Genomic DNA, 144,179 nt, shown 5'->3' with positions numbered 1-144,179 from the left:
AATGTTTATATTGTGTGCCTTTTGAAGTAATTCCAGTCAAACCAGATCTTAAAACATGCAGCAGGAAGCTCCTTAAAATGTTTAATTTGTTGTTTTTCTTAGAAATGATTATTTCCACATTGAGCCCAGAGACACTCCGGTCTCGTCCTGTCTTCCCTCCTTTTATTGTTCTTAGGAACTCCCTGGGCGGTGGCTGTTTACTGCTGCCAATCAGGTGGGCTTTGCATAAACCATGCTCTTGGAACCAACAATTGCCCTGAAAAAATGACGCACAGAGAAACTTGGGTCCACCCTGTCCCTTGGGAAAGCGGTATATCTTTAGGGGAATACTCTGCAGCGTGTCCTGGATCAGCTGGGTAAGGGGTATCATTTAGAAGAAATCGGACCTGTAGAATTCCTTGCTAAAAGCCACAGTGATGTTTTTACAAGACCAGTTGAGAGGGAGAGCTGGGGTGAGGGTGAGGGGACCGTGTGGGACTAGATTTCTTGGGGGGGATCTTCCCAGTGTTTATTATTATTATTATTTTTTGTGGTACACGGGCCTCTCACTGCTGTGGCCTCCCCCGTTGCGGAGCACAGGCTCCGGACGCGCAGGCTCAGTGGCCATGGCTCACGGGCCCAGCCGCTCCACGGCATGTGGGATCCTCCCGGACCAGGGCACGAACCCGTGTCCTCTGCATCGTCAGGCAGACTCTCAACCACTGCGCCACCAGGGACGCCCCCAGTGTTTAAGTTTTGATGCCAACAGCTTGGTCCTGGTTTTGAAGAACAATGGAGTGAAGAAGAAAAAAAAATGATGTAAATTTAATAAGAATTGAGGCAAGAGATATTTGTGATCTTTGAGACTTAAACCCCAAACAAGTCAGAGGTGGCTGTATCCCTGGCCTTTCAGCTGGTAACCCAGGGGGCTGTCACACGGAGCTGGGGGACGTTTATGAACAGGGGCGAGGCGGGGTTAATGCCTGACCCGAAAGCCGACATCAAAGTTTGTTCTTTACGAGAGAGCAAAGGATACCAGGAGCCCCTGTGAGGAGCTGGGGAAGTGGATCTACAGGATTCTACACCCAGGCCTAGGCTGGGCACTGGCCGCTGATGGGCTCAGAGAGGGGGCTCAAGCCCACAGATGCATGGGGGTCCCTTTGCAGGGGAGACTTCCTGAGGGTCAGGATGGGGGCGGGGGCATGAAGGCAGGACTTGGGACAAAGCATATAACTCTCCGAGCCTCAGTTTCCTCATCTGTAATAGGAGGGTGACTTTCAGCTCATAATGTTGATGTGAAACAAGGTGAAACAAGCTAGTGGGGTAAACCGTGCCCAGTTAAGAGCAGCTATGGGACTTCAGAATGGGATATGCGTTATAGCTGTCTTCTGATTATAACCGGGGCATCTAAACCTTGACCCTATTGACAGCTTGATCTGGATCCTTCTCTCCTGTGGGTTGTCCTGTGCACTGCTGGGTGTTCAGCATCACCCCTGGCTTCTACCTGCTAGATGCCAGTAGTACTGCCCCCTACCCCCCAGTAGGGACAACCAAAAATGTCCCCAGTTATTGCCAAGTTCCCCTGGTGGGGCAAAATCCCCCCCCCCCATATAACCAAGTTATAACTGAAATGCATGCCTACTGTAAGCAAAACCCAAACCAAACACTGTATCACACAATATAGAAGAAGGTAAAGAAGAAGTAACTATCCAGAAATTCCGATGTAGTCATGTTTGCATTTAAATGTATATATTTACAGAGATTTTTCTATGCAAATACGTAGGACACACACATGCACAAACAACACGTATGAATTTAACTTTTAATACAAATGATCATATTTATACTATTTTATATGTTTTTTCTTTTAAATAATATTTTTATTTTACTAAGTTTTTCGAAAAAATTCAAAAGGAATACATGCTTAGAAAAAAGAATACATGCTTAGTGTTAACAGGTCAAACAACACACTGCAGAGAAGGAAATATTCCTCCTCTCCTACTTAGGGTCTCACTTGTCTACTACTGTTACTGCTATTAATGGCAGCTACTTTTTTTTTTTTTTTTTCCTGCACCGCAAGTCTTGCAGGATCTTAATTCCCTGACCAGAGTTCAAAACTGGGCCCCAGCACTGAAAGCACCAAGTCCTAACCACTGGACCACCAGGGAAGTCCCAGTGGCAGCTACTATTTATGCAAAGCTTTCTTGGTAGCACTGAGCAGGTGCCGAGCCCCTGACACCTATCTCACTGCAGCCCTCTGAGATAAGTGTGTGCTTACTTTTCTTCTGGTTTGTGGATGCAGACAGCCAGGCACAGAGAGGGTTTTTCTCTTGCCTAATGAGAGCTGGTCTTAGATGGGTGATAGGCTATGTCACTGCTGTCCCTTAGGGCTTAGAGCAGTGGGTCTCATACCTGAGTGTGTATCAGAATCACCTGGAGGGCTTGTTAAAACACAGACCGCTGGGCCCACTCCCTATTTCTGACTCAGAGGTCTCAGGCAGAGCCTGACAATCTGCATTTCTGGTAAGTTCCCTGGTGATCCGGGGAACACATTGAGAACCACTGACCTTGATCCATATTTCTCCAAGCGTGTGTGTCAGACACTACAGAATCTATCTGAGATCATTTTAGGTGGTTTACAGGCATGGTATTAAGTGACATTGTATTCCATCAAAAGAGTTATTCTTGTTTTCAAATTCTTTTCCAGTTCTTCTGATTATATCAAGGAGACAGTTTCAGTTTGGGGTTAGTCTGTCCTCATGCTTCTCTAACATTTGCTAATCTTTCTCCTTGTTTACTTATTATTATTTTTAACAAAACCAAAAAGGGCCTCAAACTCAGACCCTTCAGCTGGCACTGCTTGTCTAGCTAGGATTTAACAATATTGTTCGGTTTCATTGTATTTGTTTAGTTAATAGTCACCAGGAAGGGCAAGTGATACTGGTTAACAGCAGTGATGTAAACTTTCCTTTCAAAATACATTTAACTCCCTAAAGTAAGTCATTTTAAAAGAAAAATAAGTAAATACAGTGTAGGTGGCAAGGTATGGGGGAAATGCTATGAAGGGGACTGGGATGTCCAAACTCTGGGGAAGGTTTGGCGTACTGACCGCGGACATCTCCCATTCTCACCCTAGCTGATGGCAGTGTGACCCTGGCACCCTGGCAACTCCCTTCTTATCTCTGGGGCCCAGTCTGCCCATCACTACATCTTCTCCAAGGGCTGGCGGACTCGGATGGTCCAGATTCTCACTGTGATCGGAGGGTATTAGGCTCCAGGTACAGGACACACGGCAGGGCAGCTTCCCTCTGATTCCTGCCTCTGAGCACTGAGAAGGGGCTTCCTTCCTTCCTTCCTTCCTTCCTTCCATTCTTCCTTCCATCCTTACTTATTTATTTATTTTGGCTGCCCTGGGTCTTAGTTGCGGCACGCAGGATCTTTCAGTTGTGGCATGCAGACTCTGAGTTGCAGCATGTGTGCGGGGTCTAGTTCCCTGACCAGGGATCGAACCCTGACCCCCTGCATTGGGAGCGCAGAGCCTTACCCACTGGACCACCAGGGAAGTCCCGGGGCTGCTTTCTTAGAATCCTTCCAAACTCCCCAATCAACAACTGGCCTGTTTTCTGTGGCCTTGGCCTGGGCTCATTTTCTGACTGTGCCACAATAGGGCACTCACCTTTGGTGTGCAAAGATGAAGCTTTCCTCATCATCAACTACTGCAGTGCCCTACTGAGCTTGGAGCTCTCCCACTTATGAAATTCTTCAGTTGAAGCACCCTACCCCCAAATGGGTGATAGAGAAAATTCAGACTTCTTGGACTGATTTTTAAGGCCATTTATCATGTTTACCCAGGCCGGTTTCATGCACAGACATTTACACAGGGCTCAGCACTCAGAAGGGCCCAGTGCTGGTTAAAGGCTCTGCTGTTGCCATCTGGAAATTCATATTTATTTATTTATTTTCACATCATTACTTGCTCTTTTTTTGGTTAGGTCACATTACATATGTCTCCACACCTGAAATAAATTTTTGAAAACCGCTGGATTTGAAAATAACACACCATGACTTAGTCAATGAAAAGTTCACATGTATCCACATGTGTTGTCAGTGAACTTAAGCAAAAGGTAAATTATTCAAGAATTGAATACTCAACTAAGTCATTTAGGATACGTGTCTGGCAGCAGAGGGGGAATCGGGACTCTCTGGTAGCTAAGTGTTGAAGCAACTCATTATGCATCTTGTAGTGGTTGGCGTGGTGGCAATTCTTAACAGCTCTTGAGCAAAGGACCCCACATTTTCATTTTTCACTGGGCCCCACAGATTCTGTGGCCAGACCTGGTGTCAGCTCCTCCTTTCCCAGCCAAATCTCCAGCCACCTTGAGGTTTTGACTCCCTCCTCTCAGACATCCAGGGTTCCTGAACATGTGTTCACAATACTTGGCTCTTCTCTTATTTTTTTTAACTTAAAATTTTTTTTGATTTGATTTTATTTATTTTTGGCTGTGTTGGGTCTTCGTTGCTGCACACGGGCTTTCTCTAGTTGCGGCGAGCGGGGGTTACTCTTCGTTGTGGTGCGCGGGCTTCTCATTGCGGTGGCTTCTCTTGTTGTGGAGCACGGGCTCCAGGTGTGCAGGCTTCAGTAGTTGTGGCATGCAGCCTCAGTAGTTGTGGCACGCAGGCTCAGTAGTTGTGGTTCGCCGGCTCTAGAGGGCAGGCTCAGTAGTTGTGGCGCACGGGCTTACTTGCTCCATGGCATGTGGGATCTTCCTGGACCAGGGCTTGTGTCCCATGCATTGGCAGGTGGATTCTTAACCACTGCGCCACCAGGGAAGCCCTTGGCTCTTCTTTTAAAACAGGGTTTGCAGATGTGGGTACAGAGGAGCTGGGGAAAGAAAAGCAAGAGTGGGGATGACTGGGGTTCCCAGGAAAAGCCAAACTGTGTCTCAAGGGGCCATCGCCCCTCAGATCCAGCTATACCCTTGTGACTTCTCATTGACAGCAGATTTTAAGATAAATGTCAGACATTTAAAGGTTGAGAGCAATTCACGTTTTTTAAAAAAACACAAATCCAAATTAAGAGACTTTCTACCAAAAACTAACCTGGACTCTTCAAAAATGCTCATGTCTTAAAAGACAAAACCCAAAAATGACAGAAGAATAGTCCTAGATGAAAGGAGACTGAGGAGATATGACAGCTGGGTGCCAGGCAAGGGACTACAAAGGACATTATTGGGACAGCTGGGGACATGGGGACATGGGCTGTATATTAGGTAATAGTACATGCACTACTGTGTTGGTAAGATAATAGTATAATCATGTGCTATTATCATATTAATATGTGCAACATTTATATAATATTTCAAACTGAATAGCGTGAAAACTATGCTGTGGTTATGTAAGAGAATGTCCTCAGTAGACATATATACATATCTGGCTCATGAGCCCCCTAGTTTATGACATTTTCATTAAATCATCTGACACATGGGAAACTTCCTGCCTGACTTTTACCTCTATGAAACCTCCCTAATCCCTGAGAGCTAACCCAGTAAATTGTACTGAGCACTTACAATAGTTTGGGCCACTGGTTAGACCTAGGTGCCTTTTTGTCTTCTCTTAATTAGGCTATGAACGGAGAAGGGAATGTTTCCTACTTACTTTGGTATCCTTCTCCCCTCTCCCCTCCCCACTTTCTTGTTAAGACTAGAATGAACTGCTAGGAATTTAAAGCCCCCAAATCACAGAGATTTGGACAAGAGAAGTGTTTATGTCTGTCACATGCTTACAAGATCACCAGAAAGGGAATCCATGTCTGATGTGACCAGCACTCCATGGAGTGAACCCTTCTGTATTTTTGTCCTACTACATAGGGCTTCCTTTCCTGAGGATAACTCTTGGACCAAGATGGCTTCTGGAGCTCCAGCCATCATTTCCACATTCCAACCACCAGGAAAGAGAAAAGGGCAAAGAAAAAATTGAGGAGAGGCTATATCTTAGCTCCCTTTTGGGAAAGGTTCCCAGAAGCTTTCACATGATACTGCCATTTGCATTTCATTGGGTAAGCTTAGTTACATGGCCATGCCTAGCTGCAAGGGAGGCTGAGAAATGTAGTCTTTATTCCAAGAGACCATGTGCCCACCTGAAGTGCAGGGATTCTGTTCCTGCTGAAGAGGAGAATGGTCACTCTAAGGGATAAACAGCAGTCTCTGCCACAGCCCCAAGCCAGCAGAAGGCCTGGCATATACTTAATCAAAAGTCAGCAAACTACATCCCATGGGCCATATCTGGCCAGCTGCCTATTTGTTTACAGTCTATGAGCTAAGAACAGCCCTTCGATTTTTCAGTGGTTGCATTTTAAATGGTTACATGAGAACTTAACATAACAGCCTCCATGTTATTTCTTAGCCAGTAAAGCCTAAAATATTTACTATCTGGCCCTCTAGGAAAACTTGCGGACCTCCTGTACTAGATGCTTAATACATTCTTATAAAGATTTACCTTTTCAAGCATTTATCAGTCATTTGCCATGTGCCAAGCCCTGGAGATGCAGCAGCAAGCTGTCCTCACAGGCCTCAGGGCTAGTAGGGGACGGAGATAAGAAATAACTAGCGAGGGACTTCCCTGGTGGTCCACTGGTAAAGAATCCATCCTGCAATGCAGGGGACGCAGGTTCGATCCCTGGTCAGGGAACTAAGATCCCACATGCTTTGGGGCAACTAAGGCCGCACACCACAACTACCGAGCCCACGCGCCTCAACTAGAGAGAGAAAACCCGCACACCACAACTGGAGAGAAGCCCGTGTGCCACAACTAGAGAGAAGCCCATGCACCACAACGAAGATCCCGCGTGCTGCAACTGAGACCCGATGCAGCCAAAAATAAAATATAAATTAATTAATTAAAAAAAAGAACTAGCGAAAAGTAATTACTTAATTACAATTGTACTTTGTGCTGTGAAGCAGTATGGGGTACTATGAATGCATAGGATGGGGGAACCTAATCTAACTGGGGCAGGCCAGGGAAGGACTGAAGAAGGACTGATTAGCTGAAATCTGAAGTAGAAGGAGTTAGTTAACCTGGTTAGGCCGGTGATGTGTGTGTGTTGAGCGGAGGAGAATTTCAGGCACAGGAACAAGGATGAAGACCACAAGAGAAGAAAGGTCTTGATTTCGTCTAGAAGTGACCAACGGCCTGTGAGTGGTGTGTGAGAATGAAGGGAGACTGTAGAGGAGCAGCATAGAAATGAAGGAAATCCTTCTCTACCAGGATGTGCAGGAAACCTATTAGCTGCAGTGATTCACATTGTCTCCATCTGTTTCTGTTTCCAACGGCCTCTCAAATCCCATGAAATAGTCATTTCTAAAATGTACCCACTGTCTTCTTTCCTTTTCATCCCCCTGCCTTCCTCTGAGTCTCTTATAGAAAAAAAAAAAAAATGCAGGAATTCCAGTAAGACTGGTCCAGCCACATGGAAAGCAGCCCAGAAAACTGCTTGGTGATGGCTGCGAATGCCGTGAGAAGAAAATTATCCTGTAATTGAAGGGGAAATTCTTTATTAGGATTGTTGAAGAGTTCCACAAGCTTCTTTCATCTGCCGCTTGCTCCATGCTTTAATTAATTTGAATTCAGGAGGATTCCCAAGCCTCCAGTTGTACCATCGCCCGTGGAGATCAGGTCTTCCGTTGAAGATGGAGAGACTGAGGCCAGAGGGACCCTGGAGCTTGGGGACAGGTCCTGCCTCAGAGGGCTGGTTTCTGAACACGTCGAGCCTCAGGCTTTCAGGAAAGAGCTCAACAGCAGTTCCAAAGAAGAGGAAGAGTTTCTACCTTAAAATAAGCTTTTTTTTTTTTGTTATAAAACTGGTTAAATCACATTTTACATAGGACTGGAAAGAAACAACATATAAACACATGACCTCTTTTTAAAATACAACTGGCTAAGGAAAACACTGATATTGCCACTGGGTTATTCTCCTTTTCCTTGATTTTTAATTGAAGCCCAACTCAAAAACGACCTTCAACAAAAATGGTAGTTTTTTGGCTCCCATAAACAAGAACATTCAGGAGGTAGATCTGCCTTCAGGCATGTCTGGTTCCATGGGTTTAAGTGATGTCACCAGCGCTCGTGCGCGCGCTCTCTCGCGCGCGCACGCGGCATGCTCTTTCTGTCACTTCCTCAAGTATTCTCTCTCTCTTCTGCTTTCTAGACTATGAAGCAGCCTTCAGGGGCTCACAGAGGTTTTATTCTGAGAGGCACAAAGATAGGGACTTGAAAGAATTCTGCTCATCGCTCTGACAGTATCCTTCTCTTGGACATTTTCAAGAGACTTTTGTAAAGTTTCTATTTGCTTTCAACTTTTGTTTTGTTACTGGACTGTTTCTTTGAAACTATGTAGAAAAACAGACACAAACCAATCACCCATTATCCTGTCAAGTTACTACAGTCACCGCTGTCATTTTGGGGTGTGTCTCCTTGACTAGGTACCAAAGCATTTATGTACCAAGTGTAATTGTGGCGGTGGTGTATGGGCTTTGGAGCCGGATGGACTTGGGTCTGAATTCTACCTTTTTTATTTTTATAAAATGTGCCATCTTAAGTAAGAGGGAAGGCAAGAGGGAGAGAAAGAACTCTCTTCATCCTTGGACTGAAAGCCCAGAGCTCCATGCTGATTGGACCACCTCTGACCAATGCCCGTGGCCAGGGAAATGCCACGTGCTGATTGGCTTAGGTCTGAGTCACTTGAACCAATCATGGTGGAAGTCCTGGGAGGGAGCATTCTGATTGGCTTAGGCAGATGGAGGGGGCTGCAGACAGGGAGTCGGGCTGCGAAAGTTTTGCTGGCCTATGAGGTCCCCAAGCAGAGGGCAGGCTGTGCCATCTCCCTGTGTGGGACGGTGCGGGCTTTAGAGTGAAGGGAGTAGCCGTTGGGCCATCTTGGCTTCCTCCCCGCGGTCTGGGGCTCTGCTTTCCTGGGCCTTGACCTGTGTCCTCTGCCGCCCCCCACACCTCCTTCACCGCATCCCCCTACTCCCCAACCGCATCCCCAAGCGAGGGTTCCACCACATTCTCAGCCCACACCTTCTCCTGAACTCAGGGACAGCCCTAACTGCAGCAGTTTGGAGGCTGGATGGTTTTTATTGTTTTCTCCTTGGCAAAACATGAGTTCTCTTAAGAAAATAAAAGACCCCCCCCCTTTTTTTATAGAAAAAGAAGAAAGAAAGGGGGGGGAAAAACTCATAAAAAGAAAAGCCCAAATCCCAACTCCAGTAGTAAATTGTATTTCAAATAGCTCTTAGCAAACTATAGACTTGAAACCGTCCTACAAGATCCAACCAGATGCATCGGAATTAAGTTGCTCATAAAGACAGAGCCAAAGGGAGAATAGAAGCAGGGTTAGGGTTAGGGCAAAGGGAAAAGACCCTGGAGGCTTCTGAGGCAGAGATTTTAGCAATTGTTGTCAATACCCGTGGTTTATTGAGGGCTCACTCTGTGCACTGATACCTTTTATCTGTCATCTTCCCTAAAGCCTCCTTGTACAGAAGAGGCCCCTGAGGCACAGAGGCCAAGGGGCTTGCCTCAGGGCACGTTGTTTGCAGTCGTGGGTTTGGCACCCAAACCTGTGTTTCTTTCTCCAGAGCTTTCTAACCACTGCCCTTCACTGCCTCCCTTCAGATCTGGGATTTGAGAAGGTTTGCAGAGTGTGGTTTCTGGGGTGAGATGGGGCCTTGAGGAAGACAGAGCCTCCCCTCCTGGTTTCCATATTCTGTTGGGTTTTGGTCTGGTTCCCGTAGGTCTATTTCAAGCTGGCTGGAGAAGGAGACTTATTCTTTTTTACTTCTGGCTCCCTGGATCCTCCACAGAGTGAGTTGGCTCCAGCAAGCCTGGAATCATCTATCTTTTGAGGTATTTTAGATAAGAGTGAAGCCGTGTACTATTAACTCTTACAATGGGCAAGATCCCTGGACTTGGGGAGGAATGAGAGTTCCTTCTCATCCTGACTTTGGGGGGAGAGGCAGACAGGAAAGAGTCAAGATAATTTCACCCAGGGATAAGTGCTCAGAAGACAAGAAAGAAGGATAAGGTGGTAGAAGGGGACGACTTCGGGTGCGGTTAGGCAGGACCTCTCTGAGGAGACTCCTCTTAAGTGGAGCCCTGAATGAGGGGGAAGCACCAGCTTTGGGGGAGTCTGGGGAAAAGAGTACTGCAGGCAGACGGAGCAGCAGGTGTTAAGATTTGGAGGATGGGGCTTCCCTGGTGGCGCAGTGGTTGAGAGTCCGCCTGCCGATGCAGGGGACGCGGGTTCGTGCCCCGGTCCGGGAAGATCCCACATGCTGCGGAGCGGCTGGGCCCGTGAGCCATGGCCGCTGAGCCTGCGCGTCCGGAGCCTGTGCTCCGCAACGGGAGAGGCCACAACAGTGAGAGGGCCGCGTACCGCAAAAAAAACCCAAAAAGATTTGGAGGATGAGCACGAGCTAGCCAGACAAGAGGGACAGGGGAAGTGGGAGGGAAGACCCCCCTGGAAGAAGGAACTGTATGACCTGGAATGTCTCTAAGCCCATGAAAGTTTCTGCCACTGTCAGATATGACGTCGTCTGAGTCTATGCCCAGTAGTCTCTCCAGCCTGGTGACACAGGGTGACTCAGTGGCCGAGGAACAGGATTTTTCCGGCCTGCAGCTGGGCGGGGGGTGGTGGGGGTGGGGGTGGGGGTGGGGGTGGCGGGCGCTGTAGGTGTCACCCTGCTCTCCCTGAGGAAAGGAAGTTGCAAGTTGGGAGGGAGAATTGACTCCCTTCCACTCACATCCCAAACAAAGGGTCCAAAGTGACACTTCACTGTTTGCCGCAGGCAGCGGATAATCCCTCCACGGGGACTCCAGGGCTTGCTTACTAGCTGCCTTCACCCTCAGGCTTAGCAGCCTGTGAGGCAGACAGCCCGGGAGGGATGCAGCCTGCCCAGCTGCCAGGCTCAGAACGCTGGGAGGGAGGAAGGGCACGCTTTGCTGAGAAAGCATGAGTAGTCACTTATAAAATGCTTTCTTTTTTCTTTCTTTTCCTCTTTCCGGTTCAGAGCAAAAGGCACCACCTTATCCTAGAGGCAATGTCAGGTTGTTTTCCAAAAGTGAAAATTGATATTTGCTCTCTGAGCTGTGTTGATCTTCATTTTAGTGGCCCTCCAGGCAAGCAAATAAGAAAATATCAGTTTCCGGGATGGGAGAGCCGAGAGATGCCATAATTGAAGGACAACAACCTAAAATTTAATCTGGATGATTTGTTTAAATCTTCACCGCGTCTGTTTAAACATTCCAGATAACCAAAATTATATCCTGGGGAGGCTGTGGAGTGTATATTTAAATGGTCAAGTGCATGGGTCATGAACACTTGAGTTTTAGTCTTCCTTTTCCCTCTTACCAGCCCTGAGAATTTGGGCAAATTCCTTATCGTCTATAAGCCTCAGTTTACTTGCATTAAAAAATGGAAATAAGACCAATTTCTAGGTATTCTTATATACAAATACACATTCAAATGTCAATATATGTGTATACTTTTTAGTTTAAAAAAAAATAAATGCAGTCATGCTAAAAACATGGAAATAATAAAACTTTCTCATAAAATTGTTGTCCCCGGCAAATAATAGATGCTCAATGCCTGTTCGAATATACATAAGGTGCTTGGGATGGTGCTGGGGCATGACAGGAGTTCATGAGATTTAAACTATTGGTATAACAATAATAATCAGTGTAGTAGTAGTGTTAGTGAGTGGTAGATACCAAAGCCAGAGTTTCTAAGTTCAGTTACCTGGCTCTGCCGCTTACCAGCTTTGTGACTTTAGGCAAGTTACTACCTGACTTCTCTGAGCCTCAGTTTTCTTGACTACAAAATGGAGATGTAGTAAAACATGGTTATTAGGACGATTAAATGACTGAGAACTTAGCACTGAGCTAGGTGCAGGGTGCTAGTGCTGTACATGAGTACTGGTTTATTATTATGATTAGTATATTGTTGTTCTAGTGCTAGAGTGTATTCTTCTTGAGAGCAGGGACTTGGTCCTATTCTCCACTATATCCCTAGTGTCTACAACAGTGCTGAGCACACAGTAGGTGCTCAATAAAATTTCACCAACTTTGTTGAATAAATGAAATGGAAGGTAAAGAATCATTCCTGCGTTCCTCTGAAGATGGAAAGATCCTGAGCCTCTCTATAGGCACTCTGATACGTCTAGAATAAGAAGCCCCTCTCCCATGAGTCCAAGCAGGTGCCTTTCATGTTCCAATCTCTTGCCCCGAATATACACAACACTCAGCAAATGGGAAGCAAGGGCTCCTCGGTTCCCTGTGAACTCACAGCGCTAAACACCAAACCGTCTCCACCATGCATCTCCCAGCAGGGTCACCACTGGCTCAGGAGCCTGGAATCTCATTGGAGACTTACTGTGTTCAGTTCATTCACATCTCTAGGGCCTTCCTAGGGAGGGTGGATGAAATAGTATTGATGCATGTAGATGGCACCCAATAATGCTATTTTTTTTTTTGCGGTACGCGGGCCTCTCACTGTTGTGGCCTCTCCCGTTGCGGAGCACAGGCTCCGGAAGCGCAGGCTCAGCGGCCATGGCTCACGGGCCCAGCCGCTCCGCGGCATGTGGGATCTTCCCGGACCGGGGCACGAACCCGTGTCCCCTTCATCGGCAGGCGGACTCTCAACCACTGCGCCACCAGGGAAGCCCCCAGTAATGCTATTTTGATGGAGTTTTGTGTTCACACACCTGATTGAAGGGGAGAAGAAAGAGGTGCACACAGGCTAGGGCACACAGGTTAGTGGGGGGCAGAGCTGGACTAGAGGATGGGCTAGCTAAGGAGCCACGGAGGCTGCTAGCATTCCTCAGATACTAACTTAGGTTGTCATGATGAAACCTTCCCTCAAAGAATAATTGATTGTCACCAGATTGCCTCCATAGAAGGGTGTGCCAGTGAGCTGTGGGGTTGCTGAGTAGGGCATGCAAGTGTGGGCCAGACCTGATTTGCTCTAGAGAATAAACCTTGGGGTCCTGTCTGGCATTGCTACTGGGCTTGAAAACCAGTAGAACTTTTAGCCCGCTTCCCAAAGTGGTCATGTCTGGGACAGGTAGTGATGTGCCAGGGTACAGCCATAGCCTAAACATGGCATGTCTTTCAAAGCTGTTTAGAAACCCTTTTAAGTCAATTTAATACAAGTATCAATATATCGTGGAGTAGGATGACGAACGGTTTCATAGATTTTTACGTTAAAACACAGGACTTCAAAAAAATGTCAAGCCTGCCCCAGGCAATTCATCTAGGCCCTCAGATAACTTGTTTGCTTTTCTCTCTGCAATTAGGAATATTTTGGTGGACACATTTATGAAGTACTGGTATTCTTAAAACCCTGAAGTGGGACCCAGCCAATTGGCCGTCTCTCTTTAATTCTTACTGTGAGGCTGATTTCTGGAAGGAGTTGACATCTTTGATCTTGAACTCCCGCAGAGAAGCAGGCTAGAGTTAGGCTATTATTAGCACTGATGGGGCATTTAGAAGGAGAGTTTTTTGGTTTCTGGGACAAAACCCAATTAAAACTAGTTGAAGCCAAAAAAGGACACTGTTTGGCTCACAGAATTTGGAAACACAAGGATGGATTCATGGATTCATATGTTTCCATCAGAGCTCTCTCTCTCTCTCTCTTTTTTAAGCTCTTCTCTCTCTTTCTCTCTCTATCTTGGTATTTTCCCACAGAGGCACCTTCCTTTGCAACTGGGCAAAGGCGGGGAGGGTCATAGACATTGACAGAGCCAGACTTACACACAAGGCAACCTTGCCCATGGCCATCACAGAGGCACTAGAGAGCTTGGATTTCTCAGAGTCTGCCTATAAAATCCCAGGGCGGGGCTCTGATTGGTCTAGCCTGGATCATGTGCATATGCCTAAGCCAATCAGAATGACCAGGGAGATGGTGCACTGTGATTGGCCAGGACTGGATTACTATTTTTCTTTAAGGGGCATGGTAAGGGAGTATATAATGGACAGCCCAACCAGAACTACATGGAGAGAGGGGCAAACTCCCTGAAGGTAGAAGGGACTCATTAACCAGAGTTGGGGAGGAACATTGGGCAGATATAAAGCAAGATATCCACCACCCAGGAGAAGGTATTCTCACTTGGAGAAATGGGAAGGCACCCAGCATCTTCTTGTGAAGTTAGCCCACGTAGGTGTGGGCTTCATTTAAAGACAGGGAATTACAGGGGGTTCCACATATTCAGGGACCCTAGCTGCCTTCTCAAGAGAATGTTAAAAATTAGAAAAGGAGGAACTTCCCTTGTGGTCCGGTGGGTAAGACTCCGTGCTCCCAATGCAGGGGGCCTGGGTTCGATCCCTGGTTGGGGAACTAGATCCCGCATGCATGCCACAACTGAGTCCACATGCCGGAACTAAGAAGTCTGCATGCTGCAACTAAGAGTCCGCATACCGCAACTAAAAGTCCTGCACACTGCAACAAAAGTCCCGTGTGCCGCAACTAAGAGCTGGTGCAGCCAAAATAAATAAATAAATAATAAGATATTTTTTAAAAAATTAGAAAAGGAAACTTGTTTTCATGACCAGAGCATGACTTTGGTTCTGGTTTCTCTACATGTTAAGAGGGTGGGAGAATGTTCTGGAGCCCGTGGGTCAGTCTTGGTGCCAGTTTCTAATTCTGTGCATCCGGCAGTCCAAAGGCTGGCTGCACAGCTTGACGGGTACACCAAAGAAGAAAGGTTCGTGAGCAAAACTTTTCAAGTATTTAATAGTTTGAAGCCAGAGGCCACAAAGCGATGGCATGCCTTCTTTGGCTGGCAAGCAATTTAGGAAAAAAGAAATACAAACGCCTGCCAACATTTACAAACTGGAATATTTCATATGAAAGCATGGATTTCCGGTTTCTCTAGGAAAACCATAAGATCTGGCCCTGCTGGGCCCAGAGCTGCACATGGTCACCACTGGCTGGAGAGGAAGAGCAGCAACCCCTCTAGACGGAACGTAGGACTCTCATCGGCCACCGTCTCCACCACCCCCTGTCACCCTACCCCCGGCCCCCCTCATTCATTCATTCCCATTTCCCGTTTGGCCTCTGTAAGCATTTGCCTTTGCACGTCCTAGGTTTTACAACAACAAGTTCCCTGAGCAAAATCTCTGAAGAACTAGGTTTTTCTTTTTCTAGCTTTGTGATCTTAGGCAGGTTAATTCCTCTCTCTAAACCTCAGTTTTTTGATCTGCAAGTTGGGGATGAGATACTAACTTCATTTAATCAATCCTTACTAAACATCTGTTTTTCCAGGTGCTGGTTTGTAGCAGTGAACAAGTAGACATGGCGGGGGGCAGACGGGGGTAGGTGCTAGTGAGGCAAGGAGGTGGGGAGCAGACGTTGGGGAGGTGACAAAGTGACATACTGTATCTAAATCACTTAGTCCAGGGTCAGCAAACTACGGCCTGTGGAACCACCTACTTGACACCTGCTTTTGTAAATACAGAGTTATTGGCACCCGGCCACACCCATCCATTTACATCTTGTGTGTAGCACTACGACTGTCTGTGTACAACGGCAGAGTTGAGTAGTTGCAATAGAGACCATAGGACCCGTGAAGCCTAAAATATTTGTTATCTGGCCCTTTATAGAAAAAGTTTGCCAGCTCCTGCCTAGCCCAAAGCCTGGATAAATAGAAGGAACTCAATAAATTGCAATTTATTATTAGTATTGGTCCCTCTCCCTGCCTCTCTTGCTGATCCTCCAGGGCTAGGAGCCTTTAATTCCTCACTATGTCTCCCCTCCCCGACGACCTTTCTGTTTGCTTGCTTAGCAGCTATGCTCCTTGTTCAGGTAAAACTGCAGAACCGGGGCTTCCCTGGTGGCGCAGTGGTTGAGAGTCCGCCTGCCGATGCAGGGGACGCGGGTTCGTGCCCCGGTCCGGGAAGATCCCACATGCTGCGGAGCGGCTGGGCCCGTGAGCCATGGCCGCTGAGCCTGCGCGTCTGGAGCCTGTGCTTCGCAACGGGAGAGGCCACAACAGTGAGAGGCCCGTGTACCGCAAAAAACAAAACAAAACCCTGCAGAACCAATATTGGCTACTTCTTCATACAGATTTCATAGAAAGTTTAATGTGGCCCTAATCAGGGGCAGGCTTGGGGTTCACCCACTATCCCTTTCTGCGTGTCGAATCAGGTTAATCAGACCAAATCAAACACAGGATTAGGCAGGCCGCAGCTTGAAGCCCCACGTAGAAAAGGCCGCATCAGTGTTGACTTACATTTTTCAATGGGGTGTGTGGCAGGTTTGCTGAGATTTCATGGTCTCATCAGTGGCTCTACTCAGCTCCCACAGCCTGACCATGTGCCGGAGACTTCCGCTCTCAACCGCTTGGGAAGATTCGTTTTCACCCCGACAGCATCAGCACAGACCTTCGGCCTGGGTGGGGTCACAGAGAGAAAGCAGGTGTTGCCCAAGTACATGTAGCAACAGCAAAGAGTCTCGTGGGTAACCGTGCAGGTCAGCAGAGTCCTCGGGCAGGACCCACTTCATGAACGTGGCACCTGCGTGGTTACCCCAGTCCCTGTGCTCACAGAGACCCTGCTCTGTTAATGCTTTGCTGTCAGTGTCTTGAAATTCATAATAATTTTTAACATTTGCATTTTGCACCGGGCCCTGCAAATTATGTAGCCAGTCCTGACCTTGGGGGTGTGGGACTTGCTTAGATTCCGGTCTTGGAGGGTCTGCAGAGGGTACTGGGGGAATTGGAAGTGACCGGGTTTCCTAGGGGGCCTTACAGCTCCTGGTTCCTGCACTCAGGAGATTTCTGGGGGTGGGAAGGGAGTTAATGATGTGGGGCTGGAGACAAAAGGGACCCCCCCTTCCTCCTCTGGCAGCTGATGGGGCAAGAGCAGGACAACAGCTGCATCGTTTAAGGGGGCATCGTCTCATTCAGCCCCAAGAGAACTCTGTGAAGTGGGCACCCTCGTGTGGGATTTGAGAATCAGCCAGGTAAGGAATCTGCCAGAGGTCACACAGCTAGTAACCATGTAGAGTGGGGATGCTGTCTGAGCTCAGAACTCCTGGATAATCTCTCAATTTCCTAGTCTGGAAAAATGGAAGCAATTAAAGCTGATTTGTAGCATCACTGAGAAGACTGAAGAAGGGAAGATATACAGTGCCTAGCATGCAGCATGTAGTACATGCTCACTAGATGGTAACCTGTGACGGTGATGGTGGTGGTGATGGGCATAACACCAAATCTTGTGCTGTTTCTAGCTCTAATTTTGCTGACCCTTATCCACCCCACTAAAAGGTCATTTTGTCCCACAGAAATATATGGAGTAATGCTCTTTTGCTCCCTGAGTTAATTTATGTCCTGTGGGTGCCATAGCAAGTTACCACTAACTGGGTGGCTTGAAGCAACAGACATTTACTTTCTCACAGTTCTGGAGGTCAGAAGTCCAAAATTAAGGTATTGGCAATATTGATTCTGCTTGGAGACTCCGAGGGAAAAGCCACCCATACCTCTCCCTGAGCCTGTAGTAGCTGCTGGCAATCCTGGAGTCCCTTGGCTTGTGGCCCGATCTCTCCAGGCTCAGCCTCATCTTCTCTTGGCCTTTCTCTCTGGGTGTCTCTGTGTGTCCTTTTCTATCTCTTCTAAAGACACTGTCGTTTGATTTAGGGTCCATCTTAATCAAGGGTGATCTTATTTCTATCCTTACTTGCATTATATCTGCAAAGACCCTATTTCCAAATAAGGCCCTGTTCTGAGGTCCCAGGTGGACATACGATTTGGTGGTGGGGTTGCCGTTGAACCCATTCACCGAGGCAGGTCAGTGGGGGTCCGAGGAACTGAGGGGACCTGGCATGCACCTGCCCCCTGTGGGCCCGGGCACTGCTCACCGGGCCACTGTCACAGCGGCTGTCATCGGTGCTGTGGAAATTCCGGTGGACTTGTCCGCCGCGCCTCTTTGAACCTCTGAGGATGGTGACTCACCCAGGGGTCGTCCTGGCGGGTGCTGGGCCGGGGAGCCGATGGGTGCACCCGGCCCTGGAGGTCCGGCGGGTCTTGAGGACTGGGGGCGCCCAGCGAGGCCCACCAGTCCCTCTCCGGGGGGGCGCGGGAGCCTCGGAGGCCGTGCGTGGGGGGCTGGCCAGGGCTCTGGCTGCGTTCACTTTTCTCTTTCCTTCTTTCAAACAAAACGTTGGAAAAGGAAATTGCAGCTTGCCATCATTGCGGGCAGGCTGGGACCCGTGGAGGGAGCCTCGGATGCCGTACGTGGGGGGCTGGCCAGGGCTCTGGCTGCGTTCACCTTTCTCTTTCCTTCTCTCAAACAAAACGTGGGAAAAGGAAATTGCAGCTTGCCATCATTGCGGGCAGGCTGGGACCCGTGGAGGGAGCTCGGCCATGCGCGGGCTCCCTGGCAGCACTGGGGGGGTCCAGCCGGCCGCCGTGACGCCCCCTGGACCGGCAGGCGCGCTCCGAGGTGGACCCGGCCTCTGACGGTTACTCTGTGCGTCGGGAGGAGAGAGTGTGGCCAAGAGGGAAAAAGGGGCTGAGTTGTGAAGTCAGCTCTCACCTTTAGACAGAGCTCTGCTGCCAAGGGGGCCCCCACTCCCCACCGTTTCAATTTGGGCTCCCGCCCTCCTGCCACCCTCACCCACGTCCACCCCATGGGTCTTCCCATCTCCTGAGGTGGCAGGAGACCAGCTGGGAGCCCCATTACTGTTTTCAGAGAGAAAACAATACACAGGTGGGGTGGGTGGGTGTTGGAGGCCATTTTTCTCTGGATGTGTTTGGTGGGAGGGCTGTGGCATGAAGGTGACTGTAGATACTAATGTCCTTTGCCTTGTTTGTGGAGTGGGAAGTCTTCGGGAGGTCTCCCCTCCTTCGGGGTCCTGACCCCAGGATCTGGGGAGCACAGAGGCTCTGGGCGCCTGTGGAAGCTGGAAGGGTTTCAGAGAAAAGCCAGAGATTCCTTTGCAAAAGACAAGTCTCCTTATAAAAGTGGAATATGTTGGTTTTATTAGATGAATGTGAGTGGGGACGATTGAGTGTTTCCTTAGTGGGCTGACGTGAATGGAAATGTATACTTTTAGTGCCTCCAATAATGATAAGGAGGAGGAAAAAAATAGGAAGGGAGGATGGAAGAGAGAAAGGGAGGGAGGGGAAGGGAGAGAGGAAAAAGAGGGAGAGAAAGAAGGAAGGAATACAGAAGACCAAAAGGTAAAAAAAATGAAAAAAAGAAGGGAAAGAACAGAGTGTCAGAGAGTCTTTCTAAGGAGATGACATTTAAGCAGAAAACTCTTTGGGCCATAGGAGGCTAAGGGGGTGAGTGGTCCACTAGGGGAGCACGTGCAAAGGCCCTGGAGCTGCTTAAGGAGCAGCTGAGAGAACCGTGACTGAGCCTGGTGGGTTTGGGGCTGAAAGGGACGAGATGAGTTTGGGATGGGCGGGATCTAGACCACAGGTGCTGGACAGGAAGATGGGGGGGGGGGCAGGGGGGATGTGGCCAGCTGGGGCACCGCTGCCCCCCGGAAAGCTGGCAGCCACCTGGGCACACGGGCTTGATGTTGCCAGGGCTCTGCTTTATGAGAGAGCAGGAATACAGATTGTTGTGTGAATGATGCTGGCTTCCCATTTCAAGATTTAAGAGAGAATTTGCAGGCTGAACAGGGACTGTGGGCTGGGGCAACCGGTTGGCAGTGCTGGGACTTGGTCATCATGGGCTATAATGGAGCTCACCAGTTGTCATCTCTCCTTCTATCCCCAGCAGAGCTGGGCCAGGTCACAGGAACAATCCTTTGCTTCTTCCCTATCTATGAAGCTGGCCAAGGGACTTCATCCAAGTAAGGGCACAGCCAGGAGAAAAAGGGTGTGTCTTTCTTAAAGGGCCTTGAATAAAGGAGTCCTATTCAGCACCTGAAAAGGCCCATGTATCAGTGAGTGGCAGCCCATCTGGTCAGGTCTGTGTGCACAGTGACCTCTTACAGGAGGGAGGTTTGCTGCTTGGAAGTTCGGTGCTTCTGCCCATTGAGGAATCTCCTCCGGCAAAATCTGACACATTTCGTTGCAATTTCTGCTTTGATGTTGCAGAAATAGGTCCTTAACCTTCCTCTGGGGATTATGAGAAGGCGTCTCCTGGGCACAGCTGGCTCATCCCTGCCTCCAGCGAGGAGAGCTGAAGCTCAGCCTCTAAAGGGAGTCTGCAGCAGATGTGTCAGTGAGCTTGTGAAATCACATGCTGCTGAAGAGGCGGTTGGTGTCTAGCTGAGTGGCAGAATGTCATCCAAGTCTAGACTCTTGGTTGCAAGTGACAGAAAGTGAACCCTCACTGGGTTAAGCAAACAAAAGAAGGTGACACCGCCTCCTCTCCCAGAGCCCGGTTTTGTTGCTTACGAGCCTCAGATCCACAGTCAGCCAGTGTCCGCATCACTTCCTTTGTGTTTATATGGCGTTTGTTTGTGTTGCTGTTTAGAGTAAATAAACTGTTTATATAAAGGAAGAAAAAAAAAGAAGGTGACAACTTGGGTGGACCTGGAGGGCATTGTGCTAAGTGAGATAAGTCAGACAGAAGAAGACAAATACTCTGTGATCTCACTTATATAAGGAATCTACAAAAAAACAAGCTCACAGAAAAAGAGATCAGATTGGTGGTGGCCAGAGGTGGGGGGTAGGGGGTGGAGAAAATGGATGAAGGTGGTCAAAAGTTACAAACTTCCAGCTGTAAAGATAAATAAGCCCTGGGGCTGTCATGTATAACAGGGTGACTATAGTCAGCACTGCTGATGGTACATTTTACAATTATTAAGAGAGTAGATCCTAAAAGTTCTCATCACAAAGGAAAAAAAAATTGTAACTATATGAGGTGATGGACATTAGCTTAACTTATTGTGCCGATCATTTTGCAATGTATACGTATGTCAAGCCATTATGTGGTACACCTTAAACTTGTACAGCGTTGTATGTCATTTATATTTCAATAAAACTGGAAGGAAAAAAAAACAAAGAAGGAATAGATTGGCTTATGACACTGAAAAGTCAGCCCCTGGGTGCTTCAGGGACATGGGGAGAATCTGTGTCTGTCCCTTGACCCTGATTTCCACAATGCTCCCTTCTTAGCCACCAGCAGCTCTAGATGCAGTTTCTAGCCTGGCAAACTCAGCAGACGGAGCACCCAACCAGACCCCCGGGCTGACTCCTACTGGTCCAGCTTGGTCATGTACCCATTTATGACCCAGTCATTGTGACTGGTCTGGCCTGGTTCCAGGGGAAAAGGTCAAACCCCGCATGCCACATGGACCAAAAGTAAAAGAGGAATGGTTTCTCCAAAGCAAGTCAGATGCTGTTATTAGAAGGGGGATGGCTGTTGACCATCACACCACATAACACAGCTGATAAGTAGCAGGTGCTGGTTTTGAGCCTGGGTCTGAATAACTCTGGGCCCATGTTTTTAATCTGGGGGGGTCAGGATTGGCTGGATCTAGGGATTCAAAAAATGTCAGCAGGGCTTGTCTTCCCTGCTTATGCAGGGAATTCTATATGGCCAGTCTTCTCGTGGGTTTGGTGGAACTGGGATTTCCAGGAGCAAATGTGTTTGAAAGAGGGTGTGGCTCATCCCTCAGAGGACGTTGGCAGGGGTGTGGCAGGAAAAGAGCGTCACATTTCTGCTGTGATTAATGAGGTTTAAGGAGACTAATGCTTCCCAGTTGCACTCATCCTGGTATTTTGAAAAACTGTTGAAATTTGGGAACTCAGAGGAGCCTCATAACAGCCTCATAAGAGCCTGGATGATCAGCCCCATCACCATAGGGGGAAAATGAGAGAGTATGTGACGTGGTGGCAATGCAGCTCATTGGGACACCCAAATGGGCCCCTGGTCTCCTGACCCTTAGCTGTATCAGTTTTTCCTCTTTCACCATGCCTAGACTTAAGTATCCTGAACGTGAGTTCTGGACCCAGAGGGCTACAGTTAAACTACTGGCTCCAGCCACTTGTTAGTTGTGGGACCTTGGGCTCTGCATCTTGGTTGTCTCATCTGTAAAATGGGTAGGGACTGTAAAATGGGTAAGCATCATCTGTAAAATGGGCACCTACCTAATGAACTTGTGGTAGAGATTGAGTTATTATACGAAAAGTCTTAGAATCATCCTTGGGACACAGCAAACACCATTAACGTTTACTACTGTATCAATTAGAAATTAGGGTCAACTTTATTTTCCCACTTAATGCCCAGGGATGGGCAGTTGCTGGCATTCAGTTACAGGCTCCCTGGTGCCAGAGCCAAGGTGGCTGTGCTTCCTTTGGCCTTTCCCTTTAGTCCCCAGATGGTTGCTGGTGCTCCAACCATCATATCCATATTCCAGTCAAGAAGAATGAGGAATGGGGAGTGGCAAAAGGGCTACCTTCCAACTGAGTCAGCCCCTTAAAGAACTCTCATGGATGCCACACCCGCTGACTTCTGCTTATATAACATTGGCCACACACTTTGCAAAGGAGGCATCAAAATGTGGTCCTTCAGCCAAAGTCGTCTCAGGCTTTGATGATTCAGGATTTCTGTTTGAGATGAGGAAGGAAGCTGGATAATGGGAATGCATCCAGCAGTCTATGTTATGGAGTTTTTTTGTTTTGCCTTTTTTTTTTTTTTAGGCCGTGCTGCATAGCTTGTGGATCTTAGTTCCCCAACCAGGGATTGAACCTGGGCCCTGCAGTGAAAGCACTGAGTCCCGACCACTGGACTGCCAGGGAAGTCCCTTGTTTTTCTTTTTCTGAAGCCATCATGAATGCAGGGTTTAAAGCAAGAGTCACACACTTACATGCCCATGAACAGGTGTCCTTAAATGCATGAGGTAGGCTTCAGAGGCAGAGAGGCAATAGGGAGTGGTGGGGATTGTGGCAGACGGGGAAACTCGTGTTCTGTCTCCAGCTGCCTACAAATCAGATCTAGCTGATACTCGTCATGTGAAAAAGAGGAGCTCGGTGTTAGCAGAGCCTCAGATTTATCCAAAAAAAGTGGATAGAGACAGTTTTAGATGAAATCTGCTGATTTTTAAATGATGATAATGAATTCAAATTTACCCCCCCCCCCAAATTACATGGGTCAAATAACACACAATTATGAGATGGATCTTACTTTTCTTTTTAAAGTCAGATTTATTGAGGCATAATTTACAAACGATAAAATCCACCCTTTTTAGGTGTACAGGCCTATGAATTTTGCAACATATGCAGTTGTGTAACCATCATCACAACCAAGCTATACAACATTTCCATCATCCCTAAAAGTTTCCTTGTGTGACTTTTTAGTCAACCATTACCCCTACCCTCAGCAACTAATAATCTTTTTCTGTCCCTATAGTTTTGCCTCCTGTAGCATGTCATAGAAATGGAAACATACAGTAGCTAACTTTTGAGTCTGGCTCCTTTCACTGAGCACAATGCAGTGGAAATTCATCCATGCTGCTGTGTGTACAGTAGTTTGTTCCTTTTTATTGCTGAATAGTTTACCATTGTATAGATATACCAGTTAGTGTATCCTTTCACCTGTTGATGGACATTTAGTTTGTTTCCAGTTTTGGGCGATTATGAATTAAGCCGTTATAAACATTCACATACAGGACTTTGTGTAAACGTGTGTTTTCATTTATCTTGGGTAAATATGGAGGATAGATCTAGGATGGTTTCCAAGGTGGCTGTACAGTTTTGCCTTCCCTCCAACAGTGTGACAGGGTCCTGGTTGTTCTACAACCTTGTCAGCACTTGGTGTTATCAGGTGGGCTGTTTTGTTTGTTTAGCCATTCTAGTGATATTGAGCATCTTTTCATTTGTTAATTTTGACATTCCTATATATTCTTTGGTGACCTGTCAGTTCACATATTTTGCCCATTTTTAATGGAGTCTCCTGTTTTCTTATTGTTCTATCGTGAGTTATTTGTATATTCTGGTTGCCAGTCCTTTATACGATATATCTTTTGCAACTATAGTGTCCCAATCTGTGGCTTGTCTTTTCATTTTTGTAACAGTGCCTTTTGAAGAGCAGAAGCTTTAAATTTTGATTAAAGACCAATTTATCAACTTTTTCATTTATGGTTTCTCTTTTTCATGTTCTATCTAAAAAAAACCTGCGCATAATCCAAAGTCACAGAGATTTTCTCCAGTGTTTTCTTCGAGAAGATTTATAGTTTTAGGTTTCACATTTAGACCTATGTTCCATTTAACTTATTTTTTGTATATAGTGTGAGGTATGGATTGAGGTTCATTTTTTTTTTTAATAAGACGATGATGGACTTAAATGTATGTATTTATTTATTTATTTATGGCCGTGTTGGGTCTTCGTTTCTGTGCGAGGGCTTTCTCTAGTTGTGGCAAGCGAGGGCCACTCTTCATCGCGGTGCACAGGCCTCTCTATCGCGGCCTCTGTTGTTGCGGAGCACAGGCTGCAGACGCGCAGGCTCAGTAATTGTGGCTCACGGGCCCAGTTGTTCTGCGGCATGTGGAATCTTCCCAGACCAGGGCTCGAACCTGTGTCCCCTGCATTAGCAGGCAGATTCTCAACCACTGCGCCACCAGGGAAGCCCGAGGTTCATTTTTTGTATATAGATGTGCGATTGTTTCAGCACCATTTGTTGAAAGACTTTCCCGTCTTCACTGAATCGCCTTGACAGTATTGTTGAAAATCAGTTGACATTGTATGTGTGGATCCCTTTCTGGACTCTGTATTCAGTTCCATTAGTCTATGTGTTACCCTTTTATCGATACCACACTAGTGCCCAGGCATGAGTACTGTATCAGTGTTAGTTCTTACCATATTTTATTAATTAAAAAAAATAAACTGTATTTTAGAATAATTTTAGATTTACAAAACAGTTGCAAAGATAGTGGAAAGAATTCCCCTCTACCGTTCACCTAGCTTCTCCTAATATGAACATCTTACACACCCATGGTACGTTTGTCAAAACGAACACACTAACATTGGTACAATACTGTTAACTAAACTACTTGGATCTCACCAGTTTTTCCATTAATGTTGTATCTTCCTGTTCTGGGACCTGACCCAGGATACCACATTGCATTTAGCCATGGGTTTTCTAGAGGCATATCTTAACGTCTCTAGAACCAAGATTGATCTTATAGTCAATACTGTCTTGCAATGATAGCTGGGTGTATTTTTTTTCTTAGTGTGGCACATAAAATTATAGAATGTCTTCGGTTTAATGAAACATGGTATTATTACTCATTTAAATTTTATTTATTTCTTTATTTTTGGCTGCATTGGGTCTTCCTTGCTGCATGCGGGCTTTCTCTAGTTGCGGTGACCGGGGGCTACTCTTTGTTGGTGTGCGTGGGCTTCTCATTGCAGTGGCTTCTCTTGTTGCGGAGCATGGGCTCTAGGCACACAGGCTTCAGTAGTTGTTGTGGCTTGCAGGCTTAGTTGCTCCTCAGCATGGGGGATCTTCCCAGACCTAGGGCTTGAACCCATGTCCCCTGCATTGGCAGGCGGATTCTTAACCACTGCGCCACCAGGGAAGTCCCGGTATTAGTATTATTATTTGGTCTCCTTAAGTCTCCACTTCCCCATCTGTAAAATGGGAAGAATGCTAGGCTCACTTCATATAGATGTGGGGGGGTAAAATGAGAGACTCCATGGAGAAGGCCCAGCACAGAGCTAGTAATTAATGACTGGCATTAAATCAAAATGTCATCTCTATCCAGAGCCTGCTTGCTGGGAGCTGGTGAACACACCTTTCCTTACCCTTCCCTACATTGGAGAAAAGTTGCTGGGAGCCCTGATTTCTTAGCAGCTTTTGTTCTCCCAGCAGGAGCCCACAGGAATAGCTACCAATTAAAATAACCAAGTTTCGGGTGACAACATTTGCAGAAAAAGCTGCAAATGTTTAATAAAAGCCCAGTTGCTGGGAGAGTGAGACAGCTACCTCTTTTGGAAGACCTGAAGCCACATTTCTAGTTGGCCAGCGAATTTGCTCTTGTTAGAACAAGACACTATTTTTGCTCAAGTTCCAGACCCTGGCCCTGTCCTCACTGAGTGTCTGGGGCCAGGCCCCGGCAGAGTCCCCTATTCTGCTTTTGCTTTCACATCCTGCAGTGCATTCCCTGGTCCTCTCTGGTTGGCGCATTTTCAAAACTGCACCAGCCACACCTTTCTTGTGGACAGTTGAGATTGTTGTACAGACTTGAGCTAATAACAAAGAAGGAAATTTAAAAAGTGGCCTGTAACCCCACCACTCAGACATGGTCACCGTGGATGCTGAGCACTTTTACCTTTCTTTTTCTGTTAGAAAAATTTGTTATTTATCTTTTTCTGTTAAAAAATATTTACCATAAAAGAAATTAGAAATTGTAGAAAGAGTACAAAAGCAAAACATCCCCTCTCATCTCACCATCCAGATCACCAACGTGTGAATGTCCACCTTTTCAGAACTTTAAACACTTAATATTTTCATACATATGTCAAAATATTGCAAGCCTTAGTAACTGACAGCAGGTGCTAGGGGCAAATGACCAGAGATCAAATCTTTGCCCCCTGCACTGGAAGCATGGAGTGATAACCCCTGGACTGCCAGGGAATTCCCTCACCTTTGCCTTATCATGTAACATAATCCCAGGGGTGACATCCCATCATATTCACAGGTCCCGCTACACTCAAGGCAAGGCATTTACACAGGACTTACCGCAAGGGAAGAAAATCTTGGGGCCAGCTTAGAATTCTGCTTACCACAATTAGCACTCCTAAGGTCCTCCTGTCATCCTGTGTTTTAGTTTGGGGGCAAACTAGAGAAACTTAAGCTCTTCCCAAGGACTCAGACTTGGAAAGAAGGCTCCCATCAATCCAACCAAACATTGGCATTGAATGTACTTTTGAATAGATGAACAAGCAGCTTCATCCAGAAAACACTGATGAATGAGCTAGTTCATTCATTTGTTCCTCAGGTAACGACATCTCTGCGGACCCCTGGGCTCAGTGCTGAAATGTGGACTCGCGGGTACTGATAATAGTGGGATCTTTTATGGAGCACTTACTACAACCAGGTGCCACTGCACTGTGTCTGTGCTCCATGGATTAGCTTCTGTAATCCCACGGCAACTGTGTGAAGGATGCACTAGGGTTACCTTCACTTTGCAGAGAAATTGAAGTAGAGAGAGGCTCTTTAACCTGGCCGAGATTGCACAGCTAGAAAGCAGCAAGGCTGAGACAGGGGTCCAGGCAGTTTGGCTCCACAGCCCATGCACGCACCACACCAGCCCTTTCCCCCTTACCACCACCAAACACGCTCACAGCCATGAGGTCACTTGGTGCGGAGTTGGGCAAGCTGCTTTCCTCTCTCCATAACTGCCTCTCTCTGGACTCTCCCTGGACAAATGGGGACATGTAAGGGGACGGAGGGCAAGCCTGCTGGAGAGCTTTAGCCTCGGTCATGTGCCACTGCCATAGGAGAAGCAGTCATGGTCCCTGGTCTGAGCGTACCTTCCATGGTCCAAGCCTCCAGTGTCCACATCCTCCGACCCATCAGGAGATTCCCCAAGGGAGAGGGCTAAAGAGGAGGGACCAGAGTTTCTCCACCCAGAGCTGAGCATTGAAACTGCCCCTTGCAGCCACTGCTCTGCTTATCCTTTCAGCGGTTCGGGCCAGTTCTGGGAATTGTCTGTGCATCAAAAATGCACGTGGTAGCCGTGGGTTGGGTGTCCCTCAGCCCTGCCAGCCCCGCCCACTTCTTTTGCGTATTTGTCGAGGACACTTTTTCTTACAGAAGGATTTAGGGAAGTGGAGGGCAGAAACCTTGATGAGAGCATCTGGACACATCTGGTCCCTTGCAAAGCTACCTCTGTGCAGCAGTGGAACATAGAGGCCAGGAGTTTGGGTGTGGAAGACCCAGTGACCAGGTGCAAACGCTGCAGCCCTAGGCAGAGCTACCTCACTGCTCTGGGCCTCGGTTTCGCCAAGTAGGGATAGTGTCAGTCTCTGCCTTACAGGGTTGCATTTGGAGGATCACGTGAGATAATGTACATGGAGCGCTTAACACCACGCCAGCGGCTGGTAAGCTCTTGGGATCGTGAGTTGTCATGATTCCTGAGCAACATGGCTTTCTTCTTCCCAGAAGGCAAAGGCCCCAGCACAGGCTGTTCCGTCTCTCTTCCCTCTAGGTCACTCTTCCTTCCTGCATGCACTGCAAACGGGCCACGGGCCTCACATGGCAGGATTCATTCAGTTCCCTACTCAGCCCTTGCTGGCCCCCCCAGCCCCGCCCCCTGGCCACAGTGATTGGGCGCACTGAACAGAAGCTGGGCCAATCAAAGTCCTTCCCTTTCAAACTGGACGTGAGAGACAAAAACACATCGTGCCCTCACAGTGCCTGGCCTGTCTGTGAGTTGCGCAAACCTGTGATAATTTACTTCTAGTCATCTATCTGGTCTCTGCTTGCCTGGGAGCTCCCTGAGGGCGGAGAGACCAATGTCATATTTGCCCTCGTGTGTCCAGTACAGGGCTGAGTGGATGGTTAATTTGATGAATGAATGAATGAGGGGTTCTGCTTCCTACTCCTTTTCCATGGATGCTAAATCACTGCTTTCTCTCTGGAGACGGCAGCCTTTTCTTTCCATTCTTTCTTTCTTATTATTTTTAACTTTTCATTAACGGAATATTTAAAACCTGAGAATAGGATGAGAAACTCCCATACACCTGTTCCAGCTTCAACAATTGTCATCATTCTGACTTTCTTTTCCCATATTTCCTTCCCTCTTTTATCAGGGGAGTGGGGATGGAGGTGCTGGAATATTTTAAAGCAAATCCCAGACATTGAATCAGTTCACCCCAAAATACTTCTGTATGTATCCTTAACGGATAAGTATTTTTTTCAAATAACCGTAATTCCACCATCACACTTAACTAAAACAATAATAATTTCTCAATATCACATAATAGCCAGTCTACGTTCAAATTTCCCCCGTTATCTCAAAAACTCGTTTTACAGGAGGTTTGCTCAAATCCTGCCAAGGTCCATTCATGCTGAGGTTTATCAATTCAGACTTTTTGGTCTCAAGTGACCGAAACCAAGTTCAAACCAGCTTCTGTAAGGAAACTGAGAAATGGGAAGTTAAGAGGCACCAGGGATACTGGATCCAGAACCCAATCCAGTCAGGGCTGTTTCTCTTGCCCCTGCTCCTCTCGGTCTGTATTTATTTTCTCAGACTGTTCCAGAGGAGCTGAGATCATGACCTCAGGCCGTTGCTTGCATACATTCTTTGTTTTGTGAGGACAGAAATTAGTTTTCCTCTCTCCAGGCCTGGTGGAAAGTCAAGGGTCTTGATAGGCTCAGCTTCTGTCCGGTGCCCACAGTGTATGTCTGTGTCGGTTATTATCATGGTTGTGGTTGTTGATATATTTAGGAGCATTTCGTAAGCATTGGGAAATTAAGGAGCACAGGTCTGGTGTTAGCTGAACTGCGTTTAAGAACTTCCCTTAAATTTTGGAATACCGAATTTTCTCATCTACAAAAGGAATCAAAAAGACTCATCTTGTTGAGTCGCCATCAAGGTTAAAGGGAATAATATAGGCAAAGTCCCTGGCACGTGTTAAGCCACTGTATTATCACCCCCTGCTGCAGACGGGGAAACTGAGGCCCTCAGCTCGGGAGAGATGCCCGGGGAGGTGTAGGCAGCTCCACATCCTCAGCTCCAGCCCTGGAGCCTTCCATAGACGCACTTTTTTTCCACCTATTATAACTGTTTTTTTTTTAACATCATTATTGGACTATAATTGCTTTACAGTGGTGTGTTAGTTTCTGATTTATAACAAAGTGAATCAGCTATACATATACAGATATCCCCATATCTCCTCCCTCTTGCATCTCCCTCCCACCCTCCCTATCCCACCCCTCTAAGTGGTCACAAAGCACCGAGCTGATCTCCCTGTGCTACTCGGCTGCTTCCCACTAGCTATCTATTTTACATTTGGTAGTGTATATATGTCCATGCCACTCTCTCACTTCGTCCCAGCTTACTCTCCCCGCTCCCCATGTCCTCAAGTCCATTCTCTACGTCTGCGTCTTTATCCCTGTCCTGCCCCTAGGTTCTTCAGAACGTTTTTTTTTTTTTTTTAGATTCTATATATATGTGTTAGCATACGGTACTTGTTTTTCTCTATCTGACTTACTTCACTCTGTATGACAGTCTCTAACTCCATCCACCTCACTACAAATAACTCAATTTCGTTTCCTTTTATGGCTGAGTAATACTCCATTGTATATATGTGCCACATCTTCTTTATCCATTCACGCTTTTGATTTATCACTTTCCCTGGGAAGTCACACCTCTGCCCTTCCCCTCCAAGTCTAATGCCTGCATCCACCCAGCCCAGCTCAAAAGCCTGGTTAGCCTTGACAGGTGTGAGGTCTTTGTTTTTGCTACGTTTTTCCCCCTACAACCTTCAACTTTGCCTTTGTCTGAGCAGAACAGCCGTGAAGGCAGAGAATGCGCTGGGCTTCTCCCACCTTGCCTCTCTGCCAGGTGTTGCCTCCCGTCAAGCAAAGCCTCTGCTGCTGTTATCTTTTCAGCCAGAGGCTGTGGAGGCAGCCAGGTGTGGGTCAAGGACTCAGGCTTTAAAACGCCAGGTCCGAACTCTCACTGGTTTTCTTTGCCCTGGTTTTCTGGTCTGGGGACAAGAGCCTTTGGGTTTGAACCCAACTAGCTGACTCCATTTGCCTTTTCGAACAGGGAGGCTGAGGGTCCTGGGTTCTTAAGCCCGACTGCAGAGACAGATTCTCTCTTGTTGTCTTCATTCCATCAGCTTTGAAGGGGTGGCGCTGTGCAGTCACCTGGCCGTGACCTCTGCCAAGCAGCCACCTCAGGCTCTGAGAGGCATGGAGGGAGGGTCAGGAATGCCAGCCTTGTCCACCACCAGCTCACACACATCTGGAAAGCAAAGGCTCTGCCTGCTTTGGGAGAGACACTGAGGGCAGAAGAAACTTCTAGGGGCTTCCTTTTGCCCTGTTATTTTTTTATTTTTATTTTTTTGCGGTATGCGGGCCTCTCACTGTTGTGGCCTCCCCCGTTGCGGAGCACAGGCTCCGGACGCGCAGGCTCCGGACGCGCAGGCTCAGCGGCCATGGCTCACGGGCCCAGCCGCTCCGCGGCATATGGGATCCTCCCAGACCGGGGCACGAACCCGTATCCCCTGCATCGGCAGGCGGACTCTCAACCACTTGCGCCACCAGGGAGGCCCTGCCCTGTTATTTTTAACAGAAGAGGCAGGTCGCTGAAATTAGACTGCTTGCAATCAAACTCTCATTTTCTTCCATCCTGTGCTGGTTAAGTGGCCCTGGCCAAGAAATTTAGCCTCATCAGGCCTCAGATTCCTTCTCTGTAAATTGGGGGCAATGGTAGTGTCTTCCTAACAGGGTTGTCATGAGAGTGAAATGAGCGAACACACGGTGCACACTCGGCAAACGTCAGCGGTCACTAATCCCATCATAGGGCCCGTGTGAACTGGCCTGTCGTCCTCGCTGGCCCTGTCCCTCACTGCTGCAGCCACACTGGACTTTCTTCTCTTTCTGACACATACCAGGCTTGTGCCAGCCTCAGGGCTTTCCCCCTCGCTGGTTCCTCCTGGGAAGAGTTCCCAGATCTTTGCCAGGCAGGCCCTCACCTTCTCCTTGTCTCAGGTCAGAGGTCACCTCTTCCAGGAGGCCTTCGCCCACCCCCAGCCTTGACACTTTCTCTCTCACAACCTTGTTTTATTTTCTTTGTAAACTTTATCCCCTCTTGAAATTATTCGGTGTATTTATCACTTTGCTTGTGTATTTTCTGATCCACCCCAGCAGAGAAAATTTCCATTTTCAGGAGCATTATCCATACCCCTGAGTGCCTAAAAGAGTGGCAATATACAGTAAATGATCAATAAGTGACTGTGGAATGAATGAATGGATAGCTGTATAGAATATCAGCTTAAATACATACAATCAAAGCTGATGCTGGTTCAGTTTTACTGTATTATGTGCCTGGCAGTCTGAGAAGCCCTTTGTATATGTTTCTTCTTCTTTTTTTAAAAAAATTAATTTATTTATTTATATTTTGGCTACATTGGGTCTTTGCTGCTGTGCGCGGGCTTTCTCTAGTTGAGGCGGGCAGGGGCTACTCTTCATTGCAGTGCGTGGGCTTCTCACTGCGGTGGCTTCTCTTGTGGTGGAGCACGGGCTCTAGAGCGCAGGCTCAGTAGCTGTGGTGCATGGGCTCGGTTGCTCCATGGCATGTGGGATCTTCCCAGACCAGGGCTTGAACCCGTGTCCCCTGCATTGGCAGGCGGATTCTTAACCGCTGCACCACCAGGGAAGTCCCTGTTTCTTCTTTTAATTCTATGACAGCCCTTCACGGTAGTTGCCCTTGTTGACTTCATACCACAGATGAGGTAACAGTCTCAGAGAGGTTAAGTAACTTCCCCAAGGTCACACCTTGGGTAAGTAAGTACTAGTGACTCAAAAAGGCTTGAGTCTGGGTCCCTCTTGTGAATGAGGTCCTGGAACTTTGAGGGAAGCAGAGAAGAGAGTGTTTGCAGGGCTTCCCTGGTGGTCCAGTGGTTAAGACTCCGAGCTTCCATTGCAGGGGGCACGGGTTCGATCCCTGGTTGGGGAACTAAAATCCTGCATGCTGCATGGCGTGGCCAAAATATATATATATATATATATGTTTTATGACTGCTTTGATATAAAAATAAATACATTAATATTAAATATTAAAACATTTTCTTCAACCTAAAAGGTCACTTGTTTCTTCTGATTTTAAAAGACTCTCAAAATTTTTTCATGGGCCTACTGTCTAGTGAAGAAGTCTGCTCTGGAGGAAGGTCATTTTATAGAAACACAGATTAAATAATCATAAAATCCAATGACAGATGACAGATAGTTTTTAATATTAAAAAAAAAAAATCTCGGACTTCCCTGGCGGCGCAGTGGTTAAGAATCCACCTGCCAATGCAGGGGACACGGGTTCGAGCCCTGGTTCGGGAAGATCCCACATCCCACGGAGCAACTGAGCCCGTGTGCCACAACTACTGAGCCTGTGCTCTAGAGCCCATGCTCTGCAACAGGAGAAGCCACCGCAATGAGAAGCCCACACACCGCAACGAGGAGTAGCCCCTACTTGCCCACTAGAGAAAAGCCCACGCGCAGCAACAAAGACCTGACTCAGCCAAAAAAAAAAAGAGTGTTTGCGTATCCCCATGAGAACAACAGTGCTAATGCATCTTGTCTAAAGCACGCTTTTATTCTTCACTAATTATATTCACATCCAAAATCATGTGTGAGCCCCTCTGTATAGGTGGTGTGTACGTGGGATAGACATCTCTGTCCCTATTTCACAGGCAGGAAAACTGAGGCTCAGAGCAGAGACGGGTCTGCTCAGCGTTCTGGGGCATATATGGTTGTAACACTTTAGGAAGGTCTTGTCCGGGACCCTACCTCTTTGGGGAGCCTCCCTGGACTAGCCTCGGTCAGCCGCTGATCCTCCATCACACTGCCGACACGTTATCCATCTGAGCATCCCCAGTGTGTCACGGTTGCTCACTGCATTGTCTCTCCCGCTGGACCTGTATGGTGGGCACCAGAGCAGTGGCTCTCAACCAGGGGCAGTTTTGCTTCCACCTCCAGGGCACATTTGGCAGTGTGTGGAGACATTTGCGGTTGTCACAACTGGAGGACTGGGATACTACTGGCGTCTAGAGAAGCTGCTAAAGACTCGATAGTACACAGGGCAGCCTCCACAGCCAAGAAGTACTTGGTCCAAATGTCAGTTGTGCCTGCTTTAGACACAGCAGCTATTAAGCACTTGAGATGTGGCTGGACCAAATGAAGACACCAGATTTCAAAGACTTTGTATGAAAATAAGAATGTAAAATATCCCATTAATAAGTTAAAAATGTTGACTACCTGTGGAATGATATTTTGGATATATTGTGTTAAAATAGATGGCGAAAATTAATTCTACCTATTTTAAAAAATGATTTTAATTGTAGCTACTAAAAAATGTTAAATCGCATATATGGTTCGCATTACATTTTGAATGGGCAGCGCTGTGCTAGACGGTACATGCCATTTGAGCAGGAGTCTGACTACATCTCTCTGGGTTTGCTCATCATTGTAAATGCAACACTAAGCAGAGAGCTGACACATGCTGGGTGCTTGGTAGGTAGTTGTGGGAGAAGAGAGGAAGGAAGAGAGCAGGAAGGGAAGAAGGAAGAAAGGGAGGGTCAACACCCCCAGGAGCTGCCCTGCTAGGACCCCCAAGAACCCATTGGTGAGCCCAGAATTCTCCCTCCAAATCCAGTATTTAAGGCAGCTGCCAAGGAGAGGTGCTTCCTTCTAGAAGGTGCCCTGGATGCCCACTGTCCCTGATTCCCTGGCCTGGCCCTCCTCTGGGTCTTCTCGCCCTGTTTCCTCCCACTCGACCTGGCTGACAGTAATCTTGGGTGAGTCACTTAATCCCTTGTTTTGTAGCTTCTCCCCTTGCAACCTGCCCCCCTTCTGGTCCCCATCAGCAGGAGGTTCACTTAGATTTTTAGAGCTATCTGTCTGAGCCAGGATCCTCTGGGTTCTACATCCAGACAACAGGGAAGCAGTCGGAGGCTTTCTGTGACTTTAATTATCTTTAGCAAATGGGTTGATCATCCCAACAGGAAAAAGGTATGAGCCCCAGAACACGTATTTGGAAACGTCTGTCCTGTCCTGATAATGGGCTTTCTGAGAATACGGCTAATTCTTCATCATTACACAACACAGAGGTGATTGAGCAAGTGCCAGCCACAGTGAACGTCAGCCGGATTTGACTGGATTCTGTCCCCGAATATTAAAAACAGGTCATTTTTCTTCTCAGCCCTCTAAAGATTTGTGGATGGGCTTGGCATGGCATCACGGAGACGACTAACTCTAGGTGGCATCGAGAGAGGATGTCTAGAGGGGATCTATTTTAATCAGGAACACCAAGTAGCTACACGATTGGCAACACCAGGCTGGTGCCTGGCCTGGAAATTGGAATTTACAGACAAAAATGACAAGTCTGTTTTCATCTAAATGTTCCTGGGATTTTTTTTCCCCTTATAAAAAAAAAAGTCTGACTGTGAGAGACAACATGCACATGAAATGACAAAATGTAGGAAAATACAAAGAAAAAATAAAACTTACCCAGAATCCCATTACCCAATGATTATCACTGCAAACATGATATCTTTCAGCCTTCTCTTGTGCATAAATATTCATCATTTATTGTGTATAGTATTTTACAATATTGCTATCAAACGGCCTGTGCCAGTTTAAACTTTTTTTTTTTTGCTGTATATCAAGAACATTTTGTCATCTCATTCAATAGTCGACATCAATTTAAATGACTGCAGAGCCCTTCACTAGGAAAGCAAACCAACACCTACTTAAACAACTCCCCATTGTTGGATATTTAGGCTGATTCCAACTTTTCGCTATTGTAAATAACTCTACAGTGGACATCCTTGTACATAAATCTTTGCACACATCTCTGATTATTTCCTTAGGGTAAATTCCTAGAAGAAAAATTACTGGTGAAATGATTCACACATAGTAAGACTTTTTTTTTTAAAGCAGCCTTATTTTTATTTTATATTTTTAATTAATTAATTAATTTATTTTTGGCTGTGTTGGGTCTTTGTTGCTGTGCACAGGCTTTCTCTAGTGGCGGCGAGCGGGGGCTACTCTTCATTGCGGTGTGCGGGCTTCTCACTGCAGTGGCTTCTCTTGTTGCGGAGCACAGGCTCTAGGCGCGTGGGCTTCAGTAGTTGAGGACGTGGGCTCTAGAGCACAGACTCAGTTGTTGTGGCGCGTGGGCTTAGTTGCCCCGCGTCATGTGGGATCTTCCCGGACCAGGGCTTGAACCTGTGTCCCCTGTATTGGCAGGCGGATTCTTAACCACTGCACCACCAGGGAAGTCCCAGTAGTAAGACTTTTGATAAGTACTGTCATGTTAGTCAGGGAAGTTTACGATAAATAACATTTCCTATAGCAATAGGGTCTTTTCTCTCCCACTCCCCTGCGACTTTGCCAATCCCGGTAGATACCAATTGAAACACAGAAAAAAAAAAAAAAAATTCTACCGCCTCGAGAAAACCACTGTTAACAATTTGGTGAATATTTTTTCCAGACTGTTTTCTGTGCACATATGTTTATAGATATATGTGTGTTTTTCAGATCTGGAATTATGTATACATAGTGTTTTGTATCCTGATTTTTGAATTCAGTATACTGTCCTTGTCTTTTATGAAGCATCCTTCTTTTCCTTGACTCCATCCTATTATACTGGAAATCTGTACTGTAGCATACCTCACCAATTCCTTGATGCTGAACGTATAGACTGCTTCCGACTTTTCCCATATAAATGGTATGGGAGTAAATTTCCTTCATTATCCATAGTTTCTAAATAATTCCTTAGAAACAGAAGAATGCTAGAACAAAAACAATGCACATTGTAAGGATTTTAATATATGTTACAAAACTCAGAAAGACCAAGGCCATCTTCCCTCCAGTAATCTGAGAGTTACATCACTGTCTGTTTCTGTTCTTTTTCAATATTGCTACTCTGAACGGCATGAAAAGTTATCTCATTATAGTTTTCACTTGAATTGCTTTGACTGCTAATGAATTTAAACACTTCTCATAAGTGTATTGCCCATGTGCATTTCTACTTTTGAGATTTGTCTCTCATTTTTCTTTAGCCATTTTTACTGATCTGTGAGAGCTTTGTATATTTTGAGAGTCCTAATACTTTGTCATGTATGTTGGAACTATTCTTCCTCGTTGTTATGTGTTTTTAAAATTTTATTAGTGGTGGTGTTTGATGTCCTGGAGTTTTTAATGTTTGTGTTGAATCATTTTGTCTTTTACTTTGTGGTGTCTTTTGGGGGAATGATTTTTAGGGCTTGTTGCCACGGTGGACAGTTAGACAGATATCCAGACTGAACTAGATGATGTCACACGTGTGCAGTGCATAAAATGGCCTTGGACTTTGGAGGAGCTGTGACGATCACTTGGCAATGCAGCCGGTCCGTCAAAAGCCCTCTGTCTTAATTTTTATTAGGAATCTGTCCCTAGCTATGTAGCAGAAAGAGCACTGGGCAGAGGCGGGGCCGCTGACCTTGGGCCGTGCCGCCAACTCACCGTGGAGCCTCCGTCCCCTCATCTGTAGAACGAAGGAATGATCAGGATCTTTTCCTTTCACCCCTAATTGATCATAGGATGACCTTAAACAGGACCCTAAACATCACTGCCCAGTGAAGCCTGTTCTAGGCATATAAAGCCAGACTCCCCAAAGAAAGACAAAATGATGACATCATATAAACACTCAAAATTCCTGGATGTCAAGAAAGACCACAAATACAATGAAAAGAGAAAGAGCAAGCTAGGAAAAATATTTTCGACCATTACATCATTAGATCTCCCTGACCCAGCCAATGGACAGATAATTCCTGCTCATCCTCGCTCAGAGGGTAGGGGAGGGTGAAAGGAGCCCGGCACACGGCAGGGCTCAGTGCAGGCTTCTTATTCTCATGAAGGAATGAACGAATCAATGATGAAACCTGCATTCTAGGCGGTGTGTGCGCCTTCCTTTAAATTGAGCGGAGATGGAACGCCTGGGCCGGGGAAGGAAGTGGTTTCACTTCTGTTGTTTCCGGCGGGGTCACTGCAGAGCCTCTGAGCTCATCTGGAAAATGGGTTTAGAACTGTTTACTCCCTCAGTTCCAGCCTCCTCCCTCCCCAGGGATGTCAGTTGGATGAATCAGAGCATAGGTATTTTGGCCCAGCCATTGTTTTGACAATAGCAATGATTAAACAGATAGTTTATTTATATTACTCTCCTCGTTTGCACCCACATGTCCAGAAGAGCTTTGTTCCTAGGTGTACACAAGAAGGGGACTTTCTGCAAAGTCAGAAACCGGTTGTGGGAAGAAAATGGGGGCATCATCGAGGCAAAGGAGCTTTTATTTTTTCACAGCATTCCTTTTCACTTTAAACTGGTTCTTTTCTGCTCTTGTGTGGCCTGGAATGTCTGCTGAACTACAGGCCTGAGGAAGGACTTGAGTTGCAGCATAAAAGATTGGGTCAGATGTCAAGAGGGACTTCCTGGTTTACGAGATTGTGTGGGTAGAGGAAAGAGCGAAGGAGGAAAGTCACACCACCTCCTTCCCTGTGAGTACGAGGTGGTTAGCTTGGAGACACTCCAGTGCCTGTGGGTGAGACCCTCTCCCCACCTTCCCAGACGTCTGGGAAGCAGCAGTGGAGACAAAGCACAGCCCTGCGGGGAGGTTCCTGAGAGAAAATGCAGCACCTCCCTCCCATTTCACAGGTGGAGAAACCAAGGCAGTACTGTGCAACAAATATTTACCAAGGACCTCCCGTGTGCCGGGACTGTTCTGAGCACTAGGGGTATAGCAGTAAGTGAGACGGATGACTAGCAAACAAGGTCAGGAACACAGAGTTTGATGTTGGGGAGTGATGGGGCTGGACTGGGACAGGAAGTAATGGGGGAGGAGGGGTGGAAAGCATCCTTAAAGGAGTGGTCACGGTAATGCAAAATGAAATGACTCACCAAGATCACACGGAGATACAGTCAGAGTCTGGTTTCCTGACTCTTAGTCAATGGCTCCTCTGACTCCTCCAGGGTGTTTTGGTTGCAAGTGACAGAAAACTCAACTCAAAAAAGGCTTATGCCCAAAGAAAATTGATTGACTAAAAAATCTGAGAATAGGGCGTCCCTGGTGGCGCAGTGGTTGAGAGTCCTCCTGCCAATGCAGGGGACACGGGTTCATGCCCCGGTTCGGGAGGATCCCACATGCTGCGGAGTGGCTGGGCCCATGAGCCATGGCCGCTGAGACTGCGCGTCCGGAGCCTGTGCTCTGCAACGGGAGAGGCCACAACAGTGAGAGGCCCGTGTACCACAAAAAAAGAAAAAAAAACAAAATCTGAGGGTAGATCTTGTTTCAGGAATGTCTTGATCCAGGTTCTCAAACTTGTTTCAGGAATGTCTTGATCCAGGTTCTCAAACTTGTTTCAGGAATGTCTTGATCCAGGTTCTCAAACTTGTTTCAGGAATGTCTTGATCCAGGTTCTCAAACTTGTTTCAGGAATGTCTTGATCCAGGTTCTCAAACTTGTTTCAGGAATGTCTTGGTCCAGGTTCTCAAACAATGTCACCAAACCCTGCCCTCTCTCCATGTGTCTACCTCTTCCATGGGGGTTTTAGTGCTCAGGCTCCTTGTGGGAGCAAGATGACTCCAGCAGCTCCAGGCCTACATCCTGGGAGTCAAGCTCAGCAGGACAGGTTGCTTCTCCTTCCCTAGCAATTTGAACCAAAGTCCTGGGCCTGACTGCCTCGGCCAATTTTGGGCCACAGACTAATTTCTGAACCGCTGGCAGTGGCTTAGGGGACATTCAGCACCAGTTGTGCAGGCCTGGGTCATAGACCCACCCAGGAGCACTGGGCTGAGAGAAGGGAGAATGTGTTCCCAGGTGAATCCTGAGCATTGTTGGCAAAAGAAGGAGGATGGGTTCAGGCCAGCCCAAACCCAGCCATGACAGCGACATCCTCCTGCTCTCCACGCTGTAGCCCCACCAGCCACTTCCCCAGGCTGTATTGGTTGCTGACTGTGTGCTTCCATCTCTGTTTCCCAGAGCTCAGCCTTCAAGATATAGAAGATACTTTTCTTTTTTTCAATCCTCCAGGATCTTACAATTTACTTGAGGACACAAATCCTAGATCCTTATTTTCATCCTGTGTTTTTGTGGTTTGCTAATGACATGAATTTTCTGTCCACAAAGGGAAGGATGTCTGTGGGCTGAAGGAGTCGAGTCAGGCAAAGGAGGCTTCTAGTGCGTTTCAAAGTGGGGGGTTGTATCGGGCAAGGGTTTGCAGAGGGTAAAATTCGATAGTGTGTGCAAGATGCCAGCTATGGTCAACTGCACGCATAGCCATTGGATGATGGTTTGTTGGGATACATGGTTGGGATTTGTATAGTTCTTGTACCACTGGTACTTTACAAGATTATAAGGTAGGAACCAGGCAAATGTGTATTTTAGTAGTCAAGTATTTACTCCAAATTTGTGTTCAAAACAAATATGTTATTAACTTATCAGACCTGGATAATATGGACAGGGATGAAGTGAAAATTAAAAAGAAAAAAGGAGGGAGAAGAGTCAATTTAAAGAAAGCTCCTAAATGGTTTGCAGAAATGGCGAAAAATATTGTAATGAGAATGAGTCAGGTTTGGGGAATGCTGGTCTAGAGCCTGGATTCTGGGATCTTACTTGGATTCCAGCGTCAGACCCACCGTGCATCCACAATGCAATTTTGGGCAAATGGCTTCACCTTTCTAAACCTTCAGCTTTCTTACCTGTAAGATGGGGCTGAGACTGGGACCAGCTTCATGGGGTGTGGCGGAACCCTTGAGACAGATAATGTGTGTGAAACACTTAGCATGGTGTCTGACGCGAGTGAAGGGTCATTCAGTTAGCTACCAGTAATCTGTTATTTTTCACAGGAAAGGGAGGGATGGCAGCCCAGGTAGCAGGCAAAGCAGGAGCAAAGGCCCAGAGGTGGGAATGGACATGGCAGTTTGGGGCCTGCTGTGCGTGTGGGATCTTGTGGAAGAACAGCAGGGGTGATCTGGGGTCTGGAGGGGAGGATGTACCATTTGAATGGAAACCCCAGAAGGTGAATAAGCCTCCTCTGGGGGTTGGGACTCACTGCTCCCTCCTGAATCTTTCCCCTCCCAGCTGACCACCGACCACTACCATCCTCCCTCTCCCAAGTCAAGAGCTGTCTGTGCAGGCAGATCCTCAAGAACTGGGGTGGTGCTCCATAGAGCTAATCTGTGTTGTTTATCTTTTACACACCATTAACCACAAATTAGCTGATTCTTTTGTAGCCATAAATTAATAGATTCCATTAGTAAACAGTCAATTACAGGATGATTACTTTTTCTCCCTGAACCTCGAGTTTTTTTTATAGTTATTTGAGAGCATTTGATGCCGTCCTCTTCCCACTCCCGGTCTCCTTTCTGCGTTCTTGGTTCATTGGACGGGATCTTCCAAATGGACTGCAGAGGCTGTGGGTGGGTGGCGTGGATTCTCTCTGTAATGAGCTTGTAAGCAGCAGCCTGTTTGTTTTGCAGAAACAAAACCGACTGAGATTTATGTTGAAGAGAATTTTTATTTCCAACACAAACCAAAACAGCAAAGTTTCCATCTCCTTTTATTTCTGTGTATGCCATAAACATATTCTATTTGTGTTTTCTTCAATATCCTTCCTACTTATTGGGCCTCATTCTCGTAAACCCCTGATAATCTTTTTTTTTCTCTACTTATCCATCCATGCATCTTGTCATCCATCCCAGTATCCATCCATCTTACCATCCATCCATCCCACCATCCATGCATCCATCCAACCATCCATCCATCCATCCATCCATCCCTCTAACCGTCCATCCATCCATGCATCTTACCATCCATCCATCCCACCATCCATGCATCCATCCATGCATCCATCCATCCATCCATCCATCCTTCTGTCTATATACATCCTTCTATCCTTGGCTGGAATTTCCAAGAGGGACACTGATCCCAGTGTATCCATCTGCCAAGTCCTGAAGTATTCAAGTAGTGAGATGGAGTTAGTCTTTGGAACCCATAGCCATAAATCTACTACAGGGATGGCAAACCTAGTGCCCTCAGGGGGTAGGCAGGTAACTTAAATAACGAAAAGCAAAAAAATGTCCCAGGGCTTCAGTGAACTGTGGGGTTGTAGCTGTTCCTAAAGCCTTCTAATTCAAATTAAAAACAAAATGCAATATCTTTAGACCTTAGGTTTGTGACTTCTGCTGTATCAGCCAGAATTCTTTGGTTGCGAGCAATAAAAACAGACTCTTCTAGTAGGCTGAATAATAGTCCCTGACAATGTCCATGCCCTAATCCCCAGAGCCTGTGTATATGGTATCTTACATGGTAAAAAGGACTTTACAGATGTGATTAAGAATTTTGAGATAGGGAGATTATCCTGGATTATCCAGGTGAGGCTGATGTCATCAGAAGGGAGGCAGGAGGGTCAGAGTCAGTGGTAGGAGATGTGAAGATGGAAGCAGAGTTTGAGGTGTTGCAGGGAGGGGACCATAAGTCAAGGAATGAAGGCAACCTCTAGAAGTTGGAAACGGCAAGGAAGTAGATTCTGCCACTTTCAGAAAGAACGCAGCCCTGCCATCGTTTGACTTTAGTCCAGTGACTGATCTTGGACTTCAAACCTCCAGAACTATAGGATCATAAATGTGTGTTGTTTTAAGTCATGAAGTTGATGATAATTTGTTACAGCAGCTGCAGGAAACTCACCCACTAACAACAACAACAACAAAATTATTGAAAGGCCTTTTAGTAGCCTCCAACTCCAACTCAGAACAGAAACTCAGGGGGCTTCCCTGGTGGCGCATTGGTTGAGAGTCCGCCTGCCGACGCAGGGGACACGGGTTCGTGCCCCGGTCCGGGAAGATCCCACATGCCGCGGAGCGGCTGGGCCCGTGAGCCATGGCCGCTGAGCCTGCGCATCCGGAGCCTGTGCTCCGCAATGGGAGAGGCCACAGTGGTGAGTGGCCCGCGTACTGCAAAAAAACCAAAAAAACCAAAACCAGAAACTCAGGAAAGACCATAGTCAGGGAGAGTTCTGGGATATTAGAGAGCAAGTCTGAGGATGATCCCTGGGCACCTCTGCTGGGATAAAATCAGCACTTCCCATCCTTGTTTAAGGCTGCTCAAATTTCACATTCCTAGGAGAGGCTCTGATCGACTGAGCTTGGGTCGCCTCAGACTGGCCGCCTCACTGGAATGGAGCTCCCCAAAGCAAACCAGGGCCATGCTTGAGTGACGTGTCCCCTCCGTGCCCAGTCAGCTCCAGCCAGAGATGGGGCCGCAGACTACAGATTTGGTGGTGGGGACCCCTCTACAAGGACAGGGGCCTGCGCAGATGCTCCAGCATGACCTAAACTATTCCCAGCTATATTCCATTCTTGGCAAGCCCAGCCTTGGGTGCCTTCTAGTTGGACATCTGAATTCTCAGCCTCCAGGAGGGTGATTCAATCCTTGTGACCTTAGCCTGCGGTCTCAGCCCCATGCTGATTCTTGCCGGAACTAAAGCACCCACCTCCTAACCAGGCCTGGTCTTGGGTCTTTTCTCTTCAGCCTCCCACCTTTCCAGCACGGGTCCAGTTTTCTTAAATAGAAACATATTTAAACAGGGATTTTCAACCTCAACACTATTGACATTTTGGGCTGGATCATTCTCTGTCCTGTGCACTGTAGGGTGTTTAGCAGCATCCCTGGCCTCTGGCTGTGAGATGCCAATAACATCCTCCTCCAAATATGTCTCCAGACATTGTCAAGTATCGGGGGCAAAACCGGCCCCGGGTGAGAGCCACTGGTTTGAAGCATTACTTCTGTGCCTTTCCACCGCCTCTGCTGCCACCACCAGGATCCAGGCCACCGTTCTCATCTCAGCAACTACAGGAATCCTCTCCTTGGTCTTTCCATTCCCTCTTGACCCTTCCAGTCTAGTCCCCATAACCTGTTGGAGAGAGATTTCCTAGAAAGCAGATCTGGTGTCCTGGCACTTCTTTGTCTAAAAAACCCTTCTGGAGTTCTACAGAGTCCTTGACAATGTCCCAACCACGTGTTCTCTGAGATCTGCCTACTTCCCCAGCCTCGTACCCCAATACCTTCCTCCTTATTCTCTACGCTTCAACCATATCCCGAACCTCTACACATTCTTCCAATGGATTTTCCCACCCCTGGGCCTTTGCACCTGCTGTTTCCTTTGCCTGGAACACTCATCCTGCCACTCTTTGTTTGGTTAACAGTTACTCATGTTTGAGACCTGTTTCAGTTAGACATGCTTTTGTTTAGTTGTAATGACACAAAAACAGACAGTCTGGAGGCAGTTGGTTTCTGGGTATTGGTTCTGTGACTCAGGGCTGTTATCTCTGGGATCCTCTTGGCCTTTCCCTCAGGGCCACAAGACGGTTGCCTGAGCTGCAGACGTCCCGTCCCTATTTAGTGCAGGAAGAAGTAGGACAGTGGAGCCAACAGACTTCAGCTTGCATCTCATTAGTCACAGTTGTCCCGTGGCAATCCGTGCTGCAACGGAGGCTGAGAAGGTAGGTATTTAATTCTTGCAGCCTTGATAGAGGGAGTAAGTAAAGGAGAATGGAGTTGAGAATGCTATCCATTAAGTGTTGTCTTAAATATCACTTCCTCCTGGAAGCCTCCCCTGATTGCCTAGGTGAGGTCAGCTACTCCCATTATATGATCTCCTAGCACCCTATACCTCTCCTTCATACCCTTATCACAACTCTAATTGATTCATTTACTTGTGTATTTGATAATGGGCATCTGATTGTTTTCTTGGTCTGTGATTTAGTGAGTTCACTCCTGTTTCTCCGGCCCAAGCACAGTGCCTGGTATACAGTAGGACCTCAGTGACTATTTCTTGACTTCCTGCTGCCAAATAATTCCTGCTAGAGCACAGAGAGGCCCTGACCCTGTCCGGCCCAGGACTTTTGTTGCCTCTGAGCGGAAAGACAGCCTCTTTTAGTCATCAGCTTTCCCAGCAGTGGCCGGCCTTGTTTTGGCATGTTTTCTACCCAGCCTCAGTTTCTGGAGCGGGTCCACCTGTGTTTCGGTTGCACGTCTGTCAGCCACGGAGCGGAAACGTGTATGCAGATCAGTTGTGAGATACGGCACTGGGAAACGAGGTGCTCCTGGTGGGGCTGCCCCTGGGCTCTGGGAGGATGGAGGTTCTGAGTTTCCTGGGACAGAAGGCAGGGCCCTGCCTCCTCATCCCGTCCCACCTACCTGCCAGCTGGGACTTCTGGGTTTCCTTATTGTGCCCATTTAGTGATCCGGTTGTTTTACCGTGGGTTTTATATTTTTTTTCCCATCAGACAAAGTAACATCACGTATTCACACCGTGCATCTTTGTTGAGTGCCTGGTAACGTGTGATGCTGCAGATATGGGGGGGACACCAAACGGAGGCAGTTCTCGTACCCCTGGGGGCGGTAGTCTGGTTTGGCAGACAGACACTGGCATCAGTCAAAGACATAAATAAATGTAAAACCACAACTACCACAAGTCCTGTGAAAGAGAGGAAATGGTGCTGGAGGGCCCAGCAGAAGGACATCACCCGGGGAGGTTAGAAGGGACTTCCCGGAAGCTATGATGACCAAGTTCAAAGAGGAAGGAAAGGGCTTCCCTGGTGGCGCAGTGGTTGAGAGTCCGCCTGCCGATGCAGGGGACACGGGTTCGTGCCCCGATCCCGGAAGATCCCACATGCCGCGGAGCCCGCGAGCCATGGCCGCGGAGCCTGTGTGTCCGGAGCCTGTGCTCCGCAACGGGAGAGGCCACAGCAGTGAGAGGCCCGCGTACAGCAAAAAAAAAAAAAAAAAAAAAAAAAAAAAAAAAAAAGAGGAAGGAAAACAGGAGTACAGCAGGTGAAGGGGCCGGAAGGTGTGTTCCGGGTCGGGGGTCACATGGCAATGGCCCTGAGGGGCCAGCGCGACAGGCTGAGAGTGGTTTCCTGGGCTGCAGATGGAAATTCCCTTCTCAGTATCCAGGGGCAGATCCATGAAAGCCATGGGTTCACCGTTTATTGGCAACCTACTGTGCCGCCCAGCCTGGTGCTGTGCCCAGGGCTCCCCAGATGAGCAAACGTCCCTACCATCCATAACTTTTCTCAAATGAGCAGAAGGGGTAGGTGTACCTAACCCGTGACAATAGGGAAGTCTGCTCTTGTTCAGACTTAAAGCTGTTTCTAGGCAGATGGCTCAGTCTGCCAGGTACCTGGGATGCTGGCCATGGGCAAAGAACTTAGCTGATGCACCCCTGGGGCTCTTCCTACCAGGAGCAGGCCAGCAGTTTCCCAGGCAGGGTGAGTTCTGAGTTTATTCAACATCCAAAAGATCAAATCAGAAAAAAAAAAAAAAAAAAAAAGAAAAGGACAACTTCTTTTTTTTTTTTTTTTTTAGGACAACTTCTTTCAGCCACATCCAACGTAGGAAAAACAAACATTTCCTTTCCCTATGGATTTTCTGGTCAGTTGTGAATTTTAGTAATGCCACAAAAGGCTGACCCTTTTGGAGGAAGAGAGAAATTTCACGTTTGGTCACCAGCATTAAATGAAGAGAAGCCAAACTGGTGGATGTCCCAGTGCGGTATCTCATCCCGGGGGTCTTACTTAGTGCGTTCAAGTTGATTCACGTGGCTGCCACCGGAGAGCTTTCTTCTCGCCGTGACAGGCAGGACCCTGGGGGGCCTGGGGGGAGAGTAGGAGCTCTGGGCACCTCCGTGGCGTGCTGGCTTTGTTTGTCCCTGCCTGTGTTCCTGGCACTTAAAAAAAGAAAAAAATTTTTTTTTTAAACCTGGTCATTTAATCTCTTTGGTTACAAATGTCTTTCATTTCTCCCCAAAGAAATGAAAACACGCATTGCCATGTAATGATGTTTACTGAAAAAAAAAAAAAAGCCCCAAGTAAAATCAATAGACACAATCTGGATAAAATGGATCATTCAGCGACTTCCTTGTGAACTGTGCCCCTTAATCCCTGCCAGCAGCCCATGCACTTTGAGCTCTTTGGCATTTATTTGTTTTACTTTCTTGAAAGTGCACAAGTGGGGAGAGGCAGGTCCATAATCGTGCCGGGTGAACAGGGAGGACACATTCTCCGAATAGCTCATCAGAATAGCATCCATCAGTAGAAGTTTTTCTTCTCGGCTCATGGCAGTGGATCAAATATTTAAATGTGATTTTTAGACATAAAGGCACATGAAGAGATTTGTTTGATGAAGGAGGAGTGATTTAGAAACCTCTGCTCCAGTGATGGGGAAGAATTTTCCGCCGGGATGAGGCTAACTCACCTGCAACACATTTTGCCTGAAAACTTAATACCCCCTTCATGTTTTCCCAAAGGAAAAGACCCTATTGGCCAGATTCTTTGTTGGGGGCCGGGGCTGGACCCCACCAGTGGGGTTGGGGACTGGGGTGCCCTTTGCCCTTTGCCCTGACAGCACCTGCCTCCCCATGGACGGTCCCCTTGGCAGCTTTCTGAGTTGAGTGCTGACAGCTCCGATTTGCCAGCGAGGTGGGGAGAAATCAGAAATGATCCATCCGCCTGCTCAGTGTAGTGGGAAAGGACCTGACAGGGCCTTCGGTCCGCTCTGGTGTCTCAGCAGCAGCAGGAAACGCTAACGGGAGCCGACAGCTCGGGGCTAGGGCTGGCTGCACCGGAGTGGGGAGAAAGGAACGGCACAGGCTCTGATGAGGGCACGTCAAGAGGATTCAGGCGAGGCCCAAGAGGGCGGTGCCGCCAGAGCATCCTCTTGGGAGCCGGGCACCTGCCTCCCCTGGGTCGAGGGTTCCAGGAGAGGCATGACCCCAGGGGTGGTCTTTCAACTGCGGCTGGTAACCGCAGTGTAATTTGGGGTGGTCCCCCGATGGACATTTTTCATTTGGAAAAATGCATATTGGTGAAAACACCGTTAGCACTCCAAAACCATGATTTGGGGTTCTGGTTTTATTTTTTTCTAATAGAAATATCAATAATCTCTAATTGTGAAGGCTTTGCCCCAAGCCAGGCATGTTGCTAGGTAGGCATGTATGCTTGTATGAATTTATGTGCACACATGCACATCTCTCTCTCTCTGTTCCTTTTAAGACTCTGAAGAGCCCTGTGAAAGGTTACCAGCATCCCCACGTTACAGATGAGGAAACCAGTACCAAAGAGCTTAAATCAATTACTCAACACTCATCAGCCCAGTGGTTGATTTTTATAACCCAGTAATAATGAATCCTGCTTCTTTCTCCTTACAAATACCATCCCTGGAGGTGCTCAGAGGAAACCTGTTGATTAATCACTCTGTCAGCTCATGACCCTTGTGTTTTTTCAGTCCTTTTTCTTGAACCCATTCTATGAATTTGCTTATTTAAACCCTGCTTATCATCGTGGTACTGGTTTCTACACCAGAGCAGAGCTCACGGTCCCTCTTCCAGAAAAGCCTGCTTTTCTACATTTAGGAAGTAATGATGGAGGTAAAGTACAGGTGATTTGATCGGTCATGGTTGAGAAAACAACATTTTACCGTCTGTGGGGTGAGTTCTAAAGCAACCACGTTCTCACTAATGTTTGAAGCCTCAGGCAAGGCATCTGCAGTGAGGAAAGGAGTCCCTCCCCCTCAAAACGCTGTCTTTAGAGTCTCAACTCCCAGCGCTCAGACTCTGCACAGGACAGAAGCCTCTTTCCCTCCTCTTCCTTTGGGATCAGCAGTTGGCCCATTCACACCCAAGACCTGTCTGGTAGCCCTGGAAAACAGGCCGTGCAATGCACACGCACACGCACACACACCCCGCTCATGCATCACACACGCATGTGCCCTCGTTCTCACAGTGCCCTCAGGCACGTGGGCACACACGTGCACACTCACACTCACTTGTAGTCATTGACACACCCACCCACCCACGTGCACACACACAGATGCACTCAAAGTGGTGACCAGATGTGTGCATTTGGAATTCACAGTCAAAAACCTCGTGGGACTGCACGTGGGGCAGGATGTGTTTTAGCATCAGTCAGTCCTTGGCTCACCTGAATCCAGCTGAATTCATCCAGAAGCCACTACCAGGTGCCAGGCTCCGTGCAGGGGCCCGGGGGGACCAAAGTAGGAGAGAAGCAGCCAGTGAGGTGAGGGGAACACAGACTGATGGGCAGATCGGGACCCACATCTCCCAGCGCTCTCTGGGCCTCAGTTTTCCCATCTGTAATGAGTTGATCCCTTCATCCCCTTCCATCCTGTGGACAAGAAGCTCCTTTCCAGGGAGATGGGTGCCTTCAAATCCAAGGTGAAGCCTTGCCTCACTTGCTTTGGGAAAATCGAGCAGGGGAGTGGCTGGGAGGCAGCTGGTCCCTCACATGTGCACCTGCTGAGCCAAACGCTTGGGCCCTGCCCCCCAGGGGTGCCATGGTTCAGTGGTTAAGGCACAGGCGCTGGGCCAGACAGCCTGCATTTGAATCCTGCCTCTGCCGCTTGCAAGCTGGGTGACCTTAGGCAAATTGCTTAACCTCTCTGTGCTTGTCTTATTTGCAGCCCATAGACAGACCACCCACTTTGTGGATGAGTGAATTCACGGGAAGTTCTGGGAACAGCACCTGGCCTGTATTAGCTCAGTATCCCACCTCCCACCCCCATTCAGACCTGTTCCCTGACTGCTTCCTTTACACGGTCACACGTCGGCTTACACCCACCTCCTGGGAGGGGCTCGCCCTGACCTCCTGGCTAACATGGCTTGTCCCCATCCTTTTGTTTCGTAGCATCCAGTCACAACTTATGACTTTATATTTATGTGTGCATTTATCCCTTTAATCTTTTCTTCCCCAGTGGACTGTAAACTCCCCAAGAGCAGGGACTATGTCTACTCTGCATGGTGCCCCCCCAGAGCCTGGCAGTGTGTCTGGCACACAGTAGGTGCTCAATACTTTGACGCTAGAGCGCTTTGCAGTGACCTTGATGGATAGAAAGAGAGGCAAGTTCTTCAGAGCAGAGCAAGTAGGGCCCAAAGCTCCTTCGGAGATGTGCAAATATGGGAGGAAAACTAGGGCTTGGACTCAACAGCAGCCCACTGTCTCGCTCCCCAAATAGCTCTCTTCCTCCTCTCTTCACCCCCAGCAATCACAGTGCATCAACTGCACAAGACATGTGCCTCCCGTGCACCGGGCTCTGGGCTGCAGCAGTGACGGCAGGGCCCACCCGTTTCCTGCCCTCGTGGCATCCAGCTGCGATCGGGTGGAGACTGACAGTAAACAAGAAAATGTCTGGGACGAGTGTCAGGAGGGCCGCGTCGGCTGTGACGAGAGGGCATGGTGGGGCCCACCCTCCTTGGGTCAAGTGGCTTCTCTAAGGACCGCCTCGTGTTGGCCGGGTGGTGGACAACTGGAAGGGCATGAGGGCCGAGGGAACAGAGTGGGTGAGCGTCCTGAGGCTGGGAGAGGGGAGAGGCACAGGAGCCGTGAGGAACTGAGTTGGGGGGTGGTTAGGGAAGTTGGAAAGTCAGTGTCAAGAGAAAGAGGTGGGCTTGGGAGGGTCCCCAGGAGGGAGAAGGGGCCTTAGAGCCAGGGGTGGGGGGGCTGGACATTCTCAGAGGGCAAGGAAATGCCATCACCCCGGAAAACAGGCAGCAAGGCCCTTGTTTGGGGCGCACTGGGACACACACATGGAGACGTAGCAGTTTATCCATAGAGCAGTGGGGTGCCAGCCGAGACATGTAATCAAGGGAGGGATGTGATCAAACGTGCTCGTAAGTGTTTTGCAGTGAAGGGAACTTTGTGACCCGCACGGGGTTTGAAGTTCGAGGCCTGGGACTGCTTCTTGTCACCTTGCTCATTAGAGGATGAGAAGCCACAGGGGCAGCTGCAGGGACGCCACCCGCACGTGACCCCTGATGCCCCGGGCTTCTCCTCTCTGCCGGCTCAGAGGAAAGAGGCCGCGGTGAACACCGGCACTTTCTCATCCGGGCTGTGGGCAAATGGGCCTCGGTTTCCTCCACTGCCCATCTCAGGACCTGCCCAGGGGGTCAGGTGCCCACTCTGCCCACCCTGCTGAGGCCACGCGTGCCTGAGGCCGCCCCCGTGGTTGGAGCACGAGAAGCTGAGAATGGGTGTCGGCGGGGCCGCAGGTCCCTGACCCACGTGAGACGCCGACCGTTCCCTGAATAAGCCAGAGAAAGAGTAGAAGGAGGGAACTCCCAGTCAAACAGGGAAAAGCTGGAAGCAACGTCACAATCCTCCACTAAGACAAAGGATAAATACGCACGTAGGCTCCAGCCTCTGTGGTAGGAAGAATAATGACTCCCAGAGATGTCCGTGCCCTCATCCCCAGAACCTTACTGGGGATGTTGTCACCTTACGCACGCACCACGCGCACCCTTCCCCCAGCTTCTGCCCATGAACATACTCTCTAAGTAGAAACGCCTTCCTCTGCAAGTGCAGTCTTAAGACAAGCCCCAGCCTCGCTTCCATCTGACTTACCCCTGGGCCCCTCCTCTGTAGGAATTCTGAACCCCCTTTGGCTAGACTTGACCTCAGGAGCCGGGACTCTCCTCTGTCCCTCTCACTCACTTTCCGGTTGCCCTTAGAAACTCACGAATCCCTCTGGAATAGCTCCTGCCCCGTGGCCACCTCTTCCACTACCTCTGGTCCCAAAACATCCCCGCACCTTTAGGCAAATCCCTTCCTAACGTGGCTGAGCCTCGGCTTATTCATCTGCAGACGGGACACTTCCCCTGACCCGTGCTGATAGGTGGGAGCCTCCCTGGGGAGGTGGCGGGGGCGTGTCCGTTGAAGCGGGAGGTGAAGGCAGCGCTGATTCGTCTGCTGCCCCCCTGCCGGCCTTCTGCTCCCTCTTTTCAGTGCTTCTGAAAAAACCTGTGCTCCTAAGTCTCCCTGCCCCTCTTGGAAAAGGCTTACCATCTTATTGCTCAGAGGAGTGGCCAGGGGGAAGGTTCAGGGGGAAGGGTTCAAATTCCCAAGTGGTTTTGTCCAAGACAGGGTGAGAGCCCAGGGCCGGGAGGAGGTGGCTGGAGCAGCCGTGGGCTGGGGCAAAGGTGAGGACGGTTCTTCCCGGCTGGGTTCTCTGACACTCCTAACAGGCCGGTGCTTATCTCCCCGAATCCTTACCCGCCTGCCTGCTGAGATTTCCACAGGCCGTGGGAGTGGAGACTTTCATCCCCCTATACCTCGTGTACCGGTCATGTCTGTCCCTGGTGCCTGCACATAGTAATTGAATCAAAGAAGGAACATGTGGTTCCCCTACCCATCACTGGGGACCGCAACCTCCCAGGCCCGCACCCAGGTTAACCTGCCCTCCCAGGTCCTCCCCCATCTGTTCTTGGAGCTTCTCCCGGGGCCTTTATCTCCTCGGATCTGTGCCCATCACTGGCTGGCACGGGGAGAGGTGTGTGAGGAAGAGGGGAGGCAAGAGCCTGGTATGAGTAAGAGCCCTTGGTTCCCTTCAGATGTTTATCTGTCCATTTCACAAGCCGTCGCTCTGTGGAATAACTTGTTTGGTGAAAAAGCCTTTCTTTCCTCATTTTATGGCCGGGAGGGGTCATCGGATAATCACTTCTGAGTGCTGGTCTGGGGCGAGGGTGGGGCAGGATGAGCCCCTCACCCTGGGGTGCCAGCCGCCTCTGCCGTCCCCCACTTTAGGGGGCAGTGACTCTGGGATGAGAGGTGGGGGTTGGGAGTGCCGCCAGGTGAAGGAGCAGGACATGTCTCCACCTGCCACTCAGCCTCTGCCTTTAGAGGTGAGATCACCTTCCAGACTAGGCTCCACCCACCACCGTCCCTTCCCCAGGAAAAGTGGGGTGCCCCTGCTCCAGCCCTCTCCTCCCCACATACACCTGCACTGCACCCCACCCCTGCGCACCCCCGAGCTTCACGTATTCCTGCGCATTCACACGGTGGGCAAGAATGCATTGTCTGCCCACGTACGTTCATCCGGGCTTCTCCTTGAGGTCAAGTCCAAGGTCATTTCCGGAGAAGAAGATCCACTCGTGTTGTAGAATCACTTGTTTATTGATTAATTCATTCAGTAAATATTGATTTACCGCCAACACTGTGTGGGCCACTGGGTGAAGCCTGAGATCAAGAAGAAGGAAGTGAGTACATCAGACACTCACCCAGCTTGTAGGAGAGAGGAGGCTTTAAACAGACACAGAGCAGGAGTGAACTGGGCACCCACTGCATGTCAGGAATTAAGTGCTTCACCTCGGCACCTCCTTTAATCTTCATAGAAACCCAGTCGGTAGGTTGGTTACTCTCATCCCCATTTAGGGCTCGGAGGCCAGGAGGGGTGGAGTGACTTGCCTGACATCACACGGCTGGTAAGTAGCAGGGCCTGGATTTGAACCCAGGCTCCCTGGCTCCAGAGGCCACACCTGTAACCAGGACCTTGTGCACCCCAATGATAAGATCCTACTCACCATGAGAAGGGCTGGGTAATTCTAGATAATTCTGGGTAATTCTAGAAAGGGGACCTGATTTAGTCTGGAGGTCATCAGGAGTGTCTAAGGAGGGACTTCCCTGGTGGCGCAGTGGTTGAGCATCTGCCTGCCAGTGCAGAGGACACGGGTTTGAGCCCTGGTCCCAGAGGATCCCACATGACGCAGAGCAACGAAGCCCGTGCACCACAACTACTGAACCTGCGCTCTACAGCCTGCGAGCCACAACTGCTGAGCCCACGTGCCACAACTACTGAAGCCCGTGCGCCTAGAGCCCGTGCTCCACAACAAGAGAAGCCACCACAATGAGAAGCCCGCGCACCGCAACGAAGAGAAGCCCCTGCTCTCCGCAACTGGAGAAAGCCCGTGCGCAGCAACGAAGACCCAACATAGCCAAAAATAAATAAATAAATAAACTAATTTTTTAAAAAAAGAGTGTCTAAGGATAACAGACTTGTGGTTGCCAAGGGGGAGAGGGGGAGGGGAGGGAAGGAATAGGAGGTTGGGATTAGCAGAGGCAAACTATTATATATAGGATGGATAAGCAAGAAGGTCATACTGTATAGCACAGGAAACTGTATTCAATATTCCGTGACAAACCATAATGGAAAAGAATAGGAAAAAGAATATCTATATATCTACATATTTATATATCTGAGTCACTTTCCTGTATGGAAGAAATTGACACAACACTGTAAATCAACTGTACTTCAATAAAATTTATTTATTTTGTATTTATTTATTTTTTGGCCATGCAGCTTGTGGGATCTCAGTTCCCCGATTAGGGATCAAACCCTTGCCCCCTTCATTGAAAGCACGGCGTCTTAACCACTGGACTGCCAGGGAAGTCCTAATAAAATAAAATAAAATAAAATAAAATAATAATAAAAAAAAGATTGTCTAAGGAAATGCCCTTGATGCTGCACTTGGAAAGATGGGGAGGAATCAGACACGCAAAGACTGGGAAAAAGTATGTTTCAGGAAGAGGGAGCTGCAGGTGCCAAGGCCCTGAAGCAGGAGGAACGTGCATGCTGGAGGAGTGCAAGAAGGTCCCTGTGGCTGGAGCCCAGTGCACGAGTTGGCTCCCTTCTGGTAGTAGATGCGGTTACCTCCTGGACAATCATTCACCCGTCGTCCACCTTACCAATAGCACCCCAGGCAAGGCTGTGCTTCACGGGAGGGAAGCTCCAACTCTGATACCATCTCAGAATGGCTACAACTATGTCCTACACGCTGTTCCAGAATCTCGCCACGCCCCAGTGAAGAGGCAGTGTCTATTCCTCGGTCCTTTGAATCTGGGTGATTTTGTGACTGCCTCAATGAAGATGATACAGTGAAAGTGATGCCGTATGATCTCCGAGGCTGGGTCAAAAAAGGTGACATGGGGCTTCCCTGGTGGCGCAGTGGTTGAGAGTCTGCCTGCTAATGCAGGGGACACGGGTTTGAGCCCTGGTCTGGGAAGATCCCACATGTCGCGGAGCGACTAGGCCCGTGAGCCACAACTACTGAGCCTGCGCGTCTGGAGCCTGTACTCCACAACAAGAGAGGCCACGATAGTGAGCGGCCCGCGCACCGCGATGAAGAGTGGCCCCCACTTGCCACAACTGGAGAAAGCCCTCGCACAGAAACGAAGAACCAACACAGCAAAAATAAATAAACTAATTAATTAAAAAAAAAAAAAAAGGTGACATGGCTGGAGAGCTCTCACTCTCTTTCGTAGGACACTTACCCTTGGAACCCAGTCACCATGCTGTGAGGAAGCCCAGCCAAGCCCGTGTGGGTAGGTTACATGTGGAGAAAAACTGAGGCCTCCAGCCAACAGCTAGCATCCCCACCAGACACGAGAGTGCACGAGCCTTCAGATGACTCCAGCCCCCAGCCTTTGAGAGGGCCCAGACATCCTGAGGCAGTGCCAGGCTGGCCCTCCTGTACTCTGTCCAAAGTCTCGACACAGCATCCACTAGAAGAATAAGTGATGTCTTTGTGCCACCAAATGTTGCGGTCATGTGTTACACAGCCATAGTAACTGGGTTTCTGTGGTAAACCATGACCTGTCTGGTAAGCCCATGCCCTTTTCCAGGGGTTGGTTTGGGACCCAATCCTGGCTAATGAGAAGTAAAGGGATGTGTACTGAGTGAACTTCTGAGGAAGGTTTCCTGACTTTGAAAGAAAATTGTCAAGAAGATGCAGTCTTTTTCTACCTCCAGACAAAGCTCGGTGAGGAGATAGTGCCTGGGCAACTGCAGCCATTTTGTGACTATGAGGGAGTGGTCCAAAGATGGCAGAATGGGAAGAGAGAAAGATCCTTGGGCCATATGTTATGAGACACTGATTAGCCAATCTTGAAACCATCCTAGTTCTGTGAAGTAACAGCCCCTCTTATTGTTTAAAGGGGTTTTTTTGGTTTTTGCTTTGCCTTGAGGCTTGCAGGATCTCAGTTCCCCAACCAGGGATTGAACCTGGGCCACAGCAGTGAAATACTGGAATCCTCACCACTAGGCCACCAGGGGAATCCCAGTTTAAAGCATTTTGAGTTTGACCTCCACTTACTTTCCAAGTGACATACCTTCTTTCCCCTCACAACCCACCTTTCCCCTGCCCTGGCTCATCCCTGAGTTTGGGGCAGAGAAGGCTTAAAGGAGCTCTGATACGCAGAAGAGGATTTCTGCTTCTAAACCCAGAGCAAGAGGTACTCAGAATGGGAATTCCAGGAGTCTGATGGTGGAGGAAAGAGATCAAGAAGGAAGGAAGGGAAACAAATCAAGAGGAAAGACCGGTGAGGGAAGAAATAAAGAAGATGATACCATAACGACAAGGAAATTAGGACAAAAGAAACTGGAAAGAGAGGACCTGGGAGGAGATGGTAAAGAATTCAAGGCTACAAGACATTCTTTGTACCACTCTTTGATCCTAGAACCACATTCCTCACATCATCCCATGAGGCCACACAGGACAGGGATTAAACATGCAAGCTCTGGAGTTAGAATGCTGACTCCACTACTTTCTATCTGGGTGATATTGGGCAAATTACTTAAGCAAATTGAACCTGTTTCCTAATTTGTAAAATAGAGAAAGATGATAATAACACCCATCTCAAAGGGCTGCTGAAAGGAATTGAGACAGGACTCTACGAGTTGTCAGTACAGAAACTCAATTCAGACTGGCTTAAGCAAAAGAGTGATTCCTTTGGCTCCTGTCCCTAAAAGGTTGAGTAATAGGCTTCAGGTGTGGCTGGATCCAGGGGCTCAAACGATGTCATCAGGATTTGATCTTTATATATCTTTTGTCTCTTTTTCTCCCATTGGCAACACATTCAACTAAGCCTTCTCTTTATGGTTGCATCTTCTACGCAGGCTCCAAGGGGACAATACTTTTTGTTGGTCTGATCAGCCAGCCTGGTGGGTCCTGTGCCCATTCCTACACCTCTTGTATAACCAAGGAGATGGATTATGCTACTTGGCCAGCCCTGGGTCAGGTGTGCCTAGTCCTGGATGTGGAGATGGGGCCAGCTCCACTCCCCTACGTGGGCTGATGTGGAGCATGCGTGTGTGGGGTGGGAAAGGCTTCGAGGAAAACTGGGGAGCTGTCAGTGGAAGAAAAGAGGGTGACTGCTGGACAGACAACACAGCAGCATCTACAATGAGGACTTCAATAGCCATCACCTCCACGGCCCTGCACTCACCCTTAGGAGAAGCAGTTGCACAGAAGACAAGCCCTGAGCTACCTTTGACTCCTCCGTGAACACCTGTCAAGGGAAAATGACTTTAAAAAATGTAGTAAGATACACGTAGCATAAAATTGACCATTTTACCCATTTTTTTGCGGCACGTGGGCCTCTCACTGTTGTGGCCTCTCCCGTTGTGGAGCACAGACTCTGGACGCGCAGGCTCAGCGGCCATGGCTCATGGGGCCCAGCCGCTCCGCGGCATGTGGGATCTTCCGGGACCGGGGCACGAACCCGTGTCCCCTGCATCGGCAGGCGGACTCTCAACCACTGAGCCACCGGGGAAGCCCTTACCCTTTTTTTTTGGTCACAATCACTTCTTTTTTTTTTACATCTTTATTGGAGTATAATTGCTTAACAATGGTGTGTTAGTTTCTGCTTTATAACAAAATGAATCAGTTATACATATACATATGTTCCCATATCCCCTCCCTCTTGCATCTCCCTCCCACCCTCCCTATCCCACCCTTCCAGGCGGTCACAAAGCACCGAGCTGAACTCCCTGTGCTATGCAGCTGCTTCCCACTAGCTATCTATTTTACGTTTGGTAGTGTACATATGTCCATGCCTCTCTCTCGCTTTGTCACAGCTTACCCTTCCCCCTCCCCGTATCCTCAAGTCCATTCTCAAGTAGGTCTGTGTCTTTATTCCTGTCTTATCCCTAGGTTCTTCATCCTTACCCATTTTTAAGTAGACAATTCCACGGCATTAAGTACTCTCGCCCTGTTGTGCAGCCGTCACCGCCCTCCAGCTCCAGAACGTTTTCATCTCCCCAGACTGAAGCTGTGTCCTCACTAAGCAGCAGCTCCCCATCCCCCTTCCCCCAGCCCTGGGCAACCACCCTTCCACTCTGTGTCTCTATGAATCTGCCTATTCTAGGTCCCTCATATAAGTGGAATCCTACAGTACTGGTCTTTTTTGTGTCTGGCTTATTTCACTTAGCATAATGTCCTCAAGGTTTATCCATGTTGCAGCATGTGTCAAACTTTCATTCCTTTTAAGGCTGAATAATATTCCTTTGTACGTATATACCATATTTTGTTTATCTAGTCATCTGTTGATGGACACTTGGGTTGTTTCCAGGGCAAAATGCCTTTTAAGCCAAGAGTGTGCCCACTTTCATTTCTATAGGCAGCATGACACCCGAGCCAGCATCCTGCTTGTCCCCTCCTGTCCTTCCCGAAGCCCAGTTATTTGGCTTCAGAAACTAGCAAGAGCAAAGGAGGGTCACATAAGAATGGAAGTGTTAAGGAAAAGGAGAGGGAGAGGGGATTAATAATTTTTTTAAAAAAGTTTTTCAGCAAAGGAAACTCAATTTTAAGAGAAAAAAAAAACCCAATTAGGTCTGGTGGCTGCAACTCACAAAGGAAGCACAGTTGTCAAAAGGAGGGCTGGGACTTTTCAAAGCGCTTACTGGAACTAAACAGAAATGCTGAACTTTGTTTTGTCTTTCCCAAGAACATGCTCTTTTTGGAATCAAAAGACTCTGAGGGTGGTGAAAGACTTCAGAGCATGAAATTGTATTACTGGAAATGGTTTGGGGCTTTTGTTCTTGAGGCTGGGGCCGCGTGAGGGATGGGCTTAGCAACAAGCCCAGCCAGGCTGCAGAGGGGCACGGAGGGGCAGGGGGCAGGCCAGGCAGTTGGAACTGCCCTCTGAGTTTCTCAGCTCCTCAAATGCAAACTGAAAAGCCTCAGGGGGCCATGGTCGGATGCTATGCTTGGGGAAGACATTAAAAAACAAAAACCAAAGCAACAAATCGGTGTCTAGACCCCAAACAAGAGCGGCAGCAGGACAGGCAGAGGTGGGTCAGAGACTGCAGGTTTGTGACACCTGCAGCCTACTTTGGGATCTTTAAATGCTGCTGAATAACCACAGCTGTCTGCTAATGGGTCTCCTTGCCTGTTTCTCTAAAAGGTAAATCTGATTGCATCACTTCCTAGCTTCAGAACCTTCGATGGCTCACCATAGCCCTTGAGATTGAGTCGAGCTCCTGAACTATACACTCCACTCGACCTGGCCTCTGTACGTCTTCTTTGACCTTAACCCTTCCATCCTTCCCTTTGCACTCTCCACTGCAGCAGCACTGAGCCACCTCTGGTTCCTCCAAGGAGACCAACCCTCTCAAGTCTCTCAGTTTTGCATGCGGTGTTCCGTCTGCCTGATGTGCACTTTTTGTTCCCTCTTTGCCCACCAACACTGTGTCTTCTTCTTTTTTTTTGCAAATTTATTTATTTATTTTTGGCTGCGTTGGGTCTTCGTTGCTGCACGCGGGCTTTCTCTAGTTGCGGAGAGCCGGGGCTACTCTTCGTTGCGGTGTGCAGTCTTCTCATTGCAGTGGCTTCTCTTGTTGCAGAGCACGGGCTCTAGGCGCATGGGCTTCGGTAGTTGTGGCGTGTGGGTTTCGTTGCCCCGTGTCATGTGGGATCTTCCCGGACCAGGGCTTGAACCTGTGTCCCCTGTATTGGCAGGCGGATTCTTAACCACTGCACCACCAGGGAAGTCCCCATAGTAAGACTTTTGATAAGTACTGTCATGTTAGTCAGGGAAGTTTATGATAAATAACATTTCCAATAGCAATAGAGTCGTTTCTCTCCCACTGCCTCCCCAGCTTGCCAGTCCTGACAGTTCTTGAAATTGAACTTGACTCACAGCAGGCTCTCAGTTATACCTGTGAAATGAACCCCAGGTTTTCAAGTTCCAGTCTTTGCTGGTACCATTAAGCTTATTTAGTGTGAGAGCTTTGCGGAGTGGGAAAGCCTGCCATATTGGAAACGGCAAATGCCCAAGCCAGAGTAGACTTTATCCTTTGTTTGGCTTTATTTTTCTGCCTCTAGCTTATACTTGCTTTCAGATCTGAGGGCGTCTTGGGTTAAGAACTTTCCCCCACGTACACTCCACCTACTGGAATTAGTCTGATCCTTTCTGTTGTGATAAATTGACTGATGGCCATGGTCTTAGGACGAAGTTGAACATTTGGCTGCCGGGATAACTAATCTACACCCGAGTTTCTCAGTCACGGCACTAGTGACATTTGGGGCTGCATCATTTTTGTGGTGGGCTGTCCTGTGCACTGTAGGATGTTTAGCGGCATCCCTGGCCTCCACTGACTACATGCGTGTAGCATCCTTCTGGAACGACAACCAAAAACGTCTCTAGACAGTGCAGGATGTCTCCTGGGGGACAAAAATCGTCCTGGCTGAGAAGCACTCTCAATGTAATTAGCGACTCACTGACTTAGGGAGTTAGGATGTAGCTGTGGGTGAAGCTGGCCCAGTGTCCCCAACTTTTCCCTGACTTCCAGTAAATTATTCATCCAGCAAGTGGCAGCCATGAGGGAGCTCTCGTCTTCTTAAGAACTTCCAGTCAAAGGTATTTTGGGGTACAGACAAAAAGACAGCCCATGTTTCAGTTGAAGCTATGAAAGGTTGAGGTTTCCAAAGTGTCCCAGTGCCATTAAATTGTTCGTGAGGAAGAAAAACATTCCTGTCCTTTTTTCCCCTTTGATTCAATACAAGTCTGGAAAATCACACTAGAGGCTTTTAAGATCTCATCATAAAAATAATAAATTAATACCAATTTTAAATGAACCTGTGTAGATGGGGTCCAGTGTATTCCCAGGTCCTGTCTAGGAACCTTTGCAGAATCACATTTAGACTTTAGAATTAGTGCCCATTTTAAGGATGAGGAGACAGTCTCAGTGACCTGCTTCAAATGGTATGGGCTTGGGACTTTCTCAGTCATGCATGTCGTGAGCCTGACAAAGGCTTGTTTTACCAAAAGGGATGTGTTGGCTCAGAGAATGGGGACATTTACTGCAAAGCTCAAAGAAAGGGAAAGCAGGTGAGAAAGAAAAGAACTAGAGTTGGGACTATGCTGTCTCCGCATCCCACCTTGTCCTCCTTCTCTGCTTCTCTGCTTCTCCTCTTGTCGGGAACACTCCCCAGCAGCCTGCATCCCATGTGTCACAGTATTGCAAACAAGGCTCCCTCTCCCAACCTTCCTGTACATTTCCCAGGGAAGGACTCCTATGGACTCTGCTTAAATCACGTGCACATCTCTGAACCAATACCGAGCCCACAAAATAAGCCACTCTGATTGGTCTCACCTGAGTCATGTACCAAGAGGGCAGGATCTATTACCAAAATACGGCGAATGGGGGAATGGGTGTCAGCGGCCAAAAGTGATAGCTACTTAACTCGGAACCAAGATGTGGGTCCGGGTTTGAATTAGTCATCCTTCTGGAACATGTCCACCATTGCCATATATATTGGCTGTTTTGAAATAAATACCTGAAAAAAAAGAAAACTTAATTTTAATAATCCTACAAGGAAGAAATCGTTATTTCCACTTTGCAGATGAGGAAACAGAGGCTCAGAGAATTTTTTTAAGTGCCTTGGGATTAGCTGAGCCCAGTTCCTACTCCAGAGTTCTAACTTGTAACCTCCATGTTTTAGTGCCTCCTGAGTATCTCAGATTTGTCCCAGAGAAACATCCCCCCGGTCTTTGGCCCCCCTGTTGACCCTGATTACTTGGAGAGGGCTAAGGGGACAGGAGTGGGAGGCATATTGGGAGACACAGAAAAGCGGCAGAGGGAGGGCTTCTTGGAGGAGGTGGTACCTCACTGGCAGCACAGGGTGAGGCTGGGCTGGCCTGTGCAGAAGTTGGGTCCAGGCAAGAACACAGTCCTGAGGTCCAGAACCAAACATGCTCTCTGTGTTGGGAGCACAGGAACGAGGAGTGATGACATGAACATGTGGCAATGGTCAAATCCCTCGGGACCCAGAGAGTCTCAGGGGCTGGAATCTACCCCTCAGAGCAATAGGGGGACGCTGAGGATGTGAGCTGAGTGGGAGAGCCTCTGGGTCAGTTTGCATTTTGGAAAGGTGTCGCTGGCTGCCAAGCGGGGAATGGTTTGGAGGCGGGCATATGTTTATTGAGCACCGACTGTGTGCCAGGCATTGTTCTAAGTATCAGGGATACAAAGTGCACAAGATGAAGTCCCAGTCCTCACAGACTTTCTAGCAAGGACGCAGACAGAAATCAAGTAAACAAGTAAATAGATTCAGCATAATTCGCCTCGTTCAGTAAGGGCTGTAAAGAAACACGTCCTTGAGACAGGGCGGAGAGGGTGATGGTGGGGGGTGCTTTCTTAGCCTGGGTCATAATCCCGGAGAGAGACGAGGGAGGCCCGGGGTCGGGGTTGGGGGGGTGCAGGGACTTTCATTTTGTTCGCCCCCAGTGGCACGTGTCAAACAGTGGAGCGGGGGGTGTCGGGCTGGCCGTCTCTGGGCTTCCCCTCCAGGGTGCCCACGTTGCCTTTGCTTTGGAGCAGCTGTCGAGCCGATATAAACATTTAAAAGTGGATATAGCTTGGTTCTCGTTCAGCATGTAAATAGATGTCAAATCTTCAATTTTGAAAGGACTGGTTCCCTGAGATTTGTATAAATTTTGGACCACAGTAGAAGCCATACACACGGAAAACCAGGTCTCTCCGCATCAGGGACGGGTCCTGGGTTTCAAAGATACAAACCTTTCAGATGGGAACTCATTTTAGAGGTGGAGCTAAAATTAAGGAGGATAACAAAGAAAGATCAAATGTGTCCCGCATCCGACAGCCACAGCCCCCATTTAGAAAAGTAGAAACGCTTAGAAATAGAGATTTGATGGTTTGGAATTCTTAGATTAAAAATGCAATTTGATTTTTTTTTTAAGAAGATGTTGGAGGTAGGAGTTTATTAATTAATTAATTTATTTTTGCTGTGTTGGGTCTTCGTTTCTGTGCGAGGGCTTTCTCTAGTTGTGGCAAGCGGGGGCCACTCCTCATCGCGGTGCGCGGGCCTGTCACTATCGTGGCCTCTCTTGTTGCGGAGCACAGGCTCCAGACGCGCAGGCTCAGTAGTTGTGGCTCACGGGGCCAGTTGCTCCGTGGCATGTGGGATCCTTCCAGACCAGGGCTCGAACCCGTGTTCCCTGCATCGGCAGGCAGATTCTCAACCACTGCACCACCAGGGAAGCCCACAATTTAATTTTATTTCTTACATTTCTCCTATGTTTTCCAGATATTTAGCATTAAGAGAATTTTCTTTGGGGACAGGATCCAACAACTTATTCTTTTCTGAAATTAGACTTTGGGGTACCAACCTAAGTAGTCAGATTCCTGGGAAGCGAACAGACTGAGCATGTCCTTTATTTATCTCCGCCCTGCCCCTCACGACACTGGCAAAGATGAAAGGGATGGAAAGATTGTTGCTGGGGGAGATGAGAGAAACTAGCACCTGTTAGTGGGTGGATACATGGGAACACTGTTTTCTGTTGGTAATTTGGCAGGATCTGGCAAAATTTAAAAGAAGCTTGTCCTTCAAAATCAAGCAGTTGATTTCCAGGAATCATATCACAGAAACATCTGAAACACTGAGCAAATATGTGGTTACAGGGATGTGCCCTGTGGCATGGTTTCATATAGGTGTATATGTGAGATATACATGCATGATCTTCATTAACCCCCAACTGGTTTAAAATAATGATTATACTTCCCAACAATGGAATGCTTTGCAGCTGCTTAAAAATGAAGTTGGCCTCTGCCAGGTGATCAAGGTCAACAGCAACAGTGATAGGTCACATTGATAGCCTGCACCCTTGATAGGATGTGATGAGAAGGGCACTTCATCTCCGTGGTCATCCTCCCCCCACACCCATCACTGCAGTCTGATTACAAGAAAAAATCAGATAAATTCTCACAGTGGGGCATTTTACAAAATACCTGACCAGCACTCCTCCAAACTGCCAAGTCACAAAAAACAAGGAAAGTCTGAGAAATTGCCACAGCCAAGAGGAGCCTCAGGAGACACGAAAACTAAATGTCATATGGTGTCCTGGGTGGGATCCTGGACCAGAAGGACATTAGGGAAATCTGAATAAGCTATAACTTTAGTTAATAATAACGTAGCAATGTTGGTTTGTTAATTATGGCAAAAGTACAATACTAACGTAAGTTCCTAAAAATAGGAGAAATTATCAGTAATAGGGGGTAGGGTATATGGGAACTCTTCGTACTATCTCTGCAATTTTTCTGTAAATCTAAAACTGTTCAAAAAAAACAAAGTCTGTTGCAAAAAATGAGAGAAATTCATGGATGGATGTGAAGGCAGTTCAAGATATATGACTGAAGGAAAACAGTGATCCCATTTTTTTTAAAACAAAATCGCATGTGTGTGTTTATGGAAGTATCAATAGAGTCTAAGGTGCTCCCCCTTTCCCCCTAAGTGGTTATCTTGAGGGTTTAGGGTTAAAGCGTTCAGTGGGAGGGAATCTTTTACATTTCTACAATGTTTTGAAATCATTATGCATAGGCAAGACTTTTACAATACAAAGTTGAGTAAAGGGGCTTCCCTGGTGGCACAGTGGTGGAGAGTCCGCCTGCCGATGCAGGGGACATGGGTTCGTGCCCCGGTCCGGGAAGATACCACATGCCGCGGAGCGGCTGGGCCCGTGAACCATGGCCGCTGAGCCTGCGCGTCTGGAGCCTGTGCTCCGCAACGGGAGAGGCCACAACAGTGAGAGGCCCGCGTACTGCAAAAATAAAAACCCAAAAAGCAAAGTTGAGTAAAAATATTTCACACACACACACACACACACACACACACACATTGGTGGGCAGAAGAAGGCAAGGGAAGTGCAAGTAGCCTGCACCAATTTCATTTCACATGAATAGGCCCCAAATTAACCTTCCTTGATTCATAATTCAGAGTCAACAGCATGGAAAAATTAGAATCCCCTCCAGGTTTCTGGGCTCACTGAAACGGCCTTACTCCTAGAAAGGCTGACCTTGGCCGGGGCCCGTGGACTCTTCCCCTGACCGGGCGCTTACCTTGTCGTGGCTGCCACTCGCTCAGTGGCTGGCCCGGGGAAGGACTCCCACGCACGCCCTCATCTAGTCCTGAAAATAACCCTTCGTGGTAGATTATGTCATCACCACGTCACCACCCTTTTAAATATGAGGCCCAGACAGAGACGGTCACCTGTCACTCAGCCGGTAAGGGAAGGTTCAAGTCTAATCCAGAGCTGTCTGATTCGGGACCCCCAGCTAAACTCCTCACCCCTATAACCCCTCGAAGGTAGAAGCTGTGATAAAGGAGCCACTCGCCTGAACAAGCATTCCCCTCTTGGTCCCCTCGAATGAGGAGGTGCCTGTTCAACATGATGGCTCCAATGAGCTTGGATCTCTAATGCTATTGTTTATCTTTCTGGTGGAATATTTTGGTCCCATAACCAGGTGCACGTGGAATTTGGTAACGATCAAAAAGTCCAAGGGTGCGTGAAAACCCAGCACATGTTGGCTAAGGTTGGGCCGTATGGAAAGTATACGTTCGTCATCAGTGTTTACATTGGACTTATTTATTTTTCCTGAAATCCCATCAAAATAAAAATCAACCACGTTGCCCTGAAGCCCTTTCTGATGTGTGGGAGGTGCCCTGGACATCATTTTCTGTTAGGGGAACAGAAAGCAGCAAAATGGAAATACACAGCAGGGTGGGTGGGGGGCACGGTCCATTGCTGGGAGGAAGAGGGACCTTTTCTCTTAACTCAGATGCCCTTTGGAGAGGAGGGTGTGCCTACAGGGTGGCTGATGGGAGCAGACGTAATGTCAGAGTGGGACGAGTTCTTTTGGAAAACGTGTTTCCAGCATCACTTATATTTTGACCTATAACTTCTGCAGCCACGCAAGCTACTTCATTTTCACACATCTCTGTCCTCAAACCCCCTCAGACCTGTCATGAGCAAATAGACAAATAGTGAGTGGGGCCACTTTTTTTTCTTAAAAGTCCCCTGCTGTGCCAGCAGGGCCCTGTGATTCTCGGGTAGGAAGATCCTTCCTCTGGACTTGTTACAAGGTGAAAAGATGTCTGACCTTGATTCCTGCCACCAAAGAGCCTCTGAGGAATGGAGCTCAAAATGTATTTTTGGACAAAGAGGTCTGCTTCAAACTGCAAGTGGAAACCTTTGCCACGTATTCAGTGCCTTCTCCTTTCTGGCCACGTGTGAGTGTCATATGATGCCCATGCAGGGAATTGGAAGCTTATTGCCTCGGTTGCCCTTCCTGATGAAGACTGAAAGTCATATTAAACACGTTTCTGGGAGGTGTTTTCTTTTTTTCTTTTCTTTTTTTTCTCTTCTTCCATTTTTATTGTTGAACTTCATCTGGTGCTAAGATTTCCTCTAGAGAAGTAATTTAGAGCATTGTGGCATTTCCTTTCTTAATTAATCCCAACTGGGGCTTCGTCTAGAGCAAGCATCCGCGGTTGATGGCTTCATCACCGTGCAGAGGGCTCTTCCTGCTGCATTTGTAAACACCAGCCCGGCCACAGCGCCATGGCAAGGTTCTGGTTTGAATTAAAGCCCAGGCTGAAGGATCAACCCAGCTGTGCTTTCCTGTAAGCTCTGTCAGTTTTCCAAACCTTGTTAACATGCTAATATAAAAGGAAATAGGACAAACTTCAAGGAATTTACAACTGGTCTTAAACTTCAAAGACAAAGCTACATCCATGCAACACACACACACACACACACATACACACACAAAACCAATATGTCCCTCCATCTCCTTCTTCTTCAAACAGCCCAACACAAAACAAAAAAACCCCAACTAATAAAAAGTTCATTTAGCAACCTGGGGATGGCTGTGGATGCCGGGTTGAAACATTGTGGCCACAGTCCACGATGTTGCAGGCGCTTTTGCGCATTGTGAAACATGGGGCAAAATTAGTAGGTCTGACTGGAGACGGGATAAATATTTCTCCAGTCCCTAAGACAGTGACGCCAACCCAGCCTAAAAGGTCGGCTTCCTTGTTCCTTCCCATACAGAGCCGGCCAGGTGGGCTGGGTGGGAAGGGAGGACCCGACCGTCCTCACCTGCCACCTCCCCCGTCCAGCCCAGCCCTGGAACAAGGCACAGCACATCCATCCTGACCACAGGGGCTGGTGATCGACTCAGGAGGGAGAGGCTGGGGCACGTTTCTTAGCAAATGGTGATTCATTTTCAGAGCCGTCTCTTGGAGATTCTGACAACAAATAGAACAACACAACTTTTTAATTTCCTGTTAATGTTCTCCTTTCTCCAATGAGCATCAGCAGATCATATTTATCTCAGCCTGCCAGGGTGTGGATGCCAAAACCCAGTTCAAAGATTCTCATTAACTTCCTCTGAGCATTTCCAAATTGGAACCCAAATAGTGAAACTGGAGGTCCCGTTTAGGAGGAAGCTAATGGCTGTGGCCGTGACACTCTCATTCCTCTGCCTCATTCATTGCTGACTGTGGACACAGTGTTCTCACAAATGCCCATGTGGGTTCGCTTAGGTTGTCCAAGAATTGCGGCTTTGTCCGCTGCATTTGTATCTTCAACGCTGGAGATGTGGTACAGCCACATCACTTAAGGCAGCGGTTCTCAACCTCAGCATTACTGACAATTTGGGTGGGAGAATTCTTTGCTGTGAGCCGTCCCGGGCATTGCAGGGTGTGTAGCAGCATCTCTGGCCTTCACCCACGAGACGCCAGAGCACAGTCCCCCACCTCCCAAGGCACGACCATAGAGAGTATTTCTAGACCTTGCCAAACATCCCCCTGGGGGTTGAGTTGCCAGATAAGATACAGGGTTAAATTTGAATTTCAGATAAACAATGAATACTTTTATCTAGCGTATCTTATGTATTATTTGGAATGTGCTTAGAAATTATTTTTTGTTTATCTGAAATTCAAATTCAACCGGGCATCCTATAGTTTTGTTTGCTAAATATGGCAATCCTACCTGGAAGGCAATATTCTCCACCAATCCCTGCCCTCTACCCTGTCTTGAGACCCACTGACTTAGGGGAAAAATCAAGGAAGGATAACTGCTTCTAGTCCCTGGTTTGCCCCGTTCTTGGTCATTTTATCTCAGAAAAGCCATTGAAAATCTTGGAGCTTTCCCCTCTTCAGTGTAAAAAGTGGTCATGACGTCTGCTCCCATCTCGTGTTGAGAAGGTTCAAAAGACAAGGCTTCACAGTGAGAAGCAAGCCTTCACAGTCGGGGAAAGAGCAGGAACCCACTCACAGCTGTCCAGTCACTAAACCTTGACTTCCCAGCATACACCTCGGCCCACTTGGCGAGGGGGTGGGGGGTGGGGGGGGGAGCAGCTGAGCCATCCCTGACTCCAGGCTTGACCAATCAGAGAATCCTATTCCTCCAGGCTCAGCGATTGGCTCATGGGACACCATGTGACCTGAGCAGAGCCAATGGGAGCTACGGTGGTTTTGCCGGGAGATTTCGGTGAGAGATGCTCTTGTCCATGAACCTGATCTTGGAAGCTGTAAGATGGGAGCTGCTGGGGGCTTTCTTGAAGGAGAGCTGATGCAGAGCAAAGCAGAGCTGAGGGATGGGAAGAAAGCTGATTTCTGACGGAGGGACGCCCCCCCCCCCCCCCGCCAAAGCCTCTGGACTTTTCTTGGTGTAAACCAATAAATCCTCTCTTTACCTAAATTAGAACTGGAGTTTCTGCCCCACCCAGCAAAAGAGGACCAACTGACTCCTTTGTGAAAGGGTTTAGCCAGCCTCGCTCACGCTAAGTGTTCAGTAAATGTTAGGTATTGTTGTTGCTGTGGGTTTCCTCAACGAGACTATAGTGTCCTCAAGTTCAGAGGCCGTCTCTTCTCTCCCATTGGCCTTCTGGTGGGTGCACCAGGCCCCTGGGGCTTGGATCAGAATGGATAGATAAAGAAGTGAAGGATGGATGGGTGGGTAGATAAATGAACAAGAAAGGTGCACGTCACTGCAGGTCCTCCCTTTCCTGCCTCCACTCTCCTGCCATTGCCCCTTGGTGCTTAGCCCTTGGGCTGTGATTAGCACAGAGCTGGTTCCCGTTAAGCCCAGTCCCCATCTCAGGGCTGTGGGTTAGCCTCTCCAGTATCTTCTCGAGGCTCACTCCTTACAAATCAAGTCTGCACTCAGTGCTGCCACCTCTGGCAGGCCTTCGCTCATCACCCCTGGCAGCCCCCTTCCTATCAGCTTTATTTCATCCATGGCCACTACCACCATCTGAAATTATCCGAAGTTTGTCAGCCTACTGTCAGTTCCCTCCACCCCACCATGTAAACTCTGTCTTTTTGACTGCTCTGTCCCCCACGCCTAGAAATTCCCTCCACATAGTAGATGCTCAATAAATATCTGTTGAATGAACGAATGAGTTATTTACGTGTCTGGTTTCCTCTGCAGACTGTGAGCCTGTCCTATTCATTTTGAACCCCCAGGGTCCAGTAATGAGGCCTGAGTGCATGAGTATTGAATGAATGAAGGATTTTTTTTTTTTTCTGGCCGTGCCTCGCAGACTGTGGGATCTTAGTTCCCAGACCAGGATTGAACCCGGGCCCTCGGCAGTGAAAGCACAGAGCCTTAACCACTGGACCACCGAGGAATTCCTGAATGAAGGATTTCTAATACCATGCTAGTCTCTGCGGAAGCCAGGGCAACAGAAAACTCTCTGTGGGCTCAAACTCTCAGCCTCCCTGGCAGGACTGGGGGGATGGGGACAGCATGAAGCCAGGGAGGGGAGAATTGGGGCCTTGGTTCTGCTGTTTCCTGACATCATGGTCCTGGGCCTCAGATACGCGTCTGGAAAGCAGGGAGAACGCCAGCACCCCCATCGCAGGGCAATTGTGAACATTAACTGAGGCCAAACATGTAACAGGCCTAGAAGTATCCAGGTGTGCTAGCGCAGAGTTGTACTGATATATTTGTTTCTATTTGTCTGAGCATCCCTGCATCCATCTATCACTCCAGAGGAGGGAACTTGCCTCCAGAGGAAGAAGGTGGCCTGTTCAAGGTCACGCAGCGAGTCAGACTTTTCCGACTGAATGGTGGGTGCAGGTGCAACCCCCCGCCTTGCCTCACACCTCCCTTCTCGCCCCCATACCTCCCGGCTTCCACCCTGGGCCCGTTTTCCTGCAGTGAGATCCTCGGGGCCTTTTCCTTGGGTGGGCGTGTTTTATTCTCAATAGAAAAAAAATGACAAAGTCGCTCAGAAACCCGAGCTGTTTTTCACACTGTTCTGTCTCTGACAGGCTGTTAGAAAAGTTGGGAGGAGAGGTGCTACTGTTATACTTTTGTGATTCGGTGCTAATTAGAAGAAAGCTGAGTGCTGGGATGGAGAACAGTTCCCCGCGAGGCACTTATTGTTGCCACTGGAATGAAAACGAATCCAGATTAAAAGTCTTCTGACTCCCAGGCACTACATTTCAAGCAAAATATTTTGTTTTGCTCTTAAACAATGAAAATTACCTGGTCAATCGAATAGCATTGATACGTCAAAAATTTTTTTCCATATTCTGAGTATTTAAAGGCATCTGACAGTTAGCTTTTTCTGCAGCATTTAAAATAAAGATGCTGATCAAGATTGCCATGTAGGAAAATGTGTTTTTGATCAGCAGAGATGCACATTCTACGTCCACAGACTATATTCAGAAGAGGTAGGTGGGGTTTCCTCCTTTGGCGGAGGGCAGGGTGCTAGAAGGAAGAGCTTTACCTGAGAAGCCAGGGAAGGTGAGAGGGGGCTGCCCTGAACAGTGTTTTCTCCAAAACCCACTATGTGCTGGTTGCACAATGCAATCTGTGTTTAGCTGTTTGGCTACTGTGCCAGATGTGGGAGTAGCTTATCGAATCCTCACAACAGACCATGGGGTAGGCACTCTTATCATAGTTCCCATTTTTATAGAGGAGGAAAGTGAGGCTCGGAGAGGTTAAGTCATGTGCCCAAAGTCACACAGCAGGTAAATGGCAGTCCCGGCATTTGATCCCCGCTGGTCAAGCTCCAGTGTCCCTGCTTTTGGCTGCAGTGCTGGGCAGCCTCGCTGTGGGAACACCATTACTGGCCAACTGTACAGGTGAGGGAACTCAGACTCAGAGGGTTCCATCCCAGCGGGAGGCCGCCCAGAGCAGAAGGGATGGAGCCCTGATGCCAATGGCCTCCAGCTCCGGGAAGAAGGAGGCGCAAAGAGTGGTGGAGAAGTTGTGCCGTGGGAGTTCCGGTCACCAGCACGTGAGGCCTGGCTCTGCTCTCAGCAGGATGACCGCGGGCAAATGACTTCCCCTCTCTGTGCCTCAGCCTCCTCCCCTGCAAAGTGAGGATAACAGTTCCTGCCTCTTAGTGGGGTTTAAGGATTGAAGGAGATTCTCCCTGTTAAAACTCTGCCCAGCACACCGGTCGCCTGATCCACCCTAGTTCAAAGCTGGCTGTTCCTATCACCGTTATTATTATTCCGATTCAAAAGCTGTGCTCCTTCCGGATACAGGATGCTGCTGGCAGTAGATCTCTGTTAATCAAGTTGGAGCATCCTGGGTAAGCATGTAACCCCTCCAGGCTTCACTTTCTCCCAGAGCGCCACCAGAGAACCCGAACCAAGGACCTTAAAGGCACTGGGTGGTTCTCACTGCTCGGCTCCTGAATCCTTACTATTCTGTTTCCCTCATTCAGTAATGCCAGGCACAGCGCTAGGCTCTGGAACAAATAGCAGTGGCCCTCGTTAAGTTCCTGAGTCTTCTACGGAGAAGGATAGAGATTCACAAAGCCGATGAGAGTGATAAACCCTCTGAAGGGTTTCTGCCCACCTCTCTCAGAGATGACCAGTAACAAGGGATATTTGTTGGCACATTTATTTCCCAAAACGCTTTCACTTCCTCCCTCTGGGGCAATCTTCATTTCGCCTGTCTGAGCAGTGTGGCAGGCTGAGCAACCCTCATTTATCCCCATTTGACAGATGAGAAAATTGAGGTTCACAGAAGTTGAAATGATTTGCTCAAGGCCAGGGGACTAATTATCGGTGGAATCAGGTCTCAGCTCTGTGCCTTGTTCCCACAGTCTCCTCTCCGGCCTCCTCTTACCCAGTGAGGCAATAATCCGGGTTCTGTCGCCATTGGCAGAGTTGGATAAGGGCTGGTTTTTCTATGCTGGTAACTAGAAAAATGGGCTAGTAACTCTTCAACCACAATTTCATTATTATCTCCTGAGTTCTAGCCGAGCAGAAGGCTCCAGTCTCCATTTTCTGTGAAAATCACTCAATGAGTCAATCAATAAATGTTGAATAAACATTTTCCTGTACGTGGAAGGGAGCGAAAGCTTACTCATAACCTCCAAGACTTTGGGTGTGGCAACATAAAGTAAATAATGTACGGAACGCCGACTATGTGCCTGGGACTGGGATGTCCTATCACTTACTCTTCACCAGATTAGGAATTCACTTAATGAGGCTACCTTTCCAGATACAGGAAAAGAGGCTGAGTGAGGCCGAGGCACTTGCTAGGGTTGCCCGATGAAACACAGGACACGTGCCATTTGTGGCACACGTATACTAAATAATCCTTTGTTGTTTATCTGAAACTCACACTTAACTGGATGTTCTGTGTTCTTGTTTGCCAAATCTGGCAACCCTTCCAAGATCATGCAGGGCATCAGGATTAGGACAGAGCTAACCTCATTCCCAAGCCTCCATTTTTTTTTAAAAAGTATTTATTTATTTATTTATGGCTGCGTTGAGTCTTAGTTGCGGCACGCGGGCTCCAGAGTGCATGGGCTCTCTGGTTGCAGCACCTGGGCTTAGTTGCCCTGCGGCATGTGGGATCTTAGTTCCCCGACCAGGGACCGAACCCAAGTTCCCTGTTTCGGAAGGTGGATTCTTAACCACTGGACCACCAGGGAAGTCCCCCAAGCCTCCATTTTTGACCCCTGTGATGTCCTGTCGCATCTGCATCACGAGGCGAGCTTTCCTGTGGCCCACCCTATGAATGTCCCCTATATCTTATTGACAGAACTGGGTCACCTAGTAACCCTAACTGTGGAGGTATTTTTAGTTGGGCACCGTGCTAACCCTAATAAAGTCAGAGATCTGTTTGCAAGGCAGTTGGGGGAATGGATACTTGGGAAACAACATAAATTAAGCCTGGAATTGCTCCCTCTCCACAGGGGGAGACACTGAGGACGAGTAAAGTGACTCAAGGGCGGGGCAGTGCAGGCGAGGCATGGAGAGAGAGCGCCTCTCAGGAGTGGGGTTGGAACCATGGCGTGGTGCCTTACCTTAAGTCAGAGCACCCATGAAAGAGTCCTGATAAATCCACATGCTGGGCTGTGCCCGCACTGTGTCACACACAAACTGTCACAGTCTCCTAGGCACAGAGCTCTGTAACCACGTCATGGGGTAAACCATGCAGCATCGCTGGGCCTTCCCCAGCACCCTCCACTCAGGATACAGGACGGGGCGGGTCTGGTACTGTAGGAGGTGACAGCTAGGATGTAGGCAAAGACTAAGCTGACCAGCCATCCTGGCCGGCTCAGGATTGAGCGTTTTCTGAGTTCTGGAACTTTCAGTTCTAAATCTAAGAGAATCCCGGGCAAACAGACAAGTTGGTCGCTGTAGGAGAGGTTCGAGATGGGACCGTGGTGGGGGGTAGGGCTGAACCAGGTGGTCACAGAGAGCATGATGATGGGGGGGCCTGTGTGAGACAAACTCCTTCCCCCCAGAATCAGCCAAGAGCCCTATTTCCTGTCTTAGTCCATTCTGGTTGCTGTAACAAAAACACCATAGACAGGATGGCTCAAACAGCAATGTATTTCTCATAGTTCTGGAGCCTGAAAGTCTAAGATCAAGACTCTGGCAGATGCAATGTAGGGTAAGAGCCCATTTCCTGATTCACAGACGGCTGTCTTCTTGCTGGGTCCTCACCCAGTGGAAAGGGTGAGGGAGCTCCGTGGGATGTATTTTATAAGAGCAGTAATGCCATTCATGACGGCTCCACCTTCATGACTTACCTCCCAGAGTCTCCACCTCCAAACAACATCACAGTAGGGACTGGGATTCAACCAATGGATTCTGGTGGGGTGCATTCAGGCTATAGCATTCCCCAGTCTTCATCGTTTGCTTGGCATTTCAGGAGTTTTGCTATATTCTCATACAATCTATACAAATAACCAACTTACCTTTCTCAGATAAATGCACTTATTTAAAAAGAACCTCTCTATCGCCACTGTAAATGGAAAGCCAGTATTAGTTCCCACACATAGAAGATAGCCATGAAAATAAATAAGCAAAATTGTTACAAGACAAGAATCGTTCATCTGTGTACCACCTAGAGATCATCTCACGTGCCCCATTGCTGCGAACATCACCCTGTGTCCCCTCAACACCAGATGTGGTGTGCCTTGAGATGGGGAGACGGAAGAAAACAACCGTCACCCCCGCAAGAACACCAGGTGCTTTGGAATGGAAGTAGTTGTAGGACTAGGAAGAGTGGGAGAACATAGAAAAAGCCAGGAAGCCATCCTGGAGGAGGCAGGGCTTGAAAGACCTTGGAATCAGGGCAGGGTGTGGATATGCAGAACAGAGAACCAAGCCTTCATTGACTGATTTGTTTCTGGAGTCAGTCTTTCTCCATGGGCTCCTTTTGGAAAGGTCCTCACTTTGCTCCATTCTGCTATGCACAAACTCCAGTGATCACATTTCAGTTAAATGACACCAGTCCCCCAACTGATTCAATTCTGAGACACCATAGTACATTAACGGTGAGTAATTTTAAGAAGTACAAACTTCAGCACTAGCTGGCTCTTCATAGCACATGCACCATCATTGCCACTTAGGCGCCCGTGGCAGACATCACTAATGGATTGTAGCACTCCACAAAGTGCAGAGGTTAAGAAGCTTCTGCTCCAAAACCAGACTGGCTGGCTTTGAATCCAGGATCTTTCACTTTCTAGCTGTGTGTCCTGGGGCAAGTTACATAACCTCTCTGAGCTTCCATTTCCTTATCTGCAAAATAGACATAAACAGTACTAGCTCACAGAGTTGCTGTGAGAATAAAATGAGACCTATGTAAAGTGCCTAACACTGTCTGGAGTACCGTCATGCTCCACGCCTGCTGGCTAGCAGCAGTAGCAGCAACACTGCCAATGCTAGATTCAGCTACAGAAGCCTTCTCCATCCAGCACAGCAGATACTCACTACTGATCAGCCTGAGCTGGCAGGGGAGGTGGAATCTGCTTGCCATCTCTGCTGTGATCCGGCCCTTGCAGATAAGAAAACAGACTCAGAAAGCTGAAGCAATGAGCCCACGGTCTCACAGAGAGCTAGAAGCCTTGGGCTCTGCTCTGGTTCAACCATGAGTCCACTACAGCTCCTCATCCCATTTCACCTCTATTCCAAACACACAGAAAGGCTCTCCATGTGGGCTTGGGCGCTGAGCTCATAAGGACACCTGAGGTGCTTTGGGGGTTTGGGAACGCGTTCATAAATCTTGCACCTTCCCATTCAGGCGAGGTCTCTGGAGGCAGTACTATGTCTGTCCTTTGTCAGCCTCCGAGTTTGGGGTTTGACCTTGGCAGTAGAGAGAAAAGTGAGAAATGAGAGCCATTGCCTCATCCTGGGATGCCTCCGAGATGGGCAGCTTCTGTCTTCTTGCGAAAGGTGCACCACAGTCAGGACTATCCAGCTGCCCGTTGATTTGCTAAGAAGGGGTCTCACCTTTGCCCAGTGCTGCTTCCTAGGAGCTGGTCCTACCTGGTTGCTACAGGTAGTGAATTTCAGAGTCTGCAGTTGTCACCCGGCTGAGCAGGACTGGGAGCCAGACCCCGGGCAAAGGACATCCAGCGATGATCACGTAAGGGAAGCAGACTGCCCAGAGGTGCGGGGAAGCTGGACTCAACCAGCTTCCAAGACCACATACCTCAGCCAGGCTCATAGGTAAGCCCAAATGTGAACATAGGCCTGGGCACATCTGTTAGGAAGCATCTCTCCTCCACACCCAAGAACAAAGTCACCCAGAGGCGAGAGGCAGACTGACTCCAGCTTTTGAGGCATATGTGATAAGAGGTCAAGAAGTTGGCCGGGGAAAAGAAAGGTTCCCAGTATTAACAGCAGCTGCAACAGTAATGCTGAAGTTTGCTTATTTGGTAGATCTCTCATTACCTGTACTGTTTATCGAGCATTTAGTGTGTGCCAGGCGCTTATTGTGTGTTTTGCCTTTTTAAACTTCCAGGCAGCACCATGAACTATGTCTTATTGTTGCTATTTTAAAGATGAGAAAACAGCTCAGGCAGGTTGTTGGCATGCCTAGGTCACACAGTCCTGGGAGAAATGGAACTTGAACCCATAACGTGTGTCAAAGTCGCGCATCTATTGTCCCTGTGTGGTATCCTGGATGCTGCTCTTGTGTCAGCACCATCTATAACCAGATTTAAAGGATGGGTAGGTTTTTATTAGACGGAAAAGAGAAGAGGGCATTTCAGGTGGAAGGACAAGCTTGATAAGAGTCAAGAAGTAGAAACTGGCATGTGTTTGGACACTGCAAGAACAATCCGATTTGACCAAATGGTAGCCATTAGGATATGCCAGGGATAGTTGTCAATCGACAGGTGTGTCTAATGGTCATAGGTCTTGAAGGGTCTTGCAGACTAGACAAAGGTGTTACAATTAAATGCAGTAGGTAATAGGGAGTCATAGTTGGTTCTTGAGCAGGGAAGTGGCAGGCAGAAAATAATATTCTTGGGAGGCTGGTCTGGCAGCCTTTTGTAGGATGACACAGGTGAGGGGAGATGGAAGGCAGGAAGAGCCGCTTGGAGGGATGGTCCGGGCAGTAATGTGGGGCTTTGGGAAACACTGGGAGAAAGAGGATAGGTCTGTGTCAGGTTTGCTGCAGTCCTGCTGCCCCGGCAAGGCTGGTTAAGGAGAGGACATGGGATCCATTTCCTTCAAGGAGTGTGGGAGCTTCCAGGAAAGCATCACATGCTCCTAGAAAGGGGAGATGTGCAGACGAGGCTGTCCTTCTTCCGCTCATGTCGTTGTCTAGAAACTGGAACTTCGAGGTCCATCTTCTGACCTCCAGGGGAGACTGAGGGCAAAGCCAAGACCCCACGGCTGGCGAAGGGCAGAAACGTAAAGAACCAGGTCTCAGAGAGAGAGAGAGAGAGAGAGAGAGAGAGTGGGCAGAGCTGAAAGACGCTGCTCTTGGAACGCAGGGCGGACAGGCGGCCCCTGGTCCCCAGTCCCAGTTCCGGAGGCGCAGTGTACGTCTCGTCCTCGGCGTCTTTGAGAGTCCTGTGCGTTCCTATGACAAACTCCCTTTTCACCTGAGCTGGCGGGGGCTGGGCTTCTGCTCCTCCTTCGAAATCACTGTGACCAGAACTCCTGGCACCAGACCTTGTGTTGTGCTTCCCGATGTCCCAGCACCCAGGACGGTGCCCGGCACAGAGTGTGGGGTGGATAAGTACAAAATGAACGATGGGTGAGATGAGCCTTGGCCTCGGAGGAGAGGCAGAAAGGCAGGGTCTGACCGTGGGTTATGGTCCCCAACACAAGCCACTACAGATGCCTCGGCTACGATAGTCTCAACTGTGCCCTCTGTGTCCCTAGCCCTGTGCGGGATCTGAGGCCCTTATCCTTGAGGGGCTGGGTGTGGTCTAAGCTTCAGGGCCCATGCCCATAGTTTCTGATTCTTAGTCTGGGCTGGGATTTTTGCATTTGTAACAAGGTCCCAGGTGATGTGATGCTGCTGGTCCAGAGACCCCACCTAGCAGTTGCGGTGCAAGAGGGTTATACGACCTAGTGTCACCCAAGGCCCTCATCATCCAGCTGAGAAACAATGGGGAAAGGGAAGTTGGGGACAAGAGGCTGGCAGGTTTGGGCCAGGAGGGCATCCCTGTGTGGGTCCTTGACCCCAGACAGTCACAGGGCCAGTCCTCTTATGATTAATTCATTTACTCATCACTGGAGACTGAGGGTCAGCTAGGCTCTGGGATGCAGAAAATCAAGGTCTGATGTAAGCCCGGTGCTCACAGGCCTCTGGTTGACTTGAGATGAGGGCGTGTATTCACCTCATGAAACATCCAAGTAGGAGGAGTGTCTGCGGCCCACAGTGGTTGTCCTTTTGGGTCCCCGAGGATTTGTGTGTTGCTTTCCTGGGCACTTCCGTTTCCAATGACCGGTCTTTGGAGACTTGCCTTGAGATTAGCCGTGTGACGCCTGGGCAGGCCCGGAGCTCCAGAAATACTTGGGAGTTTGCATGCCCAGGGCGGCCCCTGGCCAGAGGCAGGCGGGTGAGGGTTATGAAAGCCTGGCGTCTTACCCCCAAGCCAGGAAAACGCACGGGGTAACTTACCCCACAGGATCAGGTCAAAGCCACCCTCCCAGACTTCCCTGCAATCACACCTTCCTCAGCTCCCCCTGCCCGGGCCCGCTGCCCCATGTCCTTTTGGTCTCCCCTTAATGAGTCCTGGCGTCAGGCTCTGCTTCTGGGGAAGCTGACCTAAGACAGATGCCATTTGCAGGAGTTCTGAGGGGGACATGATGGGAATCGGGGTCAGTGCCCAGGGCCAGGTGCCCGGAAGAGGTGCTGGAAGGCATTTGGAGTCAGGATAGTTAACTTCTGGGAGTTGGAGGAGTGACTTTCTAGAGAGGTCTCCCTCCAGGCCTCTCAGAAACTTCTCCGCCCCCAGAAAGCAAGATCTCTGAGATGCAAAAGCAAGATGGGCCCTTTACGAGATATTTAATAAGTTCTGTTATGGAGAAAGTTAATTGAGTTTGTTGTAGAGATTTTGGCTTATAATGTTTACCAGAGATTTTTTTGTGGCTGCGCACAGCCTAGCAGACACGACGAGGAGGCTGCGGGAGCACAGCCGTGGCTCTTGTGCCTGCGGGGAAGCTGTGCTGCTCCCAGGTTGTGTCCAGGGAAACCAGAGGGTCCGGGCTGGGGGCAGGGCTGGGCGGGACATAACGGATGTCAGAGCTTTCGATGAAATGACATCCCGGCCTTGTCCTGTATCCATTTAATGACTGGTGGAAAATCCACGCCTTTGCCGCCACAGAGGTGAGTGATGAGGGGGTGGGGGAAATACTCCAGAAATGAGAGAGTCCTTCCTTGTCTTTACAGCTATAATTACCTGTTCAGGTGTTGCAGACACTTGCTCTGCGACTTGGGCAGAGCAGGGTGGGAGGAGCAGGGAGAGCCTCTCCAGGGCTGAAAAGATGAGCTCAACGTTCATGAAGGGTCCTTTGCATGAAAGTGCACTTGCTTCGGCCGGATTCAGAGCCGGATCCTTTTCTTCGTCCATATCATTGATTCGATCATGATCATCTGGGGAAACAGTTCCCCCGTGGGATTTGACAGTCACAATAGCTACCATTTCCTCTATGGGCCAAGTACTCAATATTTTTTGTTTCTTCGCCTCTCAAAACCACGCTGTGATGATCCACTGTACACGTGAGAAAATCGGGGCTCAGAGTGGTTAATTAACTTACTCACAGTCACACAGCTGCTAAGTGGCAGGACTGAAATTCAAAGCCAGGCCTTCAAATTGGGCAGGACTCGGTCCCTGCCACCCTGTCCGACTTCATGCCCCCGCCTTCTTCCCTCTCCCCCGAACGGGTGTCAGCCCCACGGATGCCTTTCTGTGTCTTCAACCCAGAAAGCGGCTTTCTCCCTCCAGGCCTTTTTGTCAGTGCCTCTGCCTGGAGCACTGTTCACAGTCGCCTCTTGTCCTTCCATCTCCCACTTACCGGTCATGTCTGGAGTCTGCAGGGGTCTTCCCCGCTCTCCCCATCTACGTGGGTGCCCCCCCACTCCTCATCTCCTCTGTATGCCTTTCTTCACAACTGGTTATAATTACGTATTTATTTACCTGTTGATCTTATCGTCCCTGTCTTTCCCAAGAGGGCAAGAACCATCGACTTTTTTTGTATCTCACTCTGTTCCCGGAGCCAAACCCCGCTTGGTACATGGTAGGAGCTCAAATGGATCGAAGGAGGGAGAGAGACCTGCATCCTTACAGCCTACTTGGAGGGTGCTTTGTGATAGACAGAGCGCTCTGCATACCTCAGGGGTTGTACTCATTTATAATTTTTGTTGTCACGCCAGCACAGGCCGAGGTGTGTTCTCTTTGGTTTATCCCTCGGCCCCTGTGCTGAGGGCAGAGGAGGCTGCGTTCAATCCTGTTACACCCACGGGCCTCATCCAGGATCATCTTTTCGTCAGAAACCTCCCACACATGAAGCCTCCCCCTCCCCAAGTCCCCAGTCATATCCATAGGATTCTTATTGTGGAGTAACCAACTGTCCTGGTTTGCTCGGGACTGAGGGGTTACAGAGCTAAAGCTGGGACAATCTCAGGGAAACCAGGACGCTTAGTCACTTTACTGATTTGGCTGCTACAAACAGAAGCCTGTTAGAGGGCCTTAGAGCAATGCAGGGTTTATTTATCTCTTATATAAAAGAAAAAAATCCAGGGCTGGTTGGTGACTCCATAATGTGATCAGGGACCCAAGCTCCTTGCTTTCTGTCCTGCCATCCTAAAAGCATAGTCTTTAGCCTCAAGGTTGCCTCATGGTCCCAAGATGGAGGTGGCAGCTCCAGTCATCATATCCACATCCCAGGCATATGGAGATTCAGGGAGATGGAGGGTTTAAAAGGGCAGGTACCTATTGAGTTAGTCCCCTTTAAAGAGCTTCCCCAGAAGCCCTACTTGGGACCTCTACTCACATTTCACTGACCAGAAATGTACCCCATGACCATCCCTAACTGCAAGGGAAATATAGTTCTTTAGCGTATGCCTTGTTGCCCTGATTAAAATGTGTTTTTGCTTGTTTGGAAGAAAGCAAGAATTTGTATTTGATAGTTGAGTTGGCCAACTTGTCCAGGTTTGCCCGGAAGTTTCTCAGTTTTAGTACTGAAAGTCTTGCATTCCAGGAAGCCCTTGGTTCCAGCAACAGGATGGTTGGTCACCTTATTGGTAAGAAACCTCCATCCTCTGACATACCAACCTTCCTTGGCTCTGCCCTAGAAACAGGGTGTTGGATGTTTGTCTAATACCTTGACATCTGGGCGTAAATCACACATCAAACAGCCCAGGTGATACATTAAAAAATCATTTCACCAAAGCCCAGGTGCTGAATTACAGCAGTTGAGCTGTAATTATTTGATACCTATCTAGGTGGCTGAGAACACTCTGCCTCAATTAGGAATGAAGTTAGGCTTCCAGACTTTCTCTGCACACCTCTCTCTTTCAGGGAAATATTTCCCAAGTTCAGATTAAAAAAAAAAAAACAACTAAAACTCCAGTTTCTAATGTTCACTAAAAAGACATGATATTGGGCTTGGCAAGATCTCCAGATACAGAGGAAAGATGTAGGAGTGGGAAATGGAAAACACCCGTCTTTAGGATAACAGACATGTCTTATAACGGAGCATGAATGCTGCCAGGGGCCTCTTAGCTCACGAAATGGGGTGGCTAGGGAGAAACCATGACCAGCATAAAAAAATCACCAGCAAATATTTATCAGCCACTTCCTGTGTCAGGCGCTGGGCTAAATTATACCTTCAGTTTGTTGCATCTTCATGATTCTTCTCTGCTCCATTTTGCAGCTAAAGAAACTGAAGCTTCCAGAGGCTGAATAATTTGCTAAGTCCACACAGCTAGAAAGTGGATGGTGATGCTGGGATCTGAACCCACGTCTGGCTGATTCCAGAGTCTGGTTATATATACTGCCTCTTGGAAAGAGCTGGTTTTAGCCAAGCTATTACATAGGTTTGTAGGAAAAAAGAAAAAGAAAAAAAGAAGGATGTCTGACTGCACCCAGGTCTGTCTTACCAGCATCCTTAAGGTTGAATGAAGGAAAACAATTTGTAACTCTCGGCAGTTTATGTTTCCCAATGCATCGGGCGCTTAAAGATGCCCCACGTTGTTAAGATAACAAATGCCATTGTATTTTTTTTTCTTTTCTTTCTTTTTTTAATATTTATTTATTTATTTTGGTTGCACCAGGTCTTAGTTGCAGCAGGCAGGCTCCTTGGTTGCAGCACATGGGCTCCTCCGTTGTGGCATGTGAACTCTTAGTTGCAGCATGCATGTAGGATCTAGTTCCCTGACCAGGGATCGAACCTGGACCAGCTGCGTTGGGAGAGCAGAATCCTATCCACTGTGCCACCAGGGAAGTCCCATATTTTTGCTTACTTCCTGAGATTGCTTGGCACCTGGCCTCTCTGTAACTGCCCAGTTTTCTAGGGCCAATTTCACAGATTAGAAGTTGCAAGGCAGGTTTTGCACCTTATAAAGAGACCCTGGTGACTTCCCAGGTGGAGGGTCCCAAAATCCTGGTCTAAGTGACAGTGGAGATTCTTCCTGGAGGCCCAGTGCCTGTCCGAGCACGGTGACCCTCTGCCGGGACTCCAGGCTGCTGAGTGTGTGGGGCTTCTGGGGTCAGCTCTGGTCCAGTGGATGCTGTGCTGGTCCTTGTTGAGAACCGCACATCCTCTGAGGCCAGCAGGGTGGACAGTCCCCACTGGTTCCTGAGTCCCAGCTGCGTCTGAGGCTTCCAAGTGTGATGCTGAGTCTTGGTTTCTTCCTCTGGGGATTTGGTAACAAAGGCATCCACCTCCCAGGGCTGTTGGGGGGATGGATTGAGATAGTGCCAGCCAAGTGCCTGACATGGTACCTGGCATATATGAGGGCTCGATAGACCTCAGCCTGAAGGGTAATGATGAGGAGGGGAGAGAGAGGAAGAGGAGAAGGAGAAGCAAGAGATCATAAGCCTCAGTTTCTTTAGTTATAAAGTGAGAACAATAATGAAACCTCTTTCATGAAACTGTAGAAAAAATCAATGGATAGGATGTCTGTTAATTATGCTCAGCACATACTAAGTGTTGGATAAATCTTAGCAATTGATACAGTCTTTAGAGCTTCAACAAAATGGGGATAAGAAGCCACCTTCCTCATATGAGATTGTAGTGAAAATTTATCAAGGTAATTTTTTTTTCTTGCGGTACACGGGCCTCTCACTGCTGTGGCCTCTCCCGCTGCGGAGCACAGGCTCCAGACGCGCAGGCTCAGCAGCCATGGCTCACGGGCCCAGCCGCTCCGTGGCATGTGGGGTCTTCCCGGACTGGGGCATGAACTCGTGTCCCCTGCATCGGCAGGCGGACTCTCAACCACTGCACTACCAGGGAAGCCCTAGCAAGGTAATGTTTTTGAAGTGACTAAAAAGTGCTGGGGACCGCTTAGACCTCAGTGCATAGTTATTATTCAAACGGAGGTGAGGAAATCATTCTGCCCCGCTGGCGTCTGATCTTGTGGCCTCGAGGGGATGGGGCTCTTCGGGAGAGAACCAAATGGAGCGGTTGTACAGCACGTGGGCTCTCCCAGGTGAAACGGATCCCAGGGACAACGTCCGGCAGCTGGTGGCACTGACCTGAGTGGCTTCGGTCTTCACATCAGACCTGTCCTGGTGGCTGGTGTCACTCTCCATGTCTTTAGTTTCTCGCCAAAGGCCAGGGAAACAACACGGTGACCGGAGCCCGGCCAGTGTGAGCGCCGCCCCTGGGTGGTCTCGGCGCCTGCGCTCGGCTGCCCTGGCCCGCTTTGACATCTGCCTTCTGTGGAGCACATGTTGTCACCAGTTGACACTTACACAAGCCAGAAGCGGGCTGGCCCACACTCATCGCCGTAATAAACACATGTGGCAGTTTTTGAGAGCCGAGCTGTCCCATCCATCAATCCACGTGACACCCAAAGAGTCCCCGTGGGGAGGAAGGCAGCACTTCAAAGCGCAGAGCCTCGCAACCAGGTGTGCACACCAGGCACGCGGGGTGCCCTGGGCTGCAGCCTACAGGGGTAGGCGAGCTACGGGGGTCTGTGTGTGTGTGTGCGGGCATGTGCATTTGTGCGTATCAGTGTGTGGGTGTGAACGTGTGTATATATGTGTGTGTGTGTATGTGTCTGCATGTCTGTGCACGTGTGTATATGTGCACGTATTCCTGTGTAGATGTGTGTGTTGGTGCTTGTGGGTATGTGCATGTGTGTGTGTGCATGCAAGCACATTAGATCAAGAGCTCCAAATTCCAACACCTTCAGGGGCTGGCAGGGTTGTGAAAATGGAACAGGCCAGATGGAAACGGACTTTGGTCCTCAGAATTTAGGGTAGAATAGAGAGGGGTCGGGACTGTAGCAAACAGGAAGCCCGTGTCCACCTGAAGGAGGAGGATGTGACTCAGTTCTCAGCACCTGCTGCCTGTTGGATGCAGACGCAGTGATACCAGACAGTCCCATTTTCAAGAGAAGCCAGAAAGTTGGATTTTTCTGTGAAATATCTTGATTTTTCTTTAAAAAAATTTTTATTTTATGTTATTTTTTTTAAGTGTTTCTCTTTTTAATTTTACTTTTTAAATTGAAGTATAATTGATTTACAATGTTGTATTAGTTTCAGGTGTACAGCAAAGTGATTCAGTTTTATATATATATATATATATATATTATATGTATATTATCTATCTATCTATATATAATTCTTTTTCAGATTCTTTTCCCTTATAGGTTATTACAAAATATTGAGTATAGCTCCCTGTGCTATAAGTAGGTCCTCGTTGGTAATCTACTTTGTGTACAGTAGGGTGTGTATGGAATGTTCTGATTTTTAAGACAATTGTCAGCTCATCAAGAAGATTTAAAATGTCCCCTGGCTCAAACAAAACATACTCAAGGCTGGAATTTGGCCTGTGGACCCCAGTGGAGTGTAGTTATTTCTCCCTGGTGGGGAAGGGACTGCTCTACCCAGCTGGGCTGTTCCCAGTAGACCCTCATTGACCTGGAACAGTGGTTCTCAATGGAGTGAGCTTGTCCCCGAAGGGACACTTGGAAGCATCTGGAGACATTTTCCATGATCAAAACTGGGTGGTGGTGATGGCAGGTTGCGGAGGGCGGTTGTTACTGGTAGCTGGTGGGTAGAGGCCAGGGATGCTGCTAAACATCTACAACGCACAAGACAGCTCCCCCCATAATAAAGAATTGTCTGGCTCCAAATGTCAATAGTGAGAAATCTGAACGAGAATCATCCCAAAGATGATTTGGGAGGCCCGGCTTCGGGCTGCCCAAAGTCCTAACTCTTGAGCAATGGCCTTCAGGGGTCAGTTGTGTGACCAATTGAAAATCCCATCCAAGAGATGGATTTCTGGCCGAGAGGCCTTCCCTGTGTGCCTTCCCCACAGGGCAGCCTTTGGGTTAGTGTTTCACATGCCTGAAATCACCAAATTCCCACACCCCATGATTAACACCACTTTTATCGTCATTCCACAGATTAGGAGATGGAAGCAGAGTCTCGCATACACACACACGCACGCACACACACCCCAGAAAGTTGGCAGAGCCCGAATGTAACTCAGGACAGACTTGCTCCCAAGCCCGCCCCCTTAATGACGGGGCAACACTGTGAGAAAATACGGACTGAACGGATTTTACGTCTCTCGCACATCTGAGAGTTTGAATCTGCTGCTTCCCCTGCCTGGAGTTATCCTCTCTTGGAAAACTCTCACTCATCTTTCCAGGCTGACCTTGAAAATTGTCTTCTCCAGGAAGCTTCTTCCCCTGGCCGTTGAGCCTGCGTCAGGCCCCACGTCTCGGGTCCCTCCACCAACCAGGTGTTTCCCTTTCACAGATCATCTCCCCTTTACTGTGACTGCTTCAGTTTCGGTCTTAATATTTAATGAGCATCTATCATGACTCTACTAATGCCTGGCACATGCTAGGCACTGACTAAGTATTTGTTGAATGAACAGATCAGTGAATGGTGGGCGTATCCTAGCTTCCCTTTGGAGCTTTATTTCTGAACTTTGGAGTGCGTTGCTGAGGCTTCATGACGAACCAGGCACTGTTCTCAGTACTTTGCGTGTATTAGCTTGTTTCATGCTGCAGCAGTCCCATGAGGTAGGTATTAATACTTTCCTCATTTATCCTCATTTTCTCAACTTATCAGGCAAAGAGAAGTTCAACTACGTGGCCAAAGTGACACAGCTCGTAAGTGGCAGGAACTTCCTCAGTGGCTGATAGGAGTGCACTGTCTGCAGGCTGGGGACAGAGCTGAGTTGTGTGCTTTTCCCCACTCTTTGCCTCCCCTGGTTAGGGCTTAGTGAGCTATGATTATTTGACTCAGGACAGGTTCAGACAACAAACAACCATTATACTGAACGTCTACGATGTGGCAGGCACCGAACTAAATGAGGTGGTTATAATTTCATGTTTGTGGTTTGCATTTCTTGTTTAGATATTTGCCTGTTTATATTGTATCAGTATATTGAGCTTTATTCTTATTGATTACCAATTACTCTTTATAGATTAAGGTCTATGCCATATATTTGTCACTTTTTACGTATTTTCCTTAATTTTACTTATTTTGTTATTTCTCAACTTGTTTATAACGTTTTAGTTCCCGTTCATAGTTTTTAATTTTAATTTCTAGGTAGTCAAAATTGTTCTTTATAATTTCACTCTTTAGTGCCATACCTCAAAAGAGTATTTCCAAGATTATAAAATATTATCTGATACCTATTTCTCTAGTCCTTTTAGATTTATTATTTAATTTATTCATTTGCCCACTACCTTACTTAACATTAATCTTTGGTTCACTAGGAATAATTTTAGCATATGGTGTGAGGCAGGGATCTCACTTTATTTACTTTTTAAATAAATTTATTTATTTTTATTTTTTGGCTGCGTTGGGTCTTTGTTGCTGCATGTGGGCTTTCTCTAGTTGCGGTGAGTGGGGGCTACTCTTCGTTGCGGTGCGCGGGCTTCTCATTGCGTTGGCTTCTCTTGTTGCAGAGCACAGGCTCTAGGCATGTGGGCTTCAGTAGTTGTGGTGCACGGGCTCAGTAGTTGTGGCTCGAGGGCTCTAGAGTGCAGGCTCAGTAGTTGTGGCGCACGGGCTTAGTTGTTCTGTGGCATGTGGGACCTTCCTGGACCAGGGCTCGAACCCGTGCACCCTGCATTGGCAGATGGATTCTTAACCACTGCGCCACCAGGGAAGTCCTGGGATCTCACTTTATTTTTTTTTTCACTAGATCTACTACATTCTCATGAAAAACTCCTTGAGAGCACCTTGACTAAAATAGGTTGCCACAGTCCTCACAGTATCCACTTGGGCAGCTCAGCCTGTAAACCAGTTGTCTTTCAGTCCCCTAAGGTATAGATATAGCTTACACATCTATATCAATATCTATATAGACGTAGATATGTCTCACATACCTATATATTCACCATTCAATTAATGGATGTGTCCAGTGGATGTGTCTGAATTTTTGGAAGATGAGTTTCTTAGGCATTTACTTCCTGGGGGTACAGTTATGCCAGCCTCTGTCACTTGCCCATTCCACAGCTGTGACCACACTGGTCCCCCACCTTCCCAGCCAGCAAATTACCGCTTTATTCACATGACTGGTAGAGATCCCTTGATACATACCAATTAAAATCATTGTCAGTCTTGGTGATCTGATTGGCAAAGATGAAAGCGATCTACAGTTCCTGATGCTGGCAGACATAGAGGTAATAGGGCTGTCTTGATCCCTGCTGGTTTGAGCATGGAAATGGAGTGGTAAGATGCTGCTAGAGGGCCATCTGGGTATCACACCAATGCTGGGGACCAGTCACTGTGCTGTGGTTTTGCCTGAAGAGGTGGGAACTATTATTAAGTCAATTTCACAGAAGAGGACACTAACATATGAGGTGAAGTAACCTGCCCAAGGTCAGGCATCTAGTAAGTGGAAACCAGACCACCTGCTTATCCTATCAGCTGCCTTGCAAAATGTTTACAATGAAAGCCTTCAAGGCATGCTTATTCATCCATCCAAAAAGTCCCTGTCTAGGAACTGATGCCTAGGAAAGTATTACAGATGGGCAAACAGACTTGGGATGGAAGTATTTTCACAGGATTGTTTTTAACCATGAAAAGATGTAAATAACCTAAAAGTCCATCAATGGAAAATCGGTGAATTCTGTTACAGTATTTGCATATCCTGGACTTTTATACAGCTTTTAAAGAATTATAAAATAATACTCATTTGATACATGTAATTTCCCATATATTGTCGCATAGACAAAGCAGGTTACAAATTATTGTATGATGTCATTTTCATTATTTTTATTTATTTTTATTTTTTTATTTTTTTATTTTTTTATTTTTTTTTATTATTATTATTTTTTTTGCTGTACGCGGGCCTCTCACTGCTGTGGCCTCTCCCGTTGCAGAGCACAGGCTCCGGACACACAGGCTCCGCGGCCATGGCTCACGGGCCCAGCCGCTCCGCGGCATGTGGGATCCTCCGGGATCGGGGCACGAACCCGTGTCCCCTGCATCGGCAGGCGGACTCTCAACCACTGCGCCACCAGGGAAGCCCATTTTCATTATTTTTAAAAAATGGAAGTTAGAGCTGCGTTTCTCAGACTTGGCACTGCTGACATTTTGGGCTGGATAACGTTTTGTTTTGGGGTGTGTCTTGTGCAAGATGTTTAGCAGCATCCCTGGACTCTACCCACTAAACACCTGTGACATCTCTATCATGCCCCTAACCCTCCCAGTTGTGACAACAAAAAGTATCTCCAATCATCGCCAGATGTCCCCTGGGGGACCATATTGCCCAGTTGAAAACTGCTGGGTCTCTCCCTCCCTTCCTCTCCTCTTCCCTCCCTCTCATCCTCCCTTTCTTCCTTCCGGTTTCTGCTCACGGCACCTCCTGAGTGCCCTCCTTGTCCACCTTGTCTAACACAACACCCTCCTCCTATCCGATCACTTCTATCCCCCGTCCTCTTTTATTTTTCTTTACTGGACTTAGCACCCCTGACGTCCCACTGCCTCTGTCTGTTTCTTTTCTGTCTACTGCACTGGACTGGAAGCTCCCTGAGGGCAACGACTTTGCTGAGCTCCCTTCTGTGTTTCTCGGCGGAGGACGGTGCTCAGCACACAGTAGGTGCTCAACAATGTATATGGAATTAATAAATACCATAGACCAGAGCTAGCGCTCTTGAGCCCCTACTGTGTGCCAGGTCTTGTTGTAAGTGCTTTACTTCTACTAACTCATGTAATCCTCCCAACAACCCTGGGAGGTGGGTTCTGTTATTACCCTGTTTTACAGGCAGGGAAATTGAGATCAAAAAGGTTATGTCTCTGGCTCAGGTCCCATCTGTTTAGGAGGCTGAGTGGGATTTGCTCTTGGAACACAGCTAAGACGAACCTTCAAGATCGCATAGGTCCTTGCACATCTGTGGGAGGAAAGCCATTGAACACACTCTGCATCAGAGGGTCAAGGAGACGTGCGTTGTAAACTTCGAGGGACACCATCCAAGTGCTTTCCCTGAAGGCGTGTCAGTTTGCACTCCCTCCGACCGTGTCCTGAATTCATCTTAGAAGCCGAAAAATGAAAACAAAACCAGAATGATGACACAGTGTTCTTTCTGAGAGTTCGTAGGCAGAGCACGGGGACCCTCTGTGTGGGAGGCGGTGGGGGGCTGTAGTCCAGCTGTGCTCTCTCCGAAACACTTCCGATGGTTCGCTCCTTGCACCCAAGCATCCTCCACCCCCCTCAGACAGTTGCCGCTGAATCACACAGAGATCACAGGGGCCCACTGAGCTGAGTGCCTTCCCCCTGGGCTGGCGTGTTCAGCATCACTGTCAGAGCCGTGAGCTGTCCTCCTGAATGGCGGGTGGGGCTGTCTGTCCAACTACTGAGTAAAGGAGGAGCAGGAACACCAGGGCCACGCGGGTCCCCTGCCCAGGACCTCCCTCATCCTTCAGGTCTTGGCCAAACTGTCCCCTCCTCTGAGAGCCCCCCCGCTTTGGAACAATGCAGCTTCAGTGCATTGAACGGTACCTCCCCAAAAGTGGTACCTGGGACCTCAGACTGGGACCTTGCTTGGAATAAGCGTCTTTGCAGTTGTAATTATGGTAAAAAATCTCGAAATGAGATCATCCTGGATTGGAGTGGCCCTAAATCCGGCGATAGGTGTCCTTACCAGTGAGAGAAAAGAAAAAGCAGAGAGACACCGAGGCAAAGGCCATGTGGTGATGGAGACAGAGATTGGAGTGATGTATCTATAAGTCCAGGAAGCCAGAACCACCAGAAGCTGGAGAGACGCAGGAGTTGAAGTCTCCCTCAAGACTCCAGAAAGAACCAGTCCTGCCGACACCTTGATTTTGAACTTCTGGCCTCCAGAACCGTGAGAGGATACATTTCCGTTGTTTAAAAACCACCAAGATTGCGGTAATTTGTTATGCTGCCTCAGGAAATGAACACAGCATTGCTGCTTCCACATCCCAGCTGGTGGCTGCGGGCAGTGTGGTTTGCACCCTGGCGGGTTACTTCTGCCCCTGAGCCTCTGCTTTCTCATCTGTGAAATGGGGATTCTAGTCACATCTCTTTGAGGATTAAATAAAGTAATAAATGTAAGAATTCAGCTGGGGGCCTTCCACCTGGCAAATGCTCAATAAATGTGAATTATTTTTATTCTTTCATCAGTCTGGAAAGTGTCCCCAGAGGTCCCGCGTTAGAATAAAAACTGAGGCCAAAACACATTCCTCAGATTCTGTGCACAGAGATGTCCACGGGCCAGTACTCACAGCGCAACAATGAAAATATGGAAACAAACCAGTATTTGCCCAAAGGGTCAGAGTAATGTAAGATATGGTGGGAGGGAGATATAGTGAGAAGGAATGATGTGCAGCCACTAAAAGGACATTTAGGAAACATTTTTTATAATGTGGAAACATCCTGAGTGAAAAGGTTAAGTGGCTAAAAGAAGAATGTAAAATTGTATGTGCAGAGTGATTACAATTATGTGGAAATAAATGGAGGAAAAGGACTGAAGCACCAAAAAAGGTCAGAGGAAAGACATTTAAATCCATAAATGCAGGAAAGATGGAAAGGAAAAAGAGAGTGAGAAAGGTGGGTGGGAGAGAGGAAGGAAGGAGGAGAGAGCAGGAGGGAGGGGGTGTGGCCAGCACTGCATTCACTGAGGTAATATTAACCTATGGTGTATGTATAGCAAGTAATACCTTCGAAATACTTTATATACTTTATCCCAATCCATTTGTCAGCTTTAATGTACTCTGAGCTCCACCTCCCTTCTCTGAAATGCTCGAATCTCTACCTCCAGTCCTGGCCACCCTCTAGCTTTGTGCTCATGGGCTTAGTCTCTAATGGCCTCAGTTTCCTGATCTATAAAGTGGGCGTGATAAGTACACCTGTCTCACTGAGTTGTTGATAGCTCAGTATTGGGCCTGGCGCTTAGGAGATGCTCACTAAACTCAAGCTGCTGTTCTTACATTTTGGACAGGAGCCTGGTGGATCGTTTCAGTGGAGACCCGATCCTCTGAGGCTGCCTTCCCACCCTCAGAGCTTCCCAAGGGTTGAGGAGGATTCCCTGGGACCCTGGCAGACCCCCAGGGCAGGAGGGCAGGTGGGAAGGTGGGAGAGGGCGCCCAGCCCATTCTGCACTCAGCATTCCGTGGAGACAGGCTTATTTCATCTTGGCACAAGACAGCTTCCTGGTTCAAAGACCAAAGGCCTTTAAAAAAAGAAGGGAAAAAACAGTTCTTGGACATCAAATGCTTCTTACAAATACTGTTTTGATGGTTAAAATGTAAACAAATCCGACCATGTGGATTAAATTTCTCCTGAAGGGTTTAAAAATTAAGGGGAAAAAAGGGAGTTGTCTTGGGCCAAATGCATGTTGATTTTTGCCAATCTCCAGAATCTTCGGGAAATAATTGGAGACATGTCCTCACACCCCAACCAGCGCTAAGCTGTACTTTTTTTTTTTTTAATTGCTGTTATGACTCACTGTTGAGTTGGTGATTATTTTTATCCAGTTAATGAAGGTAATCTATAAATTACCACTGACCCAGATTCATGATTTAATAAGATTTAAATTACACACCCAGGCTCGCTCGGAAGCAGCGGGCTGGAGCCTCTGTCTGAATGGAACACATGCATCTGTCTGTTCTCAAAAGTCCCAAAGCTCCAGTGTTCGCCCACTGCCTCCCCTTCCCCCATCTGAGCTCATGACCTACCCAGTGTGACATTTGGGGCCACCTGGCCGGTTTCCAGGCCCTGTGACTGCCCATGCTCTGTGGGCGCTAGCTTTGGACTCAGTGAAGAACCCCAAGTGGGGACCAGAAGGCAGCCACCCTGCTCCCGCCCCTGTCACACTTGTGTGCCCTCAGTCCACGTTGGCCCTTCTCTGGGCCTCAGTTTCCCCCGTCTGACATGAGAGAGTATGGGTCTTTAAGGGGTTTCTTGGTACATCCCGGGTTTCCCAAAGTGGACCCTGTGGAACCCTGGACTCTCAGTGTGCCCTGTGGAGAAGAGAACAGTTACAGACTCCACCAACTTGTGTATTCATGCAGCATGCTGGCAGGCTCAAGGTCAAAGTCAAGGTTACCACCACCTTTCACCCTACAAAAGCCACAGCCTCCAGGAAGATCTGGTTTAAAAGCCAGCTCAAGTCCACACCCCTGAGCTAGCAAGACCCTGGGGATCTGTACCCAGAGCTGGCTTCACGGACAGGTGACCTGGGCAGCAGCACAGGCCAGCGCTCAGACAGACCTCGTGCCTAATTCACATGCGCCTTTGCCTCCGTCTTGAAATTCTTTTTTTTTTTTTTTTTTTTTTTTTTTTGCGGTATGCGGGCCTCTCACTGTTGTGGCCTCCCCCGTTGCGGAGCACAGGCTCCGGACGCGCAGGCTCCGGACGCACAGGCTCAGCGGCCATGGCTCACGGGCCCAGCCGCTCCGCGGCATATGGGATCCTCCCAGACCGGGGCACGAACCCGTATCCCCTGCATCGGCAGGCGGACTCTCAACCACTTGCGCCACCAGGGAGGCCCTTGAAATTCTTAATAAGTTTTGCCCAAGGGGCCCACATTTTAATTCTGCTCTGGATGACTTGAATCCTGTCGCCAGTCCTACCCGGACCTCAGCCTCGCCTTCGGCAGGACCTCCCTCTTTCTCTCCCCTCCTCCATCACAGGTCTCTTGCTGCTCCCCTGCCATTCAGGGTCCCGGCTCAGCCTCTGCGAGGCTGCGCGGCTGAGCCCTGTGCCGGGAACACTCCTCCTCCCCTCTTGCTTTAATTGGACCCATTCATCATCCTTCAGGTCTCAGCTCAAATGTCAGCTCCTCAGGGGGTCCCTTCTGTCCTAGATCACTGATTAAGGCACCCCCAGGGCCAGCCCCTCCCATCGTGTTCCCTTTTTGGCACTCTTTGGAATCGCCAGGTTGGCCCCGTGGAGCGACAGGAGGGCAGGAGCTGTTCTGCTTGTCGCTGATGCAGGCTGAGTGCATCTCACACACACACACACACACACACACACACACACACACACAGAGCACTTGTCTTGGGAATGAAACCCACCCTGTTCATCCCGAAGGAAAAGATCCCCCTGCCCCCGACCCGGTGTGCGCCCCCGACCCCTGGAGTCCCACGGCTCAGTGACTGCCCAGGCCCCCCCGCCCCCCCATTCCCTCCTGGTACTCCCTCCCCAGCTCTCTCACCCCCCATCCCCCTGCCCGGAGGCCAGGCCTCCCGTGTCTTCCTCTGCACCCATCCCCATCCCCACACTCCCCCTCTCCTTCCAGTATTGTTGCCCCCAGGACCCTTCAGATCAATTTCCAGGACGTTTCATATGATCGTGGTTTCACGTTTCCCCCTCTCTGGACCCTTTCACTAGTGTCCTCACAGTGTGGGACGGCCACCCCAGTGGGGAGGTGAGACAGTGGAACTGCTGCACAGATGCTCATTTTTTCATCTCTCTATTTTAATGAGCAAGGCTGAATTTATTAATGTTTACAAGTGGGTTTAAAAGAACTCGATTAGCAAGTAAAGGGAACAGGGGCTCAAGGCTGAGCAAAGATCGCAGATGTGGTTCTCACGATACTGGCACGTAGTTTCTCACACTGGAAGTCGCTTCGGGCTGGGGGCTGGAAGCCCTCTGGGGTGTGTGGAGGAGGCAGGGTGGGGACCAGTTTTAAGTCACCTCTCTCTGGGGAAAGAGCTCTGACCTTGCGCGAGGAGGGTGACAAGCTGTCCCGGTTTTTCTGGGGCTTTTCTGCCAGGTTTTGCATTCAAAATCTCATGTCCTGGGAAGCCCACTATTCCCAGGCAAACCCTGAAAGGAGCCCAAACAAGCTCGTTCCCCGTGCTGCTCCCTTGAGCCCATCCCGAGGGCCTGACCTTCTCTAAGTACCCCCTCTCCCACCCTTAAGCGCCCCTCCCCTCTCAGGGAGCAGGCTCCAGCCCCATCTCTAGACCCACCCACACAGGGGGCTTCCTCTGCCCCCTGCAGATGTCACTGTGTCCTATTTCCCTTCTGGGTCCCCAGGCTGCCCACAGGAGGACAAAGAGCATCTGGTGGGGAAATCAGGGTTCATCCCAGGACCCCTTCCTGCATCTGTATAAAGCTACCAGGACAGAGTGCTCCCAGCCAGGGGTTTGCATCTGGTGGGAAGTTTGTTTTTGTTTTTAACTTTATTTTAATTTGTGGTAAAATACACAAAGCATAAAATCGACCATCTTAGCTGTTTTGAAGTGTAGAGTTCTGCAGTGTCGAGCCCATTCACAAGGTTGTGCAACCAATCTCTAGAACTCTTTTTTTTTTTTCTGATTTTACTTTTATTTGCATTTATTCTTTGCAGCATTTATTCCCGGGCCATAAGTTTTTGTTTCTTCAATTTCTTCTGGGATATCTTTTTCTTCTGGGCAACCTCCTCTTCTGGTTTAGGGACAATCTGTTCTTTTTCAGTGAGGATCATCTCAGTGTGGCACGGAGAGCTCATATATGGCTTGATCCGACCGTGAGCTCTATAAGAACTCTTTTCATCTTGCAAAACTGAAACTCTGCCCCATTAAACAACAATTCCCCACCCCACCCAACCCAGGCCCTGGCACCCACCATTCTACTTTCTGGGTCTGTAGATTTGACTACTCTGGAACCTCGTCTAAGTGGAATTGTATAATATATGTCTCTTTGTGACTGGCTTATCTCACATCGCGTAATGTCCTTGAGGTTCATCCATGTTGTAGCAGGTGTCAGAATTTCCTTCCTTTTCAAGGAATGAATAATATTCCATTGTATGGATGGACCCCATTTTGTTTATCCACTCATCCCTCTGTGGACACTTGGGTTGTTTCCACTGCAAATGTTTTTTTGTTTTGTTTTGTTTTGAAGACATACTTTGAGGCAGGAATAGAAAGGAAACACCAGGAGTGGGAAGTACCCTGGGAGCTGGGCTGTGATGGGCAGCCTGAGTCCTGGCTAAAAGAGAAAAGGAGGGCTTCCCTGGTGGTACAGTGGTTGAGAGTCCGCCTGCCTATGCAGGGGACATGGGTTCGTGCCCTGGTCCGGAAAGATCCCCCATGCTGCGGAGTGGCTGGGCCCGTGAGCCATGGCTGCTGAGCCTGCGCGTCTGGAGCCTGTGCTCCGCAGCGGGAGAGGCCACAACAGTGAGAGGCCCATGTACCGCAAAAAAAAAAAATAAATAAATAAATAAAAGAGAAAAGGAAGGTGAACGTGCTGGAGGAGAGAAGAGGAATGAGAAGGAAGGAGAGGGGCTGAGAGTACTGTTTGTGCATTGGGCCCTTTTGAAGCTGGTAGTTGATTCCCTGTCAGAGGCTCTTGGGATAATATTTACTAAAGCCACCCTGTTGATTGAGCATTTACTATGAGCCAGGCCCTGTCGAAGGGGTTGGTACGTGAAAATTCACTACATTCTCGACATAACTCTTGTAGGTGGATGCTGCTTTACAGACAAGGAAACTGACCCACAGATGTGTCACTGGTCTACGAAATCGGGGTTGAAAACTAAAAAACATTTAAAAGTATCGTAGACCGGGGGTCTCAGGCTTTTAGCCCACGTCCAAATCACCTGCAGGGCTTGTTAACCTTTATGTGATTTCAGCCCACCCCCGGGGGTTCTGATTCGGGAAGTGCCTCTGGGGCTGCCTAAGGTACTCTGGCTTGTTGGAGTGTTCCTGTAGAAAGGGTGGCAAAGAGGACCCATCATGGGCTACCCCATGTGTTCAACATCAAGTGAATACTGCAGAAAAGGCCCCTCTTTCTCAAAACCTGTCGCTGAGAATCCTGTACGGTGCTGGCACTGGCAGAAATAGATGGACCTTCATTCAGCACGACACGGCACTTCTCTCCAGAGTCTGGGAGTCCTTGGCTGTAAAAGGGGGTCAGTGATACCTGCATTGTAGACTCTTGTGAAAGCTCCCTGGATCAGCTGGGTGGGGCATCACATGGCATCTTAAGTGATTGGTTCTCCAGCATTGTTTCCATGGTAAGCAAAGCTCCTGTGGCCTTTGGATTTTCCCATTTGTGACTTCAGTGGCAAAGCCTGGTTGTCACTGGGTCTGTGCCCCTCACAGCTGAAGTTGAAAGTGTCCCAGTTCTAACCCTGCCGACTACGGGAAGGAGACTAACCCCCTGGTACCCAACCGGGGACAACTTTTTATGGCATTTCTTTCTTTCTTGTTGGCCAGAAGTGGTCCTTGGAGCATTCTGAAGAAGTCAGAGGAGATGGATTTATGTTAATGAGCAACTTTTTTCCCTTTTTCACAAAGTAACACGTCTGTAGTTATCGGTCTAGGGAATGCGCATAATTAGACAGAAAAAAACAGCACCATCCGTAGCCCACCTCCCAGACATGGCAAGAGACAGTTGGGGTCTCTTGTTGAACCTGAGGCATAAACCCATAGAGGGGAGGATAAATCCACAGCTCAGAGTTTCCACTGCTTGTCTGTGGTTTTGTCCCACGAATTCTGGCAGCTGTGCCTGGTTTGGGAGGTTGAAGGAGAGGTGAGTGTGAAGAGGATAGAGGTTTTGTTTTTGTTTTTGTTTTTTGAGAACTTGGAGTTCCAAGCGGATAAACGAACAGTGCTAAAAGGAGTCCTAAAAGCATACTTGACCCTCCCCAAAACAGATTAGTTGTCATTTTTGATGTTTTTCAAGAATATATACTTATTTTTTCTCAGGAAATTGACATGCTGGCAGTCAAATTGTGAATATTTTAACGGTTTTTGCAATGTTGTTTTTCATTTGTCCTAGAGCATGATTTCTCAACCTCAGCATGATTGACACATGGACCAGATAGTTCTTTGTTATGGGGCCACCTTGAGCATTGTTGGATGTTTAGCAGCATCCCTGGCCTCTACCCACGAGATGCCAGCAGAAACCTCTCCTCACCACCCCCCCAAACCCATGACAACCCAAATCATCTGCAGACAGATGTCCCTGTGGGACAAAATGGCCGCTGTTCTAGAAAGTTCCTGGAAGACACACCCTTGCATCTCCTCAAGCATAAACAGAGCCCAAAGTGTAGTTTATGATATTGGTCTATGTGATGGTTCTTTTTTTTTTTTAAGGGATTCCACTTAAGAAAAAAGCAAATTAAGCAAGAGGATGAGAGCATTAATAATATAGCTAATGTTATATTCCATGTGGTTGGTGTTTGTGTGTGTGCGTACTTATGCTTTAATATCCATTTCATTTAATTACAATTAGCATTGCATTACACTTACTATTATGTTACTAATTTCATAAGAAAAGGGGGCTTTGGGGGTAATTTAAGCTTTTTATTTCTTTTTTTTTTTACATGACCAGCTTCCTGACTGAAGGATACTATTACATATCAGATATAAAGAGAGCTTTTCCAACAGACTTGAAAAATGGTTGTTGATGAACAGAAAATAGCTCTTTAAGAAGAATTGCCCCAGAACATTACTGATGGGGATACCCTACAGGAAATAGCAACTGCTTTTGAGACAGTTCACAAATAGGTATTTTATTCATTCAGTGGCCAACTGATTTTTATGAAACTGAACCATGTACAGGGAGTTTTTAGTAGGAGAATTTCTAATTTCCTACAAATGGAGAGGTGACCTCCCCTGAAGAACCAGGAGGCTTTTTGTTCTTGAACTTGCCTTGGGAATCCATAAATGAAAAGACGTTTAATACAATTGGAGAAATAAGATTTGTCTTGCAGAATCTCATTTGGCCAAGCTCAACAAATCATCTTGTGAAGAAGGCTTATTTACTATAGAGTGTGTGTGTGTTTGTGTGTGTGCGTGCGCACGTGTGTGTCCTTACATGTGCAAAACAGAGCCATGGGCTATTTTATTTATAATTTCTCATTTTGCTCAAGAAACAAAATTAACATGAGGATCCTAAAGGGTTTTTTTCATCATAGGAATCACTCCACCAGTATTGAAAAAAGAAAAGAGGACAAATGTATTACCTCCATTTTCCAAATAAATATGCCATTTCATTATAAATATTGCATGTATCTTATAGAAAATTTGGTGAATGCAGAAGAGTATAAAAAAGAAACTTAATATCATAACTAAGTTTGTCACTCCAAGGATATTGCTATAAAAAGGTTGATATATTTCCTTCCAGTCTTTTATTTTTTATTTGTGTGTGTATACATACGATTTTAAACAAATTAAGACAATACTTTTTTCAGTTTTCAGTTCCATTTCACTTTCTGTTGTGTCCTGAGCATTTCGCCCAGGAAATACGATTTTCAGGGAAAAGTCACTGATAGTGAGTGAGGCACACAAACAAGGCTGCCATGGATGGTTGTGCAGGCCGTAAACCTGGTGCAAACCTGGGGGCTACAGTGTGAATGGTCCTACCTGAAACATCATTCCCACTTCACAGACTAGAGAACCAAGGCTCAGAGAGGGTCAGTCGCTTCCCTGAGGTCACTTCTCTGGCTTGGAGTCAGGTCCTATTAAGCTGTGATGTGCTTTCGCCCCGGAATGGGGCCTGCAGGACGGAAGCCCTGATGGTTGGGGCAATCCCCCCCCCCACCACTTCCTGTCTTCAGAGTCTGTCGTCTGCGAATCAGTCATTCCCGCCCTGCTTCCCAGCCTGGGTGGCAAACACTGAGCTGAAAAAAATGGATTGAGAAACAGCAATGCAGAGGGAGCCTGCCTCCCCTCCCACCCCCTTTAGGCTGCCCTTGATCTAAACATTGTGATGTGAACTGCTTAACACCAAGAGCAAAACCCCAAACAGGCTGCGCCTTTGGCCAACGTGCATTGGATGAGTTTGATTTATTGCCTGCGTCTGAAGGGATCCTCAAACAATGCAGAGCTTCTGGTGGCCTGTCTGGAAACAGGCTCACACAATCACCAAGCCCAGCTCTGAATCAGCCTCCAGATCTGAAGGAGAATCTTCAAAGTCCAGTCGGCTGGGTTTCCAACAAGACACGACTGTGGCCTGGGAACCAGCACGGAAATATTGACTGAATGCTATTTTCGAATGTGGCAACGGTTTTGAGGACAATTTCCTCATGAGGAGTCCCTTTTGTATTTTTATTTTTCATTGTGTTGTCATCCCGGGAACTCGTGTGAGTTCAGGCTTCCGACATCCTCAGTAGAGGCTGTGAGAACCCGGGGCTCGCGGGCTGATTTCCATCGGTCTGTTGGTGGCCATGTCCAGTGAATGGACGGCTTTGGGGGGAAAGGGGGAGGACAGCCAGCCACCCAGAGGAGGACAGCGTGCCTTCACAGTTGGACTTCTCTGCTCAGCCCGATTCCTCCCCTTCCTCACAGGACGTGACGATCACCCAATCGATCGAATGCCCGATGCTCACACAGCACTACGTGCTCTTCATAAAAGGATCAAATAGACACACCGTGGCACAGCTGGATGATGGAATATGACTCAGCAATAAAAAGAAATGAGCTCTCAAGCCACAAAAACACAGTGAGGGACCTTACGTGCGTCTTGCAGAGTGAAAGAAGTCCGTCTGAAAAGCTTACATGCTCTGTGATGCCAACTGTTGAGATTTTGGAAAAGGCAAATCTATAGAGACAAGATGAAAATCAGTGGTTGCCGGGGGTTGGGGGCAGCGGGGAGAGGAGAAGGATGAATGCGGGAGCAGGGGGAATGTTTAGGGGGAAGAAACTATTCTCTATGACACTGTAACTGTGGGTACATGTCATTATACATTGTACATCATACATTACACATGATACAGTATACAACACCGAGAGTGAGGCCTACTGGAAGCTAAGATCGAGTTAATGACGTATCAGTATTGGTTCATCAGTTGTGACAAAGGCACCACGCTATTGCAAGAGGTTAATAATAGGGGAAACTAGAGCTGGGGGAAGTGAGGGTATATAGAACTTTTCTGTAGTTTTTGCTCAGTCTTTCTGTAAACCTAAAACTGCTATTTTTGAAAATAGTCTATTAATTAATTAATTTATTTATGGCTGCATTGGGTCTTCGTTGCTGCATGCAGGTGGACTTTCTCTAGTTGCAGTGAGCGGGGATTACTCTTCGTTGCAGTGCGTGGGCTTCTCTCATTGCGGTGGCTTCTCTTGTTGTGGAGCAGGGGCTGTAGGCACACAGGCTTCAGTAGTTGTGGCCTGTGGGCTCAGTAGTTGTGGCTCGCGGCCTCAGTTGCTCCACGGCATGTGGGATCTTCCCGGACCAGGGCTCGAACCTGTGTCCCCTGCATTGGCAGGTGGATTCTTAACCACTACACCACCGGGGAAGCCCCAAAGTCTATTAATATATGATTTTAAAAAATCATCCCCAGGTCTATCAATGGCATCCTTTGACATTTGAAATAAAATCCCAAATCTTTGCCTCATCCGGCCAAAGGCTGACACGGTCTGTGCCTGTCCACCCATCTGACCCCCCTTCTCCCCTGATGGTCTGTCCTTGCTGGCTTTTCTTTAGTCACGCTGACCTCCATCAGTCCCTCCAACAGCTCTCAGGGCATTTGCACATGCTGGGCCTCCTGTCTCCTCCTATGGCTGGTTTCTCCCTTTTCCCAGGTCAAAGCTTTATGTCAAAAAACCTCCCTAACCACACCAACTAAAGGAGGTTTCTCTTAGAAATTTCTACCACTGAGCCTTTCTTGCTTCACCACTAATAGCTTTTGAAAGCAGTTGCTTTTTTGCATATATGCTTATTTGTTTTATTTGGTTACGTATTGCTCTACCATTCTCCTTCCCTCAAACATAAGGCAGGAGATACTAATGAGGTCAGGGAGTTTGGTCTGTTTGGTGACTGATGTATCTTAGCACCTCCAATTGTGTCTGGTGCACAGTAGACGTTCAATAAATGACTGACTGTGCATTTACTGACACCTACTGTATTTCAGTGTAAGAAATAAGAGCCAGGGCTTCCCTGGTGGCGCAGTAGTTAAGAATCCGCCTGCCAATGCAGGGGACACGGGTTCGAGCCCTGGTCCAGGAAGATTACACATGCCACGGAGCAACTAAGCCCGTGTGCCACAACTACTGAGCCTGCGCTCTAGAGCCTGCGAGCCACAGCTTCTGAGCCCGTGTGCCACAACTACTGAAGCCCATGCGCCCTAGAGCCCGTGCTCTGCAATGAAGAGCAGCCCCCCCCCCACTGCAACTAGAGAAAGCCCGCCTGCAGCAACGAAGACCCAACGCAGCCAAAAAAGAAAAAAGTCCCAAACTCCCACAGTATCTACGGTCACACAGGGCAGTTCAGTGTGAGAGGGATGACACAAAGGTGAGAATGCCAGGAGGCAAGGATTGTTCTAAGCCATTCTGGAGGCATTCACCCCACCAGATGCACTGAGTCCATTTTCTTGCCAAGTGGGCCAGAATTGATGGATAACTCTGGTCAGTGACAAAATCCTGGGTGGTATCCCCAGCCAAGAAGATCATGACTTGTCTTTCGGTTTTGATCATTTTTACCTTATTTTTAACACCTCACGCGTTTTTTTTCCTTGCGTGGTGGGAGGCCTTTGCTGTTCAAACTTCACCCTCTGTTGGAGACGACCTGAGGGACCAACCCAAGCTGATTTAGTCCCTGAGACAACGAGCTAGAAATTTATAATTAGAGTGGGAAGTAAAGGAAATGAATTTGTCTGGCAAAAGGCTATAAAATAATTCTACTGCCAGACACAGAATCTGCCATCGGAAAACAGATGGGAATATTATGGAAATATAACAAATGCCAAGAAGGATCAGGAAAGGCAACTTGTAGCTATTTAAATGGTTTTCCAAAACATTTGTTTAATCGGGGCTGTACAGAATGCCAAAACGAGTGATGGGAGCGTGAGGCATCCTGCCAGCCCCGTCTGCATGTGCAGACACAGCCAAAAGCAGAGGGTGACCGCTGGAATCGTGTTTGGGGATCAGGCAACAGCCTCCCAAGTGATGGGCATGGAAGGCGATTCCCGGAGTTTGGAAAACGTGGAGTCCCCCGACCCAACGCTTCTTTGCTGTGTGAGGTTCTGCACGTGAACTTGGCCGGGTTTCAGCTGATGTTGTTTCAACACCTTTGCAGAGGCCTTCGGAGGAGAAGTGGTCTGGAATTTAGGACTGAAGATGAAGGAAGTAAATAGCAGCATATAAATGAAAGAGGGGGCTTCCCTGGTGGCGCAGTGGTTGAGAATCTGCCTGCCAATGCAGGGGACAGGGGTTCGAGCCCTGGTCTGGGAAGATCCCACATGCCGCGGAGCAACTAGCCCCGTGAGCCACAAATACTGAGCCTGCGCGTCTGGAGCCTGCGCTCCGCAACGAGAGGCCGCGATAGTGAGAGGCCCGTGCACCGCGATGAGGAGTGGCCCCCACTTGCCGCCACTAGAGAAAGCCCTCACACAGAAACGAAGAGCCAACACAGCCATAAATAAATAAATAAATTAATTAAAAAAAAAAAATGAAAGAGATTTTACTCCCAGCAAACACGCCGTGGGTAATGAAGGCTGGTGTCAACGTTGCAGCGTGGAAGGCAATGTCCCCAGGTGTACTGTATTTGTTATGTGCAGTCATAGGAAGAAAGAAATGCTTTAATTTGAGGAGCATGTCCCAAAACACTACAGTGTGCAGTGAGAAGTGATAATGATGACACAATAGGAGCTAAATTTGGAATATTTATCATATTTAACCTCCATTAAGAGGTAACTCTCCATTCGACTCTGAAGGAGAAGGTAAGCGATGGTCAGAGTTATAAAAGGGGACCTTGACTTAGGCCAGAAGGGGTGGCAGTGGGGAGGCCTCCTGAGGAAATGCTATTTAAGCAAAACACGAGGAGTGAGTAGCGCTCATAGGGGAAGGGGACAAGTCTTATTTTCCCCACTACACGGTGGAGGAAAAGGAACCCACCCCCAGCTCTGCCCTTGACGTGTGATTCCAGTCTTCCCCGGACACAGTTCTCCCCACATCAGGTCGGATTTACTTCTTAACTATGCACATACGTCAAGAAACAAGTGCAGGGCTTCCCTGGTGGTGCAGTGGTTGAGAGTCTGCCTGCCGATGCAGGGGACACGGGTTCATGACCCGGTCCGGGAAGATCCCACATGCCGCGGAGCGGCTGGGCCCGTGAGCCATGGCCGCTGAGCCTGTGCTCCGCGATGGGAGAGGCCACAACAGTGAGAGGCCCGTGTACCGCAAAAAAAAAAAAAAAAAAAAAAGAGTGCAAGTTAAAAGTGATCATGTGTGGCATGCCCAGTGCCTGACACATAATCCTAACCACAGTGACAACAATACAGTAATAATAAACAGCTGCTATCAGAGCCCTGGCTCTGCCAAGAACCAGATCTCGGTGCCTCACCTGGACCAACTCATTTCCTCCTCTCCACCGCCCCATGCAGCATGTGGTGTCACTTTCCCATCTTACAGATGAGGAAACTGAGGCCCAGAAAGGCTAAGTAACTGGCCCAAAGTCGCATCAGCAGTATGTGGCAGAGCCAGCGCAGCTAATTTGAGAAGGGGTTTGACTGTGCAGATACACAGCCCCTGCCTTTACCCTGCCCCGTTTCAGTCCTTCTCTCTACTGGGTCCTACAAAGGCCTTACCTATCTTGACTACCCAAATAAAACTCCTTTAAAGAGGTACCTGCAGGATGGAGGTTACTTAAAAAACTAAAAATGGAATTACCATATGACCCAGCAATCCCACTACTGGGCATATACCCAGAAAAAAACATAATTCAAAAAGACACATGCACCCCAATGTTCACTGCAGCACTATTTACAATAGCCAGGTCATGAAAGCAACCTAAATGTCCATCAACAGATGAATGGATAAAGAAGATGTGGTACATATATACAATGGAATATTACTCGGCCGTAAAAAGGAACGAAATTGGGTCATTTACAGAGACGTGGATGGACGTAGAGACTGTCATACAGAGTGAAGTAAGTCAGAAAGAGAAAAACAAATATTGTATATTAACGCATCTATGTAGAATCTAGAAAAATGGTCCAGATGAACCGGTTTGCAAGGCAGAAATAGAGACACAGATGTAGAGAACAAATGTACAGATACCAAGGGGGGAAAGCACGGGGTAGGTGGTGGTGGGATGAATTGGGAGATTGGGATTGACATATATACACTAACATGTATAAAGTAGATAACTACTAAGAACCTGCTGTATAAAAAATAATAATAATAAAATTCAAAAAAAAAAAAGAGGCACCTGCTGTAGCTCCGAGGGAGCACGTGTCAACATCTCTGGTGTGTAATTTGTCATTGTCTGTTTCCGAATCTGTAGATCTCTGTGGGAATCTAGTGAATGCTTTTCTCTGGGGCCAGCAATAGTGCCCTTCAGATGTCCTTGGACACAGGCCTGACAATGATCTATGTGCAAGGTTATTCACAGCAGCCTGACTTTGGATAGTGAGGGTATGGGAACAACACAAATGTCCCTCAATGTGCTTAAATTAGGTCATGCAGTTGATGGACATCTGCATGGTGTGATGCTAGACTGCTCTGCAAAGAGCGGGGATGTTCTCTCTGTACCAATTCAGAAAGTCTCCTGAGATAGAGCAAGTACAAAAGCAAGAGGCAAAACAGTGTGCAGGACACCCAATCCACTGTGCCCGGGAAAAACAGAACATCATTTGCATGTTTGTAAGAAACGTAAGCAATCTCAAGATGGTTGCCCAAGAACTCAGTAACAGGGGTTCGTTTGTCTCTAGGGAAGGGAGCAGAGAAATTGGGGGTTCAGGGGTGGGAGAGAGGCTTACATTTCCCTGCACAGCCTTTTGCAACGCATTTGAAATTTTATTCTGTGTATATACGTGTACTATTAACAGACGTATGTGTCAAGAAAAGAAAAAACATAGAAACAACTCAGGGGCCTAGGAGAGATGCTCCTTTTAACACCTGGGGGGAAATATTCCTTCTGAGAGCAGGTCGTGAGTGCAGGTGTGGAGTTTTCCCCACATTTCTGGAGGGGCACCTGCCTCCGTTTACATCAAGCATCTGGTTTCCCTCTGAAGCCCCTTCCGACGGTGGGCTAGCCGACATTCAGATGGCACGCGTGTCCTCAGAGACTGCCAGCCCCTCCAGCGCTGTTCACGTAAGCCCTCAGCAACCCCAAGGTGCCTCTGGGGAGGGTCAGCGTTCACTGTAATTACGGCTCCCGCCACACCGGTGTCCACAGTCATTAGAAAGACACCCCCGCCGGCTGCCACCCTCACAGCTGAGTACGGTCCATGCAGAGGGTGAGCAGGTGCCCGGGTGCTCGGCATGACACCCTGATTTGGGACAGTCTCTAACATTCCCCGCGGCCTGCCTCGGGCTGGATGCTCGTGTCCTTTGCAGCCGACCCTCCCCCTTGCCGGCATTGCTGTTTTCCCAGGAGATGTTTGGATAGATGTTTGGATGTTTGGATAGATGTGCAAAAGCATCACTTTCAGGAAAGACAAGGCACCGACCTGTGGGACCCTGTTGTCATGGGGACGGAGAGCCGGACAGAGAACTATTGCCCTCCAGGAACTGCCTCACCGCTGAGACACCAGACCACAGGCCTCTCCATGCCTCACTGATTCCGTCTTATTTGACCTGATTCTCCCTGATTTATTATCTTTCAAGACTCAGCGGTAATTTCAGAGGCCATGCAATGGGCTGAGAGCTTTACATACATTCTTTTTTTTTAAATCATCTTTATTGGAGTATAATTGCTTTACAATGGTGTGTTAGTTGCTGCTGTATAACAAAGTGAATCAGCTATATGTGTACATATATCACCATATCTCCTCCCTCTTGCGTCTCCCTCCCACCCTCCCTATCCCACCCCTCTAGGTGGTCACAAAGCACCGAGCTGATCTCCCTGTGCCGTGCAGCTGCTTCCCACTAGCTATCTATTTTACATTTGTTAGTGTATATATGCCCATGCCAATCTCTCACTTTGTCCCAGCTTACCCTTCCCTCTCCCCGTGTCCTCAAGTCCATTCTCTACGTCTGCGTCTTTATTCTTGTCCTGCCCCTAGGTTCTTCAGAACCTTTTTTTTTTTTTAGATTCCATATATATGTGTTAGCATACAGTATTTATTTTTCTCTCTCTGACTTACTTCACTTTGTATGACAGTCTCTAGGTCCATTCACCTCACTACAAATAACTCTATTTCTTTCTTTTTATGGCTGAGTAATATTCCATTGTATATATGTACCACATCTTCTTTATCCATTCATCTGTCGATGGACACTTAGGTTGCTTCCATGTCCTGGCTATTGTAAATAGAGCTGCAATGAACACTGTGGTACATGACTCTTTTTGAATTATGGTTTTCTCAGGGTATATGCCCAGTAGTGGGATTCCTGGGTCGTATGGTAGTTCTATTTTTAGTTTTGTTTTTTTTTAAATATATATATATATATTTTTTTTAATTTTATTTATTTATTTATTTATTTTTGGCTGTGTTGGGTCTTCGTTTCTGTGCGAGGGTTTCTCCAGTTGCGGCGAGCGGGGGCCACTCTTCATCACGGTGCGCGGGCCTCTCACTATCATGGCCTCTCATTGCGGAGCACAGGCTCCAGACGCACAGGCTCAGTAGTTGTGGCTCATGGGCCCAGTTGCTCTGAGGCATGTGGGATCCTCCCAGACCAGGGCTCGAACCTGTGTCCCCTGCATCGGCAGGCAGACTCTCAACCACTGCGCCACCAGGGAAGCCCTATTTTTAGTTTTTTAAGGAACCTCCATACTGTTCTCCATAGTGGCTGTATCAATTTACATTCCCACCAACAGTGCAAGAGGGTTCCCTTTTCTCCACACCCTCTCCAGCATTTATTGTTTGTAGATTTTTTGGTGATGGCCATTCTGACTGGTGTGAGGTGATACCTCATTGTAGTTTTGATTTGCATTTCTCTAATGATTAGTGATGTTGAGCATCCTTTCATGTGTTTGTTGGCAATCTGTATATCTTCTTTGGAGAAATGTCTGTTTAGGTCTTTGGCCCATTTTTGAATTGGGTTGTTTGTTTTTTTGATATTGAGCTGCATGAGCTGCTTGTAAATTTTGGAGATTAATCCTTTGTCAGATGCTTCATATGCAAAATTTTCTCCCATTCTGAGGGTTGTCTTTTCATCTTGTTTATGGTATCCTTTGCTGTGCAAAAGCTTTTAAGTTTCATTAGGTCCCATTTGTTTATTTTTGTTTTTATTTCCATTTCTCTAGGAGGTGGGTCAAAAAGGATCTTGCTGTGCTTTATGTCGTAGAGTGTTCTGCCTATGTTTTCCTCTAAGAGTTTGATAGTGTCTGGCCTTACACTTAGGTCTTTAATCCATGTTGAGTTTATTTTTGTGTATGGTGTTAGGGACTGTTCTAATTTCATTCTTTTAAATGTAGCCATCCAGTTTTCCCAGCACCACTTATTGAAGAGCCTGTCTTTTCTCCATTGTATATTCTTGCCTCCTTTACCAAAAATAAGGTGACCATATGTGCATGGGTTTATCTCTGGGCCTTCTATCCTGTTCTATTGATCTATATTTCTGTTTTTGTGCCAGTACCATACTGTCTTGATTACTGTAGCTTTGTAGGAGAGTCTGAAGTCCGGGAGCCTGATTCCTCCAGCTCCGTTTTTCTTTCTCAAGATTGCTTTGGCTATTTGGGGTCCTTTGTGTTTCCATGCAACTTGTGAAATTTTTTGTTCTAGTTCTGTGAAAAATGCCATTGGTAGTTAGATAGGGATTGCATTGAATCTGTAGATTGCTTTGGGTAGTAGAGTCATTTTCACAATGTTGATTCTTCCAATCCAAGAACATGGTATATCTCTCCATCTGTTTGTATCATCTTTCATTTCTTTCATCAGTGTCTTATAGTTTTTCATCATTAGTGTATAGGAATGCAAGAGATTTCTGTGCATTAATTTTGTATCCTGCTACTTTGCCAGATTCATTGATTAGCTCTAGTAGTTGTCTGGTAACATCTTTAGGATTCTCTATGTGTAGTAACATGTCATGTGCAGACAGTGACAGCGTTACCTCTTGTTTTCCGATTTGGATTCTTTTATTTCTTTTTCTTCTCTGATTGCTGTGGCTAAAACTTCCAAAACTATGTTGAATAATAGTGGTGAGAGTGGACAACCTTGTCTTGTTCCTGATCTTAGAGGAAACGGTTTCAGGTTTTCACCATTGAGAACGATGTTGGCTGTGGGTTTGTCATATATGGCCTTTATTATGTTGAGGTAAGTTCCCTCTAAGCCTACTTTCTGGAGAGTTTTTATCATAAATGGGTGTTGAATTTTGTGGAAAGCTTTTTCTGCATCTATTGAGATGAACATATGGTTTTTCTCCTTCAATTTGTTAATATGGTTTATCATATTGATTGATTTGCATATACTGAAGAATCCTTGCATTCCTGGGATAAACCCCACGTGATCATGGTGTATGATCCTTTTAATGTGCTGTTGGATTCTGTTTGCTAGTATTTTGTTGAGGATTTTTGCATCTATGTTCATCAGTGATATTGGCCTGTAGTTTTCTTTCTTTGTGAAGTCTTTGTCTGGTTTTGGTATCAGGGTGATGGTGGCCTTGTAGAATGAGTTGGGAGTGTTCCTCCCTCTGCTATATTTTGGAAGAGTTTGAGAAGGATAGGTGTTAGCTCTTCTCTAAATGTTTGATAGAATTTGCCTGTGAAGCCATCTGGTCCTGGGCTTTTGTTTGTTGGAAGATTTTTAATCACAGTTTCAATTTCAGTGCTTGTGATTGGTCTGTTCATATTTTCTGTTTCTTCCTGGTTCAATGTCAGAAGGCTATGCATTTCTAAGAATGTGTCCATTTCTTCCACGTTGTCCATTTTATTGGCATAGAGTTGCTTGTAGTAATCTCTCATGATGCTTCGTATTTCTGCAGTGTCACTTGTTACTTCTCCTTTTTCATTTCTAATTCTGTTGGTTTGAGTCTTCTCCCTTTTTTTTCCTGATGAGTCTGGCTAATGGTTTATCAATTTTGTTTATCTTCTCAAAGAACAAGCTTTTAGTGTTATTGATCTTTTCTATTGTTTCCTTCATTTCTTTTTCATTTATTTCTGATCTGATCTTTTTTTTAACTTTTTAAAAATTTATTTATTTTATTTATTTATTTTTGGCTGCATTGGGTCTTCATTGCTGCACGTGGGCTTTCTCTTGTTGCAGCGAGTGGGGGCTACTCTTCATTGTGGTGCACGGGCTTCTATTTGCAGTGGCTTCTCTTGTTGCAGAGCACGGGCTCTAGGTGCATGGGCCTCAGTAGTCGTGGCTCACAGGCCCTAGAGCGCAGGCTTAGTAGTTGTGGCGCACGGGCTTAGTTGCTCCAAGGTATGTGGGATCTTCCTGGGCCAGGGCTCGAACCCGTGTCCCCTGCACTGGCAGCAGATTCTTAACCACTGTACCACCAGGGAAGCCCTGATCTGATCTTTATGATTTCTTTCCTTCTGCTAACTTTGGGGTTTTTTTGTTCTTCTTTCTCTAATTGCTTTAGGTGTAAGGTTAGGTTGTTTATTTGAGATGTTTCTTGTTTCTTGAGGTAGGACTGTATTACTCTAAACTTCCCTCTTAGAACTGCTTTTGCTGCATCCCACAGGTTTTGAGCCGTCATGTTTTCATTGTCATTTGTTTCTAGGTATTTTTTGATTTCCTCTTTGGTTTCTTCAGTGATTTCTTGGTTATTTAGTAGTGTATTGTTTAGCATCCATGTGTTTGTATTTTTTACAGAGTTTTTCCTGTAATTGATATCTAGTCTCATAGTGTTGTGGTCAGAAAAGATACTTGATACAATTTCAATTTTCTTAAATTTACCAAGGCTTGATTTGTGACCCAAGATATGATCTATCCTGGAGAATGTTCCATGAGCACTTGAGAAGAAAGTGTATTCTGTTGTTCTGGGATGGAATGTCCTATAAATATCAATTAAATCCATCTTGTTTAATGTATTATTTAAAGCTTGTGTTTCCTTATTTATTTTCATTTTGGATGATCTGTCCATTGGTGAAAGTGGGGTGCTAAAGTTCCCTACTATGATTGTGTTACTGTCGATTTCCCCTTTTATGGCTGTTAGCATTTGCTTTATGTATTGAGGTGCTCCTGTGTTGGGTGCATAAATATTTACAATTGTTATATCTTCTTCTTGGATTGATCCCTTGATCATTATGTAGTGTCCTCCTTTGTCTCTTGTAATAGTCTTTATTTTAAAGTCTGTTTTGTCTGATATGAGAATTGCTACTCCAGCTTTCTTTTGACTTCCATTTGCATGGAATATCTTTTTCCATCCCCTCACTTTCAGTCTGTATGTGTCCCTAGGCCTGAAGTGGGTCTCTTGTAGACAGCATATATACGGGTCTTGTTTTTGTATCCATTCAGCCAGTCTATGTCTTTTGGTTGGAGCATTTAATACATTTACATTTAAGGTAGTTATCGATAGTTATGTTCCTATTACCATTTTCTTAATTGTTTTGGGTTTGTTATTGTAGGTCTTTTCCTTCTCTTGTGTTTCCTGCCTAGACAAATTCCTTTAGCATTTGTTGTAAAGCTGGTTTGGTGGTGCTGAATTCCCTTAGCTTTTGCTTGTCTGTAAAGGTTTTAATTTCTCTGTTGAATCTGAATGAGATCCTTGCTGGGTAGAGTAATCTTGGTTGTAGGTTTTTCCCTTTCATCACTTTAAATATGTCCTGCCACTCCCTTCTGGCTTGTAGAGTTTCTGCTGAAGCTGTTAACCTTATGGGGATTCCCTTGTATGTTATTTGTTGTTTTTCCCTTGCTGCTTTTAATATTTTTTCTTTGTATTTAATTTTTGATAGTTTGATTAATATGTGTCTTGGCGTGTTTCTCCTTGGATTTATCCTGTATGGGACTCTCTGTGCTTCCTGGACTTGATTAACTATTTCCTTTCCCATATTAGGGAAGTTTTCAAACATAATCTCTTCAAATATTTTCTCAATCCCTTTCTTTTTCTCTTCTTCTTCTGGGACCCCTATAATTTGAATGTTGGTGGGTTTAATGTTGTCCCAGAGGTCTCTGAGACTGTCCTCAATTCTCTTCATTCTTTTTTCTTTATTCTGCTCTGCGGTAGTTACTTCTACTATTTTATCTTCCAGGTCACTTATCCATTCTTCTGCTTCAGTTATTCTGCTATTGACTCCTTCTAGAGAATTTTTAATTTCATTTATTGTGTTGTTCATCTCTGTTTGTTTGCTCTTTAGTTCTTCTAGGTCCTTGTTAAACGTTTCTTGTATTTTGTCTATTCTATTTCCAAGATTTTGGATCACCTTTACTCTCATTATTCTGAATTCTTTTTCAGGTAGACTGCCTATTTCCTCTTCATTTGTTTAGCCTGGTGGGGTTTTGCCTTGCTCTTTCATCTGCTGTGTGTCTCTCTGTCTTCTCATTTTGCTTATCTTAATGTGTTTGGGGTCTCCTTTCACAGGCTGTAGGTTCGTAGTTCCCGTTGTTTTTGGTGTCTGCCCCCAGTGGCTAAGGTTGGTTCAGTGGGTTGTGTAGGCTTCCTGGTGGAGGGGACTGGTGCCTGTGTTCTGGTGGATGAGGCTGGATCTTGTCTTTCTGGTGGGCAGGACCGCATCCAGTGGTGTGTTTTGGGGTGCCTGTGACCTCATTGTGATTTTAGGCAGCCTCTCTGCTAATGGGTGGTGTTGTGTTTCTCTCTTCCTAGTTGTTTGGCATAGGGTGTCCAGCACTGTAGGTTGCTGGTCATTGAGTGGAGCTGGGTCTTAGCATTGAGATGGAGATCTCTGGGAGAGCTTTTGCCATTTGATATTACATGGAGCCGCGAGGTCTCTGGTGGACCTGTCCTGAACTCGGCTCTCCACCTCAGAGGCACAGGCCTGACACCTGGCCGGAGCACCAAGACCCTGTCAGCTACCCTGTGTTGTCCTGCAAACTCCGGAACCCACACTCCAGAGGCCCTCCTCTCCATGTGCTGCCACTCCCCTTCTCTCTACGTACGTTCTGTCTATGAAATAATCATAAGAAGTGGGTTGCTGGGCTTCCCTGGTGGCGCAGTGGTTGAGAGTCCGCCTGCCGATGCAGGGGACACGGGTTCGTGCCCCTATCCCGGAAGATCCCACATGCCGCGGAGCGGCTGGGCCTGCGAGCCATGGCCGCAGAGCCTGTGTGTCCGGAGCCTGTGCTCCGCAACGGGAGAGGCCACAGCAGTGAGAGGCCCGCGTACAGCAAAAAAAAAAAAAAAAAAAAAAAAAAAAAAGAAGTGGGTTGCTTGAAACCAGTGTTTGCCACATGGAAACCAACATGCAAAGATAGCAGAGAGCTTGACCAAAGCCACACAGATGAGAGCTGAATCAGGAATGGAGTCAGGGTTTAAACATTGGGCTCTGAGGCCACCACCCCACTCCTGTGTTCACAGGAGACGTCGTGAATGGGTCTAAGAACATTTTCCTCTCAGCCCAGATGCAGCCTCAAATGTCAGTGGATGGTTCTAGGCAGACACCACCAATCAAAAAAACCATAAGGTCCTGAGGGCAGGGACCGGTCTGGTTAGGGCAACACTGGGTCCCTAGCAGCTACCCGCATGTGTGGTACTTAGTAGAAGCTCAATAAACATTTATGGAAGGAATGGAGAGAGGGAAAGAGGAAAGGAAGGAAGGTCCCAGGCAGAGCAGGTTAGCTGCCTACCAAAGTTAGCTTTCTTCCTCTGCGGTGTAGTTTATTACTGTGATGCACCACGCAGCCTGCTTCACAACTGGTTGCACTCAGGTGACAAACTCTCCCCAGTGAGATGGGAGTGGAAGGGAGAAGGGCCACACTGGGGCGAGGCTTCTGGGAAGTGGTGTGGCTCCTCCCGGCCTCTCTCCTGCTGGACGGGAGCAGCATCCTAGTGGATTTCATGGCCACAAGGCAGAGCCTGGGGCCCGGAGTCACTGCATCCTGTAGAGCCAGCTACCATCAGGAAGGTGGCCGGACGGTCCGCCCTGAGCAGGCAGGAGCACGGCTGGCTGTGCAGCCTCCTGGATTTGCTTTCAGGGGGACTCAGGCCACTGCTGACTCCAAGTTCCTTCTGGAAACTTGAGCTCCATTCAACATGTAATGTGTTCCTGTTTAGTCATGTGCACTACAGTTTCCATTTGGGAATTAACTGTTTGTTAAGGGATGCGAGTCCCTCTTTAAATGCAGAGAAATACGAGGAGATATTTTAGGTCAGGTTCCCTAAACATGGAGCCAGTGGTTTACGGAGGGGGCGGTGCTCTCAGAAGAAAAGCCTTTAAGAGAAAGAGGCAGAGGCAGGACAGGAACAGGGATGGACCAAGCAAAGCTGTGGTTCAGCCTCAGCCTGACCCACGGGGAGCTCTGGAGTGTGAGAGGCATCAGGGTCTTCCGAGCTTGAGGCAAGGGAGCCCGGCTTTTGTAGCCACACCAGTCACTCACTGGTCCTTGGTGGTGGTGATGGGCGGGGAATGCCTCCTCCCAGGCATCTCCACGCGAAACAGCACCCGTCATCCAGGATAGTTCTCTCGAGAGGGCTGCATGTGGAGCCATCAGCCACAGCACTCACAGCTGGGGTTCCTGGCCGGGAACTAAGAATCTGTGCTACAGGGGCAGCTGGGGGTAGCTGTGCAGACTGAGGTGGTGCGCAGTGACCAGTCACCAGCACGCTCTCTCATGTGACCCTCACGACAGCCCCAAGAGGTAGGTTCTCTCATTGCTACTGTTCCATTTTACAGATGTGGGTATCGAGGCTTAGAAAGGTTAAGGACTCAGATGTTGGATGTGGCAGAGCAGGAGTTTGAACACGAGCAGATCTGACTCTGGAGCTCCACACGTCACTGCTACACAATCCTGCTTCCCTCAATGCAGAAGGGGTCCAAGGGAGAGGACATGGCAGCATCTCTCAGCACCTTGACGTTTCCACGTGGGAGTTTGCCTGGCCTTTGTCTCCAGGGGCGGCACCCGCCAGGAAAACAGCTGGCGGGGCAGCTGGTCTGGCCGGGGACCCCACCCAGGGGTTGCAGACAGGACGAGGCAAGCGGTTCTTTAGCTTGGGATCCTCCGAGCGGCCGCCCTGCAGGTTGTGCAGTCAGCTCCGACTCAGAGGCTGCCGGCTTCCTGGTTTGCTGATTTTGCAAAATAAGCAGTCCTGGGTTGCTGCCCGCGTGCCTTTGGGATGCCTGACTTTCCTGGGAGTGGTGGAGAAAGGGTGTTTAAGTCAGTGTGAGAAACACACTGACCAAACTGGTCCACCCCCAGACTGCAAGATACAGTGCAGAGGGAGGATACCTAGGGATGCGCAGCCTGCAGACTCAAGCTCTGCTACCTGGGCTCAGATCCCAGCCCATCACTATGGGTGAGGTGACCCAGGGCAAATCACTCACCCTCTCTACGCCTGTAGATAAAAACAGGCTCATCCTCATAGAGGTTTTGTAAGAATTAATTGAGCTAATGCATGGAAAGTGCCTAGTACATACCAAGAACTCAGTTAATTTTTACAGTCGTGGGACTGGGTTTTTGATCCCAGCACTCCATCCCTCGCAGGGCAAACACCAGTTTCTACCCTGAACTATAAAAATGGGAAATTTACCCTGTGCCGTTCCCAGCTTCAATTCCCCTCCAGTATCGCCTGCTTCTGTTCACTGTCCGTGCCTTCAGGTAACTGTTGCTTGTGTTTGTCCAGCATCTACAGTTATTACCAGAAGCCAGAAGTCCACACCGTCTGGTTTCACACCCTACCACCCCTGCATGACGCTCAGAGAGCTGAAGCAGTTTGCCCACCGCTTCTCAGCTGTAACGCGCTGGAGGTTGCAAGTGGGCCTAGAATCCAGTTCCAGCCCCCTGCTTCTTCTCTCTCCCCTCACACTTATTTGTGGGTCCTAGGAATATTTCCCAAGCGCCGACATTGCACCAGGCACTGTGTCGGTCCTGGTGACACAGCCATGAACGGCTTCCACAAGGTCCCTGTGCTCCAAGGCTCACGTTCTAGCAGCAAAGTCGGATAGTGAGCAAGCAAACACCCCCCGAAATGAGACAGTTGTGGGTGATGACAGGTGCACGAAAGGAAATGAGACGGGACGACGGGAAACACAGTGATAAGGTGGAAGCCACTCTGGTTTGGTGGTCCGGGCGGGTGACATTGGACAAGAAGCAAGAGTGAGGTGAGGGCGGGAGCCGGTGGGCTTCTGGGGAAAAGGCTTTTCCGTGCAGAACAAGAGCAAAGCAGAGCTGGAGGAGGGAGCAAGCCTGGCTCTTGTTCATGGAACACAGGGAGGCCAGTGTGGCTGCAGCTGAGGGAGCTGGAGGAGAACAAGGACATGAGAGCAGGGAGGGGCAGGGCCGCATCGCCCCGTGCCGGCACCTCCTCAGAGCTCATCCCGACCCTGGGCCCCACTCCCTCCACAGCTGTGCCCCAACCCCAAGGACCACTTTTGTAGCATCCAGATGCACGTTTAGAAGCTCAGAGAATCTGTGGCTGGAATCTCTGCACTCCTCCCTCACTCCATCATCGTTATTATTATTATTAGATTGTCATCAGCCCTATTTAACAAGTGAGGAAAGTGACTCAGAGACGCTAAGTGACTTGTCCAGGGTCACACAGCTAGAAAATGGAAGAACTGGGATTTGACCCCAGGCTAGTTTTACCACTGCCCTTCATTGGCTCAGAACGCAGGGCCCTGTGGATCCTAAACACTCCTAAGTCCCAGCTAATACACACTCAGCTTTATGTTTTTGCTATGCCTTCAAGCAGCCGCAGCACACATGCTGGCCCTAGGCTCAAACTATGGCCCGAGAGCCCAATCCTGCCTGCCCTCTTCCTGTCTGGGGAAGTACATTTTTACAGAACAAAGCCACACCCCTTTGTTTACAGATTGCCTTTGGCTGCTTTCCTGCTCCAGTGCAGAACTGAGTAGCTGCCACTGAGACCGTATGGCCCTCAAAGCCTAAAGTATTGACTATCTGGCCCTTTACAGGAAAGGATTGCAGACCCTGAGGCACCTGCTCTCAGCTTCTGTCTGCAGGGGCGTGACTCTGGAAAGACACCTTGATTGCGCAGGGCCCAGCCCAGGGGGCAGCGCAAAGTGGGCCTTTAAAGCAGGTGGTTAATTCTTCCCTGGCCTGGAACAAATGCCCCTTCCCTGAGGGGAGACGCCACAACCCCAGGAGGCCTGGGCACTGCCCCCTCTCTCTCTCAGAGGGGATGTGCTGGCAGAAGCCTCTTCTGCGTATGCTGCCAGCAGTTGCCAGACTTACAAATAAAAAGTACAAGACAGGACTTCCCTGGTGGTGCAGTGGTTAAGAATCCACCTGCCAATGCAGGGGACACGGGTTCGAGCCCTTGTCCAGAAAGATCCCACATGCCGCGGAGTAACGAAGCCCGTGTGCCACAGCTACTGAGCCTGTGCTCTAGAGCCCGCGAGCCACAACTACTGAGCCCGTGTGCTGCAAGTACTGAAGCCCGTGTGCCTAGAGCCCGTGCTGCACAACAAGAGAAGCCACTGCAATGAGAAGCCTGCACACCGCAACGAAGAGTAGCCCCCACTCGCCGCAACTAGAGAAAACCTGCACGCAGCAACGAACACCCAACGCAGCCAAAAAAAAAAAAAAAAATAATGTACAAGACAGCCAGTTAAATTCAAATTTCAGATAAACAACAAATAAGTTTTTATCATAAGTATGTCCCAACTATTACATGGGACATACTTATACTAAAAAGTAACTCTAGTATTATTATGCTAAAATTCTGAAGTTATTATACTAAATTCCAAATTTATTATGCCAAAATCTTTAGGATAAGTTATGTCCCCAATATTTCATGGGACATACTTATGTTAAAAATTATTCTAAAATTATTATACATAATTTCTAAAATTATTGTACTAAATTCTAAATTATTATACTAAAATCTTTAGTATCAGTAAATCCCCAAAATTACTTCTGGAACATACTTTACTAAAAAAAATTTTCTACTAAAATCATGAAATGATTATACTTAATTCCAAATTTATTATGCCAAAAATCTTAGTGTAAGTATATCCCAAATATTTCATGGGACATACTTATGCTTAAAAAATTTATCCATTGTTTATCTGAAATTCCAGTTTAACCAGCTTCTTGTGTTTCATCTGGAAATAGTACAAGGGAGCTAATTTGGAGGCAGCAAGAGGAAGCTCAGACCTGTAGGGACCTCATCACTGCCAGACTTATCCACGGTGGATTGGTTTCCATGGTAGAGCCCGGAATTGTAGCCACAGCAAGTCTCAAAGGCCCTTCCCCAAATGGTTTTAAAGTAGGATATCCTCCCAGTGCCCAAACAAAGGTGAGCTATTTTCCAAGGGAGCATCCCAAAATCTACTTCTGGAATGCAAGGTCTGTAGCTTTAAGGCAGCAGAAACTTTTTAAAAAAATCATCCTTGTTTTGTTTCGTTTGATGTTTCACTAGCTGAGATCTGGTTTTCCTATGCAAGCCCCTCTGCCCTTGTGTTCCTCTCTCTGGCTCACTCTCTCTGGTTCTCCCTGTCTCACTCTGTTATATTTCTTGCTCGGGGGAACGGAGCAGGAGACAAAATGCCTTTTGACAGGTGACAAGATGGAACGAACATCGTGGAGGGCTTGGGCCCTAATCTGGGTGGCAGAGGGAGAAGCGATGAGGCTTAGAAATGAAACAAAATTGAGATGGAGGCACAGCTGCTGCAAAGGGGACCTGCAACCAGGGATTTCTGCCCTCCTTCAATTTTTAAAATAATTATTAGGGGCATTATTTTCCAAAACGGGGCAACACAGCTGAATCAGCTTGCAAACTGGACTGAGCAGGCAGGGTCCAGCTAGGAACCCGGATTTGTCAGCTGCCATTAGTCATAATGGTAACAGCGGCCTCTCAGGGTGAGGATTGGAGGAAGCATTTGGCCTCAATTCTTTTTTTAAAAAACATTAATTTTATTTATTTTTGGCTGCGTTGGGTCTTCGTTGCTGTGCACGGGCTTTCTCTAGTTGCGGTGAGCGGGGGCTACTCTTCGTTGCGGTGCGCAGGTTTCTCATCGTGGTGGCTTCTCTTGTTGCGGAGCATGGGCTCTAGGCATGTGGGCTCAGCAGTTGTGGTTCGCGGGCTTAGTTGCTCCCCAGCATCTGGAATCTTCTTGGACCAGGGCTCGAACCTGTGTCCCCTGCATTGGCAGTGGATTCTTAACGACTGTGCCACCAGGGAAATCCCTTGGCCTCAGTTCTTACTGCACAGAATCGGAGGCTCAGAGAGGCCAAGTGACTTGCACAAGGTCACACAGCCGATATGCGGCAGAGCTAGGAGTGGGGACTGGGAGGGGCAAACCCCCAGCCCCTGCCCTTGTCCACTCTTCTGTCCTACAAAAATCTTGCCTATTTTAACCTTTTATGATCTCCACCTTCTCAGAAATCCTCCAGCTTTTCTAGTTGCCTCTCAGGACTTAGCATCCAGTTTTGCGTGTCTGCAGTGACTCTGGATCTGGCTTTGGGTGGGGCTCATCTAAGGGCTGGGGGAATGAGCAGAAGTACCCCGTGTAAAGGGGTGAGCCAGTGCCGATCACACGTGAAGCGCGCAGCCCCTGCACTGTGCCATCTGTAAGGCTCATCTTGCTCGCCATTATTGAAAGCACTCAGTGCCAGGAATGGAAGATACCTGTTAGGTGCTCAGTAAGCGGTAGCTTAAAAGTCTCCCCTGGCCTCCCCCTTTGTATCTGCACAGCCAGGCTGGTCTAGGAGACCCATCCATGGACCTCCTGGACATCAGACCCGCCCCCCTACCCGGGACCCCTCCGAATGCTTATGCCTGTGGCACCTCTAAAAGAATACATACCAAGCAAGCATCTCAGGCCCTCCTGGAGCTTTTGGGAGGGTAAAAGGGGCCCCAAGCAGAAGACTCTGGGCCTGCTGCAGGAGTTGGGGGACCACTAAGGGCGGAGCAGACTCAGAGCCATGTGGCCCAGAACCCCAACTCGAGAGACAGTGGGGGTCTCCTCCCACCTTGCCAGCTCCTGGGCCTTCCCAGGAATTGGAGAGCCCCTTACTTTGCCATTCAGAAGAAGGGATCCTGTGCTGACTTTTTTTTTTTTTTTGCGGTATGCGGGCCTCTCACTGTTGTGGCCTCTCCCGTTGCGGAGCACAGGCTCCGGATGCGCAGGCCCAGCGGCCATGGCTCACGGGCCCAGCCGCTCCGCGGCATATGGGATCCTCCCAGACCGGGGCACGAACCCGTATCCCCTGCATCGGCAGGCGGACTCTTAACCACTGCGCCACCAGGGAGGCCCTGTGCTGACTTTTGAGAAGTAGGTGAGAAGAAAAGGGGACTGTGGTCTGAGCGTCCCCCAGCACCTTTGAAATTGGCTTTGACCCTTGCTTTTCTCCTCCAATTCTCTTCCAAACCGGCTCTCCACTTTAATCCAGAGAAAAGGGGTGAAAAGCAGCCAGTTGGGGCCAGAAGGGCACTTTTGTACTGAAACCTTCCCTGTCTGGGAGAACCCGGATGCCACTCTGAAATGCAGACTCCAGGGCCCCACCCCAGCCCTTCCCAGGGGGGACTCTAGGAGCTGGTCTGGGACTCTGCATTGTAAGAACCTGCCTTTCCCCATGGTAACACTCAGAGGTGCAAGGCAAGGGCCAGTAACTTTCAAGATATTATCCTCTCCCAACTTAAACACAGTTGAAAATCCCTTCCTGGCTTCTCAGTGCTCCCAGAGGAGGGCCAGCACCTTAGCCGAGCCTGCAGGACAACAATCTCCCCGCTGCTTCATCCTGTCACCACTTGCCTGCCACACTGCCCCCTCCTGGGCTGCATCCCCGCTCCTGACACTGGACCTTTGCTCTGCCCATCTGCACTCTCTATACACTGACCCCAGGGAAACTTTCTGGGGCCCCTGGTCTAGCTCAGCTTTGAAAGTTCCCCTTCTGGGCCCACGTGCCTCTCCTTCAGCTACTTTTCTCAGTTTGAGGCCGCTGAGGGGAGGCCCTGAAGCTGCCCCATCCAACTCGGCACCCCCGGCCCCAGGCCTGTGGACAAAGCCGGGGTTTGGAGTCCAAGGAGCACTTCCACCCCAGCCCTGGCCGACCGTAGCACAGCAAACCCTGAAACCCGCCTGGGCCTCCATCTCCATGACTGTAAAACAGCGCTAAACCTGCACCTCTCCCAAAGTACTGTTCTGAGGATGACGTGAATGAGTGTGTGTCACACCCTTACCGTGGCGTCCGGTATTCATTCAACAAATATTTCATGAGCACCTACTGTTCGCCGAGCACTGCATCTGCGGAGCTACGTCCAAGAACGAAACCGACAAAGCCACTTCCTGGCTGGAGGACAGTCAGTCCACAGATGGATCTAGAAGAGAATGTTTGGCAGTGGGAAGTGTGGTGTGTTTAGTGGTTCACGATGCAGACACTGCAGCCAAATGCCGGGAGGATGGAGGACCCTCCTCAGGATATCTGGCCTTGCCAAGCCTTGGTTTTCTCACCTGTAAAGTTGGTGCAATAAGAGAGTCTGCTTCTTGGCATCACGGTGAATGTTAGATGAGTGAATAGGTGTGTATCCCTTGCCTTGTGGTACGTAAGGGTGAACTATTATTATTAGGACAAACAAAGCAGGGAAACACAACTGAGCAGAATGAGAGGGTGCTGTGTGTGCTATTTTAGGTAGAGAGGATGGGAAAAGCTTCTTGGGGGAGGTGATAAGAGGGAAGGACACAGCCCGGTGGATATTTGGGAGGAGACGAGTCTGGTGGCAGAGGGAACAGCTCATCAGAAGCCCCGAACGAGATCACGGTTGTCAGGTGCAAGTCCAAGGCCGTTGCGGCTGGAACTTGGGTATCGAGGCGAGAGCAAGTGATGAGGCTGGAAAAGGGCAGAAGCCAGTGACGCAGGTCACTGCCGGCCTTGCCTCTCGTTCCGTGTGGGGTGGGAGCCACTGGAGCTCCTGAGCAGGGGAGTGACAGGCTCTGTTGGTCGCTGCACGAGTGAGGCATGTGGGGTTAGAGCAGAAGCAGAGAGCCAGCTGGGAGGCTGCAGGGTCCAGACGAGAAGTGACGGTGGCTTCGAAAGGGGCCCGGATGACGCAAGGGATGAGAGGTGGTCACATCCTGCATCCGTTCTGAAGATGTGGCCAATAGGAACTACTGACAGATGGGATAGAGCATGTGAAAGTGAGAGGTCGATGGCAGCTCTTAAGATTTTGGTCTAACCAGGTGAAAGCGGAGCCGACTACCTAAATGGGGGCAGGGCACAGAGTGTAACACCGTCCGTGGTAATTATCATTGAATTATTTTAAGAGTTGTGGCAGAGTAATACATATTTGACTCACGCTCCTTCAGGCCCCGAGCTCACTGGGTGGGTTAAGTCAGCCCTCACAAAGTCAAGGGGTTTTAGTCTGAATAAGAAATGTCAAGCAAGGATAAGTTTGGTTCACCCTCTGCAGGAGGGAATCACTTTGTGTCCATACCTATGGAAAACTTGACTTTCTTTTTTTCTTTTTAAATTTTACTTATTTATTTTCATATTTATTTATTTATTTGGTCACTCTGGGTCTTAGTTGCAGCACGCGGGCTCTTTAGTTGTGGCATACGAACTCTTAGTTGCAGCATGCATGTGGGATCTAGTTCCTTGACCAGGGATCGAACCCGGGCCCCCTGCATTGGGAGCGCAGAGTCTTTTTTTTTTTTTTTTTTTTTGCGGTACGCGGGCCTCTCACTGTTGTGGCCTCTCCCCGTTGCGGAGCACAGGTTCCGGACGCGCAGACTCAACGGCCATGGCTCACGGGCCCAGCCGCTCCGCGGCATGTGGGATCTTCCCAGACCGGGGCACGAACCCGTGTCCCCTGCATCGGCAGGCAGACTCTCAACCACTGCGCCACCAGGGAAGCCCGGGAGCGCAGAGTCTTAACCACTGTGCCACCAGGGAAGTCCCAAAACTTGACTTTCTGGACAAACACTGAAAGTTGTCAATTGTCCAAGACAGTATCCCTGGGACTTCCCACTTTGTAAACACGCATTTTAGTATTTCCTCAAGTTGTGCATATTCTAGAGCAATTTGGAAAGCAGCTCCTTCTCCAACCCCATTTATACCGAATACATCCCAAGGACACACCCAAGGCGTGGGTCACTTGGTGTTTGGAATTTTCAGTTTCAATGCCCCCCTCTCTGGATGGTGCTAGTCAAGACCTGAATGTATTTCAGGTGCACACAGGTGTATATACAGGTGCCTGGAAAATTCATTAGAATGTTTTACCGTGTCCTCTCCACACCCGGGTTGGCTGAGCTGAAGTTTCCTTGGTAACCATTTCCTAAATCACAGAAGAACAATACAACATCATTGCCCACAGAAACACACACACACACACACACCAAAGAAACACACACAAAACCACACAAAAAAAGCCTTTCCTGAAGGTAGAGGAATCTTTGTAAATGTAAGGTGAGGCCACGAGGGAGGTGGAAAAGCAGAAAGGAGGTCCTTCCCCCAAGAGGTTGCCCTCGTGGTGTTTCCAGTTAATAAAGTACAGCAGATTGGACTTCTGTGAGTTCCCCTCAAATTGTAGACATTTCTTCTAAAATTCTGACTAGTGATAGTCCATGATAGGCATGGGTGATGGATACTTGATGGGGCCAATATTCATCATCATCATCTTTGATGGCCATCTTCTGCCAGCCAGCCAGCCCCTCACCTGTGTCGGCTCCAAGACACACAGCTACCTGCAAGGGACCTGTTTTTACATTCCCTGCCCTAGATGCATGTCGGGGCAAGAATCTCCCTTCTGTGCTGCACGTATTCCTCTCAAAACCTTCTCCAACTTCCCAGGCCACTTGGTAGCACAGAAAACCCTCTTCCCAGAATCTCTGCACATCTCGTTCAAGTTCCAAACTCATCTCCTGTCATTTATAATCATTTGGCAAGTTTCATTTAAAAAGAAAATCCATTTAATGAAATATTTCCGTTTAAATACCAGCACATTAGATTTGCAAAAATGTACCCATCTTGAATATATTTAAGCAAAAATCAATAAAGGTTAATAGCATATTGCTGGAGCATCACAATGGCAGAAAGCCAAATAATTCCTTTTATAATTGAACAGTATCACTGGAGTGTGGGTAGAAATCAACAATGACATTTCTACCACATCTTTTCCAATGGTGTGTGAAATTCAGCCATTGGGAATGGCTGTGATAGCCACATACAATTCAAATTTGACTAATTAGGTGAACTGTGCAATTTTCCATTTTTTAATAGGAAAGGGGGGAAGGCAAGGCAATTTTGAGAAGGTCGAGGCCAGAAGGGGTGGGGGGAAAATCATGTGAAGACAGCAAAGTCTTTAACAACAACATAATTTGAAAAAAGGATTTAATTGGAACCTATTAGGAGACAAGCCAGCTGGTTTGAAGGACAAGATTAAAAATATTTCATTAACGCACATGTGACTATGGGAATAGACGCCCGAGGAATTTATCATTTTCTCAAGTCACTTACTGCTCAGCACTTTCTCCAAAGGAAAGTGGCTCATAGACCATTAGGCTCAAGAGACTTTAGTTCTTTCTGGTCTCTGTTATTGATTTCCCCCCAGGGCGATGGTTATCTGTGCTTGCCCTTGAACATCAATTTCCACTCTTCCTATGGGCATGTTGTGTGTTCTTGAGGAAGCCGCACCTCCTCTGTTCTTAGCCCTGAATTCTGAGTCAAGAGTATCCCACCACCGGCCTCCGGGTGGACCCTGATTGGCTAAAACCGGTTGTCAAGTTCGACCCCCCAGGACACAAGGATTGGTTCAGTGGATGGACACATCACCAAATCCACATCAAGACGATGTGAAGAAGGCATGTATTTCCTTGCTCTGTCAGCTGAGAGGGCCTGGAAGCAATGGCACCCCAGTACCAAGAGGCCCACCTAGAGTCTAGATCTTAGTTTCTAACGTCATTATCAACTAAAAGGAACCAGGGCTCCTTGCTGCTCCTTGGAGATCCCAGGGCCTGGGTGGGAAATATATAAGATGAACCTGCAGCACCTTACAGTGTCAGAAAGTAAGAAACTATTAAAAAAAAACAAAACCCACAATAACGCGGGCATGTCAAAGGGACACCAGAGCCTCCCAATGGTCAAAGCTAGAACAATTTGAACAGAAAAGTGAAGTCGTGTTGGATTATAACCCAAAACATAAAATAAAAAGATGCACAGTCCACAGTGATATAAGTAAATGAGTGAACAATGAATAAATAAATACATAAAAATAGACCTATGTCCCATGCAGAAAAATTCCAAATAATCTCTGTAGATACTTCACCCCCAGTGAGATGGAGCATAATTCCCCCATTTCTTAAGTGTGGGCTGCACCTAGTGATGTCCCTCCAAAGAGCACAGGATGGAAAGGGTGAAAAAAAGAGTAACTTTACAGCAGAGAAACCTGGCAAATATGACCTCAGCCAGGTGATCTAGGTCAACAACAGTGATAAACAACGTTTCTGGTGTGGACCTTTCATATGACGTGATAAGAAGGGCACTTTACCTGTGGGGTCTTCCTCCCCCAAACTCATGACCCCAGGATATTCATGAGAAAACATCAGACAAATCTGAAATGAGGGACAGTCTGGGGAATATCCGAGCAGTTCTCCTCCCAACTGCCGAAGTCATCCAAAGCAAGGAAAATGAGAATCTATCACAGCCAAGGGAGACACTACGACTAAATGTCATGTGGCATCCTGGGTGGGATCCTGAACCAGAAAAAGGACATTAGGGAAAAGCTAAGGGAATCTGAATATACTTTGGACTTTAGTTAATAATCATGTATCGACACTGGTTATTAATCATGACACATACTCATCTAAGATGTTAACAATAGAAGAAGCAAGGTGTGGGATGTATGGGAACTCCTGGTACTGTTTTTGCAATTTTCTTCTGTAAATCTGAAACTATTCTAAAATTTAAAAACATATTATTTAAAAAATCTGATATGAAGTGATATTTATAGGGGCTTCTGGAAGAAGAAAGCTCTCTTGTGCTGCATCACGTGTAGAGTGTAAAGATTTGGAATTTAAAACCGAGTGCACCATTTTGCTACCAAAGAGGGAGAGACTGGGCCTGCTGGCAGTTGCTCGGTACAGCCTGGGGACAAACTCACTGCAGAATGAAGAAAGAAGAGGTGGAGAGAAACCAAGTCCTTGGCGGTGTGCATGAGCTGCTGGATCGAGCCTTGCCTGAAACTAACATTACTCTTGACTTTTCTGATTCTGAGCCAGTGCATAAGTCCCTTTATTGTTCGAGTAGGATTTTTGGAAAACTGAAGCATCATGCACTCTTTAGAATGGTTCCCCATCTTCTCTGATCTTTGCACGATCCCCAAATTCTGAACTCACCCTCTGTTGGGTTTGGGGTGCAATTTAATCATCAACAAAGTCTGAGCAGTGTATTCTTTGGGGATACTTCCTCACTGTTTCCAAGGGCAGAAAGAGTAAGGTGTATGGGCTGGGGGCTGCAGGGATCCCTGGGTTAATGAGGTCTTCGGAGCTGGTCTTGAGTTCCTACGCAATAATCTCTCTCCCCAGTAAAGAAGCTGTTGCCAGAGGATGATTTCTGGAGGATTCTTTTGTTGGAGCCGAGACTTGAGCTCACTGCTTCTCAGTTTTGTGTGGTTTGTGGCTATGGCTATTTGTTGTTTTACTAAAGGATGGCTGGAGGTGGGGTATGACTGCTGTTTGGGATTTCATGTCTGCTCTAGACTTCATTGGAAGATCACCCCCTCCTAGCCCTACCCCATCACACACTGTGATGTTTCTGTTTGTTATTGTTTTAATCCTTTTTGTGTAGATTATTTAACCTTGCAGAACTTCAGAAATGAATGCCGTTTGTGTCAATAAACAATCAAATATTTCTAAATTGTCCCTGAATCCCCAGGGAAGGGATCGTCTCTTAATCATCTTTATTTTCCCAGTACTCAAGTCCCCAGTACAATGCGGCAAGTCAACATATGAATGAGTCTGTTACTCTCTGTATACAGACAGGCCAGACACTTGTTGGGGGCAGGACGTGCCCGATTCTGTCTGGGTCCAGCTTCTTCCTGCTCCGTACCCCTCACTGCCTGCCCAATCACCAGCCTTCCAGCATGTTCTTAGAGGGAGGGACTTCTTGCCTGAGTGGCTAGCAACACCCCAGATCCTCCTGACCCCTTTAAGCATAAGCTCTTGTGAAGAGTGGCTAAAAGCATTTGAAATGCCAGGCCCACTAATAGCCAGGATCCGTGCTTTGAACAGGACCCTTTAATCTCCTCCTTCGCTACAAAGGGAATGAAGGATTCTCCTAAGACTGTCAGTCAAACCATTATGGTTTTGTGAAAGGTGTGACCTCAACTTGGAGACACATACCTGCCCTTTTACCTGCTCTTTCATGTTATTTAATTCAGCTGCACCGGATTTCAAGAGATCTTAGCAAAAGTCATCGTTACCCCCCAAAACCCTGATGCATAAAATCCTAAACTCTTCAGTTTTCTATTTTCATTTGTTCTGAACGCCACATTACCTCTTGCTTTGACGGAATCCATTCATTCAACAGATCTTTGTTGAGAGTCTCTGTGTGGCAGGCACTGTTCTAGGGCTGGAACACGGCTATGATGAGACAGGCAAGGTCTGCTTGAACCCAGATGATCTCTTAATGACTGAACTCTGCAAAATGCCTCCCTAATATGCAAGGAGGTAGGACTACTTCAATTCAAATATTTGTCGTGGATTTTTTGTAGTTGGATGAGCTAGAGCCAGGGGAGAGCCCTTGTCTTTGGGGCAAGGGCATATAAACCTGGGCAGGTGTATACAGTGGAGTGTGGCATAACACTAGGGTAAGATGCTAAAGTCAGCGAGAAAGGTGAACATCTTCTAGGGCAAAACGTAGCCTTGAAAATCCCTGAGATCTCCTTAGAGTGCTGGTTCGTGCACCCAGTCCTGTAGAGTAATATGTATATATCAATGTATAATGTGTGTAGACATGTGTTATGTATTGCAAGCAGTAAATATGCAGAATTCATTTCACAAGGTCTTCTGTTACAGCAGAACCACTACATAGAGAGCACTGACATTCCAGAATAGCCTCCGCCAGGCTCGCTGCTGGCTGTTAATTTGGCAGCTGGAGGAGCCCTGTCAAGCCAGGTAGAATCTCACTGCGGCTCCAGCAACTCCCCTTACACACAGGGTAGAACCAAGGCCCCCAGGACCCTGGGATATGGCCCCCTTCCCTCTGCTCCCACCAGCCCCCTGCATGTTCCACCCCGCCGCGCTGGCCTCCCTGTGTTTCTGGAACCCATCAGGCCTGCTCTCAGCGTGGGCTGCTGTCCCCTCCGCCTGCACGTCCCAGGGAGCCACAGACTCACCTCCGAAGGTCTCCCCTGACTGTCACCCTGACCGCTGCCCCTAATGCTCACCTCTAGTCCCCTCCCCTGCTTTATTTTTCTCTAGGCAGTTTACTGCTATCAGACACCCCCTGCTTTATTTTAAAATTTTGTTTAATTGTAAGCACCAGGAGGACGAGGTTTCATGACAAGGTTTTGTTTTCTGATGTTTGCCCAGCTCCTAGAAATGTGCTCGGTACTGGCAGGTGGTTAATTGATATTTGCTGAATGAATAAATGAATGAATGAATGAATAGCACCTGTGCCCAGTGGCTTATGCATCAGTCAGTCCGAGTCATTCATTCAAAATGTTGTGCAGACTTACCGGATGCTATGCTTCAATCAAAAGTTTACTTAAAATGGGGACTTCCCTGGTGGCACAACAGTTAAGCCCCTGCATTCCCAAAGCAGGGGCCCCGAGTTCGATCCCTAGTTCAGTCAGGGAACTAGATCCCACATCATGCCGCAACTAAGGAGCCCGCCTGCTGCAGCCAAGACCCAGCGCAACCAAATAAATAAATAAAATAAATATTTTTAAAAATTTACTTAACATGGAGCGGAGGGAGGGTGTCTTCCTGTCCACTCTGTGAGATACAGTTATCGCTGTTTAAGTGAGGAGGCAAGGAAGGTTCAAGGTGGGTAAAGTGGCTTATTTATCTTCTCCTAATCGACAAGCAGCAGGTGGCCCTGTTCTAGGGGAGTTCAGGACTGTCACCGTTTCTCCTCCCATAAGTGGGCCCTGGGAGGGGAAGGTGTGTTGTGGGCACCATCAAGAGACAAAGAAGGTACTTGAATGTCCATTTCTCCCGGGTGGTTTGTTGACTGGGCAAATGTTTGTTGTGTGGCTAAAGAGACAGAGCCACGCCCTTCCCTTTGGAGCCTCGGCTGCAACACACCGTAGATGAAAGACTTGGAGGGGGAGGGAGATGTGCAGAAGGGAACAGAGGCAAGATCAGATCTTGCCGATTTCTAGTTTCATGGTATCTCTCAGGCTAGTGGCATCTCTGCCCTAACCACTGTAGAAGTTAGCGAAGAACAACAAGAATTAGCATCGATAGAGAATTTTTTCCACTCCTGACTGTCCGTGAGTTATGAAGCAAAATTCCAGTCCACTGCCGTTTAAATAAGGAAATAGCTCAGATGTAAATGGTAAGTAGCTGTAAGTAGGTAGAGGGAAAGAGATACTGCCTTTCCTCCACCCTAAGAGGCCATCTGGCTTTGAAGATGGAGGAAGGGGCCGCGAGCTAAGGAATGTGGGCAGCTTGGGGTGTAAGAACATTGGAACGAGTGACCTGTCTGGAGTCAAACAGCCCTGACTTCAAATCCTAGTTTCTTAATTAACTAGTTATAGGACTTTGGGTAAGTCATGCTGCCATTCGTCTATCCGCCCACCCATCCATCCATCCATCTATCTACTCAACAAATATTAACTGAACTCCTACTACACACTAGGTATTTGAGAAGTGAAGCCAACAGAATTCCCTGTGTCTGTTTTAAACAATACAGAGACCAAGCCAAACAGAATTGCTTGCTGCAAGAGATATATGCTCCTGGAAGATAAGGCTGTCAACTAACTAAACAGCTTCCTTATCAAGAGCTTTTTCTGGGGCTTCCCTTCCCTGGTGGTGCAGTGGTTGAGAGTCCGCCTGCCGATGCAGGGGACATGGGTTTGTGGCCCGGTCCGGGAAGATCCCACATGCCGCAGAGCGGCTGGGCCCGTGAGCCATGGCCACTGAGCCTGCGCGTCCGGAGCCTGTGCTCTGCAGCGGGAGAGGCCACAACAGTGAGAGGCCTGCGTACCACAAAAAAAAAAAAAAAAAAAAAAGAGCTTTTTCTGCAAAGGACTTAACATTCAGTGGAACAGTGGCCCTCGATGTCTGTATCCTAATTCCTGGAACCTGTGAATATGTTTCATTTCACTGCAAAAAGGGACGTTGCAGACGTAATGGGGTTAAGGATCTTGAGATGGGGAGATTATCCTGGATTATCCAAGTGGGATTAATGTAACCACAAGGTTTCTTATAAGGGAACGAGGGAGGCAGGAGGTGTAGTGTCAGAGTGCAAGAGGAGAACAGCTCCACTGGCCATTGCTGGCTTTGAAGATGGAGGAAGGGGCCACGAGCTAAGGAATGTGGGCAGCTTCTAGAAGCTGGAAAAGGCAAGGAAACGAATTCTTCCCAGAGCCTCCAGAAGGACGGCTCTGTCCACACCTTGATTTTATTTCAATTTATTTGATTTAAAAATTTTTTGAAAATTAAAAAAATTTTTATTTTACATTGCAGCCTAGTTGATTAACAATGTTGGGTCGGGCTTGCCTGGTGGCGCAGTGGTTGAGAGTCCGCCTGCCGATGCAGGGGACACGGGTTCGTGCCCCGGTCCAGGAAGATCCCACATGCTGCGGAGCGGCTGGGCCCGTGAGCTATGGCCGCTGAGCTTGCATGTCCGGAGCCTGTGCTCCGCAATGGGAGAGACCACAACAGTGAGAGGCCCGCGTACCACAAAAAAACAAAAACAAAAACAAAAACAAAAAACAAAAAAAACAATGTTGGGTCAACACCTTGATTTTAGTGTAGTGAGACCCATTTCAGACTTTTGACCACCAGAACTGTAAGAAAATACATGTGTGTTAAGGCACCAAGTTTGTGGTAATTTATTATAGCAGCAGCAGGAAATTAATACAATGTCAGATGGTAAATATTTTCATTTTTGAGGGTTGTATGTTCTCTTTCGCAACCTCTGCCACTGATGGTAAATGAATGAGCGTGGCCAGATTTGGCCCCTGGGCCATAATATGTCAACTTCTGTCCTAACATATTAAATAGGGAGTAATAATAGTAGAATGTTGTTTTGTGAGCGTGAAATGAAATCATGCATATAAAACTTCTAGTGGTGCCTGAGAAATAGCAAGCACCCAGTAAAGTTTCTTATTATTGTCTTAATCAATATTATGGCAGTGGTTATATGAGGAGGAATGTACTTGATTTTTCCAGGAGTCTGCCCAACAGAACACCACAAGGATAGGCCAAGAATCTTCTATTTGTCAGATATTTCTGATTAAAGCTCTTCACCAGCAGCTCATAGACACCACATAAGGGGAAAAACAGCTTGGGGAGGAAGAAAAAATGAGAAGAATTGTCTTTACCTGAAAATGACAACCTGGAACAGATCCGGTGAAAAACAAACATCTCTAAGTCACAGGATCACCTCGGCTTTGAATGGCATGGGGTTCTCCTGTTACTACCTTCCCATTCCGGCATTGACGTATTTTGTTACTAATTGCTTCTTCAAACCTCATCAATGATCTTTTGCACTTTCCGCAAAGAAATGTTGAAAGCTTTTAATGAAGAAATTAATTATGTACAGTCTTGAATGCAAATTAGACTAATTAATTGTAGCATTGATACCCTCTCCTAGCACAAAATATGAGAACTGGCATTATACATATTTATAAGGTACAGTACATTTTGACAGATGCCTGCAGATTGTGATGAAAAGGTGGTCAAGGTGTCTGAAAGGACACCTTCTCTCTGACAGATGAATGTGGCTGCATTTCGTGAGAAGTTTGGTTTAGTTGTCAACAACAGTGACTTCATAATGTTGAGATATGAAAACTTTGGGCATAAAATGGATTTTCCCCCAAAATGGAAAACTTGAGTGGAGTAGAGATGATTGGAACCAGGACTGAATGTTTCTTAGGAAAATTCATTTAAGTGTTCCTGGTTCCTACTGTTTGATTGTCTAAGAACCATTTCCATCAGGGCTGGATGGCTGAATGGTTGGAATTTGCCTCTTTTCATGTATGAGAATAGAGTTGACATCTGTGTGAGTATCACTTGGCCACTGGGAAACAATGTTCTGCTTCACAGAAATCTGTGCTAAATAAAGACCCCAGTAGGGGGAAAAATGGTCACAATATTTTGTTGCTTCTCCTATCAAGAAATGGAGTTTATTTGTCCACGCTTTGGATCTTGGCTTGGCCGTGTGACTTGCTTTGGCCAATGGGAGGTTAGCAAACATGATACAAGCAGAAGACTGAAAAGTGCTTCTGCACTGGGTTTGCCATCCCTTGCTCCTGCAGGAGACCTTTCTGCCACCAGGAACACAAGCACACAGAGACAGGCTCAGCCATCTCAGACATGACCCCAGGCATGCGAGTGAGGCCATTCTAGATCAGCCAGCCCCCTGCCGAGCCAACCCAGACCAGAGACAGCCCAGCCAACCAACAGAATCATGAAAAGTTTAAAAAACACGTTCGCTGTTTGATACCACTAAGTGTGGAATGATTTGTTACACAGCAAAGGCTAACTGATACAAGTTACCACCAAAATTTCAGAGCACTTTCCTCCTACATTTGGGGGCGGTGGGTATTAAGGACCTTGTTCATGAGTGACTGGTGCTGCTTCCTTGGAAGACTCCACAGATAAAGACCAGTCTTTGGGGAAAGACAGACAATGAAGGAGTAAATCAGTCAATACTTCATTACAAAATGAAAGAAATGAGTTGGACAAAGAGGAATAGAAAACCCTTGGTCTGAGCATGTGTGGCCGACAAGATTGCTGCCTCCCAACAGCCATCTCCTCCCTCCATCTTCTTCCTTTCTGACCAAACCCTTTCAGTCCGTGATAGAGGCTGAAAGTACCAGAGGCCTGTTTGCCAGCTTCCTTTGCGGCCAGGATGGGCATGTGACCCAGTCCTGTCCACTGGGACCCCAAGGGAATCTGGCAGGGGTATCCTTGGAAAGGCTTCCCTCCCTAATAAAAAAAGACACATCTCTGAAGGCATGGTCCTTCTGTGGTTGGCAGAATTCCAAAATGGTGTCCCCAAGATTTCCTGCCCAAGTCCCCAGAACTGTGACTATGCTGAGTTATCACTCCTGTGATTATGGCACATTATACAGCAAAAGGGATTTTGAGATGTAATTAAGGCTGCTAATCAGTTGACTATGAGTTCATCAAAAGGGAGATTACCTGGACGAGCTCATTCTAATCACATGAGCCCCTGGAAAGCAGAGAGCTTTCTCTGGCAGGTAGCAGAAGGAGAAGTGAGAGAGATCCAACATGTGAGAAGGACTCATTGAAAGATCATGTTTTGTTGCTGATGGAGGGGCCACCTGGTAAAGACCTGGGAGCGGCCTCTAGGAATTGAGAGCACCCCACCCCTGGCTGACAGCCAGCATGACGGCAAGGATCCAGGCCTCAGTTTGTTGGTGTGTGTTAGGGGCAGGAGGGTTCTCTTTTCTTCAAAGGTACAACCTCAAAAGGCCATAAGTAGCCACAGTAGGAGCTGGGTGGTCACCTCTAAGAGCAGCAGGGAAACAGGGTCATAGGGCTTCACACAGTGATGGGGAGAAAAACAGACCTGAGCTGGAGATAGAGAGGGTTGGGATCCTACACCCTGGTCAAGCCCCCTCCCCAGGCCTGGCAACACCCAGCCATTGGATCTCCCAGATACCACCCCTCCTTTACGTCAGTTCTGTCTTTTGTTTAAGCTCAGTTTGGTGTTGACCTCTTTGGGGGGAAATATGTTTTATCCAATACAACACCTTCTACTCTAAGAGGTAAGTTACAGATGGTTGGCTTAGTTAGTGACAGCCTCCAGTGTGGCTCAGCTTACACCCCGATCTCTACCTTCTAGCTCCAGTGAGTTTCTCCCAAGGGCAAGCAAATGCCCTATACCATGCCCACTCAAAGTGTGGTTTGAGGTTTTGGTGCCCATTGGAGAAAAGTGGGCTACTTGTCTTTGAGGGATTTAGGGGAGAATGCTGAGAAACCTGTACAGCAGTCGGACCCTGTACCACATCGAAGCCTCCGACCAGCGTCTCGTTTCATTGAACAGAGGATAGACAGATGGTGTGGCTGGTAGCCATGCATGGTAGGACCACATATCGATCTACAATGTGTTGACAATAAAAAAAAAAATGATCCTTCACCCCTGGTAGCTTGTGAAGACTGCCCCAGGCTCGGGCATGTCAAGGTTTTCCGGGCAGGTATTATAGTTTGAGGCAATCTTTTGAGTTCAAGTCATAGCTTTCTTTCCTGGAAGAAATGAATGAGTGTCACTAATTCCTTCATTTCCTGCGGGGGAACCTCTCAGACCCCTGTCTTCCTTAGGACTCCCACACCAGATGGAGAGCTCTCCAGTGCAGCCATTTCTGCACAGCCTTCCTTGGAAGATGACAGAGTAAGGGTGTTAGAAGGAAGGGGTCATCCAGGCAGCACTTCCCGAATTGTGGTCTTTGCCCCCAGGTGGGCCGTGAGAAGGGCGCGAGTGACACAGGAGATACAGCACAGTGTGTTTCTCTCATGGAAACCGGGGATGGGAATGGTGATGAGGCAAGACCTAGGAAACTGGGACTGGAAAGGACCCAGAAATTACGCAAATGCTCTAGTTCAGTTTCCAGGGAACTGAAGTCAGAGATGTCAATCTAAGGCCACGAAGTCAGCCAGGGTCACATCCTTGAGCCTCTGATACTAACTTACTTTATTAGATTACTACAGTGGCTGCTATAACAAAGATCACACTAACAGTGACCGGGGCTGGATAGAAGTCGGTTTCCCTTTTGTATCTCAGTGCGGTTGTTCGGGCTGATGCTGTCAGGGGTCCAGGCTCCTTCTCCCTTTGTCCTCTTCCATCTTCAATAAGAGGCATCTGTTCCATAGTCTAGCCTGAGGGATGGCGGTGTAACAGGATCAGATTTAAGTTATAGAAAGATGAGCGGCCTGCAGTGGGAGGCAAGGGGGGGCACGCATGGGCACTGGCCACAGAGTCAAAAGTAGAAACGTGTTAACATAGGATCTTGTTAAAATAGGGCCAGACAATAATGAAAACTAATGAAGAGACCCCGTGTAAGATGACAAAGGGCAACTCAGTCTGGGCTTGGCTCTCGGGGAAGCAATAGGGAGCGATGCAGACTGTGGCAAACTGGGCCCTGCACACTGTCTGCAGCAGGGCTGCTCGCCTTGGGCCCTCTCGACACTTGGGGCTGCGCAGTCTTCATTCTGGGGAGCTGGCCTGTGCGCGGTGGGGTGTTTACCAGCACCCCTGACCTCCACCCAGTAGATGCCAATAGCACCCTCCCCCCATTTGTAACAAACAAAAATGTCTCCAGATGTTGCTAAATGTCCCCTGAAGGGTAAAATCCCACCCAGCTGAGAAACACTGGCCTCTAGGGAGCAGCCATCCCTCCTCAACTCCAGCTACGGATGCCCTGTGGGGATGCAGGCTCAACGTTCCTGAATCTTCCAAGTCTTCAAAACTTCTCACATTTAATGTTGCCAAATAACCCACTTTTAAAAAAAGTGCCAGCCAATACCACGTGAGACAGATGAAAGCCCCATCCCAGGCCCCAGTTTGCAGCCTTGGAGTGAGCCGTCTATGATGACCACCGAGGGGTGGATGGGATCCTTTTTTCCTTTGAGCCTCGATGGGTGGGAAGAATTTATTTATTTATTTATCATTAATTTTTATTGGATATAGTTGCTTTACAATGTTGTGTTAGTTTCTGCTGTACAGCAAAGTGAATCAGCTCTACGTATATATATATCCCCTCTTGTTTAGATTTCCTTCCCATTTAGGTCACCACAGAGCACTGAGTAGAGTCCCCTGTGCTATACAGTAGGTTCTCATTAGTTATCTATATTATGCATAGTAGTGCATATAGGTCAGTCCCATTCTCCCAATTCATCCCGTCCCATCTTCCCCCCCTTGGTAACCGTAAGTTTTCTCCATCCGTGACTCTATTTCTGCTTTGCGAATAAGTTCATCTGTACCATTTTTCTAGATTCCACATATAAGTGATATTATACGATATTTGTCTTTCTCTTTCTGACTGACTTCACTCTGTATGACAATCTCTAGGTGTGGATGGGTTTCTTTTTTCTTTTTTCTTTTTTTTTTTTTGCGGTACACGGGCCTCTCACTGTTGTGGCCTCTCCCGTTGCGGAGCACAGGCTCCGGACACGCAGGCTCAGCGGCCATGGCTCACGGGCCCAGCCGCTCCGCGGCATGTGGGATCTTCCCGGACCGGGCCACGAACCCGTGTCCCCTGCATCGGCAGGCGGACTCTCAACCACTGCGCCACCAGGGAAGCCCATGGATGGGTTTCTTGATGCACTTATTCTTATGTTCCCCAAAGGACCTGTTTTATGGAACCTTCCATTGAATAGCAGCTTGTTCACTATTTGTTGAGTGAGTGAACAGCAGAAGCTGACAGTTTATAATGCTAATCCTGTGTGCCTCCTCTTGACCCCCTACTTTTTATCTGACGTGCAAACCCCTGATCCTTCAGATCACTCCAGAGTTCACTTCTCTCCCCTTCCCGCCCCTTACAGGAATTGAAGAGTTCAAAAATAGATTCATCTGAAGTCACAAACCTGATTCCACACAGCTGTCAGCGCCCTCATTTGAAGCCAGCCCTTCCAGAAACACACAGAAGAGCCACACACGCTCACCCTCCCACCCCCTTTTTCAGAGAAAAAAGCTAGGCCGTGTGTGGGAAAATGCTGTGGGCTTTGCGGTGGTCAGGATGATGAGCTTATGTTGAAAATGCTCTGCTCTGGATGAAAGTAAATAAAACAAAACCTTGTTCTTTAGAATTAACATCAGCGTTTCCTTCCACGCTGCTGACATTTCGGACGGCCCCTGCCCCCTCGCCGACATCGCGTAGGAAAGGCTGCTGGTAACGGACCTCCCACGATTGTGTCTCGTTTGCACACTTCCTCCCCTCCCCTGAGCTTCTCCTAGTTGGATGCTTTTGACAGGCTCTGCGGCCTGTTTAGAGGTTGAGTGAAATGTTGCAGATTCGGGGATTCTGGTCTCTGAAGTCAGTTTCTGGCGAGCCCCCTCCCCGCGCCCCAGCCGCCTCGTGTCCTGGCTGGGATGCAAGTTGACAGCGAGCTCTGGGACCTGCGGGCAGTGGCAGAGGCGAGGCATGCGGGGACAACACCCTCAAGGGAGGTGATAATACAGACAGGATCCGCTTTGTTCTCTGGGGCTTCCTCTGAGCCGGGCCCGGTGGACACTTGGCGGACGCTTGCTCACGTGATGCTGCCTGCATCCAGAAGGAACAGGTAGCATTGTGACCACATGCTCCCCTGCAGGGCCCGTCACCGCGCCGCCACCTGCCTGTCTGTGCCGCCTCACCTCCCACTGCTCTGCTGCGGCCGCACTGGCCTGCCTTCGGTGGCTCCCAGGCAGGAGCTGGCAGAGTTCTTCTGTAAAGGGCCAGATGGTTGATACGTTCGGCAGCGTGGTTAGTGGCCGCTCTCCTACCGGTACCACTGCAACCTGCGTCCCCAGGAACCCCTCGGTCCTGGGCAAGCGGGGACGGTTGGTCACCCCACTTTGCAGGCCCTCTGGGCTCTGTTGCAGCTGCTCAGCTCTGCCCTTGAAATGCTGCAGCAGCTGGAAAAGAGAGGAAACTGAGGGGGCGTGGCTGTGGGCCCATAAAACTTCATTCATGAAGTCAAGTGGCCAGGCAGAGGGGTTCGCTGCCCCCTGTTCTGAGGCTCCAGCCTCACTCCCACCGCAGGGCCTCCGCACTTGCACGAGTCGCTCTTCCCTCAGATACGCACCCGCGCCTTTGCTCAGCTGTCCCCTCCTCAGAGCCCACGGGTCTCAGGCACCCGGCTGCCGAGTGTCGGCTGCTAAGAACCGCCGGTTGCCTCCTTCTCCAGAGGGATGCTCTCAAGCTAAGGGCGCCGCCTCGCCTGGGAGTCTGTGCTCTGCCCTTCTGACCGTGGCTGCCCCGGAGGGCCCGTGGGTAACTCCAGCACCGCTGCATCCTCATCCCCCTCCCGCCCACATCCCGCATGACTCACTGCCCCGTCCCGTTGTTTCATTGCCTTCGCAGCGCTGCACACCATCCTAAGTGATCTTGGCTGCACGTTCGTTTATTGGTCTGTCGTCTGTCTGCCCCTGGAGTGTAGGGACCACGAGGCCAGGCTGCCTTGTTCCTCACCGGGCGGGAGCCATGCCAGGCCCACGGCTGGCTTGCCGTCGGAATCTGTGGTATTAATGGATGCGGTAACAACTGGGTGAAGCACAAGGGCTCAGAAGGCTTAATACGCTTTGCTCAAGGTCACTGCCGGCAGGAAGGAGAGAACTCGGGCCCTGGGCTGGGCTCTGTCACCAGCATCGTGACTTGGGCAAGTCACTTGCCCTCTCTGGACACTGACCCCCCCAGCCACAGAGGCACGTGTCTGTGTGCAACGCGAGAGGCTGAGACGGCCTTAGCTGAGGGCTTGTGCAATGTGGAGCTGAATGATTTGAGGAGATGCCCCCTGCGGTCTCCTAATTTGGTTCCACCCCGCACCAGGCCCCAGATGACCCCAGCCCCCTGGCTCCCTGGAAGGCCCAGTGCCAGGTAGAGGGATTCCCATCTGCACCTCTTTGTGGCCAATTCTTTTTTCCGACTTCTTGGGTGTGTGACCTGGGCAGTGGCAGAGGGCCCTGAACCCAAAAGGGCCACAGATTTTAATGCTCTGCTATGGCTGTCTTGACATTCTCAATACTTTTTATGGATCTTGATACTCTTTGAACAAGAGCCCAGATTTTCGGTTTGCACTGGGCCCTGCAAATCCTGGAGCCGGCCCTCTGTGCCCTGTTTGCCAGATTTAGTTCCAAGAGCTTTTCAGGCATCATCGTCATTATCTGCAGTCTACACGAGAAGAAACTGAGGCCCAAGGGGACCAAGGGATTCGTCCCTGGGTCACCAAGCAGGGAGGTGGCACAGCAGGCTTGGAGCAAGGCTAGTCCCTCTCAGAGCCCCCTTCTGCCTTGAGCATCCCACACCCACCATTCATCTTGCTTCTCCTGAGGACATCGGAGCTGCTCAGGAAACAGCCATTGATGACTGAGGTTGATTTTATGTCAGCCTGGGAAGGGAGGCCAGCTCTTCATGTGGCTGCCTCCTTCTCCTCTAATCTTCAGAGCCCTCCTCCTCCAGGAAGGCCCCCAGTCACTGCAGTCCTCTCGTAGCCCACTTCAAAGCTTGGGTGGCCCAGCTCTCCACCTGGTCCAACCCTGTGGAGTCCTGAGGTCACACCTGCTGGTGGACAGGTGTGCCCAAGCAGCACCTCATTTCCTGGGGGCAAGCATACAGTCTGATTCAGCAAACTGACTGTTCACAGCCCCATAACCAAGCTTGGGAATGCAAGTGGTTAGGTGTCAAATTAGCAAGTACCTGCTGCATTTGGAAACATTTATCAACTTATTTTTACTTTTCCTTCTATGAAAATGCAAAGATGCTTGCAGGGTACATGAAACATAAGGTAAAAACATAAATCAGAAGTCAGGAGAAAAGGAAAACAGATGAAGAAGAATAGGGATATAATGGAAATATAAAACAAAGCCAGAAATAAGACTGTACATGCTGTGGTGGGCAGAATAATACCCCCCAAAGGTGTCCATTTTGTAATCCCCAGAACCTGTGAATAGGTGACCTTATGTGGCAAAAAGACTTTGCAGATGTGATTAAGTTAAGGATCTTGAGATGGGAAGATTATCCTGGACGATCTGGGTGAGCTCAGTGTAATCACAAAGGTCCTTATAAATGGAAGTCAGGACTTCCCTCGTGGCACAGTGGTTAAGAATCTGCCTGCCAATGAAGGGGACACCGGTTCGAGCCCTGGTCCAGGAAGATCCCACATGCTGTGGAGCAACTAAGCCCATGCACCACAGCTACTGAGCCTGTGCTCTAGAGCCCTCAAGCCACAACTACTGAGACCGTGCGCCTAGAGCCCATGCTCCACAACAAGAGAAGCCACCGCAATGAGAAGCCCGTGCACCGCAACGAAGAGTAACCCCCACTCACTGCAACTAGAGAAAGCCCACGCGCAGCAATGAAGAACCAATGCAGCCAAAAATAAATAAAATCAATAAATTTTTGGGCTTCCCTGATGGTGCAGTGGTTGAGAATCTGTCTGCCAATGCAGGGGACATGGGTTTGAGCCCTGATCTGGGAAGATCCCACATGCTGCAGAGCAACTGGGCCCATGAGCCACAACTACTGATCCTGCGCGTCTGGAGCCTGTGCCCTGCAACAAGAGAGGCCGTGATAGTGAGAGGCCCGCACACCGCGATGAAGAGTGGCCCATGCTTGCCACAACTAGAGAAAGTGCTCGCACAGAAATGAAGACCCAACAAAGCCAAAAATAAATAACTAAATAACTAAATAAATGAATAAATAGATATTTAAAAAGTTAAAAAAAAGATCAGATCAGAAATAAATGAAAAAGAAATGAAGGAAACACTAGAAAAGATCAATAACACTAAAAGCTGGTCCTTTGAGAAGATAAACAAAATTGATAAACCATTAGCCAGACTCATCAAGAAAAAAAAGGGAGAAGACTCAAACCAACAGAATTAGAAATGAAAAAGGAGAAGTAACAACTGACACTGCAGAAAAATAAAAGATCATGAGAGATTACTACAAGCAACTCTATGCCAATAAAATGGACAACCTGGAAGAAATGGACAAATTCTTAGAAAAGCACAACCTTCCCAGACTGAACCAGCAAGAAACAGAAAATATAAACAGACCAATCACAAGCACTGAAATTGAGACTGTGATTAAAAATCTTCCAACAAACAAAAGCCCAGGACCAGATGGCTTCACAGGCAAATTCTATCAAACACTTAGAGAAGAGCTAACACCTATCCTTCTCAAACTCTTCCAAAATATAGCAGAGGGAGGAACACTCCCAAACTCATTCTACGAGGCCACCATCACCCTGATACCAAAACCAGGCAAAGACGTCACAAAGAAAGAAAACTACAGGCCAATATCACTGATGAACATAGATGCAAAAATCCTCAACAAAATACTAGCAAACAGAATCCAACAGCACATTAAAAGGATCATACATCATGATCAAGTGGGGTTTATCCCAGGAGTGCAAGGATTCTTTAATATATGGAAATCAATGTGATACACCATATTAACAAATTGAAGGAGAAAAACCATATGTTCATCTCAATAGATGCAGAAAAAGCTTTTGACAAAATTCAACATCCATTTATGATAAAAACTCTCCAGAAAGTAGGCATAGAGGGAACTTACCTCAACATAATAAAGGCCATATATGACAAACCCACAGCCAACATCGTTCTCAATGGTGAAAACCTGAAACCGTTTCCTCTAAGATCAGGAACAAGACAAGGTTGTCCACTCTCACTACTATTATTCAACATAGTTTGGGAAGTTTTAGCCACAGCAATCAGAGAAGAAAAAGAAATAAAAGGAATCCAAATTGGAAAAGAAGAAGTAAAGCTGCCACTGTTTGCAGATGACATCTTACTATACATAGAGAATCCTAAAGATGTTACCAGACAACTACTAGAGCTAATCAATGAATTTGGTAAAGTAGCAGGATACAAAATTAATGCACAGAAATCGCTTGCATTCCTATACACTAATGATGAACAATCTGAAAGAGAAATTAAGGAAACACTCCCATTTACCATTGCAACAAAAAGAATAAAATACCTAGGAATTAACCTACCTAAGGAGACAAAAGACCTTTATGCAGAAAACTGTAAGACACTGATGAAAGAAATTAAAGATGATACAAACAGATGGAGAGATATACCATGTTCTTGGATTGGAAGAATCAACATTGTGAAAATGACTATACTACCCAAAGCAATCTACAGATTCAGTGCAATCCCTATCAAACTACCAATGGCATTTTTCACAGAACTAGAATAGAAAAATTCACAATTTGTATGGAAACATAAAAGACCCCAAATAGCCAAAGCAATCTTGAGAAAGAAAACAGAGCTGGAGGAATCAGGCTCCTGGACTTCAGACTCTACTACAAATCTACAGTAATCAAGACAGTATGGTACTGGCACAAAAACAGACATATAGATCCATGGAACAGGATGGAAAGCCCAGAGATAAACCCACGCACTTATGGTCAACTAATCTATGACAAAGGAGGCAAGGATATACAATGGAGAAAGGACAGGCTCTTCAATAAGTGGTGCTGGGAAAACTGGACAGCTACATGTAAAAAATGAAATTAGAACTTTCCCTAACACTGTATACAAAAATAAACTCAAAATGGATTAAAGTCCTAAATGTAAGTCCAGACACTATAAAACTCTTAGAGGAAAACGTAGACAGAACACTCTATGACATATATCACAGCAAGATCCTTTTTGACCCACCTCCTAGAGAAATGGAAATAAAAACATAAATAAACAAATGGGACCTAATGAAACTTAAAATCTTTTGCACAGCAAAGGAAACCATAAACAAGACGAAAAGACAGCCCTCAGAATGGGAGAAAATATTTGCAAATGAAGCAACGGACAAAGGATTAATCTCCAAAATTTACAAGCAGCTCATGCAGCTCAATATCAAGAAAACAAACAACCCAATCCAAAAATGGACAGAAGACCTAAATAGACATTTCTCCAAAGAAGATATACAGATTGCCAACAAACACATGAAAGAATGCTCAACATCATTAATCATTAGAGAAATGGAAATCAAAACTACAATGAGATATCATCTCACACCAGTCAGAATGGCCATCATCAAAAAATCTAGAAACAATAAATGCTGGAGAGGGTGTGGAGAAAAGGGCACCCTCTTGCACTGTTGGTGGGAATGTAAATTGATACAGCCACTATGGAGAACAGTACAGAGGTTCCTTAAAAAAATAAGAATAGAATTACCATATGACCCAGCAATCCCACTACTGGGCATATACCCTGAGAAAACCATAATTCAAAAAGAGTCATGTACCACAATGTTCATTGCAGCTCTGTTTACAATAGCCAGGACATGGAAGCAACCTAAGTGTCCATTGACAGATGAATGGATAAAGAAGATGTGGCACTTATATACGATGGAATATTACTCAGCCACAATAAGAAACGAAATAGAGTTATTTGTAGTGAGGTGGATGGACCTAGAGACTGTCACACAGAGTGAAGTAAGTCAGAAAGAGAAAAACAAATACCGTATGCTACCACATATATATGGACTCTAAGAGAAAAAAAAAAGGTCATGAAGAACCTAGGGGTAAGATGGGAATAAAGACACAGACCTACTAGAGAATGGACTTGAGGACACGGGGAGGGGGAAGGTTAAGCTGGGACGAAGTGAGAGAGGGGCATGGACATATATACACTACCAAATGTAAAATGGATAGCTAGTGGGAAGCAGCCGCATGGCACAGGGAGATCAGCTCCGTGCTTTGTGACCACCTAGAGGGGTGGGATAGGGAGGGTGGGAGGGAGACGCAAGAGGGAGGAGATATGGGGATATCTGTATATGTATAGCTGATTCACTTCGTTATAAAGCAGAAATTAACACACCATTGTAAAGCAATTATACTCCAATAAAGATGTTACAAAAAAACGAGAACAAAAAACAAAAAAACCCCAAAAACAAACAAAAACAGACCAGCAACTGGATTTGGTCTGCGGGCTGTAGTTGCCTCCCCACCTGCTTTAGACGATAATAGATTTCTGAAGGTCACTGAGCCCGTCCACAGCATGACTCAAGGGTCCTCAATGACCTGGATCGTTTTGCCTCCCCCTGGACCAGGCACGGACACAACTCGTCCCAACCTACCTTCCCTGTGGACAGAAACAATGGTACCCAACATGGGTTTGTGGGAGACTCTTGGTAAAGTGGCTGGCAGATCTGCTCGGCACATAGCAGGTGCTCAGAGACATGGTGGCTGGGAATAGACTGCTGTCCTCTCCTGATGGCACACAATCAGAGCTCATTAAAGGAGATTTTGGTGGTGACAGGTGCAGGCTAGAGACAAGTCCTACCTGGCCACTTACTCTCTGTGTGGCTTTGGGTGAGTTACTTAACTTCTCTTCGGTGCAGAGTCTTCATTTGGAAATGGAAAGCTAACTGTGGTTATTGGTTGTTGTGAGGGTTCAGTATAGAGCTGCCAAATAAGATACAGGATGCCACATTAAGTTTGAATTTCAGATAAACAATGAATTATTTATTTATTTATATTTTATATTGGAGTATAGTTGATTTACACTGTTGTGTTAGTTTCAGGTGTACAGTAAAGTGATTTAGTTATAGATATTCATATATCTATTCTTTTTCAGATTCTTTTCCTATATAGGTCATTACAGAGTACTGAGTATGGTTCCCTGTGCTACATAGTAGGTCCTTGTTGATCTGTTTTACATATATTAGTGTGTATATCTTAATCCCAACCTCCTAATTTATCCCTCCCACCCACCTTTTCCCTTTGGTAACCATAAATTTGTTTTCTAAGTCTGAGAGTCTGTTTTGTAGATAAGTTCATTTGTATCATTTTTAAGATTCCACATGTAAGTGATATCATATGATATTGTCTTTGTCTAACTTACTTCACTTAGTATGATAATCTCTAGGTCCCTTCATGTTGCTGTAAATGGCAGGATTTCATTCTTTTTTATGGCCGAGTATATTCCACTGTATATATGTACCACATCTTCTTTATCCATTCATCTGTCAGTGGACATTTAAGTTGTTTCCAGGTCTTGGCTATTGTGAATAGTGCTGCAATGAACATTGCGGTGCATGTACCTTTTTGAATTAGAGTTTTCTCTGGATATATGCCCAGGAGTGGATTGCAGGATCATATGGTAATTCTATTTTTAGTTTTTTAAGGAACCTCCATACTGTTCTCCATAGTGGTTGTACCAATTTACATTCCCATCAACAGTGTAGGATGAGTAATTTTTTTTTTGGATAAGTAAGTCCCAAATATTGAATTTTCTTCATATGCTAAACCTAGCAGCCCTATTTCAGTAAGATAATGCTCGAGGAACGTCTGAGCCGGTGCCTGGTATAATGGGAGCCCAGTAAGAGGTTAGGACTTTCGAATGTTATCTGCAAATGGAGTTACTATGTTTTTGACACCCTACCTACCTGGTTGTTGGGAGAACTGGACAAAGTAAGGTCTGTCAAAACCAAAGCCCCTCCGGCCAGCCTGT

This window comes from Mesoplodon densirostris, chromosome 16, assembly GCF_025265405.1.
Source record: "Mesoplodon densirostris isolate mMesDen1 chromosome 16, mMesDen1 primary haplotype, whole genome shotgun sequence".
NCBI classification, from domain to species: domain Eukaryota; kingdom Metazoa; phylum Chordata; class Mammalia; order Artiodactyla; family Ziphiidae; genus Mesoplodon; species Mesoplodon densirostris.
The sequence above is the reverse complement of the archived record's forward strand: the minus strand, read 5'-3'. Positions refer to the sequence as shown.